The 125,449-nt window shown below is 38.0% G+C and overlaps 3 protein-coding genes across 12 annotated transcripts; 1 reads left to right on the top strand and 2 right to left on the bottom strand.

Annotated features, from left to right (window-relative positions):
- Window positions 1-12,327: 12,327 nt before the first annotated feature.
- Window positions 12,328-44,756, top strand: TFB1M (transcription factor B1, mitochondrial). Of its 6 annotated transcripts, XR_016464311.1 has the most exons (9): window positions 12,727-13,359; window positions 13,477-13,618; window positions 15,101-15,252; window positions 17,432-17,540; window positions 18,680-18,831; window positions 24,339-24,458; window positions 35,184-35,311; window positions 37,666-38,147; window positions 44,360-44,756. XR_016464311.1 is itself a non-coding variant. In XM_090135639.1 (8 exons), the coding sequence occupies exons 2-8, from the start codon at window positions 13,486-13,488 to the stop codon at window positions 37,922-37,924; spliced, it is 1,053 nt and encodes a 350-aa protein (XP_089991765.1). In that variant the 5' UTR covers window positions 12,328-12,401; window positions 13,477-13,485; the 3' UTR covers window positions 37,925-38,185. The 6 variants fall into 6 exon arrangements, 5 of the variants coding, with proteins under 5 accessions (XP_089991765.1, XP_031467613.1, XP_089991767.1 ...); XM_090135639.1 differs by lacking the exons at window positions 12,727-13,359; window positions 44,360-44,756 and adding an exon at window positions 12,328-12,401 and having other exon boundaries at window positions 37,666-38,185; XM_031611753.2 differs by lacking the exons at window positions 12,727-13,359; window positions 44,360-44,756 and adding an exon at window positions 12,328-12,420 and having other exon boundaries at window positions 37,666-38,185.
- Window positions 24,469-29,081, bottom strand: CLDN20 (claudin 20). Its single transcript, XM_031611744.2, has one exon. The coding sequence runs from the start codon at window positions 28,883-28,885 to the stop codon at window positions 28,226-28,228; it is 660 nt and encodes a 219-aa protein (XP_031467604.2). The 5' UTR covers window positions 28,886-29,081; the 3' UTR covers window positions 24,469-28,225.
- Window positions 38,416-124,658, bottom strand: TIAM2 (TIAM Rac1 associated GEF 2). Of its 5 annotated transcripts, none has more exons than XM_090135628.1 (26): window positions 124,568-124,658; window positions 122,345-123,544; window positions 116,497-116,932; window positions 111,458-111,630; window positions 110,200-110,424; window positions 99,762-99,947; window positions 98,458-98,604; window positions 95,375-95,437; window positions 90,660-90,827; window positions 87,962-88,064; window positions 87,427-87,507; window positions 86,420-86,512; window positions 85,135-85,398; window positions 69,227-69,330; window positions 52,363-52,542; window positions 50,768-50,836; window positions 50,243-50,368; window positions 48,880-48,988; window positions 48,085-48,264; window positions 46,587-46,705; window positions 44,783-44,891; window positions 43,008-43,066; window positions 42,080-42,185; window positions 41,247-41,334; window positions 40,530-40,684; window positions 38,416-39,749 (listed from the first exon to the last, which is right to left on the bottom strand). In XM_090135628.1, exons 2-26 carry the CDS (start codon window positions 123,536-123,538, stop codon window positions 39,109-39,111), a joined length of 5,178 nt encoding a protein of 1,725 aa, XP_089991754.1. In that variant the 5' UTR covers window positions 123,539-123,544; window positions 124,568-124,658; the 3' UTR covers window positions 38,416-39,108. The 5 variants fall into 5 exon arrangements, with proteins under 5 accessions (XP_089991754.1, XP_089991755.1, XP_089991756.1 ...); XM_090135629.1 differs by having other exon boundaries at window positions 90,660-90,824; XM_090135630.1 differs by lacking the exons at window positions 85,135-85,398; window positions 86,420-86,512; window positions 87,427-87,507; ... (8 more) ...; window positions 122,345-123,544; window positions 124,568-124,658 and adding an exon at window positions 81,155-81,269.
- Window positions 124,659-125,449: the final 791 nt, after the last annotated feature.

The raw sequence follows: 125,449 nt of genomic DNA, 5'->3' as shown, positions 1-125,449 counted from the left end.
GCATAATCACAAATGCTGGCCACCCAAGGCATATTACAGCAAGTACGTCATCCTTCTATAACATTGTGCATTCGTAAAGGAGCCTGAAACATTTTAAAAATAGCCTGATGCTGGGAGATACTGATTTGCAAGAGCTTTTAGTGAAACCAAAAGAAAATGTAGCTGCTTGGCATTCTGCAGAACCAGACCTTTGCAGTCTAGTCAATGAAATTAACTGGAGTTTTGCCAGAAAGAGGACAGTAAAATTTGGCTCAGATAGGCATTGTCAGTGCAGAATTATATATTATAAATATTGAAATGCTAAACTTTAAAGGAAAAAAAAAAAAAAAAAAGAAAAGAATTCCCTTCAGATGGCCAGATTTGTTTATAGCAAAATAGCTAGTGCTTTACTACATGCTGACTGTCCTAATGCTGTAGGTATAGATAACCATCAATAATGAAGAGCGTTAAGTAGGAAGACATCTCTGTGGAGAAGGATGCTTTTATATCCAGACATTAATGTTACAACTCTAGCAAAGTGCTTATGCTTAATTAAAGGCATGCAAGATGGATTCTTTGTTACAAGGGAGCTGGCACATGATCAAGGCTTGGTCTAGAACTTGAAAGCTTTTCTCAAATGAGACTCCAAATGCTTTCACCAGAAATGCCACCTAAATGAAAGGGACTCTTCTCACAGACTTACTGAAGGAACTAGGAATCTCCTTGGCTTTGCTCCCCATATAGATCATATATTTAAGTAGAGGCATGAAATTGGTTGTCCTCTTTTCAGGAGAGCCAGGTAAAACTGATCTAAATTTTAAAATTTGTATTTCCCATAATAATTTGTGCTACATTCGTGTCTATCTGTCTGTCTGCTGGTCCTCTTTCCAGCCTTTCTCTCCCTCAGCAAATATTATTTAATTTGACAAGAAATTTCAACCAAGATACAATGTATATATAATCTTAACTCTTATATCACCATATCCCAAAATTGTATGAACATTCCAAAACTATAACACAGGACCTATGCCACTGAGCAGTCACTGAAACTAAGTGTCCAAACACACCCAACTGAGAAACTGCACATCTTAAAATATGGAAGGCACGCCAAGCTTAAAATGTAGTGCTGAACCTTGTAAATTAGTGACTGAAATTGAGGCTTTTGTAGGCAAACATATTGTCGCATTCTTTTAGTAAAATGCTGCACCAAAAAGAGAGATTTGTTCCTTTATAAGCAGGAGGGATGAGGCTAATAGCGGTACACTACAAACTGTTCTGTCATACACCTTAGAATTTTAATAAATTAGGGTAAAGAAAAGAGCTACAGACATACTCAAGGACTTCAGAGAACACTGAAATTAAAGGGCTCCATCAGCTTAGCATTTGAAAATTTAGATTAAGAGATGACTATAATAATGTACAAGCACCTTCATGTGGAGAAAATCTAGGCACCAGCAAGCTCTTTAATCTCACAGATTAAATCACAACAAACAATTTAATACAGAAAACAGGCAGTCACTTTTAACAGAGAAAAGTAGTTACTGGACAGCCACTGTTGCAGGAACCAGTAAAACTTGCTGTCATCCAATCAAGTCTGAGTGCAACCTGGGTAGATCCATACTACCCAGTTACCAGGTAGGCTCAGTTCAGTGGAATTTATTGCTGCAGTTGAGTAGTCAGGTGAAAATTACTGGCTGCTGCTAGTTAAGCTTCAATGGAAAAAGGTGCAGTCATTCATTTGGTGTTCAAAATGTATAGTTTCTCACAATATCCTTGTCAGTTCGCACATTCAGAACTTCAGTTTTTAGATGGGGAACTGAGACATAGAAATGCTAAGCAGTTTGCCTCAAGGTCTCAAAAGAATGGCAGAACAATGAGTACACCGCAGCCTTTCAGGACCAAGATTATTGTTTGATCTTCCTCTCTTATAAACTGTATTAAGTGTATTTGACATGGTCCTTAAAAATATCAGAGAGTAAGCTTTCTGAATGAACATGAAATAGAATTGAATAATTTTCTTACTAATGGCAATCATTAACATTGTTATTAAGCGCCACCACTTCAAAGACAAATATTTTGATTCCCACGATTTGCATGATACATGCTTACTCACTCTTAGAATTTCATGTAAGATATAAAGTATTTACATGAGAAGTAGGTTCTCTTGTGATAAGATGGGAGGAAGTTTAAAAAATATTTTAAAAAAACAGTATCAGAAAAGAAACAAGATTTTCAATTAAGAGAAAATATCCAAATATCCGAGCATGGATTTTGATGCTGGACTCTAGTCTAATCCCACTTTAAGTAAAGAACACAGGAAAATGCTTGTTACCTCACACAGTAACAGGATTCAGCTCAATACTATGCAGCACAGCACAGAAATGGGTAGCCAGAAAAGCTAAGACTTAATTTTAAAGTAGGATAGATCAGAAAATTTTAAACCTCCTCTTTAAATATTTCATGTGAAGAATATACAATAACAAAGAATAAAGCCAGGCAAATAAATAACATTCTGCTTCAGTTTCCTGGGATGCACTTATCCCCTTTATGACCATTTGAGGCTACGCTGCATTTATTTGCTTTCTGATATCAGCAACCTTGCTCGTACTTAGAGAATTTCCTGATTGCAAATGTGGATCTGTTTATTTCTTATATCTATCCTCCATTAATAGCTTAAAATAAATTCTAGCAGAACCAGATATGAAGTCTTCATCCTGACTCTTTATCACCTCTGCATTATTGGCTCTATAGTAATCCAAGATAATGGTATTTGGTTATTGCCCTGCTTAAAGGTACATTAAAGCTGCGTCTGCAATAATACTATTTATAAGAGTAAATCCATTCCTTCTCATTCCATTCACTAATATTTTCTATTAAACTAATGCTAGGGGAGGAAGGATTTAGTACACTTCACCTCCTGCAGAAGTAATCAGAAAACATTTATGAACATTTGCAATTGTGATAAGAGGAACAGAAGGTGTTTTATTATGTTGCTTTTATCCTATTTTTTTTTTTCTAACTGGTGTTAACTACTGTACAAAAATCCAAAGCTTGTCTGAGGAAAGAGATCTAAGAATTTTCAAAATTCTGTGTCTAATTTGAGGGGAAAAGGCTAATATCTTACTAGATAAGTCCAATTCCACAAAGCACTGGGACTCTGTTAAAAAAAAAGCAATGAAAATCACTTTAAAGGACAATGTCAATCAAGAAATTCATTCATAGAGAGCTTGCTTCATGAACTGAAGCTAATTAATGCTCTCATGTAGGGTTGAACTCAAACCAACAGATTGATACCAGCTCCATAGCTGAATTACTTTTTCAGTATTCTGACACTTAAAATTCCACCTAGTCACTTTAAAAGGATTGAGCACATGATTAAATTGTTCTTTGGAAAGGAAGAGAAGAACAAATCTCCTAAAAAACAAAGCTGACCTAAGGTATTTAAATACAGAATGACTTGGAAAACACTTTCTACAAAAAGCATCCTTTAATTATCTGCACAGTTACTCCTTGCAGAGATCTGTTTGGAAGCTCTAGAAAAACACTTTTGTCATCTTACTTTTACATAGTGCTTCAGTAAAGAAATTGAATTTCCTAATTAAAGCACGACAGTGAAGATGACAGCATGAACTGTGCATATTTTTTTTAACCACATAGATATCTGGAAAAATGTGAAAATAAAAGCCAAATGTAGATCAAACAGATCTCTGTACCTTGGGAATGGGAAATAGCAGAGATCATTCTTAGAAAGGACATAGATCTGGAATATTTGCAAGCCAATTTTACATTTTACAAAACAACTTTAATGTAGGACATTCTCCATGACCATGCTTTCATAGTCTTCTAGTTTATATGCACCTCTATTTGCCCTTGTTTGTAATAGACAAGAATGAGGTTTCAGTGTGTGTTTATGCAGGGAGACAATGATCACATGTATATGGCTATAAAACCACATCTGCTAATTTCTGTACAGCTGCTTAAAATCATAACATTTGCTCACCCAGGTTATCAACTAACTCAAAATTATGTTTACAACTGCATTTTTCATCAAATACAGGAGATCACCAAAGGTAACTTTTCAAAAGGAATTGAGTTAGGAGACTAAATCACATTAAGTTTCAGTACAGGTATCTAGGTGACATAAATATGTGACATACATAGATCAGTATTTTCAATATTAACCCATGTCAAAAGTATGAAACCTTTCACATTGGGAAGATTCACACTGGAGCTCAGAAAAAGCCCAGGGCCTTAAGCAAAGGAGGGGCAGAGGAAGTGTAATGATGATGATTCAGAGTGATTTATGAGGCACATAAATGCCACGAGCATATATGCTCTCTGTGTGATTGGCAGGTGAATGGCACAGGGCATAGCACTGCCATCCATGACTGTAGCAATGTAGTGAAGAAGCCTACTAATAATAGTTTAGGCAGCAAATATTCTTTTCAGGCTCATATTCAGGACAATATCACTTCAGCTCAGGAATTTGTGCAGCTCATCCACAAGCATGTTTCTCTGTTGAAGCAATGATTTTGTATTAGCTTCTATCTGGCAACATATATAAAAAAAATTTGCTTCCAGAAATATCTCTAGCCCTGAGGAAATGAAATAACATGCAGAAAAATTCTTGGAATTTTGACTTGGGCTTTAGATAACCAAAAGAGCCAAATTCTAAGATCTTAAGTTTGCTGACTCCTCCTGAACTCCTATACTGGATCTTGCTTTGAGCTGTATCTAGCTTTTTGCATCCATATTGAACCCAAGAGTCATAGTTGATACAAAAAGAGACTGAGGAGAGATAAGCACCTTAGTGGAAAAGAGAGGTCCTTAATTTATTTCATAGCTAAGAAGTCAGAAATCTTATGTCTATGGTTCCCTCATGTTGTTTGCCTTTAGTTGCATCACCAAAGTTGTTGGAAATTTTCTAGAATTACAACGGGAGGGACAGGGGTAGTAGACCTCTCCAACCTCCCAGACCTGAATAACAAACCCTATATAAGTTTATGAGATGCAGCTGTGGACCCTGCCATGTGGCCAAAAAGCTTTCATCATCAAATACATTTAAAAACCAATTTGATGTGGTCCCAAACAACCTGCTCTAGTTGGACCTGTTTAAGCAGAGGGGTTGTACTAAGTTATCTAAAGAGCTCTTTTTCACAATTCTGTAATTCTGTAAAGATGCTGCTGTATTACTTGTCTGGAATTTAGCAAGTTTTAGTCACCTATGGATTTTTCCCCTTTACCATTATATTCTATATATACGGTAACACCAGGAAATGTTAATCTTGCAAAAGCAAACAAACAAACAAAAAAAAACAACCAAGGATCAGAAGTGAAAATGTTATCTAAAATACTCTCAGTCTGAAGGAAAGAGTTATCAAAGACAATCAAGAAATAGTTACAGAAAATAGTAAATTTAAGCATCTTTGAAAAGTCCTAATTGTTCTAATTAGTAATATTGGCCTTTGTATTGATTTCTGGCCTTCACAAATGCTTCCGTGCCCCACTTGTCAAAACCATCAAAAATCACATGCTCTTCATCATCTACCTCTCACTTTGACTAGATGCCTCTTCTCCTTATATCTTCCACTGCCACTCCTTTTATATTGCAACATATGCCATGTATTCTCACATTCACTCAGCCCTCTACAAAGCTTTCTAAGTCTGCTTCCCAAAAACCTATTCATCACTGAGGGGTCATCTGTTTTTTGAGAACAGCCTATGTTTCAAAGAAGCACCTTGCTTTCTCCTTTCTGCCTCTCTGTAAACATCCACAAAGATCATGCCCTTCAGATCCTTCTTCTGTGATGCTATAAGAAAAATGCTGCCTTTCTGAGACCACAGCTTGCCATGCTGACCATTACTAACTCAGTGCCTCCTCACTCTCTCCATTTGTCAGTGTCTATATTTTCACTACTCTTACAGATGTACAAGGCAAGGTTTTCCAGACAGAGGTCATATCTTGTGCTAGTACAATTTCTGACATACCAGAGTCCTTCTAGGGTCATGTGAGTGTAACTACAATACAAAAAAAATCCATTCTAAGCTTTGAATACAACATTGAATAATGTCTACTTAATACACAAGGCTGAACAGACACATTCATTAGCAGTCTGAATGGATTTGTGGCTCCAAATTAACTTCAAATAAGTTACTGAAGTGAAGAAAGAAATCAGTTTACCTCACATTCCTCCATTTCCCAATTACAGCATGACAGTATGTATCTAGAAGTGAGCAAATCACTGCTATATTTTCAAATGCATTAGAATATATTAAAGCCAAATCAAACCAACAAGACATAAAATAATAAAGTATTCTCACCTGGTGAAAATCAACCCTGTCACCATGGCTTTAACAAAAATGTAATTTACAATAGGTAAAGTCTGAGCACAATATGACTCACACTGTTGATTAGGAGAGAAATTTCTTGTGTTTAATTCTTAATTTCAGCACAGCAGTTTCCTTTTTCTTTACAGAAAATAATTCCAGTTACTTTTCACTACCGATCACTACGGTAGTGGTGGTGATCAGAATGCAGTGTGGTAGCTACAACACTTAAAGTATATAAGCAAGTTAAGGTTCAAACAGTGCTATGTTTTATTGTACACATTGTACATTACTGGAAAATATTGTATTTGTTCATCAGGAAAAAAAAAAAAAAGCTGATGTAACAATCAATCTTCTTACCGTTTTCTTAGCAAAATATGAATTCTGACCTAACCTACTTAGGAGCTTCCAAAGAGCAGAGCCACTGTGATTAACAACCTGCTCTTTCCTTTGGCGTATTTAGCAAACCCAAACCTCCAGGTTTTGTTGCTTGGGTTTTGCTAGCTAAATCTTCCTTTCTTGTTTACTGTAATCCTCTATCATTTAACTTCTGCTTTTTATTTCTGCTAGGCAGAATATACGGCGCTCATATTTTAGCAGCCTGACTCGACATGAGGATGTACAGCAGTCAGTAAACTTTGTTCATTGGTAGACTGTAGCTCACTCATCGTGAAACAAGAGTGGCACCCAGTGGCCAGAGAGTTTGATCCAAATTCTCATACCCTGAAATTTTTGTCTCTGCATTTTATAAATGCCTTTCCAGCATTTTGAAGACAGAAATGCTTCCCTGCTCATGCTCACAGAGCTCTACTTCCTCTCCCACCTATCTGAAAGAAAAAAGGCAGAGAACTGAAGCTAAAACATCTGTCTTCTGTATTTTCTCTGAATACCACTTTTTCTTAGAGCATAAATAACCAATCACAGGTATGACACACATAGACAGGTTAATACTTATGAGGGATCAGGCAGAGGCTGACTCGCCTGAAGTGAGTGCAGAAAAAAGAGGAGTGCAAAGACCTTATCCAACTCCCACAAATTGTACAGTGATGCCTGCCATATGAGATAAGTTTACATACAGAAACTGCCTGGCAGACAATTCAAAGAAACACTACAACTGGAAAGAAAACCCCAGGGACACTGCCTGCTTTGTGATCTGCTCCTGTGGGGAACACACAAGTTCTGTGCTGCTCCCAGCCCACAGCTGCATGTCACAAGACAATACAATAGGTCATTATACGGAGTGGCCATGAACACTTTTAACTTTAACAAGAGTGTGTGCTACTACAAATTTCATGTGCTTCTCAGAGGATCATGTAATTTTTAATTCATTTTTCATGATCCTCAGAGTTTAAAAAATTTTGTTGATGCGGTATGCTACGCTGTACTTTTAATAAAATTCCTTGGGGGAGCTACTGCTAGTAGTGAGGAAGCCATTACTCTCCATCATTTTTCTTTAACATGAGTGACTTACTGCTTGAAAAAGAAACATGAAATTTGAAAATTCTCTGTCAGAGAGTCTATTTAAGACACAAACAGCCATTATGTTCATGGAAAAATCTCCAAGGAGACTTAATGCTGGGAAGTCTTTATAAGACCAAGCTCACTACAACACCAGTATTTCAAAATGATGCAAAATTCCAAATGTTAAGAGAGTGCAGTTTACAGTGCTGAGTCTGTTCTTATGTCTTCAGGGCCACCTTGCAGTGTGAAAATTCCCAGTTCCACAGAGGCTGTCACATAGGTGAAAATAGTCTCCATGCTCATCATAACTCCTGGCATTCCCAAAATGGTAGCACAAGCTTTGCATTAACTGATTGTCTTTCTGCATGTCCTAGAGTCTAGAATGGTAAGAGCATGTGGAAATCAAAACTGTATAGTAAAAATAAACTTTTTTAGCACAAAGGGATATAGCTAGCATTTGACACTGTGACTCAACCAGATTAAGGGGCTCAGAAATGAAATGGCACATCAGAAGAATAAGCATCAAAAGAAATCCAAATGTTTTAAAGTAAACACAATGTTTTTTAGACATCTGCTGTGGCAACGATGAAAGCCATGGATTTTTCTATTTCCTGAATTATGTTAGGAAAGGACTCAGCAGGCTGGATAGCATTTTCTGCCAGATTTTCGGCTAATGGGAATTCTTTGTTCCTTCAGTGTTTCATTTTTTCCACACAACATTACTGAAGTGGTAACAGGGAAAATACTGTTCTTGATCATACTGTGGCTTGATGATTCCTCAGTGGTACACAAGGAGGAAGATTTTACTCATAACTGGATTGCTTTGCTAGAGCAAAGAATGGATGTAGTAATTCTGTTGTACTTCATAACCACTGCATTTAACAGAACTATTTAGTTCAAAAAAAGGTACTCTAAATTGCTTTGCCTCCACCATTAAAGAGCAAGAAAGAGCAAGAGACCATTTTATGGATCTTCTTCACAATTAATACTGAAGATATTTCATGGCATTTTTGCACTTTTTTTTTTTTTTTTTTTTTTTCAGCCAGTGGCTTCTAAAATGACTGTGACTATGAAAACGTACCTCTCTCTTCCGTTACCTCACCAAAACCTTTTACCATCTGTGATTTATTTTCTTCAGCATTTTACCTACTTCTTCGGAGGGAAGGCATGTTGTTTGTACAGTGCCTGGTGCAATAGGCTCCTGAACTCTATTTACGATCCTTATGAGGTAGTGCAATAGAAATAATAAACATTTCATTTTAACAAACAGTAGGAAACACTGTATATGAAAACTAGTTGAAGAATAGAGGTCTTGTGGTATTGAAATCCAGGTGTTTTTTGTTTGTTTGCTTGCTTGTTTGTTTTTCTATAGAGTGGGAAGGAAAACTAAAAGTTTTTCTGTCTCTAACTTCTTCTGTGTGTTATATTTTTGTTACATTGTTCAATGCTCATTATGAATTGCCATTCATAATTTGTTATTCTATTTACCTCAAGCTGATGTAAGATAATTGCCAAATAGGTATTTCTGTCTAAGAATTCTAATGGAGTGTGGCAATTACAGGAGTATGGTGTGAAGCCAGTTTTCTAGAACAAGATGCCATAACGTATAACTAGTAATAATAATCCCCAAAGCACAATCATTTTAAGCCACTGATATCATGCTTCCTTTTACAGAGGGACCATCATTTAAGTTGTAAGAACCTGTGCATAAGTCACAATGAAGAAGCACAGCAAGTCTATAAACCCAAAAACAGAAATTGCCAGTGAAATTCTCAATTACAGTGAAAACTTTTCATCAGTACAGTGTTTTGTAATCATGGCTGCAACATTGGTTCCTATGCTTGTAATGCTGCCAAATTAACCTGAATTGAAGCCACACTTAAGATTAACAATTCCAAGTGATCCCCCAAGAGTGTTTTCATACAACTGATCTCACAACCTGAATGTGAGTTTCTTCAGATGCCTGGTTTACCTTTTCCTGGCATTTGTGTAAAACTGTGGAAGGTGGAACTGTGAATCTATGTCTCCGAGGCAAGGAATGACTTTTCTACGCTTCCTACTAATTTTTTTTTTTTTTTTTTTCTGTAATTACAATTAACATAGATTGTTATATTCCTATAAATTACTTAAATATAAAGATATTATATCTTGTTATTATTATAGTAAGAGTTGTGGCCACACAAAATACCCAGAAACTTTTGTACATGCACTTCATGAGTAAAAAGCCTGTAGTTAAGCACTGGTAGAACCATTTTCCAATAGAAAGATTTGTTAGACTTGAATTTGTAAGATGAAAGTGCTCAGCCTAGCTGACAATAAAGTATGAAACGCATTATTAAAAGAACATTCTGACATAAAATTTTTCATGTACTGAGAAAAATTATTAGACAGAATTTTTTGCTTTAGAGGTAAAACAGCCTGGATTATTCAACTGATCATAAAACAGACTAATTACATGCTATTTTCACAGTTGTTCTTCTGGCCCTCATTTCTTCAAACTTCTTCACATTTTAAGTAGAAAAATCATCAGTATTATTATTTTCTTCTAAAGCTCTTTTCAGAATTGGGTGAAGTAACAAATGAGATTTGAAATCCCACATTCCTACCAACAGGTGGAGCATGTATTTTATTTTTTCAATTATGATGACTGCAAATTCCCTCAAAATAAAAAGACAAATACTTTATAACTCACAATTTCAAAATTCCATGTTTCAGTTATGACTACGACCATGAAATTTTATTCTAATATTCCACTGTACATAAAGAGTAACTTCTAATCCAGCTCCTTTTGCTACTGACACTAATTGCAATATTCCATACATTTTAATGACTCCAAAAAAAGATCCATTTTCTTTTTTCATTTGGCTCCACAAGTGTTCACAACATTTTTTTTTTTTATTTCACATGCACAAGTTTCAACTGTGATAAACTCTGGTCTCAAAACAAGATTGAGCCCACATTTGTAAAATATATTTATGTGATTACAGTGTATTTATCTTCTACTTTATTCTATACAGGACAACATTACAATACACTATAATAGAGAAGGAATTAGAAAACAAGACAGATGAGCTGCTGAGGAAACTGAGACTGTGTAGTCTGGAGAGGAGAAGTTTGGAGAGGAGAAGTCTGAGGGTAGAACTCATCTCTCTCTGCCTGAAAGGAGGATGCAGTGAGGAAGATGTTGGTCTCATTTCTCAGGTGGTATGTCACAGAACATAAAGAAATGGCCTCAAGTTGCACAAAGGAAGGTTTAGATTGAACATCGGAAGAACCTTTTTAGAAGAGAGGGTGATCAAGTGTTGGAATGAGCTGCCCAGGGAGATGTGGTGGTTTCTCCATCCCTGGATATTTAAGAAACATGCAGGAATGGCACTGAGGGACACAGTTTAGTGATGCAGCTCGGTAGCTCAGGTTAATGGTTGGACTTGATATAGAAGGCCTTTTCCAAGCTAACTGATTCTGTGATCTAAGCAGAACATGATGTTGATGGCAAAAGCTGTGTCTAATGTATAGCTATTTTAAATTACATCCATTCTTTGCACTGAGCAAGGAATTACTTTTGGCACTCCTTGAATGTTTCCATTCTCTCACATCTAGCTGATTATCTTTGGCTTTTTAGGAAACATTAGCCTTCTGGAAATATCTTTTAACTTTTTGGGGTAACAGCAAATAACCATTGGAGCAATTCAAAGGAGGGGCACGAGGATGATCAGAGGGCTGAAACACCTCTTCTACAAAGACAGGCTAATAGAGATGGGGTTATTCAGCACAGAGAAGGCTCCAGGATAGCTTACAATGGCCTTCCAGTACCTAAAGGGGACTAACAAGAAAGTTCTGGACAGATTCTTTATCAAGGAGTATAGTGACCGGACAAGGACCGATCACTTTAAAATGAAAGAACAGGTCTAAATTAGCTATTAGGTGGAAATTTATTCAGAGGGTAGAGTGGCACTGGAACAGAGATACTCACTCCATCCCTACAGGTTCAGGGTCAGGCTGGATGGAGCCCTGGGCAGCTTGATCTGGTGGGTAGCAAACCTGCCCACAGCAAGGGGCTGGGACCTGATATCTCTAAGGTCTCATCTAACCCATATCAGTCATGTGGTTCTGTCATTCTGTGACTTACTTACACTGCTGTATTAATCACCAAGCATTCCCCTATAAAAGGAAAATGGAAGAAGAAACCAAAGCGTTGCGGAGAACAAAACTTATTTAATTCACTGTGACCGCTGTGTTACTGCGAGCACACAGCACACCAACAGGGCTCCCGTCACCACTCGGGAATTCTGAGCTGAGCAGTGCTGGAAAATATTCAAAGCAGTAAACACGCAGACAACAACGCACACACAGCTCCGAAAATTACAGATCCTGACCCTAATCCCAAATTATTCCGCAGACAGACAGACAGACACAGAGCACGCGAGATCCAAACGTTCACACACAGCTGCGCAGCCACAGCGCACAACAGCCCACCGCCTCCGGCACATGCGCACTCGGAACAGCTGCTGAACTCGGCCGCAGCGGGGCGCATGCGCAACCCTGCCCCGAGCCCCCACCGCCAACCGGGGCTCTGCGCGGACACATGCGCCTGCAGGACGGGCCGCAGGGCGGAGAGGCGCTTCCTTTTCCGGGTCAGCTCTCGCGTGTACTGTAAGAAACTGCAGCGTTGCTTGCGTGCTGCTCGTGAGATTTCTTTTTCACAGCGGGAGAAAAGAAGAGCCCGGCTCAACCACCCCTCCCCAGCTCACCCTTCTCCCTATCCACGTTTGCAGTTGCCGCATGTGTGCAGCCGGGACTCCGTGCAGCGGGCGGAGGAGCGGCTGCGGGGCGGGGCTCCATCAGACCCCGCCTCGCTGTGGGAGCTTGGGGATGTTTGGGGCCGAGGGCTGTAATTAATGGTTGGCCTGGCCTGGGCTGGGCTTGGGGTGGAATGCTTTACTGCGGTGGAAGGGGGTAGAATCTTTTAAGAAGTGTTGTTGCTTACGCCTGCCATTCCTGTTTGGTTTTGTTTGTTTGTTTGTTTGTTTCATCTGCTTACAGGAGCAGGTGACTTAGCAGTGAATTCTTTTAATCCCTTTCCACAGACAGATATGTTCTTGCTATGTGTGACACCACAAACCAAACAAGCAAGTCTTAATGATGGCATAGGTTGATAGTGATAGGACAAGGGGGAATGCTTTTGAACTAAGACAGAGGAGGTTTAGGTTAGATATTATGAGGAAGTTTTTCACACAGAGGGTGGTATGGTGTCACACTGTAGTGGACGCACTGCCCAAGGAGGTTGTGGATGTCCCATCCTTGGAGGCATTCAAGGCCAGGCTGGATGTGGCTCTGGGCAGCCTGGTCTAGTGCTTGGTGACTGCACATAACAGGGGGGTTGAAACTAGATAAGCATTGTGATCCTTTTCAACCCAGGCTGTTCTATGATTAAATATATATTGTTAAAAAGTAAAGAAAGATTGAAAGTGAACAGTCATGGGATGGTTTTGTTTTGTTCGATGTTTTGGCCAACCCACCAAATGAGTCTCTTGCCCAGCTCTCACAGAGATGTGCTTAATACAGGCACTGTGTCCAATAGTGAAAACACCTGTGAGTAAAATCAAGCACTTGTGTAATGATTTGTAAATCAGCTCTTGGTTTGTAAACTCTGTGGAGTTTTGGCATATGTGAATTCACTGCAAATTGGTCTTCTTGGTGTCTCCCCAGTTCTGTCTGATGGCTGCTGCAGGAAAGGCTGCTGCTTTCCATCTGCCTCCTCTGCCAACGGTGGGGGAGATCATTAAGCTTTTTCGTCTTCGAGCACAGAAAGAACTTTCCCAGAATTTTTTGCTGGACTTGCGGTTGACAGGTTAACTATTTTATTTTATAAGTTTTTTTAGCTATTATGAAGTACACATGTCGGGTTTTGTCAGAATCTGGTTTCTGGCTAAGGGGATGATGTTTGCATAATGACATCTGTTAAATATACAGCGGTCAAGAGTCTACTTTGAAAGCTGTTTGAGCTTAGACTTCTTGATTTTGCTTGTACGTTTCTAGAAAACATGTTATTTTTATAGAGTAAATTACAGAATATTTTTTAGGTATATTCCTGTATGAAGTATCAGTAACAAAATATCAATTCAGTGCAAAACTCCAAGCCTGAGTAGTACCATTTCCATTAAAGTACTGTCATTTAAGAACTATCAAGAATTATCAAAGTGTTGCCAAATTTGGTTAAGTATCAGGTGAGTTGAATTTATGTTTGATTCAAAAAGGATTTCCTTCAGGTTATTATTTATCACAAGAAGTACTGTTAGTCCTTCTGTCTTTCAATATACTATATACTGTAGTTAGGAAGGTTGGTTGTGTCAGTCTGTCAGAAATATTGTAGCTTTTCAGACCAGTTACAATTCAGTTTTCTGCAGCTTCATCTCAGCAGTGGCTGACAAAGATGGCAATGTGCAATCCATAGCAGATTTTTTTAGTTGTTTAAGTAGTGGCTGGGTTTTACAGTAATCAGTGCAGTGTATCTTCGTGTAACCAATGGTTCAGTTATACATTGTTACTCTGGCTGATATAGATTAGGAATGTGAATATAAAACCCTATTCCCTTTTATGAATAGCCAGGCTCTTAAGCTAGAGTAAAAATGTCTGAATGTGTTTAGTAAAACCTTAGAATAGACCAATTGTCAGAATCTCTTGTTTTTGTTACATATTTAGAAGACTTGTAGAGTGAGCAGTATAGTTTCCCTCAGCATTCCACTGTGGGCTTCCTAAGAACCTCTTTGTTTCAGTAGCTATGTTTTTAATCCTTACTTTAAGCTTTTTTCAATTGTTCATCTGTTTTCCTCCTCATCTGTAATGACTTCCAGTGTTGTATCTTTCTATTCATGTGCAGTAGTCTTGCTAGAGCTTCACTGTATCCTTTTTGCCTCTCATTTCCTTAAAACAGGTGTTCTGTAGTGATATACCTTTATAAAGATAAGTATTGAGACCCCAGGTTGTTGAGTGTTTACTTACAGGAGGAGTAACAGTACTGCTGGTTTACAGATAAAAAAGTAATATTCTCCTTTTATTTGATTCTGTAATGAGCAACAATGTACATGAAAGACAGTAAACTGGAAGTAGCCTTTCTTTAAACACTGGAACATTAAAGCAGTATCTCTTGGCATGAAACAAATCTGAATTCTGTGCGGTCTAGCAGGCATGTGATTGTGTAAGTGGGATGTGTCACTGTTTGTGCCTATTCTGAGATAAACTCATTGTTTATTGTTAGAGTGCGAATGTGCTTATCTTAGTAAGCCGGATCCTTTGGAGAATAAAGGCTTAGTGTGTTCTTATTGTCTTGCAGACAAGATAGTGAGACAAGCTGGCAAGCTGAAAAATGCTTATGTCTGCGAAGTGGGCCCTGGGCCAGGAGGAATTACCAGGTCTATTCTCAATGCTGGTGTTCAACAACTCCTCTTGGTTGAAAAAGATACTCGATTTATTCCAGGATTGCAGGTATCAGCTGCAGAATGATTCGTATAAATGTATGCCTGAACATTTTAAGGACATGGAAAGATTCAAAGTGTCTTACTTAGATCAGCGCATTGAAAACAGCTTTGATACTTTGGCTCAAGTCAGAGCTGTCATTTGCTTGAAATGAAAACGTGTACTATGGCAATTAATAGATCCTGTCTTAGTATCCATTGTCTCTTTCTGACCTGGTGCTGCAAATGAATAACAGTTGTTTGTGTATTTTTTTTTTTTAACATGGGGATGTTTCAGGTGCTTTAAAGAGGCTATTCATGAAATAGTAGTTTGAATGTTGATGTCCTTTGATCTCATTTTTCATTTTAATCCCAATAATTTTGCCTTAAAGTTTATAAAATTCTGACCATATATCTCCAGTTAAAACATTTCAGTGTAGGTTCGCATTCAGGTACAGAAGAGTAAAACAAGCATTTATTTCACATCTTAAAAAAAAAAAAAAAGCACTTAAATTTATGCTCCTTTCTTTGTAGCTGGTGTATGTTCACAACTCATTGAGGCATTTCTCAAATACCATCTACTTATGTTGCTATTAAAACTTCCTGGTTTAGAATTTGACTGTATAAACCTGGCAGGAAAAACAGTGGCCAAAATGTCTTCAGTTTTGACAGGTTTTTTTGTGTTGTTTTTTTAATTGTTGTTGTATTACAGAATTAATCTTTCTTTTGTGTTAATGTAGGTCATATTACCTCTTCTTTTTTTTCTCCATTTCCTTATTAAATGCTGTATCAATAGTTGAATGCCCATGAAACTTTCTTGGTTTGTATAACAGAAACTGTTGGAAATTAAGTGAAAGTCCCCAGTTGTTGTCTTATAAATACCTAAAAAGACATTTATAAAATGCTGATACAAAGCATGCAGCATTTTTCATTGGCTGTTTTTTTGTCTGTGATCTCTATCACAAAGCTGAAGTTGGGATCCTCTACTGCAAAAATGGAAATTCAGTGAAAAACATATGTGTTCAGAGTAACAGTTTACACAAGCTGAGAGTCTGTCAGTTCTGTCTCACTCTTAAAGAAACACAAACGCCCTATGCCATATGCCCTAATACTTGTTAGGCTGGAAAGATATATGAGAAGAGAGAAGGTGTTCTTAGAGAGTAGTTTGAATATGCAGTTCTTTCAGGGAGCACACTTCAGTTTTTTTGAACCATGCCCTTTGGTTTTTGTTTTTTTACACCCTTTCACTTGTGTGTGAAGAGCAAGAGGATCTGCATAATGGAGAATTACTCAGCTCATGTACTTGGTGCATAAGTGCTTCTGGAACCATGCTAGCTGCACTCATGAACCTTAAAATGAAGAAAGCTTCAGTGACTTCCCTCAGTTTCTGATTTCAGATTGAATGTATATGATTGTGATTTTCTGGAGTCAAATGCATTTCTCAATTATGTTAAATATAATACTAAATAAGACCCGCATTCCTTCTGACATGGAAACTAATATTAACAAACAGTAGAACATATTTTAATAATCCTTTGTGTAGGTGGCTCTTAATTTCCTCTTGTACTGTTTTCTAAGTTTATTGGTCTTACATTATCTTTCATCCGTTTACAGCATTTGGAATAGCTTCAAAGAAAGATCAAAGAAATTATGGTAGATTAGTGTATTTGAAAGCAATATAATTGCTAATGTAATGCTGGAAAACCCATTAAGTGATTTGGATTTGTGGTTAGATTTGTTTTTCTGGTTGAAAGTAATTACACTTAAATCATGTGGAATCATAAAACCATAGAGCAGTTTGTGTGGGAAGGGAACTTAAAGTTGATCATCCAAGTCTGTGCCATGAGCAGGAACATGTTCCACTGTAATAGATCCATAACCTTTCCAAAACTTGCTACTTTCAATACCTGTTAATAATGCAGAGTTTGTTAATCATTTTTGTGGACGAGAAACTTGTCAACTTTTTCAGGTTTAAATTTCCTGTTAGGAATTGTGCAGCTTTGAATAATGAGGTTTTAGATATATACTGAACATTTTTCACCAATGCTTGCTTTTTGAAGGTAAATAGTTATTAAGTGTGCTCAGTTTTCATTGCTAATGTTTTCTGTATAATAAGGTATATAGCAGGGGTTTTTCTCATGCTCTAGATGATGCTGAAAATCAGAATGGTTAATATTCACTGTAAATTCTATTTGCTTGTATACAAACAGATGCTGTCTGAAGCAGCTCCAGGAAAAGTACGCATTGTTCATGGAGATATTCTGACATATAAGATGGAGAAGGCTTTTCCAAATCACTTAAAGAAGAGCTGGGAGGATGGTTAGTATTTGGGCATGTTTCGGTTTCATTTTAAGGCTTCTGAGTTAAGTGCAGAGGTAAGCACTGACTGAACTCCAGCTATGACTTTATGTTCTTCACCTGGAAAATTCCATGCCATATTTGCTTTGTTGCAAAGATTCATTAAAAAAAAAAAACCCTGCCAAATGGGTGTATGAAGGTGTAGTATGGCTTTTAAAAATCTACCTTTCTTGAACATCTGTGCACACAAGTCACTGTTGTCTTTGGAACTAATTAATTAGAGGTATACTTAATTAGGTATACTTTAACTCTGCTGCTGCCTTATGAAAATCTGAAATACTTGTAGATTTCACAAATATACTTACTTGTGGCTGCTATTTGAGAAAAATCACAAATATCGTAGAAATATCCTAGCCTAGGAAGTGAATAATAAGTAAACTGTCCCTAAAACCCAGCTTGAATTTGATATTGTCATCTGCCATTCATGTAATTAAATGCTGCAGTAACTAAGAAACAGCAACGCTTTCTTCTGTCCACCTTTCTGCAATACCTGCTATGTGCTGTATAACATTTTCATTGATGCGGTGCAGAATGGAACAATACATATAACTTTGCATGGCTAAGGAGCTGTCTTGTGGTAGTTAGAAAGCTTTCTGATTCCATATAGGTCTCTGTGCAGAGCTCTCTCTTTAATTTGAGCTGAGTTACAGTTTTGACTCCCCTGAGTCTCCAAAGCCCATGAGTTGAAACGTGTTGGACAGAATAATAAGTGTGGCTGTTTTCTCTGTATCTCATAATCATAGTTGAATGAAAATGAAAAAGTCTAAATTATGTATTTCTGCTATTCTAGCTCAACTGAAATCTATCGATCAGCTGAAAATTGGCTGAAAGCTACTAATTTATTCTAATGTAAACAAGAACAAAACCTAACTTTTTTTTTTGCAACTAATTACCATAAACAGTAACAGTTTTGTCAGTGTAAGACAAGTATAAATGGAAAGGCATAATTTTAATGTGTCACAATAAAAATTATTCTAATATTTTAAGTCTAGATTGATAAGCTCATATCTTTGTTATGTAAATATTCTTTCATGACAAATCTTATCCAAAACTTTTTGTCAGTTGTTTGTGGTTTTTTTTTTCCAATCAAATGTGAACAGAGCCACCAAATATTCATATCATTGGAAATCTACCGTTCAGTGTTTCAACTCCTCTGATCATCAAATGGCTTGAAAATGTTTCTAAAAGAGATGGACCTTTTACTTATGGAAGGACACAGATGACACTGACTTTTCAGAAGGAAGTTGCAGAGGTAATTTGTTACTGTTTTCCCTAAATATTAATTTATATAATATATATATATATGGACAGTGTAGCAGATACACAAAATACACTGGGTGAAAAAGAAATCCTTTCCTTGAAAAAAAGAAAAAATGCAAGTTTGGAAGATTTTAGCATTATTTCCAGTTTCGATTAGACAGTTCAAATGCAGAGAATGTTTGGTTCAGGCTGTGGAAACTGACTCCAGTTTGATCAAGACTTCAGTTCAGAATTATGAATGGATTTCTGTCAGCCTTATAAAAGTATATAAGCATCATTTGTGTTATGTCAGATTGAGGTTTTTACCATCTCAATAGATTCTCAAAGAAGGCCGAATTGATTTGCCATGTTTTAGTGTTAAAACTAGATAAATTAATGCTAGGAGGACTTCACCCAGAATGCTTTCAGACTTAACAGTTTATTTCTGTTGCCATTGCATAAAACATACCATAAATCTGGAGGTTTGTTGTGATTCCTACCTGAATTCCAGTTGCTGGATTTTAGTGTTGTTTTTTTTTTTCTGGTTTTCTTTTTTTTTGTTGTTGTTTTTAAAAGAGAGGAACTGTGTGTTGGTCTGAATAACACATCAGTACATGTTAGAGGATGACCTGGATGTCCTTCTCTGGTGGACAACAGAATGGCCGTGAGCCAGCGGTGTGCCCTTGTGGCCAAGAATGCCACTGGTATCCTGGGGTGCATGCTCTTTCTAGAGCATGACCAGCAGGCCAAGGGAGGTGATCCTCCTCCTCTGCTCTGCACTAGTGAGGCCATGGTTAGACTACTCTGTCCAGTTCTGGACTCCCTAGTTCAAAAAAACAGGAATCTCCTAGAGGGAGCCCAGTGGAGGGCCAGAAAGATAATTCAGGGCCTGGAGCATCTTCCATATGAGGTAAGACTGAATAACCTGGGTCTGTTCAGCCTCGGGAAAAGAAGACTCGGGAAGAGTGGAGATCTGATAAATGTATAGAAATATCTGGAGGGCAATGGATGAGGCTGGGCTCTTCTTGGTAGTGTGTAGCGATAGGGCAAGGAGTAATGGCCTAAGATTTGAACGTACAAAGTTCCGTACTAATGTGTGGAAGAACTTATTTATGGTAAGCATGATAGAGCACAGGAACAGGTTGCCCGGAGAGATTGTGGATTTTCTTGCTCTGGTGATATTCAAGACCTGTCTGGACGCCTACCTGTGTGACCTATTGTAGGGAACCTGCTTAAGCAGAGGGCTGGACTTGGTGATCTCTTGAGGTCCTTTCCAACCCCTGCAATTCTGCGATTCTGTGTGATTGAATTTCCATCTAATTAGTTGGGAATAGGAAATAATGTTTCCTCTATTCAACTTAAATGTATATGTTGCTTTAATTTTTATCTTTTATAATGAATATTATGAAAATAAAATTTTACTGGTTTTTACTGTATGCAAATTGATTATTTATACATGCAAGTGACATGTCTGCTGTCATTTTGGGTCATAGGAAACCAGTCTTTGCTGTTACTGCTTTAGCTCTGCAATCAGGTTTCAAGAAAAGTACTGAAGTTGTTCCAGCAGATGGCTCTAGAGATCACAAGGGACAAATGTTCGTTATGACATGAGCAGGGTTTTTAAATTCGGTTCTGAGCTTAGGCATTAAAAAAATCCTGTTCTGTTTTCCAGAAGGACTTTGTGTCATCTGAGATTATACTTTGTTGTAAAATATGGCTAATGGACTAAGATAGAAAATGCAAAGTGATGATTAATAATAAACAAAGAGTTGTGAAAGCAGTGAAAAAAGTGGCATAGTGCTGAGATCATAAATGGACTTTGTACTTTTTTTTGTAACCAGCTGCATATGCTGATGGTGACATGCAGATTATAGTACTTCTGTACCCAGCATAGCTCAGATGAGATGCAAAATGCCACGCACTCTTAAATTCTTTGTACTTAAAAAGCTAGGAAGTTAAAAACACTAGGAAGTGAAGTGGTATGTTCAAGACTGCAGTGAATCAGTGTTAATTGTTGTTGACTTTGCATTCTGGGACATCTTGATTCGTGTTTTTACACTTATTCAAACACAGAGCTTCCTCTGATGCAGAAATTTCATAGTTTATGGTTTGTGTTTTCATAATGAATGCTCATTTGGGGTGCACTATTTTGTTTTATGATTAGGAGGAATGGTAATCTTTCTTGTGGCACTCTGAAGTAGCTTAACCATTGATATTTGGCAACTACAGGTGTATTCGGTACCTGCAAATACAGAACAGTTTAACACAGTAGAAAATATAAAAACCTTATTTATTGATATTTTGTGTATCTGAAAGGAAAAATTCTTAAAAGCTTGACATTCTCGCTGATCCTTTGAAGCTAAAAGCCTAACTACTGAATAAAGTGTTGGTTGTGTATAACATGAGTTCAGTGGAAGGGTAACACGCTGTAATGGAACAGCCCTGTGTGCTTCATAATCACTTCTGATAACTTGGTGTTAATGGTGAGAAAATAAATCAGTGTGCCAATCTGTCGTCAAGCTAGTTTGTGCTATTATATACAGGTAAAAAATACCTTTGCATTTCTTGCTGGTGGTAATTTCCTGCTTTTCTATTTCTTTCTAATTGCTACACTGTCATGAGTTATGTTGGTATAGGCCTATTGCCACTGATTTCTCTATTTTGATATGATTTGATGAAAATTATTGATGAGAACCAGTAGTTGTGATTTATATACTGAGTTTTGAGGCTTATTAAGGAGGATAAGACCAGATATTTACAGCTATAAAAATGAAGTGTTGGGTGAATCATTTTGCCTCTATAGTTTATTTTTGTAAAATTGTTTGTTATTTTCTGGAAAAAATCTTTGCCGGAAATTCCTCAGTAATTCAGCTCAGATTTGCCACCTATGCTGGATACTTCCTGACCCACTTTTATTAAAATGAATCATAATTCAGTTTAAATGGAAGATCTTTGTCAATGTCTAACTTTGAGTAAAACTGACTACATAGTTCACCTGCTGCTCTGTCAACACAATCTGTAGGCTGGGCCATATACTATTAGATGTCTAGAAGACAGGCACGTTAGAGGAGCAGAGTGCTTAATTTGTGTGTAACACTGCTGTCTATTTAGAATGCTAGACAAAAGGTGCTAAGAAATTGGAAAATAGTTCAGGTTTCTGAACTATGAACAGAAGAAAACTTACCACGTTTTCTTAAGTGATGTAAATTGTGTATAAATACTAGCATTCTGAAAGCAAGAAATTGGCTTGTGTATTAGGATCGGTTTGATATTCGTAGAATCATAGAATGGCCCAGGTTGGAAGAGACCTCAAGGATCATGAATCTCCAACCCCCCTGTCACATGCAGGGCCACCAACCTCTGCATTTAATACTAGACCAGGCTGCCCAGGGCCCCATCCAGCCTGGCCTTGAACACCTCCAGGGATGGAGCATCCACAGCCTCTCTGAGCAGCCTTTTCCAGCACCTCACCACTCACTTGGTAAACAACTTCACCTTGATATCCAACCTAAACCTTCCCTCCTTGGTGTAAAACCATTTCCCCGTATCCTCCCATTTTCTACCCTTTCAAAGAGTTGACTCCCCTCCTGTTTGTAGGCTCCCTTTAGGTACTGAAAGGCTGCAATGGGATCACCCTGCAGCCTTCTTTTCTCCAAGTTGAACAAGCCTGGCTCCCTCAGCCTGTCTTTGTAGGGGAGATGCTCCAGCCCTCTTAATTCTTTGTGTAGGTTGATTCCTGTGATGGATTTTGCAGAGTCATTGATAATGGGCTTTTAATATGTGCTTATGAAAAGCGTAGCTTACTGAGGAACAAAACAAATAGTTGTCCCTGAGGAACATTGAAAGGAGTTGATGGTGAACAGCATGAAAAAGATGTCATGTACCACCTTGACTGTGCTCCATGTTATGTTCCAGAATCAGTGTTTTGATTCCTGCCTTGAAATTTCCGTGGTACATAGATACAAAAATGTTTCCTAGTTAGCTGAACATCTGACAGTTTCAGATGCTATCCGCATTTTAAAGGTAAGTACAAAGAAAATTTTGAGAGCTAAGGGAAAAACAACTCAACTACCTAAATAGCTCAGGTTACAGAATTACTATTCTAGCATTTTTGCAAAGTGCCATACCTACCTCCTGCAAATATGATTGAAGTAATTTAAGATGTTACTGCCCAGAAGTGCATGTTCTTAAGTTATTCCCTCTGTAAACTGAGAGGCAGGAACTAAGCATGAGTCTTGTTTTCATGGAAAGTAGACTTGCTTGTTTGAATTGGCATTTGAAGAGCTGTAAGTGCTGTCCATTTCATTTCCATTGCAGAGTTAAGAATGTATCTGCTTGCTTTTTTGTTAGACTTTCTAATCGCTTTCCTTTTTTTTTGTTTTGTTTTTATGTATTTAATTTTAATAACTTTCCTCTGAAGCAATAAAAGGTAGTTTTAAGTGCTCATGTAGGCTGAAAGAATCTCTGAGTTTGTTTTCTGAGAAATTGTTGGAAAGGATTTTATTTGTTCCATGCTAATACTTAAACTGCCTTTTAGGAGACTTGCTGGAAAAAGAGGAAAAAAAAAAAAGGAGAAAAACTTAAGGAATGGGTTTAGTTTGTTTTTCTGACATAGTTTGAGCAGTATTTTATCAACATGAATTTCACATGAAGCTATACAACATACAGATGTTGTTAGATGTGTAAACTGCTCCTTTTAAAAAAAAAAATTAAGGTAGTTGTAAATAAGATGAGAAATCTTCAAAATTCAGTTGTTACCTGTAACCATTACCTGTAACCATTTGAGAGATGTTTTATTGAGAGTTTTTTTGTTTGAGTCTTGTTTTTGCTAGCGAGATAAGCAGATAGTGTTTCATGCCAGCTTTTGAAAGCGTAGAAAACCTCTTTTGTCTGGGTGACTTTTTGATAACCTTTGTAAGAAATTCCATGGGAAAATTAGAGAGCTGCTAATTTGAACTTTAAGTATTAAATGCTTGTGTTGTTGGGTATCTAAACTTAAGTAGATTAGACTTGCTTGCATGCGTAGTAAGCATAGATGAGTTTATAACAAAGAAATTTTGGTTAGTATCTGATTTTGAGTTTATGGAGCTTTAATTTGGGGGAAAAAAAGGGGGAAAAAAAGAAGAAAAAAAAAAAAAAAAAAAGATCCACAAACAGTGAATGTGAAAATATCAGCCAGAACTGTTTTGATTTGAATTCTGCAATGACAGTGGTTTAGTCTTCTCATGCTCCCATACAAAATTATGTTGACGTTTATTAAGTTCTGCAGAAGTTCAAGGAGCTTTCTCTGTGCTTTTGATTGAAGGACTGGGGTTGTAAATTTTCATGTTATCATGATGAAATGGTATTACATAGGGGAATATAGTTCAAGATAATTCAGGCTTAAACTCGGATGTGAGCTCTTAAGAGTTAGTCATTTTTTTTAATTTGTCTTTGATTATAGTGATAATCATGCTTTCGTGTAATTGACAGTTTTGTCCATTCAGTTTCACTAATTCATGTGTTTTGATTCTTCAACAGAGGCTTACTGCTAATACAGGAGGCAAGCAACGTAGCAGACTGTCCATCATGTCTCAGCATCTCTGCACTGTTGAGAGCTGTTTTGTAATACCAGGCCAAGCCTTTGTTCCAAAGCCAGATGTAAGTTTTGTTATGTTCTTCTGATTTTATTGTTAATTTTTCAGTTGGGCACTGCATCTGATTTTCAGGCAGGAAAGAAGTTGGGTCCTCAATTCAGCATCTCCATACTACTGAGTAGGGTGTTTGTGGTACGCATGAAAGTGAAGCATCCATTGCTCAAGAACATTCTTTTCTTTTTGTTTACTGAGAACTTGTGCTTTGATGTTCAAGTCTATTTGCAAGATGACTAATTCTTTGGGCGTTTGTGGAGATTTAAATTTAGTGGCCGGATAATCTACTAGAATTGCAGCATCTTTGAAAAGCTAATTATTTTACAATTTGCAGTTACAGGCAGTTTAAAACTGCCTGGAAAATTTGTCCGGTCTTCTGAAACACCCTGATTAATAAAAGCTTTTCAAATGCCATAGATCACTATTTTTACCACATCTGTAGTCTGTGTATTTCACCTTACTCATCTTCAGCATTTTGAACTCCCTCATATTTGCTATACTACTTAGTCACCTACATCCCACTCCCTGTTTAAAAAAGTAACATTTAAAAGTGTTTTCTCTATGTTGTCTGTTCTTTAGAAGAGAAAAGTGTCTTTGCTATCCTCTTATTTCCTGCTACTATTTTTTGTTGTTTTAATAAATCCATTAGGATTACAGGAATCAAGAATGTGAAAATTAAACTGCATTTTGATCACAGATCTATCTTTTTTCTCCTTTTTTTTCTTCTTTTTCTTTTTGTAAAAATGTGCGCATGACAATAAGTAGGGTCTGCTTGCCATGAGTGCACATGGAAATTTACTTGCTCCTTCTGAAAGTTTCTCTTAAAATGGTTGGTTTGGCTCTTTACTAAGTCATCCTTTCGCTTTCTCACAGTCTCTCTGTGGGTCATTTTATTCTTCAGGCATATCTCTCGAGAGCCTCTAGAAGGTTATTCTCTTTCTCTTATTACATTGAATTTTACAGCCTATGTCTGTGCATATTCTGATGACAGTGTAGAATTCCTTTACTGTTTTTTTTTTTTAACAACTAACTGTCCAGACATGTTGCATTATTATTTGTGACAGCAGTCTATTGTGAAGAAAAAAGGCCCTTCATGTAACTTTTTTTTGCTTTACATTTTTGTTTGCATTTGTTTGTATTTGTTTTGTGATTTTTCTAACCCTCTTTTTATTTTTTTTTTTCAAAAATATTATCAGGATTTTAATCTGACTGTTAAGTATGTGAAGTATTGTACAATAAGGTTAAAAATTTGAATTTTGTGGATGCAGTATGAGAACATATTAGAGCTGTGAAAAATATTGTGTCTCAGCACTGGGTAGCTGTAACTGAAATTTCACATTTTCCTGTACTGAATAGGCTTCAATTAACTGAGAGGGAAAGATAACTCCATGAAGGTGTGACGCCTGTCTGAGTATAAGCAAATCCTATAATCAGTTGTTGCTTAGTTGAATAAGGACCTCACAAAAAGGCAGTACCACTAAACTCAAACGTGTAATTATTTAATATATTTCTTTGATTTACAGCAAATACAAATTATATTGCAAGAGCAGATAATACAAGCTTTCAGGAAGACCTGACACCTGTTGCACTGTACTTTGTTTCCTTCTAACTCCTGTTGCAGCTTCATCTCCTGTTTTGTTCAGTTATTGTGGGAGTGAACTGGTATGGTTTGAGGTGTTGCTGTTGCTGATAGAACCTTTGCCTTCATATAAAGCTCTTGCAGCATCTTGTGAATAATGCAGCTCTGTGCTTGACTTATATTTCACAAGTGTCCAAACAAGTTCAGGTACTTTTGTGTAAAGTTTTAGAAAGAAAAATGTGTTGCTTATGTAATTGAAAAATACTTCATTTTGCTTGGAGTATGCAGTTGTTACATTTTTCATATGTATAAACATCTTTGGTTCCTGTTTTATGAATGTCAGTTTTCATTCACATACGTTAGCAGTGATCACAGCATAGTGTCATGTCAGGCCCCAAACAAAAGCTGGAGAAGAATGGTTTCTGGGAGCGAGTTGTTTACCTCATTTGCTCAGTGAATGAATAATATTTTAACAATACCTATGAATATGGAGAAATAATGGGCTTCTGTTTTATGAACAAGATGGTGCTGCAAAGCATTGTGTCTTAACAATCAGCAAAAAGCCAAATTTTCTTTGCTTATGTCTCTGCAGTATTAAGTAACTGCTGATAAAAGTAGTAAGAATAGTACAAAAGAAGCTCCCTGATGAATAGATAAGAAACTTCAAATGGCTACATAACAGTAGTAGTAATAGCAAGATGAAATTTGAAATTTATTTCAGAGAATGCAGGCTCTAGAACAAAGACTTTACATTATTGGATATAAAGCATTTGACTTTCTGAAACGCTGTAACAGATTTTACTTTTTCCAACAAACATTAGATAGATAACATTATGGCCTCTTTATACTGTTCTTGTGAATTTGGGGCTAATAAAACAAGAACTGAAAGTTGCATATAAATATACCAATTAAATAGCAGTTGGTTTTGTTTGAAGACTTGTCCAATGTTGTAACGTTCCTGAATTTAAGGGTCTGCATCGTATCCTCTTACCTGTGCTAACAAATGGGCATCAATTTGATTCCTGTTCAGTGAAATGTTGAAATAGGACATCTGCCAATGAGCATTGACAGACGAAATCGGTTTGTTGAAAGAAAAGGTTAAAGGATCTAAGATAAGCAATCAAATTAAAAGAGTTAACGTATACATTTAAGTGTAATAGCATTCTCTTTATCACTGTTATATATTGCATTTACACTAATAAGATGTCTGGGACTGGGCCTGAAACATATCTTAGTGGAATAATCAAAAGCACCTAGGAAGTTCTTTTAGAGGGCCAAAAACATTCAAGGCAATAAATGGTAGCTGAAGGCCAAATGCTTCTGGATTTTTCATGTAAATAGATAAACAGTTTGTATCCCACATTACAGTTCACAGACATGTTCATAGTCACAGTTACATTTCAGTTGTACTGCTCCTCAGTTCTAACACTTGTGATAGGTGAGCAGCAATTGAAGAGTGCCCAACTGGCACTTCTTTAACAGTAATAAATGAAACCCACAGCAGGTGGCAGTTTAGGGGGTGAGAGATGTTTTTGGCAGCATTTGAACGATACCACTGATTTTCCTTTCTAATACGCAAATGCTGTGCAGCTAAGGTTGGGAGTGCAGGTTTTTGTTGTTGCTTTGGTGTTGGTTTTTTTTTGTATTGGGCAATTTATTTCTTTTTTGCTTTTTATTGTTGTTTAGGAAATCTAAATGTTACTATGACAGCTTTGAACAAAAAATGAAAGGCAGATGTATCCCTTCCATAAAAATTGTTGAATTGCGCTTCTTGGACAGAGAATGGTTGCTTTTTTTCCTTGCATCATAATTAAAGGGAAAAAGGTAAAATACCATATAGAGCGATCTGTTACCAGTCACCTGATTTCACTAAATAGGAGTGGCTTTGCAGTAACAAGTGATAAGTACATGAAATGTAATGTTGCTTATGCTGAAATAATTTATTTTTCTTCAGTAAATCTTACTTGGAAAGTCAAAGAAAATGGTTTGAAAAGTCAATCAAAAAAGTACTCTTGCGGCAGGCTCAAGCATTGCTTCTTAACTTGTTCTTTTTGCTGATACCACTAAGAGGAAAATACCTTATATAAATAGAATTGCAGCCCAGATGTAAGAAAATTTAGGTGTTACACGTTCTTTAAAGTAATCAGAGTACGCTTAGCATAAAATAAAAAAGCCTCAATGGATAAAAATAATGGTATTTACACGTAGTCCTTCAGGTTGTAACCTGCATTGCTCTCCTGCATTGTGGATGGGAGAGGCTGCTGCTTTGGAGGATAAATCCATGCTCCTTGCTGCTTTTTAAAGCAGGAAGTGCAGAAAATCATACCTGCAACAAGCAGAAACCCTGCTGAAATGAATCCTATATAAACCGCTCCTCCCGGTTCGTGTTTACTGCTCTCTGGAATGGTCTGGTCCAGAAAATTGGAAATGATTTCTCTTGTGTACCAAGATGTTGGTATTAATCCAAAAATTCCTGCGAGAATGAAGCAGACTCCTCCAGCAAAACAAGTGTGACTTTTGCTATCGGTGTCCCCTCCCAACTTTGTGCATTTCATTCCAACTGTAGTGATGCAGATCCCAAAGGCTGATAGGATGCAAGACAGTACCATGGTGGTTCGTGCAGTCTGGATGTAGATGGGGAGAGACAGAACGGAGTATTTCAGGGTGCAACTGAACATCCCGGTGCTGTACCACGTGCAGTCCATCCACAGTCCTTGCATCTGCGTTATAGCCGTTATGATGTTGGAACCAACATCTGCATTTACCTTCCAGTTCGGTAGCAAGGTGGCTGCAATGTCTCCAAAAGCGCCAAAAAGAGCCAGCATAAAAGCAAAGAACTGCAGACCAGCTGATGCCATGGTTATCTGCTGTCCCCTTTTGTCTGCCTGCTTCTCTCTTGTAAATGCGTGTAGTAACTGGTTGGTAGCTTCGTAGCCAAGGCTGTAGCTGGCTGTTGGATAGAGAGGAGGGGGAGGAGAAGTGCGGCAAGAAAGAAAAAGCAATCAGCAAACAAAAAAAGCTTGCATTTAAAATCAGAGCTATGTGAATGAGTAACTGAATGTGACCCTGCAAGCAGATGAGAGCAGCTGAGCCACTGTATGCAAGGCACTTGGTTGTCAGTGATAACAAACGGACAGTGTTTTAGCATTGCGTGTGAGGAGGAGCTACTCTGCCATACATGATTGCAAGCCATCAAACAGAACATGGTTTACCAGAGTGGTGTTCAGTTGTACTATGCAGATTACAGGTTTACTGGACAACTACACATTGTAAGTGGAACATTAGAAACTTGTAGATTATCAGCCATTGTGGAAGAATATTGTAGTGAAAGATATGTTGTACGCTCAGCGTTTCTTCCATGAGCATGTTGATGACTGTAGCTGTAGCTCCTGTTGACTGTTTTTTAGCAAAGAGAACTGATGATGATACCTGTCATTACAGTTCCAATCAACCATTTATTTCTGCTATTATATACTTCTTTTCTTTAATAACTTTATAACTTTAATAATTTTTATTGAAGGAAAGTGAAATGGTGCTTAGTTTTGCTGTATTTTTATAATTAAGTCATATTTGCAACATATCAGAATAACTTATTCACTTTCACGTAGTGATTCTCAGTCCTCAACATAGATGAGCAGTCTTAGCAAATCTGTCATAAGAGTGAATATGATGTGCTTTTGTCTATAAAATGAAATACTATTTTTAATACTCATATGGCACTACTTAGTTGTGTAAGAGCATTTTTTAAAATCAGAAACCTATCTGAAATAATCTGCAAATTTGTCTCATAGTGGCTCTTCATAAAATTTATTAAAAAGCAGAAATGCTGTTCTTGTTTTAAAGGCCAAGTTTCAGTAGTAGATTAGAACACGTAGTTGTTAGGAAGCACCTGTGAAGGTAGAATTGTTGCCGTTATATCAACAGGAGAGAGCAGAGACAGAAGAACAGTTTGAAACTTGTGATGAGGATTAGGAAAGGTGTCCTGCATTTAGAGTGGGGCTGGATAATAGGCAGTTCTCGTTTTCTGTCAGTGTGGTAAAGAAAGGGCAGTCCTTGCACTTTCTCAGACATTCTGTCTAAATACGAACAGTAATATTGGAATTGGTCTTCAGCAATAAATATTTTTGAAAAGTTGTAATAATAGGGGATACAGTTGAAATGAGTGGAGCACAAAATAACTGTAGCATTGTACACTTATTTCATATTTTTATGCATAAAACACCAAGCTTTTGATAAGCATGTCATTAGTGGCATTACATATCAAGTAATTATCTAATTCTGTAGTATAGGATTAGTCACAAGCTGGAATTTATATATTGAACTTAGGGTAATTGTTCAAATATGTGCTCTGTCCAGCATAAATGTATGTGTATATAAAATGATTATATTTAAGGTGAATATGATAATAGCTAACCTATTTAAAAACCTTATTTCCAAGTCCTGCCTATTTCAAAATCCTGTCATTTTGTTCAGACTGTGAAGAGCTCCTTTGGCAAATACATAGCTTTTTTTTTTTTTTTGTATCAGGCCCACAGGAAAGATGGCTTTTGCAGAAGGAACTGACATGTTCCTGATAGCTCAAAAGTCATTCAAAATCTTCTGGAAGCACTCATTAGGACCTTGAGTTAGCCTTTTTATTGTTTCGTTTCTAATATTTCAGCTACAACATGCACACACAAACCCAAAACACTGCAAATGGTAGTCACTCTTTATAATTAATGGGGTGACCTGAATTAAAGGTATGATAAATTCAAGTATAAGCACTGAAAGCGTAATAGGAGATACAGTTATTATGCATTCCTGTTCGTGTAACACTTACTGCTGGATGTGAGGTCTGAGATGTTTTCTTCACTGTCGATGTCCTCAAAAAATAGGGTTTCTCCTGAATGGGACTTTTCCTTCTCATATAAAACTGCATTGGCGTGCATTAACAAAATTTCTAGGAGTGTTGTTTTTTCTCTTCTCTACAGCAAGTGCTGTACTGTTGTTTGTTCCCTCTCTTAGTTCCATCTACCAGAGAATAAAGGAGTACTTTGTTTAATGAGTTTTGTTTGACAAACACTTAGAAAGGCAAAGCAAAGAGATTATAGAGAAAAATACGTGGAGGCTCTTAGTGCTAAACGCATAACAATATCCAAGTGCTTTGATTAAAGCTGCCAGCAATGATTAAAAGGGAAGAGTAAAATCATAAGAATCCAAAAACTATAGACTTACAAATTTGGGCTGAATATGATTCATTTAAGTTGGTCTGGGAGCTGTAGAGCTGTTTTCTCTCATTATTTTTTTTTCTTCTTTTTTTCATCGCATGTAATCTTATTATGAGTTTAAACTTCCTAGGAAAGAACTATGCGATGTATTTTAATTTCTAATTGGAACAGCAGCACATTTCTCTTCAGCTACAGGTTTTGCTTGTCCTTGGTAGCTTTCACCTTCTACAGGACATTCTTTACTCTTCACCTTTCCGTTATGTGGATAAAGCTGCTCTAAAGCTTACATGATAATTGCAGGCTATTGGTGATGTGGCCTCAGCAAGTCAGGGTAGGAAATCATGAAGCTGGAAGAAAAGCCTTTCTGATTGTCACAGTGACATTACCATAGGTTTTGGATATGAGTTCTAGTTTCCCATATCCACGTTTGTGTTTCAAAAGATCTAAATTATAATTTAAGAGAATATAATTGTTTTATTTTCATTTGCCAGTGAAGAATGTTTTACATCCTCCGGTTTGTCTCTGTAGATGTTGTGACATTTACTATCTGGTCAGTTGTCACATCCAAGAGAAGTTTCTCTGTTCCCAGATAAGCACAAATGTGATGATTCAGGAGCTGCAGTATGACCTGATGTAAAGTGTGAACTCTGGTACAACGTATTCAGTTGTTCTTCAGGATTCTTCTGCTTGTCAGGAGCTTTCTACAATACTGGGCAAACGGGTATGAGCTGCTGTAAATATCAAAAGTAGTGCATAATGTGTGCGGAAATGCACGCAATGTCTCATACATTTGTTTGGAGTGCTTTAGAGCAGAGAATGTGTGGTTCACAGTGTGATTTCATTAGGCTCTTGGAAGGTATTTGTGGTGCCCTCACTCTTGAAAGAATTAAACTGTTGCAGAGTAAAGCGGAAAGGTCTCATCGGGGAGAAATAGTTGGCTAGAAGATGAGGTACGAGTAGATAGTTAGAAATAAGCGGTCGGTGGAATTGTACAGCAAATCTAAGCAAATGCTTGTGCTGTGTGGCCTAAAGAGTCTGGAAAAAAATGTGAAGATGTAAAATTTTTTGCTCATGAAAATCATGAGAGTAAGAAAGATGAGGTTTAACTTTGAAAAATTATAAAGGGATCTTTATAATGCTACTGATTGGATGATAAAATAGCAAATAAATGAAGCTTTAATGCATAGGATGTGACAGGTGAGGGGAAGAACACTGCTCATGTCGTATGTGAAGTAACTGTCTCTGAATTCATCAACCTGAAATGAAGTTTTATAGGAAAGTTCACTGTGTTGCTTTCAAAAGACTCATCTTGGTGGCTCTTTGCTCCATCAAGAAAAAAAGTGGTAAAATAGTTAGATTATGAATAATCCAGTGCCTCTTTGTTCTGGAGCAGTGCTCCTTGTGAGGAGATCTGTGTTAAAGAGCTGAGAACTATCCTTGGGAAGGAAACTCATCTTTTCCAGTATGGTTATGAGAAGTTGTATATTACTGCTCTTAGTGCAGTGCCACAGTTATTTTCTGCTGGAGGAGAAACCAAAGTGAAACCTTCACATCAGAATAAGGGGCTGTGTGATCAACGTACCTGGCGTGAGACTGAATGCTTTTCTGTAGCATACAGACACAGTGCTGGTGCTGAATGCTTGGTTGATGGAGGAGCTTCCCTAGAACTATCTTATTAGGAACTCAGACAGTCCAGTTTAATGAAGTGTAATATGTTCTGCTTAGGTTTCAGCTCCCTGTAGAAGAAAATTACAGCTTGGAAAAAGATGCATGGGTTTGCTTTTAATACAAGCTTATTGAAAGATACATGTATTACCTATCGAGAGACTTCTATTGCTAACAGTTAGCAAAAATTGTCTCATTTAGGCTCGTTCTGATTTAGAGCATTGATTTCATCAACAAGGCAACAGACTGAATTACACTGTCTGATTTTATCACGTGTTCCTCCTGCCTCACTAGAACATAAACCTTCTTTGTACTCAAACGCTAAAACAGTAAGGGGAGAATAATTGTTACACTATTGACAGTTCAGGATATATTGGTAGGATAATTTTCATATTCATTATTTTATTAGAATTGAGTATTATTTTGAAAATAGTGGTGGGGCAAAAAAAAGGAAGTGTTAGAAATAAAATTATCCTCCGATTAACTTTTGCATTCCAAGTGCTCTTGTTTATTCTATATTGGTTTTCATAATTCTACTCTCCGTTTTAAATGTATTTAAAAGGTTAGTAACAAATGGCTTGGATAATTTTTAAGGAGTGGCCAATTAGAAGTGAAAAGCTTTAAGCTTTCCCTGTATCTGTCGCTATAGTAACGAGGCAGCTTTCCTGGGGTCCAAAGAAATCAGTATCTGTAATGGAACAAACGCTGAGGAGTGCTGTTTTCTTTCAGAAGCAGAAATTATTGCCTCCCAGCCTCGAGATTGCAAGTTGAGCTGTTTTTTTTTCCCTTAAATTTTACACTGTCTTCTTTTTTCTTATCCTTCAGAATTTTGTGGTCAAAGATGCAGCTCCTGCTCTCAAAAGCAAAGGCATCTTCATACCTCACTGATGATGGGTTCTGCAAGATTGAGGGAAGGAGGATGTCCCAGATGGTCTCCAGTGGTTTTCTTGTCCCTAGTTTAGTGGGGCAAATCACAGAATCACTGCATGTCAGGGATTGAAATGTATTGTTACATTTCTTGACAAAGAAGTAGATAAGCATACATGCATGTAAATAAGTCTTTGGTATTTCTGTGCATGGAAGTGGTTGGTCATGCAAACCACCTGTTCAGAAAGCTGAAGTGTTCTGACGTTCAGCGTGAGCGCAAGTTTTCATGGTGTGCTTGTGCTCTTCCTTACAAATAGGGGGCTGTGGCAAGTGTAGAAGCCCATGAGAAATTCAGAAACTATTTTTGAGAAATGTGCATTTCTCCACAGATTCTGTATGCCAGGTTTTTATTTGTCATCTCACTTCTAAATAAGCTCTTGTGACATTTTTTTTTTTTAAGCATTGTTATATTTTAGTCATTAGAGCAATTTTTCTATCTTAGTCTTGCAAAAAAGTCTAGCTTACAGAAAAAGTGGAAAAGCAAAAGAAAAAAAAAAGGTATTTTTCAGGGTGTTTTTATATGATGTAACTATAACTGCATGACATATTGTGTTTTTTATATGTACATCTGTGTATACTGAAGGCAGGATGTTGCTTCAGTCTGTTTTCAGACACAAGGGAAGTAGCGGGTCTGTGAACCAAGCTGATATAGGAACTACAAAAGAAAATAACAAATGTCAGAGAGATCTGTGTAGAAACATGCAAATGTAATTTTGGATTAACGGCGATGGTACACAGAGTATGAGTTCATAATTGACTCCGAACACAGAATTCAACTGTCACTTAAATTGAATGCAGGACTTATTTCGATCTGCAATTCCTTTGAATAGATTTGAGTTTTAAAATCTTAATATACTGGAAAGTAACTCCTTGGCTCTCATTTTGCCAAAGCCCTAGAGCAACAGAAAATATATAGGGAATAGCTTTGATTTCTAATTATAATACCAATTTTCTCCAGCTGCCCTTCAGCCTGTATATTGAATATTGTCTAATTTGTGTATCATGTCAGAATTGTCTTGTGGAAGGATCTGAAGAAAGAAGTGCTAATTACTTTACGGATGACATGGAAGTTGTGCTGGATGAAGAAAGTGCCATGGGGAAAAAAGCACTAAGTACTAATGGCGTGTGAGCTAATTAGAAATATGTAGATAACCAAAAAAGACTAAAATACGTCAGGGCTTTGAAAGTTAAGCCAAATCAAGTAGTGTGGCAGTGGTTTATCACACAGCTGTTACCTGTCACTGTTTTCCTGTGTTCTCCCTGTTTCTTGACACCTAACCTCTGAACTGTAAAGAAGTACTGTGTCTCAGAGGAATGCATCTGCTCAGTTATCTTGATGTTTTGTTTTTCCTTGCAGGTGGATGTGGCAGTAGTGCATTTCACTCCATTGGTGCAACCAAAGATACAGCAGCCATTTGAGCTAGTGGAAAAAGTGGTTCAAAGTGTTTTTCAGTTTAGAAGAAAATATTGCTGCCGCGGAGTTGAGTAAGGAACTTGAAGGAATAATCCTCTATCATTTGTTTTTATTCACTCTATTTAAATATGCTATTCAGTGTTCATCAGATCTTTCCGTTTCAGAAAGGAGACAAAATTATGAGCTGAATGCCTCTCTGTTTTTGTTAAATAATAATTACTGTGGATTTTTGTTAGTGTAATTGAAGCTGTTAAAATTACTGGGATAAATTGCTGATCTTTCCAATTTGTGTCTCTCCGATAATTGAACAAAATAACAGCAGCAACAAAAGCAACTGAAAATCAATAGCATTTGTTGGTTGATTTAAAAAATGAAAGTTTCAGAATTCTTAACTGATGATTGCAGTCTATGGAGAGAGAATTCGATCTGTGGGAAGTTTTACTTATTTGGAGGGATAGTGTCAAAAGGTCAAATTCTTACTTCTGTGCTTCTGTGCCCTTATATGGAGTTGTTATTGCCTCTTTAAAAAGCCCTGTGTCTCATTGAGAGAATTTACTAGCTTCTTTAACTGGCGCAGGAAAACTTCAGTCTGTTCTCCAGGGATCCTGTTAAAACTTGAGCTTAGATACATGTCTGACTTGGGATGGGAAAAGCCCTGTGTTAGACAGACTAGAAATATGTGACAGAGCTCTTGTTAGGGAATTTTCAGCTAGCTGAAATTACAGCTCTACGCCTCAAGTTTGCTGGGCATGGTTTAGAAGCAATCTAGGATGGATGCCACCTTGCTTAACTGCAAGGGTTATACGTTGCTATTTTGAAGGTGAACATACATAGAATTTTGCCTTCATTTTCTAGACGGAAAAGTTTTTTGTTTGTTCTTGAGGCAGTGAGTGATATTGATGTCTGGGATTCAAAACTGAATGCTAATTTGCCCGCAGTAATGTTTGAGTATGCATTTGAAATCGGTGAGAGATCGAGGTATCCAAACCAGCTAGGTTTGTATTTGATTTGCAGTCTTCATGGAAGAGTGTCTTCAGCTGACAATATAATCAAGAGGCACATGCAATCAGCACGTATATGTTACGTAAAATATTTTTGCCAAATTTTTTTAAAAAATTGTGTAGTGTGAAGTAGCTAATAACTGCTGTACATTCTTTTGTGGCAAGGAGAGCGAGTCTGAACTTTTGAGCATCACATATTCCCTAACAGATTATTGGACTTTAGCCCTAGCACGCAGCTAACACAATCCTCTTATTCTTTAGCTGACCTGAAAAAAATGAGCAATTTGTGGTGAGTAATGGGGCTGTTTCATTACTTACAAGATACTGTATAGAAACAAGGTAATAGAATGAGTGTACATTTGTGTTTAACATCTGGGACTTGAGAGAGATGTGGTGTGTAAGGTTCACCTGTTACATCCAGGAAGAATAAAGCATAGCTTAAGTTACCACTCATGTACGGACCTTTCATAGTCCATGTATAAAAGAAGGTTGATTTTTGCCTCGAGGAACGTCTGAAAATAATGGAGATTTCTTTAATCAAGGCCTTGAGGTGCAGTGCACCTTAAACCAGGTTGCTCCCAGAGATCCCATCTTCTCTTGTCCTTTTAGACCCCTTTTTAGCTTTGTGTTCTGTCTGACCACCAAGAGCCAATTTTCAGTTGCACAGAGCTTTTTGCCTAGCTTGTCAAAGGCAACCTGTGCAGCATTTTAAAGTTTGATGTATGTATGACAACAGATAATTGGAAAATTGAGGCATGCTTATCAACCATGTGTCCAGTGCTTTCGGTAGCTTGAACTTTGTGCTATGCATTTTTGAGGGAAATTAAAAATCACTTGAATTAAGATTTGAGAAGTTGTGAGAAAGAGGCCAATGTAGGACACAGAGTACAGGGGTTGGTTTGACTATTTATAAACAGTGATAGAGGAGAAAATGACATCTAGTACTTCAGGCACAATTTCCCCTATTAAAATGTGAACAATAGTTCTTCCTCCTTGGCTTTTTTTTTTTTTTTCTGGCATTGGAATTACAGTATTAATGAGAAGTTATAATAATATCTGTCCCATTGAAATGAAATAGCTTGAAAAAAGTTATGTAATTTGGACCTGATGTGCTTTGCATAAAGTTGACTCTATTATTGCTCTTTAAATATTAGGCTAATTCCAAGAAGGCTCTATGACAGTATCCATACCCAAAGCTCTTTTTTAATGTTATTAATCATGAGCATACATGCATTTTGTTTGATGTACAATGTACAAATTCCATGTTGTTAAAAGTTGCATTTGCAGAAAAGTGGCCCTTCTATGTTTCTGTTTGCTTAGACAATGAACTGTCTTAAGATTATGTAAAAGCTGAAGAGAGCCTTGTATCTCTTCCTGGAAACTGAATTGTCTGCACTCTTCTCTTCTCTTTGCCCTGCCTTTAGGATCTTGTTTCCTGAAAGAGAACGTTTGAAAAAAACAGAACAGTTGATGATGGCAGCAGATGTTGATCCAACTCTGCGTCCTGTTCAGCTCACTATGTCGCACTTTAGAAATCTGTGCAATACATACAGGAAAATGTGTGATGAAGACCCGAACCTTTTTGCATACAATTATAGAGAAGAGCTAAGGCAGAAGAAGAGGAAGCGTTCCCCTGAAAGTACAGACCGGCTAGAAGAAACTGTAGAGGAAAATCCTCTGTAATTACAGCAGACTGAACTGGGATTTAACTCCTTGAACTAGAAGTGTTGATCTATGTATTACATCTGTTCAGGTATGGAAGAAGTAACTTTTGAAAAAGTGGTGAAGGGGGCTTTCCTATTTTATTTGTTCTGTTCAGCTGTAGACAAAAGTTTAGGACAGTCCACTTACAATGTGCCTACTGGTTCTTCTTGCTTCCGAAGACAGAACACACACCCAGAACAAGGTATGTTGTGAGATACGTAATTAAATTGAAATAATACATTTTTTTTTGAATGTGAGTGCGTTATTGCAACATAAAAACTCTTTTCATACTTGCAGCATGTAAGATGTTGTTTGAGGTCTTATGCCCTTTTTATCTGGGAAAATCCTCTGCGGAATAATTTAAAAATCAAAAGCCTCGTATAAATATACTCAAGTGACTGGCTTATGGGAGGATAAAGTGCACAGATTGCCTCAAGGTCTGCTAATACTCGTTCTCATATACACAAAAGCAAAGAACTTGGGAGTTTAAGAGAACAGCAGCATGATAAAAAGTAGAAAACATAGCTAAGTACAATACTTATTTGTCTTTTACTGTACAGGCTGGTAGAGAAAATAAAAAATACAGTCAAATAAAAGATTACAGGCCAAGCTTTGATTTTATATTTACACATATATATAAAGTATAAACAGCATTTTGAAACATACAAAAATGAAATTTCTGCACTGTTGTGCACTAAAGCACATTCAAATAACTTAATTCTGCTTTAAATAAAGCAAAAATGAAAACCAAAGAAAATAAATGCCCATGGTATTGAAAAACTCATTTTGTCATACTACTTTCCACTGCATTTACTTCTGCCACTCACTAGCATCTTTTCCACATAACTTAACTTAAATGTACTAACAAGGCCACCCTTCCCCTCCCCAAAAATAATACTACATAATCCCAATAACTGTTTGAAAGGGATGAACTAATTTACAGACCTTGGAAAACTTACTTACTCTATTTTTGATCCACAATAAATTAAAATAACTTAAAAATCCTTTACAGCTGTATTTGTGGAAAAAATGTACTAGTGCAGAAAATGAGATAGTAGTGTTGCTGTGGCTTCCATGAATTTACTGATTTTAAAGCAAAATAAGTTTGTTGAATTTCACGTGGACTTCAAATGAACATTTTGTATAGAGTGCTGCTCAGAAAGCTAGGATTTCCCATGCCTCTCCACAGCTTCATAAAAACAGTCCTCATTAACTACAGATGTTAAGCTCTGGACGCTAAATTCTCTCTCCAAAATAGAGTTCAGGTCCAAGTTTGCAGCATCAGAGTGGCTGTCAAGGGACTGGTGACGTTCCTGCATTGCCGTTAAAGTTCCCCTGTTACGCTTTGTGCTGTTTACTTTTCGCTTCACTGGGCAGAAATGACCACGTATCAGCTTTGGATGTTCTCCCATCTTGAAACCATCTCCTTCCTCCTTTTCTGCAGCTTGATCTCGTTCAGAGTCAGCATTGGGTTCCTCCGAAATCTTCAGCCGTTGGAACTGAATTTCAATGTCTTTAGTAGGGCTGCTCTTCTTTAGGTTCTGATAGTCATCATCGTCATCATCACTGAGAATATCAGATTCTTTGACAAGAGCATTAGAAAAGTCGGAGGCACAGCTCTGTACATGCTGATCAGGAGATGAAGTTTTGGGCTCCTGTATGCTCTCTGTGGTGTTGCAGCTGCTGCTCTGGGTGCTGCTGCTCAGGCTGCACTCATCGGAGTCCTGGAAGGTGCCTTTCCCTTGGTCACCGTTCCACTCACTGCTGGGTGAATTCTTCAGTACCTTCAAGGACCTGGTGGAAGCTGTGCAGAAGAAGAAGGCAGTTTTATCTTCTCATCCAAACATTTGGTTATACTGCCTGTCTCAACAACCCACTTCCAGTCACTGTGTACATAGTCTCATTCAGGGTCAGGTGTGTCAGCATTCTGATACCAACAGTGTAATTAAGCATCAGATTTTTCACTCATACCTCCTCCAGAGTTATATGCTTGCCTTTATGTGCAAGCATATATACCTCAAGCACTAGAGGGTCAAGTTGGAGGCATGAGTTGAACTGTCCCTGATCCTGCCACATAATGAGGATTTCAATCAAGTGAACACATAGAGAACTAGAAATACCAGTAGCAAACTAGTAGATAAAAAGCCTGAAGCCTGTGCTTAATTCATTAGGGTATGTGCTCCATGTTAAGAACGTGGAGAGAAACAGGAGCCCTGTCTTTTGTTATTTGTTTTAGCTTTGACTGTTAGCAGGGCTGAGATATTAGAGATAACTCTGAAGAAAGAACACAGTATTCTGCAGGCCAAAGGGAGTCTGTTTCTAACCAACAAAATGGGGTCTTACTAAGTCTTCCCTTAAGACAGCTAACAACAAATCAAACATGAGAATACAGTGGGAAACAGCAAGCTTGCTTATCTCCTCTACACTGAGTTGTGGAGAAAATGCTGCAAGTACTCAGCCTGAAAAAGAAATTGGAATTTGTGGGTCTGGCACACGACACTGTACAGCCACTTTAATAACTGCGAATCATCTGCCAGCTTTGGATTCCAGCCTCCATTTTTCACTTTGAGAACCTGTTTCTTACCCAGTTTAGCTGTCGCAGGCACGCGGTTCTTGAGTGGGATGAGGCGATCTTTACAGGTTTTCTCCAGAGGCAGCTCACATTTTATGTGACGTCTGAAATTCTCCCGCAAGATAGAACGGATCACCTTCACAATGTTAGTCTTGTTCTCACAGTCACTGGAAGTTTAAGACAACAGATAATCTCATTTTCACATCTAAAGAAAGACAGCTGAAGTCGCATTCAACCTCCTGCTTTCTGTTGATGTGTTTAGCACTGTGATTTTTTTTGTCAGTCACTTTCCTTAGTTTGGCAGTTAACGCTGTTCTGTGGTGTTAGGCATGTCATACTCTTTTGTGTTTTGAGTTCTTAGTTATTTCCTTTAAAAGAGCCTGAAAGATCAGGTACCAAAGGATTACCCTTTGAGTGGTGTTATCAGATTAGGGTTAGGCAATTTCTGCTAACCAACCAAGAGCCTGGTAAAATTAGTCTGCCCCTATCATACTGAAATTTATGATACTACACCTGTGCAGATTTTCACTGGATCACTGTATCAAGTTCAGGGCAGTTTCAAACTGTTATGTCTGTTATATCTTATGCAGGTAAATAGTAGCATAGTGCCTGGATTTAAAGACTGATAACAGCTTTAGAAGTGCTGATATAAAGGTCACAGGGTGGAGGAATTTTCTACTTTTTAAAATTTCATTAATGTAATTCGTCCAACTTCCATAGAAAGCTTACCTGCTGCATAACTGAAAAATGGTTTCTGGCCTGCCTTCCAGTTCTGACTTTGTGTGAATCAGTTCCCAGATACAGCTGTTCTCTGTTCCTACGCGTAGAAGAAAGTGTTATTTTTGTATATACTTCACAGAACCTTCAGCATTAGAAAGACCCGTGGAGAGCTTCCCTTCTCCTGAAAGCAGTGTTAACACAGGGTGTGGTAGATGTCATCTGAAGTAGAACCCAAAAGAAAGTTCCCTGAACTCTCTAGTTCTAGCAGCCTTGCGGGTCTACCTTTGAAAACTCTACCGTCTCTCTTGGAGAGTTGCTTTCTTATGCTTCTTAATGCCTTCCAGCCTTAGAAGACCTTCTCCCATTTCCTCTAAGACACCTCGTGACACTACACAAGGTTCAGAACTGGATAGAATCATAAGGATCAACTCAGAGAAAACAAAAAGGCGGCCCTCTGCTACACCAGCTATACAGTCAGCTTCCCACACCTGAAAAAACACAAGACTCCGCACACAGAAAGGGCATAACCAGGATGTCAGCCAAGATAAATCCGCATCCTGTTCATGGTATCTTTTTACTGGGAATTTTCATTCTGTCATATTTTCATATCACCCTGCATCTTCTTGAACTCAGGGAAGAAGAGGGATGAAGTCAGCATATGGAACTGAGATAGTCTGTTTATGAATCAGGTCTGTGTCCTCTGAGGTCAGACAACAGTAGATACTACTTTCTCCATTCCTGCCTGTTTCCAGCGGCTCCACAATGACATACAGTAGAAGCAGTACTGGAGAATTCCAGAAAACTATTCATTCTGGAGTTTTCAGTACAAGGGAATTAATTACCTGCTGTGTTCCCAAGCCGAACTTGAAGAGCAGATAGGGGAATCAGCCAGCGAAACTTAAATGGATCCAAGTCACCATAATTATGGGCAGCACGAACATTAGTAGGCTGTAAAAGAAAAGCAAGAGGATATTTCTAAGAAGTGGTTCTTTTTTGCTTTAGTTTCAGACCCATAACTGAAGAGAAACTGCAGTTCGTTAGACTTTTTCCTTCAAGCCCCTAATTTGTGCTTGTAAATGTAGCTGGAATGGTCATAGACACAGCCTTGGAATTTGTAGTTGCTTCAGCTTTTAAAGCACTTGTTTTTAATGGATAAAAGTAATATATATAAGTGCTATTTGGGAACAAACTTTCCATGAAAAAATAGTCTAGGGACTGTACATTAGCAGAAAACATTAATCATGTCACTGCTGCTACTACTACTCTTAAAGTCCTTTGATCTCTGACGATTTGCAGGTTACAGTACATTGCCACTGATACTCAGGATATACAGCTTGCTGCTTTAGTATTCCAGTTTTGTAAATTGGGCTAGAAAAAGTTACATTTAAGTTACATTTATACATCCTTTCAAAGTGATCAAGAATCTATAAACAGAGGTTTTCAATCCTCACAGAGTTAAGGTAGGCTGTCACAAAAGCCATCTGGAAGTGATTCCTGCATGGCAATGTTTCATCCCTGAGAGAACAAATGCATTGCTGACATAGAGAAGATGATGGAGGTTACTAAACAGCATTAAAAACAAACAAAAAACCAACTTATTGTTACATAAATACTGAGCACTTGTTTTATCTGTGGTAGCTGAAGTTCCAGCCTAGTGACAGGAGGTAGCATTTTACCACAGCCGCTCCCTCTTCAACACCAGTATGGTCCATTCTACACTACAGCAGGATCCTGCATATAAACATCCACCACAACTCACACCAGACTTACCATTTTCTTTTTCAGTTTGTAGTTCTCTTTATACACCAGTATGACAGCCCTCTTAAAAACTAAAAAGGAAAGGAAGAAAGAAAGAAAAAAGAAGACTCTTAATTGCAGATACAATATTCAGTGAAAATATAATCCTGAAGATGCTGAATATTAGAAGTCATGAGACGAGATAAGCAAAGTGATTGGGAAGCAGCTGTTCTGTATTAAAGCATTGAGTTTTTCATCCTACATTTGTTCATGCAATAGCAACATTTATTCTCAGATTTTCTGATGAACTTTTTAAGATGAAGCCATTCTGCACTTGCACTATGAAACTACTGGCAGCCTGGCTCCTGCAAGTCTTCACACAAACATATAAAGCTGATACAGTTTAGACATAAGGATTCAGGTTTTCTTTTGGATGGATGCCTTCAAGTGGAGTGAAATGCCAGTACTAAGAGAGAACTGTGAAAAAGGATGATAAGTCTTTCTACAGGCTAGCTTTTGTTCAGTTGGGAACAAACATTCATCTCAATTCCTACTTCTACATCTGATGGAGTTCTCTATCTTCCACAGCATCTGACTGGAGTGGCTCACTAATGGTATTCTAATCTCTCAGCCTCCGGTGAGGCAGGGACACGTTCTCTCTAATCAATAAGGAGAGATCAGAAAACCAGGAACATTGAAGGTGCATCTGGACTATGGGATAGCAGTCCTGGATCCCAGACTGGATGACAGCAGTATAGCTCTATCCTTATTCATGCATCCACATTTCCTTCTGATGGAAGAGAGAGGGGCAATGATAATCCAGTAGGCTATCATGCCTACATGGAGCCAGGATGCAGACACAGTGAGCACAACATTTACTCTAGACTTAGGCATAATTTCCTTCAGTTTCACATATTAAGTGCATTTTTCAAGCTGCGGTAGACTAAAGTGGGAATAAAACCAGGTTTCCCAGGTGGCAGACAAGCAGTCTAAGATAGGTATCAGGCCGGAGTCCCTTCATTTATTTATACACATCCTGTTGGGAACTCCCACTTCTTGGGCTTGAGTGACTGGCATGTGTGGATCACTGAGAGTTCATCCAAGTGAAGATGGGGAAGCAGTTCACGCTTCTCCTTTTTAGAAGCACTCTCTCCCCTTACCTGTCATGCTTAGAGAAACTTGGAAACTTAGGAAAACTTGTCTCGCATGAACCTGGAGTTGTTCTCTGGGTCCAAAGACATTTTAAATAGATGTTTTTTAAATAAACAGACAAGTGCCTAATATGTTTCAGTGGAACCTTTTGATTAGTAAGGTAATAAATGATTAATATTATTTATACTGTTCAGTAAAACTCTTGGTTCCATGCTCTGATTCTCATGTTTCAGGTTAAAATAGTCTGAACGAGGACTGGCAGACAACACATTTTGATGCAACAATTGTAAAACAGGTTTTCCTGTATTCCCAGGAATGAAATAAATCACCATTTTCCTACCAGCCTTGTTTGAAAGACTTATTTATCATATTATTTTAGAGAGAACATTGTTGCTTGAAAATCATTGATTTCTATATTTGACACACGGAGTAGATGAGGTTGGCTCACAGAACAGACAGTAGCAGCAAGCAAATTAAATGGAAATGTTTCTCTTGTATTAGGAAATGTAACAGTTCTGCATATGCTTTCAGATTCAAGTCTACCTTAAATAACCCATGGTTACAGGAAAAGGAGATAGTGACTTTAAAAAGTGTGGAAAATTTTAATTTCTTCATCTTTAGATAGAAAGAGCAGAGTCATGAAGGAAGACACTTACCAAACACTGTAAGTTCAAGGTCTTTTCTTGCTTTGCCCAGTGATGGGAAAGGATTTAGCCAGGAAACTGTAGAGTGCATCAGAAGTTCTCCCATGGAAAGTTCAGTGACCTGGATTAAATTAAACAATAATTAATTAACAACAGGCAAAAATATAAGCAATATACATCAATGCCATGATACACAGGTAGGAGTAAATATTAAAATGAGTACACATTGATAGCATTAATGATATGATTTCTGTATTTACTGAATGTACACAGTGAGCAAGACAGGGAGATCTGTACAAAGGCAGGAAAGTGTGAGTAGTCCCCCTGGGTTCCTGGATTGCTCTGAAAGTAATACATCCTATTTATTTCCATGGAAACTACAACAGGTACAAAGAGCACAGTAACACGGATTTATTAGAGCAAATTCTCAACTACCAAGAACTGTTTCAACAGTCAGCTGATTCACGTGAATAAGATAATAAATATGCTCTTCGTTTTGTGGTGTGACAGATGTGCATGGCTGTCAGGAACGTGGCTTGTCTTTCACATTGCTGTCACCACTGCTGAAACGCACCACCCACCTCCTTACTGTGCTCACATCCACTGTCTCTATTGGTGTTCAGTGAGCGTCAGTGAATGTCAATGGGTGCAATGTTTTCTGCACCCTAATTCAGTCACACACCTTTGCTTCATCTGTTCTTCAGCGTTGGATGCCATTTGTCAGACTGACCCTCTGCTGCCATCTGTCACATGGCAACAAAATGGAACAAAATACTGGTGGGAAGGGTCAGCCTGTACAGCCATACCATCAACATCTGCTTCTGACATTGTGAGCCAACAGAATAAAATACAAGGCATTACTTTCAGAGCAGACCTTGTAGATGCTTGTAATAGCATCTAAGTTATGGGTGCTGGATAGAAGTTCTTACTATTAGCTTACTAATATATCTTACTATAGCTTGTAAGATTAAGCTGACCTGATGATCTGTCTACCTATAGCCAGTTGTGAACTGGCTGATTTATTAGAGGTAAATGTCTTTATAGAGCAATTAGTATTAATGATGCTGCTAGTGGCAGAATTAGTGCAGGTCTTGCTCTCCAAGGCTCTTCTTTCTGCAATGGACTACAGTGTATCTCAGGCTATCAAGTTTGTTTCCTATAAATGATGAGAAACTAAATTGCCAGTGCAGGTGATTTGGCTTTAAATATAAGGAAATAAAATAACTGAGTTGGCATCTTCATATACAATCTCTGATTGTGTCTGCTTCGTAACTGATGTAAATGCCTAAGTTGAGACATTGCTGCCCCAGTTCTGTGAGACGTGTGCACACAGTTCATTCAGCTAATGCTTTTGCTCTCTCAGATACCCATGGATGCCTCAGCCCTAGAAGTGTAGAGAATGAGAATAACAGACATTAATGTGAAATCCCTAGAATTGCCACTTTCATTTATATGGGTGGAAAAAAAAAAATCTTAAGAACTCTGAAGCATAAAATCTGAATGCCTTTGGGCATGGATAATCTCTGCAGCATTTGAGAAGAGGAAGATGTCTTTATTTTTTCCTACTGAGAATTAACGTCTACGCCTGCTTGCAATTCTTGTCAGTCCAGAAGGCTGTCTGAAAATTTTTACTGTAACCTACTGACAAAAAGAAGCTTCACAGGCAGATATGAAATGGAAGTCAAAATATTAAAGGAGAATGAAGGACGCACAGCACAAATAAGTTCCCAAAATTACTTTAGGAATAATAAAGACCCCCAACAGCTAGAAGGATAATGCTTCAGGAGTGAATAAAATATGTTGTTCCTTCTCTTACCTCCTTCTCTGTCCCACTTTGATCTGCAACCAGTTGATCAAATACAGTGCCATAATCTTCATATATCTTCTGCATCTCATTGATGTGACTTGCTACTTTTTCCATTGCCTTCAGCGCTTCTATAAGGTTTAAAAAATTCATAGACAGCTATGTAATTCAGTTGTATTTTCTAACCATGACATTTTGTATAGAATTCTACTTGAGGCAGCCAAAACCATGCAGCATTCCCAAAGTTTGTTGATCACAATTCTAGCTTTAGATCAGTGCTTCTCATAGCAGCTGCAGAAAATGTGCTTCCTGATCAAAGTGAAAAATGCTTATCTGATCTCTTAAGTGCCTGAACAAATAGCAGTAAGTATTCCAGTGATGAATATTCATGAATTTGGGGGGTTCATAACAACATGACAAGAAACACAGTTAGGTTTTGCATCTTGTATAAATGCAGCCACTAGGCTATCCAGAGTCAAAAACACCCACACTAGAATAAATAATTCAATAATTTAATGAACTTCAATGGAAAATAATTAAATTTGGCTCATCATAAAATACATAAATAAATACAGTGCTAGGTTGCACAAATTCATCACTGGTTGTTATCCATGAAATAAAATGCTGGTAGTCAGGTTTTATTTAAATTTTGTTTTCTGGACAAAGAATTACACTAGATTGCATTACTTCATTGTTAATCCACAAAGGAGTTGGTTAAGGGCACTTAACTACCCTTGTTCGTACAGCTCTTAATGGTGTAGTCTTTTAGCAGTTTGGCTTTCACCCCTGACCTACAAGCAAGTCATCCTCAACCTGGTTGTAATGGCAAAATATATTATTAGAAGCTCCCTTTGAAGTTGATAACATTCTCATGACTTTTTGCTGACAGTGTATTTGGCCTGAATCTATTTTGTTACAATGAAAATCGATCCATGAAATTCATCTCTGGACTTTGATCCTTAAGGTGCTGACAGACATGAACTGAAATTCCTCAGGGTGAAGTCCCAAGCATCTGAGCCTAGAAAAAGAATCTAATATATATATTAGGGCTGCCATGAATTTCTGTGTGCGAATACTGGGAAGCTTTGACAAAGAACTCTTCCACACAAGCAAGAATCACAGCCAAGCCTCAAACAACTAAAATTTCCTTCTGCGATGCTATTAAAATTTGACACATTTCAAGAACTGAATAATAACCACAAGTTATTTCCGAGTGGAAAAACAACATAATGAGCTCCTGTCATAAGGATTAAGGAGAAAGACCCAGTCCTGTTTGTCATGACAAATTCTGACTGTATCTATTTCTCAAAGGGACTTGGACATGCCAACTGGGATTTTTTACTAAAAGCACAATAAAGCTACTTAACTGGTTTTAATGAGAGAGAGGGAATTCTCTCTAAGTTTCGGCAAGTTCTGTGCTATCTAGTGGAATGGCTACCTGCATCTTTAGAAAAGGCTGGAAACCAAACTTAACTCACATTAATTCCTGTAGAAGAATCCAAGAAGTTACCTGTCAAATGATAGTGCTCCTCACTCTCGTTGTCTGTCAGAGACACCAGCTCTTTCAAAAGCAGTGGATATTTCAGCACTCTCTGAACAGGCTTTATGAGATATGACTCCAGCGTAGAGGAGTGTTGCTTTGTAGGATTGCGAGCATCCAGGAAGGCCTTAAAGGCACTGTCTGTTTTGGCTAAATATAAATGAACGGGTTTGTCAGTTGAATGTGGAACTCATAGTGTGAAAGCACAGAATTGCAACTTGTAACCACCATCAAATACCTCTCCTTTTTCAGTAGGTGCTTTACACTATTCATTTCATTGTCGTTTCCTGCACTAAATAATGTACAGAAGGGCTAAGAGAGCAATCATCTAAAGGTGACGTTATTCCTCTGCACTGCAGGCCTGTTCTGCATCAAATTAAAGAAGTGATAGAGGAAGTAATTCCTCACTTACTCAGCCATTCATTGCAGCTTTGATTGACATCCATCATTTAACATGCAAGCATATGCAAACCAAATATAGCTGCTGCTTTCTGGAGTATGAACTAAATCTGCAGACAGCACAAACCTGCGGCAGATGTTTCTGTTGCTATTCAGGCTGCCGCTTAGTTGTCACAAAAGAAATCTCATCCCTTCAGTTCTATACCGTACTGTAGCAGAACTGCAGATCTCAGCTATTTCTATTGAAAGATATCCTATTAGTCCTTCCTTTGTACCGATATTCGCTGTAGGTCAGAGTTTGTTACAGTGTTTCACTGAGGTTTAAAGTCATGCAAATGAATTGTAGTAATGAAGACAATGAATTACCTCTCTCAAGAACTTTCTGAACTTTGATGTGATTGGCACAAAAGCCACTGTACAGTTTGAAGTGGTCAGCATAATACAGAAACGATCCTCCCAGGGAAAACAGCAGTTTCTGAAATCAACACAATCAAGATATTTACTTTATTACCAGTACCTGAATGTTTATTTTGGGTTCATAACACGGCATGAGCATCTGCTGTCTTTCTATATATATCCTAGAGTATATATATATATACAAATATATAAACGTATACATGTGTGTGTGTATATACACATATATAGATACATGTGTGTGTGTGTGTATAAAATAAATATATATAACAACTATATTACATGAATACATTATTTGTAGTAGTTCTACAATGCTTCTTTGTTTCTGTAGACTTCAGAAAGGCAAAGCCTGCAGTTTTTCTCAGTTCTCCCTGAGCAAACACAACCACTGTAGGCACTGTCTTACTTTATCTTAGAGATAGCACAGGAACAAAAAACTATAGACATGTGGCAGGTATGTTGTGCTGGGAAAACACACGAGCACTTGGAAGCAGGGCATGAAAGTGCCAAAACCAGAAGAGAGAGTGTAAAACAAACACAGGGTTGCTTTCCAACTGTTTTCCTACTTTTGGGCAGGTGATAATTACAGGGCCTCTGCTTTCTCTGGATGAAGAGGAGGATGGGAAGATGTAGGAGGGACTGAATCATGAGGGAGATCTTTTTAGAGGAATGCTTCTCACAGCAAAGATAATAAAGACAAGTAGTGATGGAGGAGGAGGTGAAGGAGGAGGAGGAGAAAGAGAGCAACCTTCTCCCATCTTTTTGATGGGAGTGTTTGCTCCACAAAAAATAAGGGTCAAGGAGACCTGCCAGCAGTCTCTCCTAGCTTTGTGACAGTGCCAACATCTCTGGAGAATCTTCTTCCTCAGTTATGTCAAGTACTGAGTGGTGTCACTGGGAAGACGACAGCACAGTGAGGACACAATATACAGTCATCTACACTTCATAGATGTGACTCTGTTAGACCTCACAACATGAGAAGGTCATACTGCATTTATAAGGAACGGCTCCTAGTCTGCAGCAGGTGAACTGGGCATAGCAAGGAGTCCAAGGCATTCAGCATAGCAAGAATAACCTTTCTACAGAAGTTACACTTTGTGTAAGCATTGCTACTTCATAGCATGCTTGAAGTCTACTCTGCATTGTCTATCTTACATCCTTTGCCATGAGAAAGAGGAGAGACGGAAAATAGCACTCATCTTCCACTACTGATAGGTTCAGACATAAAAGCAACCATATGAAACAGAATTTTAAAGCCAGATGTCCACAAATGGTTCCTGGCAAATTTTAAGTTATTAAATAACCACGTATTTACCCGGAACTGAGACGGTGTCTCCAGTGTATTAAAATCTGAGGAAGAAGATATTCCATCTTCAAGGGTCTCCAAAAATACCTTCTGAAAATCCAGCATTTCTGGCAGACTGCCGAACAAGGACTCCATCTGTGAAAAAACATTAGTCTATGACATACAGCACTCCATACAGCTACCTTTGGTCTTGAGAAAATAGTCCACTAAGGAGATATGACACACCAAAAGAGGTTGCAAAGACCAGTAACATATTCATTAATATTTTTCAAATGCATTTTATTAAAAGGTCATTATAAAAAAAAGCAGAGATTTCTTAGCAGTTAAATCAGAAGTACAGCTACCATTTTTAAAAAGTGAGGGATGTGTGAACCAGAAAGACAGACATACAGGTGTAAATCCTATTGTTATATTCACTGTTTTCCCTTTCTGTAGTGCTCTAAGTAGTGAAAAACAAACAAACAAACAAACAAACAACCACAAGGTCTTAACTCATGAAAGAATGGAAAGAACATCTTTCAGTAATTCCCTCACCTCATCTTGTGTAAGGAATGTTTCATTTTGAAGAGGCTCCAAGTATAGCTCAAAGAGGCAACTCAAGTCCTGTAAGAAACAGAATTTATTCACTTTTTATGTAACTGTTTGAATTTGTTCTTTATATAACAACTGTGGGAATACAAGTAATTTAAGGAATAAGTTAGAGATACCATTCCACTCCTGTAACAAAGTCACCTGTGTGTTGTTAGCACTGAAGTGATGGCTAAATTAAAAGCAAATAAATTTCAGTGTAATGTTTCTGTTTAATCTTTCAGGATTTACAGCTTTATTATTACAAATTATATTTTAGTATAGCATGAAGAGGAAACATTACACATGATGACTTTCTGAAGATCTGTGTATGTGAGCAGTATCAAATATTTTAATCATGCATGTTAGATAAACCATATAGATAGTCACTCATTTAAACATCAGTAATAATATTTATCAAGACATGTGGCATTTTAAATCCTATTAGGTATTAAAGCATTCAGTTATATTGTCAAGTGGTGTGACTAAGGGCTTTTTCAGTCACTTCTTCAAAGAATTGGTGCCACTTTTGAAGACTTACTATCCCGTACCAAAGCATGACAGCAGGGTTGGAGCCCACATTGCAGGGCTCTGTGACCCTGAGGAAAGAAATGGCAGAAATTCTTCTGGAGGAGGAATAATGATCATCTCTGTAAGAATCCCCATAAAGAGTATTTACAGCCATCCAAGATTTTTGTCTGGTGCTACCACATATTACAGTGACCTCCACGATCTCCTTTGTTCAAGTGATTTCTCCATAAGAAACACCAGCTGAACATACAAAAGGGTTCATGTTCTGTAAAACTTCCTTAGGCCTTACAGCATGTGGCTGTATTTATGTATGAATGGATATGTTAAAAACACGAGACTGGAAACTTCTCGTTTCCCATATGCACTACCACAATGAGTACTGATATCAGCAAGTATGGGTTTTGAGATCAAGTAAAATAGATGATTCCTCCTTGCTGAACATCAATGAAATCAAGCTTTTCACATTTTGGCATTCATTCACATGAATTCTGTGCATATAAAAAGGGAGGAGGCATATACAACAAATCATGGGCTTATCAGTCAAAAGAGAATTAACGTATGTATGATATTAGAACCAACTGGAGTTGCACCATTTAGCTTTGCTGATAAAAAATAATAATGCACTATTCTTGACAATTAAACTTCTTTAGAATTTTTGTAGGAGATTGTTCAATTCTACCAGGATTTTTTTTTTTTTCATTTTGAAAACTATGAAAACATCCCCTGAAATACTCTAGTGTTAAAATTTTGCATATAGCTACTCCCTGCTAATTACTTCCTTCAAATCTAAACACAAATTGACCAGAACTGAAGTGACCAGGTCAAATCCTACACCAAATACTACAGCCTATTGCAAAAATAAACAAAAACAAAAACAAACGAGAGAAAAAAAAAAGGCAACGGGAACAATTACATAAGCAGACTCTATGTTATGACACTGTTTATATAAAGATAAACATGAATATATTAAGAACATCTACAAGTCATGGTCAGCTTTAAAAAGAAGGCTGTATCTAGCCAGACTTTATTACCTTAACATAAGATTTCTCAGTATCCATAAGTTCTTGGATGACTTTCCTCAATCTGTCTGCATCAGAAAGGTGGCGAGCCAGTGGTCGTGGAGGCAGATCCTGGTTGTCCTTCTGCCCTTCCATGCTGCTCGTCTGGACCTCTTGGAAGTTCCGGCACAATGCACTGATCTGTTCTGCGCTCTGTGAAACAAAAAGAGACAAGTGCTGATGTTCTAAAATACAAACTGTACAACAACTATTTTTAAATTCCTCAAATTTTGCTTCTCTTCCAAATTCACGAGCCAGCATGGGCTTATTTTTGACAAATACTTATCCTGGATAGATCTGAACAGCTTGAATTTGTAACAGATCCTGGATCACAACAATAAAATTAACTGAAAAATTTCTAGTGTTTTTGCAGTGTAAATCATTTTAAGCCATCAGATACACACTTGTGAGATGCAAAAGATGGGAGAGCACACATAAATCATACGATTTGATTCTTACGATGCCAGCATCACACTGTTTTTCATCTCTTTTGCAACACTTACTGTATCAAAATAGAAAAAATTGGTAGATAAAGATCTTTTAAGCATTCTGAGTCTCTGGATGACCATCACTTGCACCTGAGAGCAGTTTATGCAGGCAATAATGTTTAATGCTTAGTATGAAAATCATTCCAATATTCTTTTCAATATATAATATTTTCCTGAAAACTAGAATATTGCTACCATGACCTAGCTCTACCTTAGCACCTGTTGATATCCACCCTTTTGTACCACGTGAAACAATTTCTCAGCGTTTCTCTCACGCTCTACCAGAGATACTGGACAATCGTGTGTGCTGTGCCATACGTTATCTTGTAGTTAGCAAATGTATTCAAACGAAGACTAGATGAACGCTGCCTTATTTCAAAGGGAAGAGAACGGAACTCAAGTACATTTCAGAACTGCCTTGATGTGCACTTATTTAGTCCAAAAGCTGTTTCAAGTAGTCCGCTGGCTCTCTTGATTCACTGATTATGCGTACAGCTGGGTTCACCAATGTACTGTGTCATCATATGGGCAAATGCAGAACTTATTCTGAAACGGAACTGAGCTACACTAAAAACTCCGTAAGGTAGAGACTGAGTGTACCAGCAGTATTAAGCCTCCACCATTCATGTGAGAAAACACAGATACATCCCACACATCTCTATAATGGAAATAAATATTAAAATGCCAAAAACTTGCCATGTAGTCCATATCACTTTGTAGCTTCCCAACCCCCCAGTTTAGAACAACGTCACCACCTCTAAAGAGAGTTAAGTTATTCTCATCACTAAGATGTGCAACTATCTTCCACAATCTTGTGTAATGCCAGTTTTCAGGACTCTGAAATTTACATCTGTACTGTATTTAGAGCATTCATTAGGACCTGACAAAATGCAATGTAAGCATTTGTGGTGCTTGGTAGAAATGTAGCTACATACCGATGGAATACATTAAAGAAATCACAGTACTCTGTACCACTAAAAATAATTCATGTATTGGAAATAAATTGTGACTTCATTTAGGGAAATAGGAGGGTATTTAAAAGCAACTTCTAAATAGCTCAGTTCCGCAGTACTTGAATTTATATCTTTGTTTCTGATGTCAGAAAGTTTTGTATTTGTATCAGAATGACTCAGATTTTACACTCTTTGCAGTTCAAGGCATGTGTGGGCAGCTTGACTTACATCAACATGATGCCAGATCAAGGATACTAGATCAAGGATTCAGGATGGCCTATTCAAAGGGAGCCATAAACAGCATCATCAAGCACAATTTTACAAGTCACTATAGCAGAAAGTGGTAGGACAGGCAGATGCTGGAAAACACGCCACATGTTCTCTATCCTGCTCAGTCTGGGGCTAGAGCTTTATCTAAGAACCATTGGATAAGAAAGTAAAAGGAAATAGATGACACTTCTCAATATAAACAATATTTGAACAACAAAGGAACATGACTGGTATCAAAAATCATTCTGTATAACTTATAGTAGCGAACAAATGGAAAGGAATAAAAACAATTCTTGCTCTCTGTTCCTTTCCAAAAGTCCCTTATCACATAGGTTGGGTCTCACATCCTTTTTTCTATACTGCTGTAGATGCTGGTTTTCACTCCCCACACAAAACAATGTCCTGCTCTTTATTATTATTGCTCTTTAAAATACATCTTTCTAGGCAGGCTCTGAGGACAATCCCTAAGAACACATCTTTTAGATCACATGGGTTTGCAGGAAGGGCTCAGACTCTGCCCTGTTACCTTGCAAGCAGCCTTATCTTTTCAGGTGCCAAAGTAGAGTTTGGCAGTTGTGTGCTCTTGAACCAGGAAGCCTCAAGAGAGCCCCAGGTTGGTACTGCATCTACCTTAACCACAGAAAAACCCAGAATTTGCTCACACTGCAACACCTAACGCTGGCTGATTTGACTCTCAGATCCATCTGGTAAACTCCTCAAGCACACAGGTTCTTTTATTTGCACACGATCATGACTGTCAGTCCTTAGTAAAATTTACTTATGTAAAACTTCATAGCACACAACTTGTTGGAATAAAATCATTTTAACTGGTGAAAAGAAAAGCCCAGGTTTTTGACTGTGGCCAAGGCTGCAGTGTAGCTGGTTACAGAGAGAGCTGAGGAGAGCATGTAGTGGAAGCAAAGGACTTTCTTCATAGTCCATCACTTAAGCTGACATGTGACACATTCAGCAGCATTTATGGGAGATGGCAAGCAGCTTTGGCTTACCTTTGGCACTCGACAGAAACTTAAGTCTGCCAGTGTTGAATTTGAATGGCAGACTTGGGAAAGAGAACTAGAACTTATGCAGGGTTTGTGGAAAAACAAATACTTGCATTCTAGGGAGAATCTAGTGAAGCTGTTCTGTTCTATTGGCCCCTTTTACAGATTTTCCAGCAAAGCGATATAACCTTTCCACCAGACCTAGCAGCTGGGAGAGCAGGCTCTCTTGGAAGGGTGTGTAGAAGCCGCCTTGAGAAACTTTGTTTCTTTTTATCCTTGCATCTGTGAATCATACTTCGGCCCCATATCTTTTAGCTCGGAGTATTCCTTATTAATGAGCATCATTCACAGCAACTTCAGAAGGGAAAGTTCTAAGTCTCTAATTGTCAAAATTCACCCATAGCTGCCAACAACCACAGTGGTGCTCACAGCTTGTAAGATGAAGATGAAGCACGTCCTATTTTCAATAATATTCTCAAAAAGAAATACTAAGGATTTTTCCTTCAAAGTGAACAAAAGATATGCCTACAAAGAATGTCTTACAGATTTTCTTTGGTCCTTGCAGACAAGCATATCATCATCTGAGGCTGTGCTATCCCCACCAGAGTTAAAATCTCCATAAAATTAATTTGTAAGAGGGGAGAAGACATTAATCAGGACTGGTTAAGCATTAGCACAACAATTTCATGGCTACTGTGTGACTTTCATTGAATGATACTGATTGAGCATAAATGCTGTACAAGGTCAATTAGTGTTATGGAGCCTCTGCTCACTGCTGTTTCTCTTACTCTCACTTATACACCTCATGTACTCTGTCAATAGGGTTTGGTGTGTTGGTTCATTGCAGTTTGGTGTAGGTTGTTGTTTGGTGTGGGGTGTTTTTGTTGCTTTTATATATACATATATATATTATTTTTTTTTAAGTGATGGAAAGGAAAATTTAAGTAGGCTTATAAAAATCTTCAAGCTTAGGAGGATTCCTTGGGAAGTTTACAGCAACACACATCCTTTGACTAGCTTCCAGATTCCTGTACCCTTCTGGAAAACACTGGCCACACCTACATGGAGGTCACTAACCCTTTGAGTTCATTATCCAAGGGAATGTACACACCTCAGAAAGCCTGCTGCTGGAACAGATTAGTCTTATAGCTTTTAAAATGAGAAATTAACAGCTCAGTGCTGTCTGATGTATTTTTTTTCAGGAAGTAAACTGAATGCACCAGGCAGCAAAAGAAACACAATTACAGGGGATTTTGAGAAAGAACAACCAGCTGAAGACATTTTTATATCTCTCACTTTCTGAAAAAGGAAAGCCTTTGGAGGTGTCCCTCACTTTCCTTTTATATCAGAAGACATTTCTCTACAGAATAAAGGCAGGCCTAGCATCCAGCCTGCTTTGTGCATCTATCATTCTACAGACTTCTCTGTCATTCCTTGTCTGGGCAGTACTTTGTAAACAAGCAATGTAAAAAGCTAGAAAGTATGTCTTAGTAGTCCTAACGATTGCTGAAAAAGACCAGTACATGTACTTCTCTAAACGAAAACCAAAAAAAAAAAGTACAGTTCAGCGTTACCGAAAATTGCTTTGTGGGATTTTCACCAATATGTTTCTGGGAAAGGCTGCTGCTCAGCTTTGGGCAATAGAAGCTGGATAGTAGATTCAGTCATCACAACTTACTTTTTGGTCCTTCTTTTTTCATAACCTCAACACCAACTATTCTTGATGGACACCACTGAAATTCTGACAGTCTATTTTGTTTAGCTGTGTTTCTTGCACACCTTTTAATTACAACACTGAAAACTACTAAAGGGAAACCAATAAGGATAAATTACGTCTTTCAGTCAGAAATTCAATTTCAATGAGATTTACATTAACAGTTAGCCTGTTCTGGTAATGCAAGGAGTTATTAACAAACTTATATAGAAATCAGAAATGCAATTGGAAGAGGGCTTGATGTTCAGATAAAGAGTTCCTTCAGGAGCATGTGGCTCCTAAGATGCAACCCACTTGACCTGGTGCCTCAGCTATCAACAGAAATCGCGTGGTGGGAAGTCTTTGCTCTCTCTTTCTCATCTTTCTCCTTGGATATATGGGAAGAATCTCTGGTGCCTTAAGTATTCATTGGCAATGCTAGTTATAAACCAACTCATGCAGAAGGGATCTGGGCCCAAGAGTCTGCAGCAACCAGATCCTAAGGATCAGAATCTCCCATTGAGCAGGACGTCAGTCACTAAAGTCATCTGATCCGATGCATATCATAGCCAAATGCAAAACAGAAGTCATTTCCATCATGGAAGGTTAAATCCTGACCACTCAAAATACAAAGATGGGGGGGGGGGGGGTTAGAGGGGGGAAGCCTTAAAAAGAACAAAGGGAGAGGAGCTCCGATGCCCAACTCACTGAAAGGAGACTCTTGATAAGTAACATCAAAGCACAAAATGCACATTTTCCCAGAACATGACTCTGAAAATATTGTCATTCTTTCCCTCCCCATGGCCTTATCCTGATGTTGGCAATATTTAATACAGAAGGCTTGTATATTTTTCTACCATCTGCATAATGTGTTTACTGTCTTCTTATATTTTCTCATTTCCCCAGCCACTCCTTGATCACAGCTTTTCTACTTGCCACCCTTTTTCCAAAATTCCAAATCATTTGTCAAAAGTCAGATAAATAAAACATTGCTGCAAATATTTCCAATTTTTACTGAAAAACTGTGTTAAAACCATCCCACTCAGCCCTCCCTCTGATAGAGGCAAGTAATAACTATTTGCTGGAGCGCACACAACCAACCACCCCCCCACCCACCTCAAAATATTGAAAAAGCCCAAGTCTTTTCCAGTACAGCGTTGATACAGACTCACCTACAGAGCACACTAATGACCAGCTGCTATTTATGAAGTGCAGAGACCCCAGCAACCCGGTCTCCTATTTCAGCCTGCTCACGAGCACCCCAGCCCCAGACTCACCATAGAAAACATCCTGTGCAGGGAGCCGTATGCTGCTGCTGCCTGCTGCTGGGTTTTGCGAGCCAACGCTAAACTCTTAGCTCTGGTTTTACTCCTCCTGAAGGCGGGCATTGTGACTTATCAGTACAAACTTTGCCAAAGGAAAGGCCCCTGGAAAGGAAGGCAGGGACGCCGTAGCCTCCCACGAGCACACCTCTCTGCATTCAGCTGCAGCCTGCCAGCATGCACAGACACAGCATAGAAGTTTTCCTTTTGTGCTGATTAACAAAAACGGGAGACACTCTCAATGTCCCGGTTTAACTGGGCTAAGCAGCGCATGAGGCAGCCGGGCCTTCCATTATTGCTAAAAAGGCAGTGAAAACCTGCCAGAGGAGAGGGGATTTTTATAAATAGCCTGATGTAGCGAATGCTGGACAAAGCGCAGTCATGCCAAGGGAATGTGGGTTTTATCTCCCAGAAAGGTACCTGTCTCTGCGCCTGTGAGATTCACCGCATAAACAAAACATCAGGTGCTGTGGGAAAATTAGCCAAATACCTAAAAATATCTGGAGGGTGCTGACAGCTCTGAAAGTCAGCGTGACTTATCAGTGGTGCTGATGCTCTGTCAAGGGTATATGTCGCTAAATGATGCGGCAGACACATGCACTTACAATGATAAAATGAAAAACAAATAGGCAGCTCCATGAAAGATTTCTTCAAATAATTGTGCTTGTCCTTTGATTGAACTTTCTCATTGTAATTACATCAATAAAAGGAAATTTAAACTGTGCTCAGTAATAAATTTGAAAGTAGAAGTACCCATGTTGATATACACAAAAACAATCAGGTCCACAAACAAACTATTCTAAACACAATGTAACTTTAAACAAATATGATAGGATATTACAACATGGAGGTGAAGAGTTACAAGACTGACAAGAAATTTAGTAATAAAAGGAGAAGAGTATCAGTGGCATTAAAAAAAAACACAGCAACTCCCACATTCTTCCCATTACAGCGCTGTTAGGGCACACTGATGATGAGATGTAATGCTTCTTTCAGCACTGCCCTTGCCACCACCTCTTTGCACTCTGGCAAACCCTTTTCTTATGCCCAAATGATACGCTAAGCTTGGGTGCACATATCCTTGGTTATGAGTGTGCTACTTCACAGGTTTCAAGGATATTTGCCTTCCTACAAGCAAGGGAATAGCACAGCCCTGTCCTTTAATTACTGCAATTAAACTTACATCCATCTCTTTCCAAATCGTTAGTGCAACTTGACAGCTCAGCATTTGCCAAACCATAAAGCTCAGCTGCTGCATGCACCCTATCACAAGAACAAGGATGCCGGCTCCCTGAAAAAACAAGCTGCTGACAGAGCACTGAATGTATTGAAGGAGTAGGAGCTGTTTAACTCATGTTTTTTTAAGGACTGGGCTATTTTGGAGAGAGATATCAAATTTAGTGGGCGAGAAAACTGTGTAGCAGAAAATTGAAGGAATGATCTCGATGCAGTGAGATTTTCCAGAATGCACAGCCTTGCTTAAAAGTCCAACTACATGGACCGCTGTGTAGTGTGCACACAAAGGTTACTTTTCATATCCACCATTAGTGGTTGCTTCTGCAGTAATCCACAGAGACTAGGAATCTACAGACCATGCCCAAATAGACAACACTATTGCTACTTTTTGGAAATTAAATATTAAAAAAATCCCAGAGTTCAGGACACGAGGTCCACCTTTATCAAGAGCAGAACTACTCTGTACGGAAGGACACTGTGTCTCCTTTTATTTTTAAAACTCAGTATGAGTTGTAGCAACTTCAAGCACTGTTTCTGTAACAAATATGTGTTAAAAACAAAGCATGTCCACTAGGACCGGAAAAAAATAGCCGCTAAAATTCAGGTCCAAGCAATATCGCCAATTGCAACAAAAAACAATGACAGGACTTTTTACTTTCACATTAGGAATTTATTCTTCCTCAGATTTGCTCATTAAGCCTGAGTTATTAGCTAGCCATATGCCAGCTAAAAGATACTACCAATTAACAGTTGGGATTTTTTCACGTGTATTCATTAGGAAAAAACACAATGTTTTAGTACTACTTCCAATCCCTATTGAGGAGCTAGGATCAACTCAGAAAGTAAAAAACACAAACTAAAACAAACCAAATGAATGAAAGCATTTTCTTTAGCATTTCTTCACCTGAAATATGCAACAAGCATTCAAACCCTCCTCAGCGATATGCCTTCTAAGTGAAATGTACATGCAAAATAATCAATCACCTTGAAACACTTTTAAGATGACTGGAAAAATGACACAGTCCCGTTGTTTGTTCCTGTGTGCTTTGAGTAACACTCTTTCCCTTTGCAGACATCTGTTTTTCATCTTTCCATTTCAGGCTTGATAGTTACCATAACAGTAACATCCTTTGCGATACAGGCTTCCCTCTATTGTCCCAGTGCCTGTAGGTGCATTTATCTGCAGGGAGTTTGCTTCCCATCCCACTTTTGCCCTCAATCCATGAAGGTAAAAGGTTAATTTAGCTGGTCTCCGGTTCTCTGTGGGGAACTGTAAGCACTCTGCTCTTCCCATTTTATAAATGTGGGTGGGTGATTTGTCTGCCATACTTATTATGCTAATAGCATGTTTTAAAATGTCTTTAAAATATATTTCCAAAGCATAGTTGACCAAATTGAAGACATTTTCTTTCATTTAAAACTGCAAACAGTTAATGCTACAAGTGTTTAAAATGAATTCTTATTTAATTTTTAATTTCAAGCATCTTAAATACTGTTTTTAACATTTTCACTCAAAGCGTTTTGTGCTGAATACAAAAACTTTTTTCAAGTGCTGAATTAGAAACTATGGCAACCACTATGACATTATCTTTGCAGTTGCATTCAACTTGCACAATAAATTTTTGCTGTGTGCTTTCTTTAGAGTCAGAGGGCAACCTTTACCTTTGTAGGCATGTTGAACCTTAAATGTTCAGAGGTGCAATAATCCCACTGTAAAGACAGAGGCAGACCCTTGAACTCTACACCAATAGTGCTATTGACAGCAACAAATGAAAACAGGTGAAAAGCTGTTGTCAATTTCCTGACTCAACTGATCCTGTAATTTCATAATTATCCTCCCTCTTCCTCCCTTTCAGTTTCTTTATCTTTGATTTTGCAGTTTCCTGCAGGTAGTGGATTTTTTTTTTTTTTCAATTATGGCATTTCAGATCTACCTTTGGCCCTATATGTTCCTGATAGAAGAAAATAGGAATCAAAGCCTAACCAAAACGTGTGCATGTAGCCAGGATGCAGCTGTTGTCTGAAATTCTGTATTGCAACTTTTTGTGACTTTGAAGTGATCTTGTATCCTGTGGTTAACTGTTGGACACATCACATACCTTGTTATGAGCTAAAATTGTGCTTAAATGCTTCTGAATCACACAGGGAATAAATGCATGTTACTGTCAGTTCTGTAATGGAACAGTATCTTCGTCTTAAAAAAAAAAAAAAAGGACAAAAAAAAAAAACCACCATAAATAATCTGTATCAGGGAGTTTTTCCAGCTCCCTAAGTCTGTCAGAAGTACGATTAGCTATCTCGACCTTCGATGTCAAAGCCAAATGCTGCCATCATGTCCTGTACTGCAGGCAACCAGGGTTGCCTTTGGAGGCCCAAGGTGGATGATGCTAATAAAGATTTCTGTCCTTCGTCAGTGAAGTCAAAAGCATCTCCAGAGGCACTTTTAACCATACCTTGTGGCAACGAACTGGTACTCTTCTCACACACTTCTTTTCAGATGCAGGCAAGCCCCATGGATTTTTCCCAGCAGACCACAAAGACAATCTGCATTATAACTCATGTCTCACCAGCTTTTTTCATTTGCAAGCATCAACACAATTTCTTTTCCTGATCAAAGCCATCTGCATGTTTTACACTGACAGCTGTCACAGTACTTTTGAGAGGATGTTTCCTTCGGTCTGAGGAAAAACAACAACTACTACCTCCTCCACAGGCCCCAGCAACAGAATGGATATAATGGCTCAGAGCGCAGCAACACAAGTTTACACCTCTACATGCAAAAACTGCACAATCTCCTTTTGCTTTTATTTCTAGTATGTATGCATGCAGGTCTCCATCTGGAGCTTGTGATAGTGTCTGGGTTACAGGATCACTGTAGGTATGGTGCCTTTCATGCTTAAGGCTTTATGGTTTCAAGGCTCCCTCCTACATTAGTTGAGACCTGCATTCAAATTATAGGTCATCCATAAACTAACATACTGTTGTAGTAAAGAATTGCATGATAAACACAACAAAGTGAAAATCCAGGGCCAGGGTTAGGAGCAAGCACTCACTAGCATGTTTACAATAAGCCTTCTGCAATCTACTGCATCAAGTTTGGTGCTTTTGCTGAGGGGTGGAGTAGAATATTGAAATCTAAAGAAATTAGCAAAAGTCTTTGCTGCTTTGTAGTAACCCTCAGAAAAGGGTCCTCAGTGACAGCAGGGCTTCAGCTCCACATTGCTGGAGCCAGCTGCTCTGTTTGGGCTGCCTACAAGCCAGGCTGTCTGCAAGGGAAGCGCAATAATTAACAAAGCTCTCCACGGGCTTCTGCCTTCTTTCAGTACAGAACTGTCCCCTCTAGGCAGAAATGAATCAAGAAAAAGCAGTGCTGAGGAACTTGCTGTTCTCCCACGCTAGCTCTCAGACTCCCTCAGTGCATCTCACAACTTTAAGGATAATGACACTTCGATTGAAGAGGAGTACACGTGATTTTGAAAGGAGTACTACATGCACCATTGTTAAATTCCTATACAAAGAACATAAAAAGGGATGTTAATTGCAGACTACTCCCCAGACTTTTGGGTTTCATCAACCGCTGAATTTCTCATGATTGAAATTAGGGGAAAAATCTTAATGTCCTATGGATGTTGAGCAGACCTTCAGGCAGACAGCTCTCTTGCAATTAATGACATGCTGTGCAAGTGGGAACTGCCTGGGCACAGCAAAATAGAGCTAGTAAGAAGCCACCACCATGAACATCATTTACCTGTAATTGCCTCCATGCATAAAGTAAGTTTGGGGCCACATGAGACTACCAGTAGTTTTTAACTCCTCTTGTTTTGCTTCTCACAGAAGGACCTCTATTGAGGTTCTGGTCATTAAGCTCAACTCAACAACTGGTGTTTCCTGGATTAGTAATAACATTTGCCTTCCAAGATTTTTATACTCTCTGCTTAACAAAATTGCTCTTCACACATACTTTCCTTTTTCTTTCTTCTTTTTTTTTTTTTCTTTTTTAGTTTCTCTCAGTTTTATTAGAATATTAATGCTTCTTTGGGGATATTTTGGAGGTAGGAATCGCTACTTGACTAGCAAGAAGGGTTGCCACTTACACTAAACTTAGAGAGATATGGCTCTGAAAAATCATCAGAGACACACTGAATACACAACACCATCCTAAATGCCATCAAAACCCAATTTCTATTTCTCGGTTTTGATGTTTTATGCAAAATATTATTGAAAATCTTCCTTCCAACTCAGTATATTTTGGTAAATCTTTAACTTTCCCATTCAAAAATCATATTAGCAAACTGTTAACTTCAGTGAGGAAAAATAAACACTTCTTGATATCTCTCCATTAAGACAATCATCCACTGCTTACAAAAACATTCATACTGATGTATATACTTAATCTAAGATAGTGAATGGTTTTCATTGCTAGATCAAAATAAACAAACCACCACAACATTCACTGACAGTTCCTATGGAAGGCTATTTAATGTGGTTTGAGTAAGAGTGTTCTCAACTATCCCACTGCACATATGGGAAAGATCACTTCCAGGTAATAAACTAGAGGAAAATATCATTTCTATCATCCACTTGATTTCTTCTGGAAGTTGAAATATCATTCAAATCATTCATAAACATTGAACAATTATGTTAATTTTCTGTAAAGATGGGACTGCATGAGTAATGATTACTAACTGCTTCAGCCTCCATTATTTCACAGCAGCTGTTGTAGTTGCCCTCTTTCTTTCTCTAAGATGAAACCATCCTGTTTTCTTTAACAGAAGAAAATAAATAGAAGCAAACTAGCAATGGAATACACATTCTTACTCTCAGTTTTGAACCTCATCACCATATGTAGTACTTCAACATTTTTACTATTTTCTGCATATGAAGTTGGTGGTTTTACTGTTGTTTCTATTGAAGGGTTTTCCACATCCGTTTCAGACAGATTAAAGAGAAAACAAATTTTGTTCAACTTTTGAAGATCATCCCTCCAGTACATGGCTATACTGTATACTCGAGGGGCCAAAACAATATATGCAGTGATCTCATTACAATACTCAAATATTTTTATTACAGAAACAGCTGTTGTGAAATCAGCTAATACAAAACACAAGGATTTCCGTTTTGAAACCATGATATACATGTTTTGCCTTTGTTGAAAGCATTGTTCTGGGAAGCTTATTGTGATAGGTGTTGTCTTCTGACTGTCTCAGTCTCCTATTTATACCACTCAGGCACCATCTGACAATCCAGATGCTCAAACTTTATGGGCAAGTTTGCACGTCAGCTGTGTGAGCCGAGTGACAAGAATTTAATGCCAGCCCAAGAACAGACTGGGTGCAAAGAAGCCAAAATCAGATTTTCCACCATGCTATTTGATATTCAGAGTTCACGGAAACATCAGTTTCTCACTCTACCTGCTGAAGCTCCTCTCTGGCTAATGGAGGACTGTCCAAAACTGGCATCACATAAAAGAGAAAACGCAAGCTTCAAAAGCACCAAAAAGATCACTTGGCATTATATAAAATACTCAAGCATCCTAAAGCAGATTCTGAAATGCACAAGTAGTTGCAATACATTTTTTCTACTTTTGTTTTGCAAAGCAAAGCTAATTTCTGTAAGAGTCTCCATAACCAACTTACTTGCAGAATCTTTTACTTCATTATTTGAAAGCAATATAGCACCACTTCAAAAATGCTACAAAGTCAAACTTGTTGGGCATTCTATAAAAAGCAAAGCAAAATCTTGTTAACATGCATAGTTTCTCATCACAGTAGATTCCATTTCTGCATCTGCAATGTTAATTTTTAAAGATGCAAGCACGAAGTCATTCTGCATTCACTGTCTATTTTTCACATGATTACAAAGTATCAATACTAGCTATTTGTACTGGGCTTATGTGCATGAAGTTATCCATATTTCGTATAAATATAACTCTTTATATGCATGAGAATACAATAAAGTTACTTCATATATTTGCACTAAATTTACACCAAGTTTTTTTTTTTCATGATCTGTAAAATATTTGAAATGAAAATATATCTTCCCCCTCACACAGATGCATTTATAAGAAAATCCTTCTTTCCTTTTGTTAAAATTTAACTTGAAGTGGCAAATAGTCATTTCTTACAACACAAAAAATATTTAGAGCAACCAGAAATCAGAGCACAACTGTCTTAAGTGGACTCCTAGAAGAGGAGTTAGATATATTGTAAAATTTCACCTTTTAGCTACACTTATCTTTCAAAAGGGGGCATTTTTTAAAATATAATATTATAAAATATAAATAAAATATAAAATATAGAAAATACAAAGTAAGTACAAGATGGCTAAACTTCATTTAGAGGAGACCGTGGGCTAAATAAAACATTTCTAACCAATACAATTAGAAATCACAAGTAACTAAAGGAAAAGTTGCATTCATGCTACCCAGGTGCACAGACAGTTTGATTCTTGGCAACTGTCAACGTACCAGGATTTAACTGAGCACCAGAAGCACAGACAAATAATTCTCAAAATGATTAAACACAACTAAACCTAATTGCACTGACAGGCACACTGAATCCCCACATTTTCCTAAGGTCCTCCATTCTTCTGTCAACAGGACGCCTACGTATTCCACAACCAACAATTGCAGGGACAACTTGCCAATGCCACATAAACAGTATTTTAACACAGTTCGAAAATGTATTGCAGCAGAGTGTGTTAGAATTGTAACAATCTTTTCTTGGTAAATGAAACAGAAAATAAACTGAAAGGAGGTTTTCATCAAAGGTATAACAGGGCATCCCAGAGAATACAGAGCTGACAAAACTAACAAGCATCTAGAATGGATAGTTCTTGACATCCATGTCTTTTCAATAATATTTTGTAACTAGAGGAACAGTTTTCATTTTTGGAATGAAATAATCCTCTACTGTCTTCCTAATTCATTTGTTAACTCTCTGATAAAAGACAAAAACTGAGCTTTCTAAAATCATTCATTTCTTGGACTACAAAAAAAAATGAATGAAAGAATGAGTGAGCACATATTTGAATGTAGTGTACATGCAACAAAAGACATTTTTCTTTGAAATTACTAGGGAAATGCTTCCCTATACGTTTTAGTTAAGATAACATTTAACCTTAGCCTGGTATAAGATGAAGAGAATAATAGTGAAAAACAGACAAAAATGTTCTGAATAAAAACATTAAAATCCAGAACTCACACATGCAACCATTTAAGATTGTTTTTTATTTACTTACATGTAATGGGACAGAAATCAACCAAGCTTCAAAGGAGTCTGCTCCCTCAGAGCCACATAATTACATCTACAGCTGTTGTCAGCTGGGAAATGAGCACGTCTGGCTGTTTCTCCCCTAAAATAATCCCAAGCTGCCTGTTGTTCCAGGCTGTGCTCAGAACCTCTCAGCACCACCAACGTCCTCTCCATGAAGCTGCGGCTACAGATCTGCTCTCCCCCATACTTTGCGTAACACCACGGTGTCTGCCCTACTGTTCTCCCACTTCCATGGATCAAGTTAGCATTCGCAGGAAACAGAAGGCAAAGGGGATGGGAGAAAAAAAACAAATCCAGATGCTGTGCTTTTTGAGGCTACACAATTTCCTCAAACTAGCTTTTATTAGCAATAGCTATTGTTCATCTGGTGAGTAGTCCCAAATCACAGCTATATAAACAGAAATCATTTTTATTTTTTTTACAGCCAATTACTGAGGCACGTACAGTATATACTGCTTCCTAAATTTACTGTGAGATTTTTAATTCTCCATTTATTGGAGAAATCAGAAGGGTCAGACAAAAGCTCTGACAGTAATAGGCACTCTCGAACAGAAAAGCGGCAGTCAATTACAAACCATTTGCAGAAATTGTAGAGCTGTCACAGACTCGTTTACAGCTGCAGTTCAAGTCAGACTGCCTTTGATTTGCCAAGCCATCTCTCCCCCCTTGTGCCTAGAAAACTAGGACAACTTCAAATAGTTTTTAATGAAATGACACTAGCAGACCTGCACGCCAGCCCAAGGAGTGAACTGCAGTATGGTCTGGGCAGTTACTCCAACAAATTGTGCACAAGCTATTAATGCTGATGGATATGAAGGTTCTTCAGCTGGAGAGAGGTCATGGAACAGATCTATCTGTTTTCCCCTCTTTCTTTTTAAACTACAACCATAGCACACAATTCAGAGCATCAGAGCAAATTTAGCAAAAACTGCTCTGAAAGAATTTTTCTCTGTGTATTTAAATCCAGCTGAACACTCCCTAGTTTCCTATGATTTGCTGTATTCGACAGACAATTGGGGTGACAGACAAACAAAGCCTTTGTTTCTCTGCTAAAGCAAAGCTGAAGCTGCAGAGCCTCCTCCCCTCCATCAGGATGGATGCTCAGTCTCCCCGTCTGCATGGCACACTGGGAGTAGCATGCACCCCAGGCAAGCAAGGCACCTTGCAGCACTAGGGATGCAGGGATGACCTGGCCAACTCACACAGCCAGGTATTGCATAGATGTCACCTCGCCCGGGTTCTCACAAAGGTGGAAGGTATTTTGGCTCTGACTGTAATACACTGCAGATGCCCTAGAACAGGACAGTAGAGAAATCTGCACTGTCACTGCCAAATGTATCCTAAGGGGAGAAAAATCCCCCTAGGATTTATTCTTTATGGTTGCAAAGATGTTTTGGAAGCATAATCACAGTGGAACACAAGATAGAGATTATCTCCATGGGAATCCCCTGTGAAAAAAGAGATGGGCTAAAGGCCTCAAATCACCAAGCTTCTCCTTATTCTCACAGAAAACTGCATAAAGTCATCTTTATTTGACTGAAGGAGAATACAAAAGGACTGCAAACGTAAAAGACAATCAGTTCCTCTGGGTAGGATATGGCTAGAGGCAAAACGCATCTTCTTCATTTTGGTCTTCTGAGATTTTACATTTTGCTTCATCTCTAGCTTTCTACTGTTCCTCTCTTACCTCTGCCTGCCTATCTAAATATTCCATACAACCAGTAATACGTTCCTGAGCCATACAGACTTCTTTTCTGTTATGTAATTGTGTAACATAAGTGTTATCACACATTTGATTTGAGGTACAACCAACTCACCAACAGAAGTAACAAAAACAATTCTGCAGTCAGAATGGCAATGCCCAGTAAAGTCCACAGACATGAAAGATACCCATGCTAGCAGCTGGGGAGTTCAAAACAATATGTACTTGGGCTGGACAAAGTCTGCAGTTTGACAGATGTGGAGGAAAAAGGGCAAAAAATTGTTCTCTGAAGACCAATGCATTCAAAGATAGACACTAACTATGAGGATTCCTACATCATTCTCCAAAGCCCTAACTGAGAAAAGGCATGAGCATCCATTATTTCAGCTGAAGTTAAACAATATTTGCAGATGCACAAATGTTCTTCAAATAAGACAGCAGAAATCACTAGGATCCCCAGAACTGCTTCTCTCAAAGTTTGCAGTTGAGTTGAAATTATTCATGTTATGTAAGTGTTGCTTTGGTCAGTGCAATCTCAACAAGTCCTAATACTATCAGCAAAGAAAAAAAAAGTAAGAATTAACAGAATCAGTTAAAAAGCTAGTTTCATTGTTCTCTGGAAAAGTGGGTTCAAGCAACACAGAAAGAGGAATTTGACAAGTCTCCATCTCTTTGCCTCTATCACAATGCTTTTGGAGATGCAGAAGCTATTTCTGAAATGCTGACCTACCAGCATGACCTCAAGACAGTAAAACACTAAATACAGCTAATACACATGCATCTTTTTCCAAATTAGTGCCATATATTAAATTTTTGCCCCCACAAAACACAGAGTGTTAACAATGAGGTATCTCTACCTTTTCACTTTTAAGGATTCTTATGTCAGGTATGTTCTTACCCTGAAAGGTGGATCAGTCTTCTCCCTCTGTGGTACTTGGTCCAGAGTGCCATCAGTACTGCTCCTTTTCAAGCTGGATGTGACATCAGGCACATTATTAAAATCTGCATTTGAGAGAAAACAAATAATTTAGAGGGTTACAGGAGAGGAACAGGAAAAGTATTTGCTTTTATCTGCAGATACTTTCAGTGCCTAGCAGAATTTTTATAGGGCAAGATAAGGACTACAAGATTTGCCACTCAACCCCCTGCCATATGGAAAATAACAGAAGAGCAAAAATTAAAGAGAAGCTATGGCTGAAAATTCTGCTTTCAAAACAACAAGCTGGACATGTAAGAACCATCTGAAGCAATGTGCATCTCTGATCTACAAAAACAAGCCTCACATTCTTGCTAGCAGCATGCTTTCTCAAGTAGCTTTATTTATAATCAGCACACTGTGCTAAGATAACCAATGAGGATGCTCTCAGTAGTTCTCCTTGGATGAACATGCTATTTGACATGACTTAGTCCTGAATCCCTTACAGATTTAAAAAGAGAATTTTGCCTTGGAACAAGCACTACAGTTGATAATACTGACAAAACTTCTTCCTGTTATTAGCAGTTAACCAATTTTAATAAACTTGGATTTCAAGTGCAGGGCATCTGGAAAAATGAAAAAGCAGAGTAGGAATGCCCTACTCTTCCTATTGAGAGGCTGTACCTCATGTATGTGTAAACTTAAGGTCCATCAAACAACACCGAACATTCATATAAAAATAGTAATTTTTTCTTTACATTTCCTCAACTGGTGGCTTAAAATGTGCAGAGAATTCTTTATTAAAAAAACTATGAGAAAGGAAGCAAATTCTTCTGTTTTTTGATCAGTAGTATTATCAACCCAAGTCCTGTTTTCTGTCCTGTAAGCCTCTAGGAGATACCTCACACCACATTTTCAAAGTTTTCCTTAACACCTACAAAAGCTGCATATTTATTTTTATATGAAAGCTGAGATTCTCATTTAAGCACTGACTTCAAAAACTAAGGCGATAATTAGCAAAAGTATTATTTATCTTGTAATAAAATCATGAGAACTAGAAGTAATGTGATTCTCTCTCCACCTGAAGTGGGGCTTTTTCTGCTGTCTTCATCTTTATTATGAGGCAGTTGTTGTATCCTCTGCATCCTCTGATTTTGATGGAGAGCTACCAACCGGACTTCCCTTCTCCAGCCAGCTCAGCAATATCGCTGCTTTCTGGCTTCAGATTAGTTGAGGACAGGGACTTATTGCTGGCCTGTCCCCATCAAATAGTTCCTGTTAGCAAGGATTCATAAACTAAAGCGGAGAGGGAGGTGGGAATTTTAGACCTGAAATAGCACCACCTATCACAAGCTTAGTGTCAAGGTTGACACTTTACACTCAAATGCCAAAGACTTGCCTACTCTGTCTTTCTCCACTTAGGACCAGTGTCCCATCTCTTTTCTCCTCTCAGTCTCTTATGCCTTTTCCTTCTGGAGTCAGGTGTAGTTTCCGATATCTCAGAGCCCTTAAGCCACCTTTGCAGAAACAACACATTTTACACAGCTTCACCAGTCACATATCTTCATTAAGAACTTAACATGGAGCCTATCTTGTCTACTTATTTTATTATGCTTTTACCCTTCTTCCTCCACCATGCATGAATTATTTTCTTCTGCCTTCTGGAATTCTAAAGTCATATTGAGTCTCCCTTTTGTATATGGGTCCACATAAATGGCCACTGACTTCAGTCACTGTCAGTTCCTGGATTCACAAAAAGTAAGCCAACTCCTAAAACTGACTTTATTTGCCATTTGGGCTCTTTTTACTTGTCTTCTGTCTTTCAGTGCCATTATTTTCCCCTACCTTCACACAGCATGCAGCTGAGATTGTCTGTTTTTCTCATCAGAGAGCTACCTGATATCAAACTGGATACCACTGGGAAACTTATATCCTTTCCTTGATTAACAAAGTGACCATTAATCATAGAATGGCTTAGTTTGGAAAAGACCTTAAAGGTCATCTAGTTCCAACACCTCTAAGCAGGCTGCCCAGGGCTTCTCTGGGCAGTCTGTTCCAGTGTCTCACCACCCTCTGAGTAAAAAATTTCCTCCTAAAATCTAACCTAAATCTTCCCTCTTTTAATTTAAAGCCATTCTCCCTTGTCCTGACACTACCAAACCATGACAGTCTCCCTTCTGCTTATAAGTTCTCTTTAAGCACAGGAAGGTCACAATGAGGTCTTCCTGGAGCCTTCTCTTCTCCAAGCTGAACAAACCCAACTCCCTTAGTCTTTCTCCCTGGGAGAGGTGCTCCAGCCCTCTGATCATCTTCATGACCTCTTCTGGATCTGCTTTAACACTCCCCCCATCCTTTCTGTGCCAGAGGACTCAGACCTGGACAGATGGGGCCCCGCGAGTGCAGAATATAGAGGAGGATAATCACCTCCCTTACCCTGCTGGCCACTACGTATCAGTACTTTACAAAACAGGAAATAAATGAAACTAACATACGTAAGCAATGAAGCAAAAGCATAAATGTAAAAAAAAATGGCAAGAAGGTAAAACGATCAGTAGATTCCAAAAACAGAACAAATCATAATGACGACAGCCAAAGCAGGCAGGCTAAATATTGTATCACTTTTTCCATATAATCTATCTTTTCTTCCCTTCACTCGTCTTTTTTTTTTTTTTTCTTCTTCTTCTTCTTGTAGTCTCCTGGATTGTCAGAGGTTGATCTACATTGTCTTGACCATTTTAATAGCATTTGCTATTGGCGCTAAAACTGATTATAGTTAAGATTAAGCAATATTAAATGCCATTTTAAATAGTAAATTTAAAAAGTACATGGAAAGGATCCAAAGAGAAAAAGGACATCCTACTGCCAAACTAATATGGAGAGGGAAGGAAGGAAGCATGGCTTGTTGATCAGTTTAGCATCCATATCCTGTCTCCCTTTTCTCCTTTTACTGTGGAAGCAGACTTCCTCTGGACTCGTTCATACACATCACTGAACTATTCCCAAAGAGCAGAGAAGTATCAACATCAGCTGCATAGCTAAAAAATAAGTCAAAGGGTAAAGAAAATATACACTGCCTTCAAGAATGTGAAACTTCAAGTGCAAAGCCTAAGAACACAAGCAGAATACTGAAATTCTCTCTACTTGTTTTACTAAATGAAACAGGAATAATAAGGCAACCCATAAAACTGAGTCTTCTTTAAACTTTTACATATGGATTGAGCTGTACCACAGATTCATATAGAAAAGATGTTCAAAAACTGTAATGTAAAACTGTTACCTGGCAGGCTGTGGTAGCTACTGTCTTTTCAGGATAGCAACATAATCACAGAGAATATGTACAGCATTCAGATCAATGTTATAGCCACGGAAGTACAAAAATTGTTTTAGTATATAACATTTTGGATATTTGCTGAAAATTAACACAGAAAAGTATGCAAGTAGATATATATTCCTAAAAATTATCTAAACAAAAGGTCAAATTGCCACTTCCTGGCAATGGTGTTTTCTTCTTAACCGCCTCTATGTTACTTAGTACAATTACATTACTAACTAGTTAGAAAATAAAAAAAAATGACTGCTTTGCTGGAAGTATATTGCCTAGGAGATGTCCAGAACAGTAATAGGGAGTATCCCATTACTAGTTCTGCCTATACAATACCACTACCATAGTATATTAGATTTATCCTATTGATACACCTGTAATAAACCTTTCTGGAAGAAGAAAGCATCTGATAATGTTGTTGAGTTAAATGAAATTTGGTTTCAATATTTTAACATAATTTTTCTCACATGATGCTGAATGAACATCCCTCTGTTCTATTTACGCATGTAGACGCTCACATACAGTGAGTTGAAATGTTTATCCCTTCCTTCTGAGAAGGACAGATACCTCAGAAGGAGGTAGCTGCTTCCTATTTATCAAACAGGAGAACCTCCAGATGCTAAAATACAAGTCAGCTTACTGTGAGTAAGCTAAGTAGCAACCTCAGATAAATGATAATATCCTCAGAAAAGCACAGGGACAAAATGCCATTGTGTGAAAAGGTTAACTACAACATACGGCATGTGCAGCAAGCCTTATGTTCGCTTTCTAGTGATGAATGATCAAGCATTAAGAACCTGATGATCACCTTCAACTACCAACATCACCACCAAAGAAGGAAGCGTGGTGTGTGTATCAGACTTCGGACCAATAAATGCAAATATTCTAAATGAAATTCCTCCCCATTGCCATTACTTCTACAATGTAGTGTCTTGCTGGCAGGTAGATACATGACTCTGAATCACTCAAGACAAATAGCAAAGAGAAAGAAATGATAACGTAACCACTAAAAACTGAAAAAAATATACTTCCTAAGTCATGTTCCTCATCACTAATTATTTGGTTTAAAGTGGGCATGGAGTGAACAGATGGGAGAATCAATGTGAAAGATAAAAATATAGCACATCTAAGAGCTCTGTACACCTACAGAAATGCCTCTTCCATGTCTGTGGTGAAACATGTACAAGTGGTCAATATAGAAGACATTCAAATATTTGTGAGTGATGAGATACAATGGAAACATCCTCCAACAGATAGCCAAGAAACCAAAAGAAACCAATTGGAAAATATCAACATCCAACAATTCATTTACCATAAAGAAGTCATGAACAAATTCAAATGCTACTAATCTCCTTTTTCTGTTCAACTAACAAAGACAACTTAATTACTTTCTACTCGGTGCTGCTCTTACCACTTCAGCCACTGACTGCAAACAAAGGCAAAATTACCATGGGGAAAAAGTATAAACTGAGAATCCTGCTTCTTTTATAATTCTTTTTTGTAATACTTTGAAACAAGTTCTGTTTTAGATTTTTCTCACCAATTTCAAAAAGAGAAATACTCATCTTAAGCATGTCAAGTGTTATCAAGTGTCAAGCACTATGTAGGTGGTGTAACCAGCCCCTTTTTCAAACTACAAGAAGAGGGTGTGTTTCCATCTGCCACTCTGTTGACAATAATAAATTGGAAAAAAAAAAGTCCTTCTAGATCTACAAGAGAAGGTAACACAGCAAAATTAAATGTACCCATTCTCTCACTCCAAGACATACTAAGAGCAGTGCATACTAAGCAGACATACTAAGAGGGGCGTCATTTTCTGCTCTTGGGAGCAGCAGCAGTTCTGAGCATCACTTGATAACTACCCTCTGCAAGTGAATAGGCACTTTTGCAAGTCACAGGCAGCCCTGACCTTGATAAAAATAAAGCCATAAAAGCAATATGGAAAACTGGTTTTCCATTTTGACATATTCCCAAGATTTCAAAAACCTTTGCTTTGCATCAGAATGAAACTGTTCTTTTATTTTATGCTTCCCCCTCACTAAAATGCTGAGAAAGAAATTCCACAGAGCAAAAAGAAATAGCTTGACATCAGGATATTAATCTATGGTGCAGGACAAAGAGATAAAGTCCCCTGCTCTGTCAGATTCAAACAGGTATCTGAACCCAGGTCTGTCTCAGCTAAGGTGAGTTGCCTGTTAATAGTAGCTAATCCTTTGAGTCCTTTCTGGTGTCTTGCTTACGGTAAAGCTGGTCTCATAAGATGCAAGTCGCCCAGGTTAAAACCGGTCTATCTTCAGCAGGAAAAAATGAGGCAGGAAACCATTTTCATAATGATCCAGATGCTGATGGAGAAGACAGGATGATAATTTCTTGAATAACAAGTAATACCTATGTTAAAAGGAGTAAAAATGCTGGGGAACTCTGTTGTAGGAAGTGACCTTCATAGTAACACACCAAAGGGTTTTACGACCAGAAATCTAAGCTTAAAAAAATTAAATAAATAAAATTAAAACACGTTTACACCTTTATAATATCTCAAGGGATATCATTTCATAAAACGGAAGAAAATAGGAACCAAACCACAGAAGAAGAGGCTAGCAGAAAGTACAATAGAAATTACTACAATTAAATACACTGATCAATCAAACTTAATACATATCATTAAGAACATGACTAGGCTACCATACAGAAGGTGCAAAACAACCTTGAAGATAGAGCCACAGTCCCAGAATGAATCTGTGCAGGACACAATTTTAAGGACTCATAAGAACAATTCCTTCTATAAGCCATGGCTCATCAGTTGGAAACATGAATGAAAAGCATGAAAGTGTGGAGAAGTGGGTAAAACCATAAAGCTTTGAGTTAAAGCTACCTAAGCAATGATTGGGCCTGGATCAGTTATAGGCTGGCCAGGAATTTGCCTATGCAAAGAATAATGAGAAGATGGGCATTTAAACATCACATGAATGAATTTCTGACAGGCTTATCCAGGAACAAAAGATGATAATAGACTGCCCTATTTTAAAATATGATAGAGCAACTCTATGAACAAGATTGTTGAAAGCCTCAACTAGCAGAGGACTGGATTCTGTGAGTCTGGAAATTCTGTTCCATTCTTTGTTTCTGTCATTAATGTAGCATTAATATAGTACGTGAAAGCTAAAGCACTACTATAGTATGTGAAAACTAACTACAGCTACACAGGCACATACATAGCCAACTGTCTGTTAGTAAAGCACAGAAATTACTTTGTTTCATTAGTGCTGGTGTATAAGGATTCTGGCAAAGTGCATCAAAGACTAAGATAATGTTTATATCACAAGTGCACATAGGTGAGGAAACCCTAGTGTCAATAGCATCCTGCACCTCAGCTGCTTGCTGATTCCACCTTAGATGTTTAATTCTAGCTTTTTTTCTGCTGCAGACTTATCCGGTTGTAGTTCTCTAGCACTCGGGAAGGAAATGGTGCTCTCATTTCCCATTTTCTTGATTGAGGATTTTTATCTGCAGTAGATAGACGTTTCAGATGTAAAAATATATGCACACACAAAGCTTCTACCAATTAGGATAGTTTTGGTCTAGTCTGTAAAAGACAGATATCCAGATCCCCAGTCAGAGCAACTAGCAGAATTTTTAAACTCTGGTGCTGTCCGGTGGTTTCATATATACATTGCAAATAGCAATAAATTGGATATAAACTTAGGTATAAGAATACAAGTATAAGATTTAAGCTCAAAAATGTTAGAATCCAAAATTATAAGGAATTACAGAGAGTTCTATCCTCTGGGAAAGACTGTATTCAGTATTTTCACTAATTCTCTAGAAACTGCCAGTAACAAACACAGCCAACCTTTAGCATGTAAGATATTCTCCATCTGTAGATTTCTGCTACAAAATATATTTGGGCAATAAACTTAACCAAAGTATGGAAAGCTGCAGTCTTCATTGTTATGTGAATTCTCCAGACTGATCAGTTAATTATCATAAGGTTTTAATTCCCATGTAATTCTAGCCAATGTTCTCTTGTTATTAAGAGAAAAGTAGATCTACAAGAGAAAATAGCAAATATTTCTTAAACCAATACTAAAGCCTGAGCTAAATCTCAAAAAGGTACAAAGTCTTGGTGGCCTTTATTCCTTCAGACTCACTGAAAAGCAGGGAGTGGTGAGTGAAGCATTCCAGCATTGCCTAGAGATGCAAAATATCAGTGTGTTGAACTCTAACAATGCTCCCTTGGAGAGTAGCACTCATAACCTCAGTTAAATAACTAAGCCTGGCAGGTAGAACGCTTGTGCTATTTATCTTGGTCTGATGCAACTAAATATATTTCAAGTTTTCAACAGTATATTTACTCTTTTGTAGTGAAGTTAAGAAGATAGGCATGCAAGCATTTCCTTCTGTATCCTTTTTTCTTTCTAAACTGCTCCAACGAATATCTTTCAAAAAGTAACAGTTGATCCCAAGGAATTATAGAATGGCTTTCAAGAGATAGTCTCACAATCTTTGTTGAAGAAGGCATTGAAATTTTGCAGGAGAAGGTTCTGGGTTCACTAATTCTGTTATGAATAACTCCTATGTCTTGCTTATTTTAGAATCAGATCTTGAGTTCTTTGGCTCACATTATCCCCTAAGACCAGGATGGAAGGGGCTCTCTGCTGGCCCTTTGTTCTCCTAGGGCACATTGCTGCCTCATGTTCAATTTGATCCCAACTAGAACCCCTAGATATCTTTCTGTAGGGCTGCTCTCCGGCCTCTCATCACCAATAGGAAGTAAATGTAAAACAGTAAGGTTGGTATTTCAGTACCACGGATTCAAAGTGTACATTCTTATTAAGCTCCAGTTAAGTTTTACAGAATTATGGAATTATTCATGTTACATAAATTCTAGCTAAAATTACCGAGTAGAGCTAAGTGTTTAACTACTGCTTAGTGCCAGTTCAGTTGTTTCCCTGCAGTTGGTACTCACAGGCAAGTATTACTACTTAAGCACTCAGACTCCACTGCTGGATTAAATTCAAAACAGTTTTGTAAGGCAATAACTTTGGTTATTAACTGTGCTTTTCTGCTGCTTTAACCAGCATTTCAAAAGGTAGTGAAATACTAAATTTATTACCAAATAAAAGCCTCTTCCTCTCCTGTTTAGGAAATTTTCAAGTTCTTCACAATGACTTTAGCATATGTTCAGACACTGACTCTCAAACTCTTGCTAAATTAACACAACTTCACTCTACTAGTACTAGTAAATTAAATTTATAGAAAATGAAAACTAAACAAATAAGAAAAACACACTAAAAATGCACTCAATTTTACCATTCAGAACATTTTTCTTTCTGCAAGATATATTGGCTTCTATCACTTGGTTGTCATAAGCATTTCATAACTCGCTGGAAAGCAAGCTCTCAGGTCACCTGACTATTTGGTATAGCTAGAAACATCATTCAGTAATACATTCAAGATGTTAAATCTGGAAAGAAGATTATAATGCAGTTGTCATAACACCAGTCTTCCTAGATAGTGTTCTTCAAAACATGATTAATAGATGCCTGTCACTGACAAGACTAATTGTTACCAAACAAGGCTTGCAGTTATTGGCCAGACAAGAAGGCTCTACTCACAGCCTCTCTCATCCAGATGTTTTGGTTTCAGAGAGCAAACTGTTGAAACATCAGCAGGTTCTCTATATGCTTGCCAAAGGGCAGCAGAACCAGAGTTCTTCTTATTGCAGATCTGATAAAGCCTGGAAAAAGAGAAGCTCATTCTTCAGGCAAGAGTCTGAAATACTCAACTAGTATAAGTCTCCTTTGTGCTCATCCTTCAGTGAGAAAAGAGATGCTTCTTGTTCAACCACTGCACATTTTCATGTTTATAAAAAGCCAGTATGTTTGTGCAAATATTCTTATACCATACAGCTTTAACTATGTTAAGCCACGTGCTGAACAGTGGCTTAGCTCCAGTCAGCCACCTACTTCTGCAAGTGTGACTTTCTGTAGGCTGCTTTATGTTCTTTTCTTCTTCTTCTTTTTTTCCACTAAATATCTGCAGAAACATCCATTTTGAAATTAGAGCAGAATCTTTTACAACCCCTGGGAGTTCCTTTGTAGATTAACTGTTGGTCAGGAAACAAAGCAATTTGACTCACTTGTCAATTCAGTTATCAATAAGAGATACAAATTAGCAACATAGTAGGAAATAACTGCCTATGCTTCTGTAGCAATGCCTGAGTTCCCCGTGAATTTCAATATGTTTTTATGGAGTTGTTTAGCTTGCTAAACTTTCTCCATACAAGTATCTGCCAGCCAGACAACTGTGCAGGCTTTCTAGTTTTAATCTTAACACTTTGCACTGGCTTCTCAAATTGTTACCAGAATACATGCATTTCCCAAGTGCACATTCCTTGACATACTCTTAAATAGAGTCTTGCTGAAGGCTGTTGGACATGCAGGGATGATGCCAGCAGCTCTCCTGATTGCTGATTGCTGTGCTACTGCTCAGTGGTTATCTGTACAGCAAATGGAGTTGGCCAAATGCACCACCTTAAAGGAACATTTTCTCCTTCATCTCAGCTCCATCTCAGACACGAAACCAGTGAGTTAAAAAAATAAAAATAAAAATAGAAGAAGAAGAAAAAAAGTAATTTAACAGTTTAGCAAGAGTTTGTGGATGGCTTAGACAATTGGTTTTTATAATTACCCAATCTATTTTACCTCTATGAAACATACAACAACATCTGCCATTTGATGTGTTTTGAATGTGCCAAGGGCATGTGCGTGTCTCAAACTTCATCATCATTAATAAATCTCCTTGCTTACTGTATTATTAGTATACAGGATTCAGTAGGATGGGTAACACCATAATTCATGTCCATGTATTGCCACGGAGTCAGAGAGTGCAGCTCCACAGGGTTTAACAGAGTTTACACCAGAAAAAAAAACAACTTTGGGCCATTGACTTCATAGGGATTAAGTCATAGCAGCATTTAGCAAAGCAGAACAGAATGCACTGTCAGTAAAAAAGCACAACGAAGAGCATTTAAGGCTGTCCCATTTTAGAGCATAAACAGTCCTTTAATTTGCAGCATGTGCATCTAGCAGGAAGCAAACAGGAGTGTTTGTCAAGTGCAAGTAAGAGCTCATTAAACCACCCTTCTTGGGAAACATTCTGTATTACGCAACACACAGTAGACAAGTGCTCCTGTGAGGAGATGAATGTTTCTTTGAATTTACTGCTACACTGTTAATAGTCCCAGGTGTTGTTCAGAGCCACAAATGTTCTTTTCCCAATGAAAGACCAGAGCACAGCTCCAGCACATTTACATTAATGCTGCAAAAGCAGTCGCTGTGAAAGCCAACTTAACAGTTTTCCAAGGCAGCTTCAGACATACACCTTATCTCTGAGCTCGCCTTGACACCCAGCCTCAGCATGTCCTCTTGCACTTGCATAGCTTCCTGCTGAAGTAAATTGGGTAATGAGTGAAAATAGAAACTCAAAGTCATAGATCTTCACACTGATAACCAGTCACCCCGCACAGGCAACAATATGATTGTGCTGTGGCACTGCTTTTCTAGCATATTCACACCACGCAAACCATCAGATATCAGGTATTCAAAAGAGCAGGAAAGAGCCAACAACATTCAGGGACCTGCAATACCAGCACGCCTTCCTCACAGATGGCCTAGCAAGACTGTGGGAGTCCTCAGGAAGCTAAGAAGCAATATTCACCTCCTCAGAGTTCAAAAAAGCTTCCTGTGACAGAATAAAAATAAATGGCATTTATTTCTCACAAGGACGCTTTTGTGGCACCAGGAAGACCATGCCCCGCAGCAAGATTAAGAGAATTTAGGCAAACAAAACTTTACAATTTGCAAAGAACTAGATGAATAGATTATATCGAAAATGTCTTCTGGTGTAGTTTTACTTTTGTTTGCAAAATGCTTTGAATCTTAGCTTATAAGAGGCTTATGAAATGCTCTGAAAACAATAGGGAAGCAATGTGCAAGGCACAAGGAGCTAGTGCTTGCTATTGCAAGCAGCAAGTTAACTTCCCTTTCCTTCTGACTTTCTTTCTTTTCTTAAGGGACGTACAGCTCTTCCAACTCCAAAAGGGCTAGAAGAACACATAGGAACTGCTCCTGCACTGCACAGCAAGGCCCAGACAGTGACAAAAGCACAGACAAAGCCAGCCCCTGCCTTCTTCTTCTCTCTGGGCTCGACAGTACCTGAAAGATACTGAATGGAGAAAAATTTTCTGGAGCAGCTGTGGTTTCCAAATTAGCTTTACAGAGGCACTGAAACTATCCCTTGAAATATAGTTGAAATAGGTCAACTGAGGCACTTTGCATCTAAGTAAGCTTGCAAAGGTTAAAATCAGAAGCAGATTATTTCTTGGAAAACAAAAGAGACACTTCTCATGTGAGAGTTTAAACCACTGATTCTCCTCTTGAAGCAGTTACATTTTGTATAAATGACTGGTAGATATTTCATAGATGAAGAGCTGAAAAAGAGCTTGCCACCTTTAAAAGCAACTCTTCTTGCAAGCAGCTCTGCCTCCCATGCCTTCCCTGTTCCTACCTGCAGGTCTTGCTGCTTACCTGGCTCTGACCATGGTCAGACCTCTGCGCCCACCAATTCAACTTACTGAGTTCGGAAGGGGAAAAGAAAAGGAAAGAAAAAAAAAAGGTTTGTCCTGAATTGTCTTCATCGAGGACTCCTACAAGTGCCACTGTCAGCACAGGGGCAGGACCAGTGCTGGGGGCTGGACAAATGGGCCAAGGCAGTGCTGAGAAGGAGGAGGAGCAAAACTTTCACTTTGCAGCCTTTTGTTTTTTAAAAAATAATTATCATCATTTTTTAAATAGTTTCTTTGCCATTTACTTCTCTGATCCTCCCAGACAAAAACTATTCCTCATGAAAACTTGTTGAAGCATATCCCAACTGCCATCATCCCCCACTTTGCCCACTTTGTATTTCTTTACTTTTTATAAAATCAAAACTATTTACAAATTAGAATTGATTCCAACAGTGTCAACTACCCAGAAATGACAGCTTTTTTTTGGCAAAAGCCCACTTGCTGAGAAAATAAAATAAAGTTGCCCAACTCTGACAGCAGCTCACACACTTCAATGGGTTTTCACACCTACTAAAGCTTCTGCCTCCTGCTTCAGCACTATGTAGATATACTGTGAATGCACGTGGGGCCATCTTGGAAAATACAAGTTTTCAATTCTTGCTCCTTCTCTGCTGTTTAGTCCTTAAATTTTCATGCCATCTTAAAGAGTTAATTTTTCTCTACAGTCATAAGAATTCTACACCAATTCTGTCTCGTTTTTTTTCTTACTATACAAATTTGTTTAATTTCCTTAGCACTGGAGCTTGAAGCAAGTTAAGCTGCTCTGCTGTTTGTTTTTCCACAGTTATAACTGTATTTTTAAAAAATATTTCAGCTCATTGCTTTTCCAGAATGAGTTTATTGCCAGTCAAGTGGCTAAGCAGCAACAGAATGTTGCCATGTGAAAGGTCAAATGACATGACCACAGGCAGCTCCAAAATACTGCCACAAGGCTTTGGCACCCTCTTGGAGGGAATGAATCACTCCCACAGTAAAATTCCCTGGGAATGATTTTTAGAAGTGGAACAGTCAGTGACTGGAGAAAGTCAATCACTTCTCTTCTGTACAGGAAAATCTGCCAAAGTTTGGGATGAGGTATGGTTGAGTAACCTCTGTGCAGCAGGGTATGTATGAAAAGGCATTAATCAGGGTTATGCTGAGCAGTTACAAAACTGTAAATAAATGTGGACAAACTATTTCCACCCAAGTTACATGAAGGCAGAGATTTAAAGTAAAATCTCTTTTGCTTTTGCCTGGTTGTTGTCATCTACAGCAGGCAGGGTATTATTGAGTGACACTCAAAATGTTGAACATTTTCATTTTCCAAGTACTTTGTTAATTTTAGCTTATTAATACTCACAATATTCTAGGAAAATAAATAGAAATAGTTAATATTTAAAAGCAGGAAGGTGACAGTAGAAACATTGAGGCTTTTAATTCTAGGTATATACACTGGGACAACATGTGCTTGATTTTTGAAAAAGGAGCCCCTCCACTGGAACTGATGGACTTTCAAAGGCTGTCTTAGATAGCAGGCTCAAAAAGAACTAAAAAATATCAGAAATTATTTCCAAAACTGTATTCTTAAGAGTGATTAACTCAACGGCATCAAAGGAAATAGAACAATATTAAGTAAAAAAAAAAAAAAAAAAAAAGAGAACTTGGCCTCCAAATTCCTGCTCAGATTACTAAAAACCCCTCTTCTTATCTAAAATCTTAATTTCTGAATAAGGGAAAAGAACATAGAACAATTAAACCCTTTAAGAGTATCTATTAATTGAAAGCAAAGCCATTTTCTTCTGTTTTCATTTGAACTTCATCAGATGATCAGACACTAAGCTATGATACTTGGTAATTCAATAAACATGAAAGTCCTTCTCACAAAGCTTAATTTTGAATTATTTGTTCACTTTCAGAATAAAATAAACCTCCCTTTGCTGCTTTTAAACAGGAAAGCAAGTATACTGTGTTGTTTTATACTCTGATGCTTAGTGTATAATATATACTCCAGTAATTTCCTATTATAATGGGCTATTTGCACAGGTTGCAAATTTATCCCTGAGGAATGATGAATCCAGTGGATGGACACATACATTTATTATACCAAATACTCCAGGTAATGCTGGCTTATGATATCAAGCCAACAAACTGAATGATAGCCATGGTGTAATTATGTAATTAATTAGCTCTATCATAATTTTTGTTTTATTACACTAACTTTTATGCCACCAGTCAATTTAATGGCATTTTAAATTGAACTAAGGCCCCTGAGAGAGATGCTACTTGCAAATCTTGTATTCAGATTACTTTTAATTTCAAAAGATGACCTAATAAAATTGCTTTATAATTAAATTCATTCTGACAACCTCTCCTATGCGGTTTTTTTCTTCTCCCCCATTTTTAATTATGAAAAAAAAAATCCAATCACAAAACACTTACCACCATAATTATATACAAAAAGCAGAGATCCCTTTTTGTACCTCTACTTTCTATCCCTTACACAACAGTGCACTCTGGCTAACTTTCCTGTAGAATTTTACTAGCATCCCCCAGAGGCATAGTGAGAAAACTGCACCTTTTTCATTCAAGAAACTGGAGTTGAATTTGCTTGTGTAATGTTTGAAAACTAGTCAAGACATAAAAAAAGATGGAGAGCAAATCCCTGAATACTTTCTGTTTCAGACAGACATTTTATATGTATTCTAACAGTACAAGAAGCGTGTCCCACCAGAGACATGGAAAACCCCCCAGAAAGGTTTCCCACATAGCACACTCCCTGTGCACATCTGTCTGCCCCAGCCCGGTGACACAGAGGACTGCAATCTGTAACGGCGAGTATTAATGGAAAGAATGCAAAGGTTTCTCTCCAGTTGACTGCTTACAGCAATCCCAGGGCTGTGGGTCTTTTTCTGTTTGTTGTTGAGGCTTGCTTAAGGATGGAGTTTTGAGTGCTATCAATCCCTAGGGCCATTCTGGCTCAGAGACATACCTATGAAGGCCCCTGGAAGTGACCAGTTTTACCTAACAGCCTATCACACAACTCCTAAGAGCACTTCTGGGTGCTCCCCCCTGCAGACACCCTATGCCAGAGACAACCAAATGGCCCTGCAGAAATCCAGCAGTGTGTTCACACTCAGATCTGAGCCAGTTCTCTAGCAGTGGGCTCCTGTGTAGGGCCCTCTGTCCCAGGGAGGAGAAGGGTAACCATGCCCCTCCAAGTAGCACCTATTTCCATCTGGAAAGACCACTCAGCAGTGAGCACTAGCACCTCACTTGGGGCTGGCAAGGCCATAGAAAAATCAAGGGGCTGTCCTTACCACAGAGGCTTTTGGAACCTTTACTGTCTAGTACTCCTCATTATGTTCTGCCCCTGACACAGCACCATTAGGATACAACTGAACCTCATTCAATGTTTAGTACAGCAGCATCGTATTAAACAAGAAATACAACCAGGTATGGTAGCAAAACAGACTCAGTGAAAACTGTTTTCAAAGGCTCTACTCTACACAGTAATTGGCTATAGTCAATTGGAATACACTAGGGGTAGAATCTTAGCGTGGGAGCAGAACTGAATGACTCATTTCTGAGGTGATTATTGCATTCAGGGTACCTTAATGTATATAATATTTCAGAATTTGTAAAGCATGTTAAACACAGCAATACATCTGCCTCTGAAAATCATCACATCATTTCAACCACTCATGCCTGGAAAATGGATGTACTGGAGACACCCAACATTACAGAGACTTGTGCCCAGTAATGCTGGATGGTGTGTACAATGTAACTTTCCAGCAGAAACGATCATATCACATTCTATTTCTACTTTATAGAAAATAATGAAATAACAGACAATATATGGAACATAAATGGAACTTCAGTGGTTTGCATTTGGCTTTCTTACTGAGGCACAAGCAGAAACATGACCGTAAATAAGGTTTTAAAAAATTGCTGTCAACTTCTTACCATGTGCTGTATTCTTTCTGAAGTTATCTAGAAACTCTTCCAGAAGCTGTGACTGGTTTGGAGGTGGCAACAAACTTTTTGAATCCCTGGAAATGTCGCCATCTGATGACCAAGATGCACACAAGGGTTGCTGACTCCCACAATGAGTCATTCTCAAAGTGAGCATTACGCTTCTCTCTGAAAACAATAGCTCCATCTGCCTGAGGTCAAGATCAGACACAGGCTCTCCATTTATGCTCAGGATTTCATTGCCTACTCGTAGCCCTGGGAGCATGTGAAAGGACAGGAAAAGGAGAAAAAAAGAAGGATGGAATACAAAGCAGAAAAGTCACAAACCAAACCTTACAATGTTTCACCTTTTATTTTTATTTTCCATAAGTCTGTTAGAACTGATGGAAGTTTTGTATGTGCCATAAAAGTACAGTTTGATCTCATGTCTACTTTGATACAAGTTGCTTATTCCTAGAGATGCTAGAAGATTTAGAAAGGAAGATAAGTGCAACTTTTGAAAAGATCAGAACAGAGACACCTCTCATGACTCAGATATCCTGAATTCATTACAAAAGATGGCATCAGCATACAGCACAATAATACGTATAACATTATCCTAGTCTGCAAGAACAAGAAACTAGTCACACAGATCAAATTATTCATGCAAAACTGGAATAACAGCAGATGGAGTCTTTATAAGCTTTAGTATAAATTTAAACAGTAGCAACTGCTCTTTCAAGATATGTAGCAACTAAGTTCTAACTAAGATCTCAGGTTGCTATTAAAACTTTCTTTGTTTTCTGTTTTCTCCTCTCTATTTTTCAGAGAACCAGAAATAGCATGATCTTGCCAAAGAGAAACGTGGTTTCTGAGCACCATAATAGAGAAGGAGGTTGGAGAAATGTATACAGAAAACTATTATCATGAGATAAGCCACTTTTCATTGCTAGCAACACTGAAAGTCTTGGGTCTTGGAGACTGACCAAGCCCATGAGGTTTCCCAGTGTGAGAAAATCTCTTCCTTCAGCCTGCTTCTTCATGCAAAAGCAGTTGGTCAGATCAATGAATGCAAAATTTGTTTCCACGGGAGAATTATTCTAATTATACTCACAGGATAATTCAGTTATTCTGTGTACATTATCTTTCCTACTATTATATATATTCCATGGTCATCAGGAAAGAAAACTATGAGTACAAAAAGCCAAGAGCCATTTCACAGATAGCAGTACTAAATCTCCTTCATGTTTTGAGACTGATAATGGAGTGCAGTGTTAAATGTCAATATGGTACATACCTTCCTTGTACGCAAGCCCATCAGGGAGAACATCACTTACAAATATGTGTGTGAGATGCTGATTTTCATCAACTTGAGCTGTGACAGCAAAACCTGAAGTAATACAGGTTTAAATCAAATAAATTTTCTCTGAAACAACACTTTTATTTTGTGTATTTAGTAGAATTAACACAATCAGCAAGTTAATAATTCTCATGAGAAAGCACCCACAGATCATGGAAAAGTTATCTTATTGTTTCTCAGCCATTTTTAGGACAGATAAAGTTAACAGGTCTTCTCAACTTCCAGGAAATATCACGCTGTGCAATAAAAAGACAAATTACAGTTTAAAAAAAATACATATTTTCTACCTAAGCCCCACAGGACGTTTCAATAACACAGCTTATCATTACAATATGAGTACCATAATATGTCTGTGAGACACAGAGTTGTTTTAAACAATTCCAGAAACTGGAAACCCAACCTATAAAAGCAGCAAATCTAAATCCATACAGACCCACGAGTGAGCCCAGGAAAAAAAAAAAAAGCATTCATACCAACAAACATGTAGATAAAAAACAGTGCAGAGCCACTTTACTAAAATACCTGTGCTAAGTATATATTTATTTTAGGCATAAACACCTCCAGTAGATAAGACTGTCAGAGTGTGTTGATACTGTGCCAACCTGTGTTGATGCAAAAAAAAAAAAAAAAAAAAAAAAAAAAGCAGACCTTGACCATGGTCTGGTTGATAGAATCAATCTAGGCAAAGGACATTTTTCTTCTGAAAAAATAATTTATCGTATACAGAAGAATAGACAATGGGTCTTTCCCAAACAGAGAAATAAGAAATGCATTTGCCAGTGTAAAACAACCAATCTGAGTCCTCATTATAAAGTCATCAGTCTTTTGCAGGCATAGATTTTGATAAAGATGGCTCTAAAAATGGCAGAAAGCTTCTGAAGGGAGAAAGCAGGTAATGAGAATAATAAAAAGAAAAATTCCAGAGCAGTTTTGGTTAAACTTACCAAAATCAGTTATATTTTCAGTCTTTGTAAGATGAATGTGATAAACATTTAATGGGCAAATTTCTATTTCATCATACACCTATTGGAAAAAAAGCAGCAATAGAGGTGATAAAATTATGAAATTGTAAGTATCAGAACATAAAGGTACATCATAGGAAAGAAATGCATCAATAAAGAGCCAAACTTTGGTATATTTACACAGAACTGTGTTACGCTGCAAGCATCACTCGGATCAGTGAGACTAAATGCAGAGTAAACTAGATATAGACAACCCAGTCTGGAGTTGAGACTGACACTTTATGTCTGTACCAAAATCCCCACTTAAATTTTCAAACAGTTCTTGAAGAGAGTGTTTTTAGTGCCTACCCATCTCAATGTCTGCACAGGCGTGAACTGTGTGAACAAGGATGGCAGAGCGCAATGTATGAGCAGCTTTAAAGCCTTATTTTAGATCTAAATCACACATTCATAGGTGATAATTCAACTGTAGCTACAGACATCACTGAGGTATATCTAAAAAGAATCACACTTTCCTGGTCTACTATGTATTCGTATGGTTCAGGAGCACAATATTCAGTGTTTTCATCAACCTGTCTTCTGAGCTGTAGACCGTAGTTCCTTGGCTCCAGTTGTTTCATCTAAGGAAAAGAGAATGGGGTTTGGAGTTTATTATTTATTTCCAGAATCCTAGAGGTCAAAGCAGTGACACACACAAGCACATGCACAAACCTTTAGAAGTCACGCAAAAGTGATTTTAAACAAGTCATTTTCTAACTATTTCTGTGGTATAAACAAAACTTAGCTTCCTTGCTTCAAAACTAAAAGTATGATTTCCATTTTCCCTTAAAATCCACCCAACTCCTTTCATAAGTACTATATCTTGGCTATTAGATTAACTGAACATTGATATATGTTTCCAAAGGTAATCATAATTGTTCTCTGTACTTTTGAACTTACATTCAGAACCATCTTTTTTTGTAACTACTTGTAATGACTCAGTTCTACTTAGCAACTTTTTCTTCTGACATAGGAAATGTGTATGAAATATGGGCTGCTAGAAAAGGGGATCGGGTGGGAAGCAGATTCCCTAAGGGTTTGCCTTTATTGGATTCTATTTTTATTGCTGGGTTTCATCTATGATCAGAGAGTTTCACCCATTTTTTTTTCACCATTTGAGGTCAAAGCCAAAATCTTGTATCAACAGGAAGCCAAAGGGAGATAGGAATATTCCCAGAGAATATTAGCCTTAAAATGCAAAGCCCCTGATAGGAGTTTCTCTGAAACCAGGATGCTACTGAGAGCACTGCATAGAACATTTCATTTTAACATATTAATAAAGCAAACAAGGGAGGAATGAATAAAACAGAAGGAATGGCAGCATCCCTTAGGATTATTTAACCTCATTTACACATCTCTGCAGCTTACGAAAACAAAATCTACTGAATAACTAATAATTACTTGACCATTTTATTATGTATAGCAGTTTATGAGTTACAAATGTGCTATATCCTAAATAACTGTATTTAAATGCACATTCTTTTTTCTATATGTGCTACTCAAAATCTCAGATGGAAAACAGAAATGAGAAAATTATAAAACCCATAACACATGAATGATGAAAAAAAACCCTTTGAATTGTATCCTTATACACATGGTGTTCATACATGTTCTGTTTAGAAGAAAGATTCCTTACAATCACTCCAGCAGAATGAGAATATAAGAATCAGATAGATTAGCAGAAAGTAGTCAGCTTTAGAGAATGCTTATGAAAAGCTTTGCACATGGAAGAGGAAGAAAAAATAAAATAGAAAAAAAAGTTTTAGAAAAAGATCAAATAATTTAAAACTAAATTTTCATCTGATACAGACATTAAAAAATTAAAAGCCATCTTTAGAAATACAAATATTTTGGAATGATGGATTAAGAGAGGTAAGGAATTTCATTTTCAGTTTAATTTCATGTTCACAAATTTTATTTCATCATTCAGACATATTTCTTATGTGTTATCTTAACAACGTCCAAATGCTTCAGCTATATTGTGCCATCTGCTGGTGAAATAACATCTCTTAAAATTCCTTCAGCCTGAGCCATACAATGTATTTCTAAGAAGTAAACTAGGCCATAAACTGTTTCTCCAGGATTCAGTATCCACCAGCAAAAGCAATGAGAAGATAATTTCCTCCCAGTGATGCACTGTAGACATACTGTGATTCGTCTCAAAGACTGTGCTTATTTTGATTTAAAATATGTAGTCCATCCTAGATTTTCAGAAACTTGTATGATTTCATAATTTTTTTCTTTATATATTTAGTTTACAAAATTATCACGTGGTAAGAGTCACTAAAGTGGGGCCTTTACTTCATTAAAAGCCCCAACTTCCAGCCAGTTGAATGAGCTTACCTGAGACTTCACACTAATCTATGCCAAAAATTACAGATGGAGAACTATTTTTTTTTTTCCCATTTTAACTCCTTACTTGTGAATTAAATAAAATATACTTACCACTTGTTAGAAAACAGGAAAACATGATTTGAGTATAAAATGTTATCTCTTTAAAAGAGCTTGTTTGCATAATTTGATTTGAATCATGAAGCCAGTTCTACATTCAACTACTGACATAAATAAAGACGGAGGAGCTAGGTAAGTTGTGATGTTCTAGAGGTGGTAATCTTTTGTCAGAAGATAAAATCAGTATTTCTACTCTGTTTTCCACCTGTGATTCAATTTTCTGTCCCAAGATATACTGCAATCTCTCAGATTTATGGCACAGACTGTCAGAACAGAATGCACTCTTAAAAATTCTCAGGTAGGACTAATATCTAGTTAGAAGCAAAATAGAGCCCTTTAAGAAACACACATATCTGATAAGCATTTGTCATAGCAGTCTGAAATGTCTTATCCCCATTTGTTAAGTCAACTAGTCCTCATTACTTCTCTGTGACTAATCTGTGCAGAACAACTCAGTTTGCTGCAATGACAACTTGAAGTGGACACATGGGGAGATCTCTCAGAGTCTGATTACCTGGCAAACTGTCATCACTCATTAAGGACTTAGTGTTCTCTGTCTTGATCAATGCTTCTAGAAAAGTTTTCCACAGCATTGCTACTTTGGCTACAATACATAAATAATCCTACCAAAAGAAACTGCAACCACTCAAAATGTGCCTTGATGCAGAGACAGAGGTGTCCTCAAATACATTATGTTTCTTCTGAAGCATATAACAAATGAATACCTTGCATGCCAGAGACAGAACATCTTCCACCCTGTGTTCTGGTTTCAGAGTTAAAGCTACTCCTTGACCGTCACAGAAGTGAACATACGTTTGTGTTTCCCAAGCATTCTCCTTCTGGATGCTGTCCGGTACTGAGCAGTAGACATTCAAAAATTCATCAACTTGCTGCTGGAAGCCAGGGAAAAATGCAAATTGTATGTGAATGTTGCAAAAATAATACTAAAAAATGTATGTTTACATTGGCAGTTTCCAGTGCATATATACCACCATATCTTTAGACATTGTATTGTGTATACTCCCATGGCAAATAAGGGACAAAGTTCTGTTACCGATTCTCATTCACTGTCAATGACTTGATTTTCTTGATAATGTAATGTACTTCCACTGAATTCCCATTATGGGCTTTTATGCCTTTTTCTCATATTATTTGTTGATTTAACTATAGCTGAAAATATGCAACTACCTGACATTGTACCACAGTAGGAAACATTTCTTAAGAAGAGCTAACTACAACAATTTTACCTAATTAACAAATCTGAAAAAACATAATTACTGTAATTTTGACAGAAAAAAAAATGATAATATAGTAAACTTCCAGCAGAGAGCACTATGGAGCAAGGCTTGCCACAACATATTAAAGGACTAAAGCAGAAATAAAGTGTTACCCTATTTACTGCTTGAAATCACATTAATTCATAGGTAGCAGAGTATTTGCTTCTTTATCAGTCTTGTTCATATTCACACTCATTCCAAATCCACTCAGCTTGATCCAATACAACATCCACCCTAACTAAAATCCCTGTCATTTTCTCACCCTTCGTTTTGACACTGTTCTGCACTGCACTTCAGGCTAGACATTTCAAAGGAAGCCACACAAGGAGAAGGAAAACACTGCAAGCACTTCTAAACCTGAAATTTCACTTCTCTATTTGGGTCTGCCTATTCAGCACATCACTTCACTGCCTGATCAAGGCATTTCTTATACACGGAGGTGCTCCCTGAATTCCTCCTTACAGCCAAAGGAAAGTGACAGTAACCCAGGAAAGCAGCACAACTGTGATCCAAGATAGATCTTAAGATAGTCTGAGCTATCTTAGAGTGCCTAACTTCTGACTGCTTTTTCTTCATTAGTTTGTTTTTAGTCCCTGTTGGTTTGCGTCGGGGTGTTTTTGCCACCTATAAAAAAGCTTCTTAATTATGCAATTCTTCCTCCTGACTCTGCAGGGACACAAGCCCAGTCTACTGCAATTAAAAGCTGCAGTAAAATCACTGCACAGGGACTGCTTCCCTTGCTGCAGGCATCAAAGTTATTGACAACAATGTATCAACAGCAACAAAGAGACCAATATTATTTTGTTTTTCTAAATAACAACTGTGGCTGTAAAAAAGATGTAATAAACAGTCCTATTCACGTAATTATTAAACTATGCAGAAATTCAGGTTGCAGATGAACCACAATAATTTTTACGCTAGAGTAGTGCTGGTTTTGGCAGAATTATTTTAATGAATCAAGAGCATTCAAGAATCTTATACTGATTGCTCAACTGTCCTTTATAACTAGTTGAAAATCACCTATTGATCAGCATAGGTCCATGGAAATCCTACTAAAATAGAACTATTATATATAACAGCAGTTCTGTTATGCCACTGCAATTAATGGAACGATTAAATCTACACCGGTGGGGTTTCACTTCAGTGGCTGCAGCTCCAGACTGCTTGTAAAACTGCTGTAGTTGAAAAAGATAACTCCAGTGAATCTGTGGTCCTCTGAGAAACCAGTCAATCAAGTGCTTGGGAGCAAATGATGATCTTCCACAGCATATACAGCAGGAAGAAGAAAGGGCAAGGCAAGCGTACTACAAGAGTCAAGATGGAAATGATCAGACTGAATTCTCCAGCAGCTTCCTTTGAGCTACACTGACTTAGTTAGACATTCCCACCAATTCAGGGATTTGTAATTACCAAAATGGTTTATTGTCCTGCAATAACAGCTCTCTATATCTGTTCAACAAAAATGAATCTCATTTTTGCAACAGATTAAAAGAAGAAAAAAAAAAAAAGGAAAACAAATCAATCAAAACAAGAGAGGATGAAGGTGATGAGAAGCAGGTTTAAGTAAGGCCACCTTCTTCTGGTAGCATTTATGACAAGACAAAGTTCTTCCTCCAATGTAAGATGTTTCCCCTTTCTTTCCACGTACACTAGTGCTCAAACATAAGCCACAAGATAAACTTGTCTCTGTTATTAAACAAAAATATGTTCCTTAACTGCAACAGTCAATATACTGTTGCTTCATCCACATTTTCCATCTCAGAAAATCTGACATGAAGAAATTTTTTTCCTGTTATGCCCACTAATGTGACTAATACTACAATAGTTCATTCATTCATTGCCACATAAATTTAAAACAACCCATCCAATTTTCCAGAAATATATGCCAGAACTTGCAGACTGTCACATGTTGTGGCCATAGGGTTGCTACAGGACCAATAGGTTACTTCATAATTTCCTCCACTGCTTGTCTCCATTTTTATCATCTCTTTCAGGGAAAATATAGCCTTCCAGGCAGAGTTTGCTGTTTGTAATTTACTGCATTCCTTGGGTAGCATTTTATAAAAGTATTTATCCTGTTTTGTTTTTTATTGAAATTAGCCTATGAAAATGGGCTAATGCCAAAGTAACGGTTTTCAGAGCTATGATGAATCATTTCTGAGTTGTCGTGTGATTCATGAAAATGTCAAGATCTTAAAAATGCCCACACTGTATTTAATTCCCATTAAAAAAAGGTTTTTTGAAATACAGTTCAGATGGTAATGTTTTTCTAGAAATAAAGTTGAGATCCAGAGCTCCACTTCAAAACCTAAGTTGGAGTATTTTTTGAGTCCTGAAGCAGCCCCGTTTAACTTTGTAATTGGCCTGTCCAAAACCTGCAGCAAGGTTGATCATATGCTAGTTGCTTCTGCCCAGACAGAGCAGAGACAGGCCTTGACCCTTTCCAGACTCAGCACCGTGGGAATTGAATGTCATTCTTCGTGCCTTGTGCCACTTCCAAGACTGGTCTGTCTCTCCTCAAAGGGCTCAAAAGGAGCAAGAAATGCTAGGGGACACAAAACCCACAGCGGACCTGGCTGCATAAGGCGATGGGTTAATCTCCCAGTCTCAATGGGATCAGTGGCAAAAATGAGGGACCAACACATCATCCTGTTGGGAAGACCCTTCAGGTGTTGCACCCAAGAGATTTTGCCTTATACCAGTTTTAGGAGAGACCAAATCTCCCCAAGATTTAAGAGGACTTGACTTTTTTTTGCTATTTCTGAGGTGTGAAACTGAGGCAACCTGACACCGGGAATTTGTGAGTTTTCTCTATAGGAGATCATGTCCCCTAGAAATCTCACATAATTTATTTGGAAAAGAGAGGGGTGACTTAGTATAAATATTTTCCCACTCCAGGAAATAACAGGCAAGAGGTCAAGTAACAAAGGGAATCCAGTTGTTTCAGTACATTGCTTCAAAAGACACACAAAAAGTGAAGATACTTTCAAGAGGCAAAAGACCAGCATTACAGGATTAGTTGCTGTCAGTTGGAGATACCTCTTAGCTTATGCATAATTACACATTTCTTAATTACCTAGCTATCACATGAATACCTTTGATGGGAAAAGAAACCACATATCATGTAATAATACCCCAAAAATCCAACAATAGGAAAATGTATGAAAGATTTTGAACTTTGTCCAAAAATTTGCCAGGAAATCCATTATAACTGTTCACTACAGTTAATCATTTTCAAAATCAAGATTTTATTCTAAAAGCAGATTTTGACTTTTTGTCTAAGACCTGGTAAACTTACTCAGATGAAAAGAAGTAGCACTATGACATGCTTTCTTTCGTTTCTTCAAAGTCTTCTCCTAAGTCTACATTAAACTACATTAAAAAAATATAACTTGTTTCAGGAACAAAAGAAGAATAGGGATAGAAAGTAGATGGGAAGACCAATCCCTTTTTTCATCTGGCACATATTGCAATTCTATACACAAAACAAAGTCCAAAAACTCTGTGCCTATTTAATTCTTTACTTGGTGCTTGTCTGTTCAAGCCTATGAAGGGAAGAAAAATCTGTCTGTATAAGCTCCATAGTAGTTAGACAACACAAAGTGCTCCTACATGTGCATGGTTATGGACTTGGGAGTGTACTGCTCTGCTTCCAGCCAGTGGATTGTGATGCTATCCCCAGAGAGGCTGCAGGAACCAAAAGGGATTGTGACCAATGTCCTGGGCCATGTACATAAACTCACTTCTCTGCCCACAGGACTTAAATTAAATTTCATTTGCCTTAACACTCAAATCATACAGGTTCGGTTTTGAACTAGAGAAAGGGGAAAAATAAAGCTTAGGATTGGCCACAATACAAAGGCAAAACTTTCAAACAAACTCAGTTCAAAATCTGTCTCTTAGACCTTACAGACAGTGTATGCCAGTAAGGACTAGTGCTCTAAAGAATTTTGGTTTTTTTATTATTATTATTACTTGTTAAAGGCTACCACGCACATTGAGAAATTGAAAGTGATCAGAATTATAATTCTGCCATCTAACACTGACTTTTACGAACCTTGGTGGGGTTTCTGAACCAGCCTCCTAACATGCTTATATATTTAGGAAATATATTTGGGAATTTAAAAATAAGATGGTGCAGAATAGAGACAGGCTTCTCTTACCTCAGCAGAGTTGGCTGAATTCTGGACACCGGCAAATCCATGTCCTCCAGCAGAGTCAAAAATCTATTAATAATACAGATAAATAAATAGGCTAAACAAATTAAAAAATAAATTGCTTAAGTGTGTTAGGCAAATTCTTTGAATAACTGAAGAAACAAAAACTAGATGAATATATCCAATCCCTAAAACAGGGATTGTTTTGCACTTCTGATTGTTTTATTTTGATGGGAAGTAGTATTGAGGAAATAGGAATTCTCCGTCCATAAGGAAAACTTAAGTCAGTTTTCTTCTTCAGAATACGTATACACTTATATTTGAACATGTATAAAAGCATCCACATCCTTGTTTTTTTTTTCTGCTATTTATTTATTTGACTTTAAAGTCAATGACCATCCAATCATGCACTCTTCTCCAAGTTACAGTTTCACTATTTGCTACATCATTAGGTACAATTAGCATTAAATCTCATCATGATTTAAAGGAAAAATTTCAAATTAATGTTGCAGTTTTGGAAAATTTCATCCCCTATAGCTTTTTGGCTCATCTACCTGAACATGAGCCTGGCACTGTTGATAGCAAAATAACTTTAGCTAGAACAGCATACAGGCCCCCACCAGCACTAGCAAGGAATGAAAACAGCTGACTACTGCCCTACTTTGGAACTGATGAAAGCAGAAACTACAACCTACATTTCCCATATGCGTAGAAAGTAGTAGTTTCTACAGAGAGGCTAGGAAGTAGTAGTTAATAGTATCTCATAAAGATGTTAGGACTATTCATGCAGTTAAATAAAAAAATCAATAGCTAAGGATACAATCAGATATTTTGATGATAAGAGTTGTATAAACATAAGGTTAGATCTATACAGTTCACATAAGATCTTGAGATTTGCGGGTACTAACATTACTGTCCTGAAGTGCAAATATAAATTGCACTTTTAGTCTCCCTCTAGAATCAACAAATCAGTACAATATCATCTGACTTACATCTGACCTTTTTTTCTTTTCTTTTGTTCTTGGAAAAAACCTTTTGGATAATCCAAGACAATGACAAAGTCTTTTCTAAAATTTCACATGAAATACAGTTTCTGACAACGTGTATAACAGGCACTACTTTTGAACTTCCTCTTTCTTGTCTTACCCGCAGATGTAGTCAAAGCATTTTATTGTTTATGATTTCTCAAAATAGTTTAACGTTCAGACTGAAGAAAAGCAGATAAGCATTTAAGAAACTGAGGATAATGTGAGCCTAGACGTCCCCCATCTGCTACAGTTCAGTTTTATTAACTGGTTTCTAAAAGACTGAGTCACTTCACTAATGTTTACAGAAGCCTCCTGGAATAGAAACTCTGCACCCTGTATTTTGAATTATTATTAACAACATAAAAATAAGATAAAATTTAAAACTTCTCTGCTGCAATAATGTTCAAGAACATACCATCTAATTTTGAAGCTAGAGTACTATAGATAAAACCATACTAGCTCTAGTCAAATGAACTTTAATTAAATCCGTGAGTGCAAGAAATTTTTAACCTATTTTTTGGAACAGATGTCAGAGCACAATTAGGAGAGAACCAACCCTGACTTTCCTGCTTAACCCAGTTTCCCAGCGGGTAGAAAAGCTGACAAGAAAGGCAGCCCCAGGCCTATTCTGATTTACAATTACGTGCATATATACTAGTCTGAGCAATGACATGGCTCTCTTTTCAGCCACTTTCCAGGTTCAAGGGTCAGTTTTTAATTCATGCTTTTAAAAATTCTTCACTTTTATGGGTATGAGTCATAGTGCAGTGTTATTAAATATGCAACACTCAAGATTTACATTTCCTTAATTTTATTGTAGGTTGTTTAATAAAAAAAAAAAATCAAATAAATACAAGAATCTGAGTTCTTGGATGAAAATGAACACTTTTTAGGGCCAGCTGGTTGAAAGTTTTTGAGCAAAGAGGGTGAGGACACGCTGGGGACAACTCTGCCTGTGCTCAGGACTCTCTCCTCTGTGCTCAGGAAAGAGCTAGGAGGGCAGCAGGAGCCTCTTTGCCTTGTTGTGGAAATGAGATTCCCTGTCCCTGAGCTCCACAGAATCCCCTTCACAGACTATAAAGCATACAGGAGGATGTACCATGCAGTTAAGGCAGTGAGAGGTATCAGCCCAGCTGGAAATGAAGCTAATAGGCACAGCAACCCTTCCCTCAGGCCTGTTATTAATAAAGAAATAGAGATGTAGAACTCACAGACCAGCCTCACCTGTCACAGAGAACACTGAAAAATATATGAAAAGGACCACCTGGAGAAAATCTCTCAACCAGTTCCCTCTTTCAAAAGACAGATTTGAGCTTTTATTCTTATTCAGTGTCACCATGTAACACATCTCGACTGATACGCAAAAAATGTCTAACAGTCATCCAAAGAATCTTCATCCCAACGCAACACGCAGATAAATATTTACCTATTAAAAATATAAATAACCAGACCAGAAAGTCCTGATGTGTTATTTTGCAGTATTAAATCTGTTTCATCAGCTCTGGGACTATGACAATACAAATATGGATAGGCTTGCTTTGTATACCTCCTGTGAGAGGCAATGCCAAAGGCCGCTATCTTTGGATCAGTCGCTCCATTTTTTTCCGTGAAGATTCACCAATGTTATTCTGTATTAAATTTCAATAGTACTTCAGAGTCCCAGATACGTGTCAGTACAACACTGAATTAAGGATTTGCATATAGGTTTTCTTCAAAGAAATCCTACTTCGAAACAATTTGCAAGATGGCCGTAAGATGAGTTTTCTTACAAATTCAAAAGAGGTTGTCTTGTACTGCAGATAAACTAATCCATGGGGTCAAAGTCTCTCATTCATCAGCCTTTTTTAACACAAAGGAATCCAAAATCAGACATATACCAATGCCTTTTCACAAGTGATGCTCTCATTACAAATCTATAATACCTATTGAAATTGCAAAGACAAGTCTGATGGACAGATGTCTCCTTCCCCATACACCAACAGCATTAGGCAGGATAAGCCCCAGCAGAAACAAGCCCTTCTCTGCTTCCAGTATCCTAAATCCTCAGCAAATAAGATTTACCTGTGTTATGGAAGGTCGCTTTTCTTTTCCTTTTCTTGCCAGTGTGTCCAGTCCTTTTAGCGAAGAAAACAAACCCTTCTTGTTTCGGACTCTTTGAGACAGAGACAGGGTACGCTTCCTGAGAGCAGCTTCATCCCTGGAGCAGATCTATTTAAACACAGACAGGACTTCTTTATAGCACTTTCATAAGAGCAAAATACTGATAGTTATTACAACCTGAGACAGCAAATGAAAGTTTCTTCAGTTTATTTCAATGCAATATGCCATGATGCTTCTTTTGGTATTCAAATGGTGTGACAGCATAATTTCTTCATAAGGCAAAATTAGAAGATCATAGGCGGGAAGGAACTGGAAAATGTTGCTCTGTACAACAGAACTAATTAATGAAAAGACTCTCAAAAAGAATGATAATCTATTATCCAGATATAAAATTGCTAGAGGAAGAAAGACTTAAAGTTGGCAAACATATGAAATAAAAGTGCTATACTCTTATGTTCTTGACAAGCAATGACGTAAAATACACAGATAAAAATAGTGGCTGAGAGAAAGATTCTCTTTTGGGTCTTTCAAGGCTACTATTCAGTCTTGCTTCTCATGCAGAAAACATGCTCTATTTCTTGCTGTAAGATCAGCTTCACAGACCAATAAAGGTTAAAAAGAAGAAGCATGCCTGCTATTGTTATTGTTTACTTGAAGCCAACAAGGTGACAACAGCTTATAGCAGAGGAGCTTCCTCATTCTTCTTTGCAAACATAAGCCATCATTTTTAAAAGTGACTTGCAAATTTGGATTGTTTCAAGTTTCTGTCGACTCTAAAAATACTTTCCCTTCAGGAGAGAACTGTTTCTAAAAAATGAAAAAATTGGGGGATCTTCTGGGACCACCACAAAAGATTAGCTCAACCTACAGGTAATCAGAATCACTTGTTAAAAGTAACAACCAGTGGTTTATGTCATACACACTTTAAACTTCAAACTCAAAGGGTCAGTATTGCAGTGTCAGAATTTCAACACTATTGCTTGTTTACATTTATGTCTAGTTTTATTTCTTTACATACAGGTCAAAAGTGGCCAATTCCAAAGTCCTCAGAGACCAAAAAAAATCATGGTTATATATCCTCATAGGTTCAAAGTCTGTCTCTTTGAAAGAACATTTGTTGCAGCCAAGGAAGAGGCAGAAACAAGGAAACAAGGCCATCTGAACAATGCAGGGGGATGCAACCATTACTTATCCTAGCACATGTAAATACAGTAATAATGACGGCTTTTGTGTGACACACCCACGAAAAGCACATTCGTACTTACTAGTGCATGGAAAGATGACACTGAAAAAATGCCGAGCCTTCCCAGTGCCAATTTTGAAGGACGACTGGCAGCAGCCAAAAGGCTCTTCGGGTTCGGAAGCTCCCCACCTTGCAAACTGGCTAGGTAACATCGCATTCGGAAAAGGTCCATGTTAAATTTTTCCAGGTTCTGCTCCCACTGCTGGATCTGTTTAGATATAAAAAGGGACAATTAAAAGGGGAAAAAATGTCTTTGTGGGCTGCACTGAAAATTTGAGCTCTTCCACAAACCCACAGTAAATTGCTTTCATCTGGTGCTATATGGATTAGATTAGTTATTCCCTGCCAAAACACATTCAGTCATATTGTGTTACATCAACCCAAAAGATGACTTGAAATAAAACAAAGCTGGTGGTCTTAAGTGCATACTGACAAGATGAACATACCATGAACTTCGGGTAGTTTGATAGCCACAAAAGCAGTTACATAAAAACATAACCTTGTGGTTCATGAAGGCTTTTTATTTTTTTCCTCTCCTTTTTCCTTTTTGGAGATTAGCTTTTCCTTCATTTTATGAGTTTAAATTGTACAGATGCCTGGCTGAAAGCACAGAGACTGCATAGCTACACTAATTCACTACACTAAGTGAAGTAGCTGCACTGACAGGTTCTGCTCGTGCTTTACCATCTTCCTACAGCCTCTCTATCTGTACACAGGAGACAATACTGGTAATGGGAGCATGCATAGTTCTTTGCTTGACTAATAGTTTAAGACATGCCTATGCTCAGCGATAATGCAAAATTAAGTTATATATACCCTGTACAAATTACTGGACCACATGTAAGAATGTATACATACCCTGGTAAAATTTTAAAACGTATTTAACACCGATAGATGCAGATGCATCAAATAACTAAATCTAATTTTAATATAAAATTAGAAAAGTGAAAAGACTCAAATATATATTAAATGAGTAAAATCCAGAATCAAGACTCATATTACAGAAGTATTTTGCATAGAAGCACGCTCATCTACACAAACACAGATAAATAAATACTACACTAAAGTCAGAATTTGCTTTTAACTTTTTCTGTTTACACATTGGTAGTTGCAGCTCAAATCTGCCCCATGGTGTATAATATACATTAATATGGATAAATAGTACAAATAAGAAGGCAGCTGTGTTTAATATAGTAGACACATTCACACATGAGAAGACAGAGAAGATGTCTACATTAGATTAATGTACAATAACTTCATGTACATCAACTGAAGGTTGCTTTTCTTCAAATGTCAGTTCAGACCACTGTAAGCTTGTTGTTAAACAGGTGGTTTTGGGTTGTGGAAAAAGTTTATCACGTTTTTCTCTTACATATGTATTGCCTTCATACATTTTGCTGATATGCCTTGCCTGTTTCTGAGTGTGAAGTAAATTATCATGTTAAATTTAAATTAACAAGTGTTGGAACAAGCAGTTTTGTGACTTAGAAAACAAGCTGATGAACACCATAAAAATATCAGGTGAGCTATATGACTGATAGGTTCCTCTAGAAGCAAAATCAGTTCTATTTTCTTATAATGTTGCCAAGTACCACAAAATCACTACGACTGATAGAGACATTACCTATTCTGGCTTTCTTACACATTTGCTCACAAACTGTGGCATCAGCTACAGCTATAGGTGTGGAAGCATTAGGCACTGAGGGTAAAGGAAGGAAAGGGAAGGCAGTAACAGGACAAACTCATAATGGTCCAGAGAAAATGGACTGAAATATATTTTGTAGATCGCTCTGAAAGTTATACTTCCTGTTTACTTCCATACAAACTACAATAGATACAAAGAGCACAATAACACTATTTGATAGAACAGATACAAAGCAATATTTTCCAGCACAGTCACTACCATTAGATGTGCATTTTCATCAGTGATGACCAAAAACCTGCATGTGATGCTCATGAAAATCTGCATGGCCACTCAAAATGCGGCTTGTCTACTACATCATTGTCACCACTGCTGAAAAACACCACCCACCAGTTCATTGTGCTCACATCTCCACCAATGTTCAACAATCACTGATGAATGTCAATGAGTACAATGTTTTCTACATGGAGGAATTCAGTGACATACCTTTCCTTCATCCACACTTCCCATGTCAGACACCATTTTGTCAGACTCTCCCTTTCACTGCACAGCATCAAAATGTAATGGAATATTGGTGGGAAGGTTCAGTCTCTACTGCCATACCACCAACATCTGCCTGTGATGTCAAGGACCAACAGAATAAAACGGGAGGCATTAATTTCTGTGTAGCCTCATATATAATGAAAACACCTCCTCCAATCTCATGCTACACATTCAAACTGTGCATCCTTTGTGTTCCATAAAGAAAAATCATTTTTTTCTTGGATTTTTTTCAACATTGTCCTCTATTCTGCACTCTTTTCTTCTCTCAGATACTCTTCATCCAATATTTTACTGCATGCCTGTATCTTACACATGGGATGATATCAGAAAGAGCCTTTGTGACCAGCTCTTCCTCCACGTCAACATCTAATTAGAATGAGAACACGGTTGCCAGCTTATCACAAAGCCAAAACCAACAAGTTCAAGAGAAGACTTTCCCTCTTGAATGATATCTCCATGAGTACAGAGTCAACATCTCATGAAAATAGAGCAAGGCTTGTTCTTGGTGTTGCTGGACTTGAGCATCCTGTTCCCACTGAACACAAGCTGAACACAGGCCTAGTGTTTCTGAGGCTTTCTTCAGAATCCTCATTACTCATTTCAACTGAGTTGTATTTTAAAATAATCTAAAAAGGGGGAGTAAGGTACAACACAAGGATGTTCTGAAGAAATAATTAAATTACAGTGTTTATCAGTCATTCAGGATGCTAGCTAATTAGCTCCAAAAGCATCGGTAATCATGATGTTACATTTAATGGCATTAGCAAAAGCTGTAGGCAGGGAATTTCTGAGATTGTCTTGTAGTCTTATCAAAACCAGGGATGTCTGGAAACAATTGGAGACCACGAACCAATACCAGCTGCTATTTGTCTAAGCCTTTTAAACTATGATAATTCTTCCAAAAGATTTGTATTCTTGAGGGCTACATGGAGGAAGATCACAAATAAAAAAAGCAACAACTTCAAAGCTCAGTATGACCTGGTCTATGAAGTTAATTTACAGCCTGCAGACTAGATGCTACAATCTTCATTCTCCTTTTGTGAGAGGTAAATCACTGACCCACGTGAGAGGACTGCCCATAGACAGGTCAAGGACTTAGGTCCATCCTGTACAGACAATACAGACCTTTTGAAATCCGTTCTAAAGCAAATGGGAAAAAGCACATGCAGCAGACAGCAGTGAGAGTGGGAATGGGTAACAAAGGCTAACAGCAGCAAGAAGAGAGTCCACAAAGAGATAAGAGATACCGCCTGAAGGAAGGCACGCCAAAACAAACAAGCACACATGAAATCGCACCCTGTGTGACCCACTCAGTTATTGCTGCTTGTCTGCACTGCAGGCTTGAGCATCAAGGGCATGCAAAACACTTATCTCTCTCTCTTAGTTTCAATCACAATTTAAACACCTCTTAGTGAATTTCTAGGAAAACCATTAAAGGAGAGGCAGAAGGCAGGCTGTCATTCTCAGTACAAGCAAATGTGAGGCAAGGATATCTGGGTTTTGTGGCAGCATGAGAGACAATGAGAGAAAGACAAGGAGAGACCACCTAAAAAAATGTATTCAGACTAATTGGATCCCTGTAAAGTAGAGAGAAAAAGGAAAATATAGCAGAGAATTAGAAAGGAGCAAAATGGAGGAAGGCCAAAGAGTTAGGGCCATAAATTATTTTGTTTGGGTCACAGGGACAAATTAAGGCCAGGAAGCCTGATTCAGGGACAAAACTAGTTATGTTGGGAGTGCTAAGTAAAAGGGCTACTTCTGGTAACAGAGACATACATCAGGAACGAGATCTTAACAGTTAACACATAATGTGGTACTTTTAGTAGTAATTTAGCAGTAATGACCTTTTTTCAGATCATAAACATTCTCTTCCAAGTTAGTGAAAAATCTATTAAGACACTAAGAGACAGTTGTAAATTCATTACATTATAAATTGTGCAAACAGATAAATTGAAGGAAGATGCTAGAAAGTGAATCTCTACATGTTCAGTATCACTGCTAGGTATGTCCTAGGTAAACTCTGAATTGGGAGCTTGGAAAAGCCAGGAAGTAAATATGTTCAGAGCAGATCACACAGACCGGGGGTTTCCAGAATGTGAGATGGGGAACCAATGAGTACTGCTTTGGAGATTATAAAAAGTTAACAGGGAAGGACAGGTCTTATCTGCTATTCAGCCATCCCTGTAGGTGATATACCTAATAGAACCACCATCCGAGCATGCCTCAGGGCTGCTGTCTGTGAAAAACAAGGCCCAACAAAGGCTGTGCAGGTAGAGGAACTTAGAGATAAACCCTGGCTCCTTGCCCATCCTATCATATATACAGTGCTAACAGCATCCTTTGGAAGTGGGAGGAAGAATGGTTTCTTTTTCAAATACACATTCGCTACAAAGTAAGAGAGCTCAATGTAATAAAATCAAAACCAGAAGAGAATTAGCTGAAAGCAGTGCCAGAAATGACCAACATACCAACTCAGAGTAAGAATACTTGCAGTAACAAGAGGAAGGAGGGAAGGAAGAAGCCTCCTGAAGCTCACTAATTAATTGCACTAATTTAAAATAACTCAAAAGTAAAGATTTACGAAGAAGAAGGTGTTCTCTCAGTGAGTAAGCCTTTAAAATGGATTTGATTTAGTAACAGTTCTTACACCATACAGAAACATCAGCTCCTCGTGACACAACTATCTACAGCAACAAGAAATTCAGAATTTTCCCCTACACATCTTCTGCCTAGATTGAAACATCTCTGCAAACTGATACAAGGAACTCTGAATTTAAAAGAAACTTCTGCTGCTGTTTTATATGATCAACTTTTTAACCACATTACAAACAACACCAAACTCTTAGCATCTCAGTCCCCAGTTCTCAGACACAATTCATATTGCACCCATCTGGATAAATGAGTCACTCAGTATCTTGGGACAGGAAAAAGACTTTTACTGTCATTTCTTCCTAAAGAGCAGCAGAGGGGCAGTCTGACAAAATGGCATCTGACATGGAAGTACAGATGAAGCAAAGGTGTGTCATTGAATTCCTTCATGTGAAAAACATTGCATCCATTGACATTCATCAATGATTGCTGAATGTTGACAGAGACCAAACAGTGGATGTGAGCACAGCAAGGCAGTGGGCAGTACATTTCAGCAGTGGCAACAGTGGGTCATCTCTTCTAGTACAGATGTTTACAAGCACAACATACAGGCTCTGGGTCACCACTGGTGAAAATGCACATCTAATGATGGTGACTATGCTGAAAAATATTGTTTTGTAGCTGAGAATGTGCTCTATCAAATAGTGCTACTGTGCTCTTTGTATCTATAGTAGTTTCCACTGAAAGGAGGCATTACTTGCAGGGTAACCTACATATATATCTCTGTCCATTTTCTCTGCACTTTTGTGAGTTGGTCTCTTTATAAGCTTTTGTAAATACAGTCTTTCAGAGCAACATATGTACATGCATGTCTATAGTCAGGGATGAAATTCACAAAGTCCAGAAAATCCAGCTGCCCTTTCCCAAAAAATATCAAGACAGGCCTTCCTGCACACACCTTTGCAACAGCTTCATCCCACACCACTGCTATGCAATTCTACATTTGCTAATGATTTATTCATTATTTTATATTAAATCTTTCCAAAACAAAGATGGAATTCCACCCATCTGCAAAACAGTAATTATAGCAGTGAAGAGAGTGGAGATGAATTTCCTTTACTTCTCTGGCTGCTTACTCTCTTCACTCATAGTGACTACCAAAAGAGGATTTTACTAATAATGTAGAGGAGAGTCATACCACACTGAAGAGTAATACCTGAAAAAGAAACCAAACCAAATCACTCAGAAAGTAGAGCTCTAGTCTAGCCAGTTCAAAGACCATCTAAATTGAAGAACCGTTATACCAAATTTAGATAACATTTTTCTTTCATTTGGAAGAGTGTAGAAAAAAGAAAAATTACTGGATATTACAAATAAATTAGAATTTTCATGTGGAGAAGCTGGCAAGCATTATTAAAGTTCCCTGGAAATAATCTATTTCAGGATTACTACTGTGAGTTTTCACCTAATTTTGGACAATATTTCATAAGATGCTTCATAAAAAAATGAAGACATGCAATTTGGTCTTCTGAAGGGAGTCTGGAGAGTAAAATTCTTAAAAGTACACAAGTTGTCTCCCTGTACATATTAGTGAGAGAAAATATAAATAGTTAGGTACATTTTAGACAAACTGTAATGAAGTTATGAGGTGAAAGGCAAAATGTCACCAAAGGGAAAGAAGGAAAGGTACTAATTTATTTAATGACAATTCAGAGAAAGAGTATCACCTTACTGATTCCCTTATTTTGCTTTATATAGTAACAGATAAACCACTAGTGGTTGCAGAATGCATATGAAAACTTACATAAAAACCACCTTCAAGCATGCATCTGTTCTTCTCATTAATGCCTCATCATTTCAGTGCTTGAAAGTAAAACCTCTGCTTATAACCTATCTCATAAATAAGTCTAATGCACACAGAAAATATGAATCAGAACAGAAAACCCCGAATAACTTGGAAAGTAAAACATTATTATGCAAATATATTACAATTTTAAAAGTCCAGAATGCTTTCAAGCAACCATTATTCACATTACTGTACTAAAATGAGACAATAGAAAAGACTTATGTACAAAGTACACAAAGAAATACACCCAGAGCTGCAGTGCCCTCACAATGAGGCTAATTTTCCATTCCATTAAAAACATTTCTACAGGCAAAGGCAGCTCCAATTTTAAATTAACATGCAATATTTTGTTAAAAGAACTCCAAATAAATGCCATGAATCCCTTTCACTAACTTCATTGGCAGTTAGACAAGGCTCCATTTTCACAGCAAATGCTGTGAATACCCCTCCAACGTTAAACTTCTAGGAAAGGTAATATTTTTTAAAGATAGACTCCAAAGGATTTGAAATCATGCTCAGTGCTGTGAGATTTTTGAACTTGCTATTTTTTGTCTTATTATGTTACACCCTGGGGAAACAAAACAGCACCACCAAACAGCATATTTATTGCATATATTAATATAAACACACACGTGGCTGTAGGTAGTATGTGCACACTTATTTTCAGCCATATGACCAGAAGCCGAATGGGAATAGTTGTTGTACACATACTACTCTCTTCAATCTCTTCTAAATCGCCCCACTGTACTGATAGCTATATCAAGGGCTGCTATTTTCTCTTATGCTGCTAGTAAGTTCCATTATTATTATTTTTGGACTGGTAAACCCAGACAGAGGGAATCCCTGATCTAAGCTGCAGATCTGAAGACATTTCTTGGCCAGTTTGATAGCATCAAGTTTCTAAAATAGTCATTTATCTAAAAAATCAACCTTCTCATTCTAACTTTTTGTTTGCACTTCTATGTAGCACTAGCTTTATCAAACTCTAGCCTGCAAATCCATCAAACATAAACAGAAGCAAAGGAATTTTCCAGTTCACTTCCTGCACACCAAAAATAAACCTGTATGTACATTTAAGTACATACAGCAGTTTTAGAAGTCCAGATTTCCTGTAATTGCCTTTCAGGTGATGGTATCTGTGAAACAAAAGATGGTGTTGCATGCTTGTAAAGCCTTGTGTTTTATTAAGTCTTCAGTAGAGAAGCATTCATTTTAAATCAATACAAATGTGGGGAAAAAAAAAGTTGAAGTTGGGTGGTTGTTCTTCTAAGGAAAAGGAAGGAAAAAGACAGAAGATTTAGAAATCACCATTTCTAAAATAACTCTCCAGTGAAAATAAATGTGCCTCATCTTTTTTTCATTCAACAACAACAACAACAACTTGGTGATCCCTCTGCAGTCAATTGCAGTATTTCCTTTGACTTCCCAGAATCACCAGTGAAGTTATCTGGAACAGGATGTGTATGATATACTTCAGTCAACTCCTACATGATTGAAAACACCACCAAACATAGAAAATACAAGTCCAAGTATTTATACTCCTCTTGTATAAAAGTGGCTTGTGTCTAAAAGTGGACAAAAGATAACTAAACAATTCCAGTTCAAAACAATTAAGCTACATATATGCTAACTTTTCACCAATTAATAATGCTTTTTCAGAATCGTTGGCATAATAAGTATATTAACAATGCTTACTTAGTAAATATATTATAGATTTTTTAAGGTTTTGGGTTTTTTGTTTGTTTGTTTTATTTTTTTCTCCAGAAACCCATCACTGAGACATTAAATCAAAAGATCAGGAAACCCAGTTATCTACTGACTTTTCTCTGAAGTGATCTTGTTGGCAAAACTTAAAGCAGCTCTAAGGAGAAATTTTGTAGAGATCAAACGGTTTCAGACTGAAGAAAAATTTCACTGTGAATTTACTGTTTGTTAACTAGTGGATGTTTGCAGATGATTCATTTCACTCTTTGTCTCACTAGTTTGTCCTCAGTCAACATGAGAAATTAATAGACAGAAGATTAGCAGAAATAAATCTTCTCCAACCCCAGTGATGGATTTTAGTTATAATAGAATGCAGCCAACTCCTTCCAGGATCAGAACTGAAAAACAATGGCAGTTCAAGGACAGAACACCTAATTAGCAGAAATGAAGAGACCATTATTAGTAAAGTTCACCTGACTCTAAATAAACTAGCATCAGTATCTAGAGAATAAGTGAGCATAAAAAAAGATTTTTCTTCAGTGTGTCATACATGATAAGGCCATATTAAGCACTAGAAAATCTCTAGAAATCCATATGTTTTTCTATGTCTCAAAACCTACAGCAATTATAGGAAGCCTTGCTCATCCTCCATTCACCCCAATAGGCTCTGGATCACGAAATAAAGTGACATGGAAAGTATGTAATCTGAGCACTCCAAAAGCTTATGAACATCACTACAAAAGGCTGTGAGCAGTGAAGCCTTTACCAAGACATTGAGAGACATCATCATTTGCCAGTTGTTGCCTTGAGATTTCAACATCTCAAGATGTAATTCCATTAGGTGGCACTGGAGTGATTCCTGGTTTGTTTGCTGAAAACTAAGAGTAGAGAAAGGCTTTATGTCTATGCATGACTGCACAGACAATAATGTGACCATTTTACCTGAAGAACAGTTCTAGCTATTCATCAAGCTGCTATGACTACTTGTCTTAAGCATGGCTTAGCTGCAATACCAAGGTGCACATGGACTATGAAAACTAAATTTCAGCAGGAGGACAGAGAGGTTTCCAGTTTTCTTTTTAGAAATAACCCATAGTGGTGAAGTAGTTTCTTCAGCGTTAATCTGCTGCTACAGCTAAGATTCAGTCATTTCTACCACCATCATAAGAAAATATGATCAAAACTACACATTAGGCATTCAGAAACTATTTGCAGGAAGAAGCAACCGATGATTCAGACCAATTCTTCCTGCAGTGAAACAAAAGTAATGCAAGATGCAAGTACGGATGCAAACATACTAACTGTTCTGCCAAGTGTAAAAATCTTGGCTATAGGATATTAGATCTCCCAAGCTAAACGCCAACGGGTCTGAGCTTATACCAATACAAAAAAATTCCTAGCACAAAACCAGAAAGTGTTACAAAAGGTGCTGCTAGTGACAAACAGTTCCCCTTTTCTTTGAGTTGATAAGGAAATAATGCTCTAGAGGCTGTCAGTGGTACTCTTGGAAGTGCTTTTCCATTCAAGATAAATGCTGGTCTTGACTTCTAGTTCTTCTTTGAACTCCTATGTGGATTTTTAAGAAGCCTAGAGGATCCTGGACTTTTAGTAATGGCTAAATTTCAGCTGAAGCATATGGTTTTGTCTGCCTTAGACCTTCTTACAATTTCATTTGGATAGAGCATACATCACATCACATCTTAAGGTGCAGAAATATATTGTTATGTACCTACTCTAAAATTTGTCCAACAGTTCAATAATAAATTAAATTATTCACAGAACATACTGTAGATCCTGTGGTATACTATATAATAGCTAGATACTATTAGCATCTAAGTGTATCATAAAACAAAGCAGTGAAAATTAATTACATTTTTTCTGAAGAGAAAAGAAATAGCTTTGTGCTCATAAAACAGACCAGTCTGATCATCAGGTTTGAGTGCTGGTCTACTTCCTGAGCTGCTCTGGATTGCTGTAGAAACTTGGCAATAATTGTGACTACCATATCTTGCCAACTATCTCCACAACAATTGCTTTCAGGCCTACAAAGCATCAGAGACCAAAGCAAAAAACTACGATAAATGTTCTCCCGCAGTAATACTCTGCAGCAGAAACAAGCTGCACTATTTCCAGTACCTGATTCTCTATTGCCTTCCTGTTTTTTGGATCACTAACAATTGAGAGCTGCAACTCTGCCATCTTTTTCATCTTGCTGTCCATATCAATCTTCTGGAAGAGACTCTTGGTCTGATTTTTCAGCAGCCGAACTGTGTCCTCCTTCCCAAGCTTCTTTGCAAAGAGGGAAGCACAGGCTGAATGTATGGCAGTAACCCAGTTTTCCAGATCTGTCTGACTTGTCGCCTGTGGAACAAACCAACAGTGCAAAATTATGACCAGGAAAAAGAAAATCAAAATGAATCTGCAGCTCTAGGACAGTAATTGTTTCATGGTTTCCCTGAGACCTGAAGCGTTTTTTTTTCTCAAAACTTCTCAAGTAAGGTTTTAAAACTACACAAACAAAGGAGCTTTTTTCCACACTGTCATGACTTGTACCCAAATTCCTGCTTCTGCTTCTTAGACCTTCTAGGTCTGAGGGCTCCAGGAGCACAACAGAGCCCATGAGCTGTGGGCAAGATGTGACTTGCATTCGTTAGCCCTCCAATTAAATAAGCTGAAAGTTGACAGATTTCAAAAATAAATCTCCTCTTGCAGAGGTAGCATAGCAACATGGATGATTTTAAAAGTAAGGTCAGAGGAGAGGAGTTTGCTTACTTTAAAAATGCCAAATTAGTGTAGCACACCGTAGCAAACTAAAGAGAATACATTTGCACAAAGTGTCTCCAGAAATGCTTACAAGTGCACCTATGAATCAACATGTTTTTATGCAGGAGGTTCCACATAATACTGTTCTTTATTAATATTTCCAGTACTGCAGTTAAACAGCCAAGAACTATTTTTAACCTTTTTAAATGCTTCACTCAACTGAGACATTCTCTGAGGCCAGCAGAGTCAGAGTTGTGTCCATCATACTGTAAAGACACAATGCTGATAGATGTGAAAACATTTGCTAAGACACTTGATTTTCTGGAAGCCTGTAATAATCAATCAGAATTGTCTTGTATGTTTGTGATCTATGTTCTCTCTATTTCTAAACTGTAACTGACTGAGTCAACTGGTGTAATATTGTACACTTGAAGTAGTATCGTACACTTATATGTACTCAATGCCATAACAGTATGCTCTAATAATGTAACTATATATTGTATATATTATTTTTAAGTCACAGACATGAGACTGTATGTGTATGTATATATAATCACACATGTGTAAGTGCATACTCACAGACAAAACCTATAATGGAAATAATTAGAAAGTTATGTATGCATTCTGTTACCTGAAATAGGTAGACATCTCCAAAAGAATTGCTGAGACAGAACACATTTTCTTTCTTGGGATGCTCTGGAACAGACTGGACTATACTGTCTTCAGCAAACAGAGCGTATCGAGGCAAACTACTCTGCTCCATTGAATTCCTTCCATAGGTCTCATAGAACAGCAGAGTACAACCTTTGGAGTTCAAAGGGACAAGAAATGTGAAGAGAAAATCAAGCTCTGGATCTCTCATTCAAGTTCTCTTAGTTTAATGCTTCTGTGAATTAAAATTGCCAATGACAGAGAATATTAGTTCCCCTCTTTTAAGCTAGAAAAATGAGTGGGATCCTCAAAACTGAGAAATAGGAAAAGTTAATATTGAATTTGCCAATGTAAATTTAGAACAGACGTCCAATAGAGATGCAATGAATATGCAGGACTTAAAAAATAAACAAACAAAAAGAACAGGATAGCTCAGTAAACTCAGTCTATTAAAATATTTAAGCCTGTAGAAAAATTCCTGCTTAGCTCAATCAGCTCATGTGTTCAGTTATTATTTAAAAGAATCAGCTCTCTCACAATAAACTTTGTAGTTGCGGACAAAAGATTTGCAGAAACATTTGTTTTCCAAAAACATACAAAGTGAATAAACGTCTCAAATTTATATTGGACTTCATTCAATCTACCTGAAAACTGTCAACTTAGACCATGAACATTATCTGCATAATTTAAAACAGCTTTAAAGGATTTATTCTGATCATGTTCATTCTCATTGGTAGAGCAATACGTAAGATGTGAGACATACAACCAGAAAACAAATTTCATTCTTGACGATCATGAATGCAAACAGAGAAATTATTTCTGGAGGACAGAAGAGCAGCCTTGGTCCCAGTACCCAGAAGTATGATTACAACGACTTTGACAGTGAAGCTGGTGTAAAAGCTGCCTGCCGCTCCTCTGCTCCTTGCCAGCCATTCATTGCTGCCCTGCATTACATCCCACTGTCCTCTGAGATGTGCTGATTTACCTGCCCAGGCAGCCACAGTCTGAGGTACATTACTAAAATAATCTTGTTTAAAATTATCTTGGGTTTCTGAAGAATTTCTTAACCCATTTGTGTATCTAGAGAAAAGAAGTAAATACACCTCACTCTCAATCCTGTGAAACATAAAGGTTAATATAAAGGAGTTGACGCTGTTTGTTTGTTTTTTATAATTGAAAAGCTAATTAACACTAGACTATGGCTGGATGTTTAACCTGAAAGAAATAAAAAGATATATTAGAAATATAATTTTAAAATTGCCTAAGCAGTTAGAAAACTCTGAGGCCATTGGTGGATTTTCCAGCAAGGAAAGCCTTTTCTAAAAGATATGCTTCAATTCAGTCAGGAATTAATTTAAAGACTTACAGCCACATTATGTATTGACTCAGACTAAATGATCGCAATGGTCCCGTAGGGACCAGAAATCCATGAATATATTACTGTTGTAGCCCCTATACATATTCAGTGGAGAACTTGAAACTCAGCCAGTATAAGGATTAAGTTTGTTAGGGCTACACCATTGTTATCTCTGGCCTGCTTTTTCTTGTTGTTTTTCCTTCAAATCAAAGAGACAACAGAACATAACGCAACACCAAAACTTAGGCATATCTACCTAGATAGCTATGTAGTTTGTATAAAGGAAATGTTGCAAAACCTGCAAAATAGAAACGTTTCCTTTATACATGCATTTAAAATAGCTAAAACCAGACATCAAACTCTGTTTCAACATTTCTCTAACTTTAGTACACTTAACATTTTCATCCAAATTCAATGTAATTTTGAGGTAGAGGTTACTCAAAAGTTATATCTGAAATCAGAAACAAAATCCTTGATTTTAGGAGTCCTTCTGCCTGATTAAGGAAAATGATTTGCCTGCTAGGGTTTGTGGGTGCATCTGTTTTGAGATGTTATGAGATAGAGTCCACTCTTTCTCTCACAGACCAAATATATAGTACACGATAATAAAAAGTCAATGAGATGAACCTCATCACATTCTCCAGTGCCACTGAATGTAAAGCAGTTACAGGAGAAAAGGAAATCACAGATTACTCAGCAAATCAGTTGACAACTGAAAGGTTTTAAAAGGAAGGCATTCAATGAATAGCAGTTCCTGTGCACTACTTAAGTGCATTTTTTCCTACTGCTGCCCAGAGCATCTAGCAGAATCTTTTCAGGATAAGAGCAAATCCTATAGAGTTGGTCCTATCCTTTCCCCTTACCCACACACACTTGCTCTCCTTTACAGTAGAGACAGCTGGACATCTCTGCAGTAGGAAAAGAAGGGTATGGTTTGTTACACTGCATATCAGACATAGCACTTCTTTAGTAGTTTCACCATTACAGGACAAACAAAATCAACAAACCGAAGTTTCCTCTTGCACTCTTCAGCAGCAACACTGCACAACCACTTCCATTTTTGTATTTTAGGAAAGTGCAAATTTTCTATTTAAAGCTTCCACATTTCCCCTACAAATTATCAGAAAGGTAACTAAAGATATGTTGCCTTTTATTGTGGGAGTTTACATGTACAAAACCAAACAAGCAAGTAATAGTTGAAGAGCATGCATGTGTGTTGAGGTGTATGGCACCCAAGATATATCTTAGGGTGAAGCATTAGCTGGTTTCATGAATTCTAACAGACCCACTGGGACTGATTATAGTTCAAGTATTTTCATCAAAATGTGAACTGAAGGGGAAGTGCAGTTGGAAAGCAATTTCCTTCATTAAAATAAATTAATTAGACAAGACAGATGGGAAAGAGAGATCCCCATGTTATTATTCAAGCACAGGTCATGATGGCCCTGAAAGTGAAGCAAAGGTCTCAGGACACGTCTACTTTGAAGTTTGGCATATAACAAATGGTTGTAAGCCTTCTGCATATTTATTATTTAACACATCTCACCAGAGTGCAAAAAAACACGCTGTTCTCCATTTGCATATGTGGCTATTTTAAGTCATATTTTAAAATATATTGTCTACTTAAATTTCGAGAACAAATTAAATACAGATTTAGTCAAAGACCTGCATCAGGGAAAACTAAAGCAAGAGACTTGATCTTGATGCAGCATATTATGAAAACAGAACTACGCCTTGATATCTAGACAGGCAAGTTTATTTTGGCACTAGAACTCTCTACAGGACAATAAAGGTATGAGATCAAGGAAATGAGAAATGTGTATTTAAAATTGTTAGCAAAGTGGAGGAGATTCTGCATCATGAGTGCAGCCATATCACTCATCTTAAGAAGAAAGCATTACATTGAATAGTTATAATGTTAGAAACTAATAAAGCTTTTTCCAAATAATTTTATTATTTCCTTGTTATGGCTGGGTAAATGCAGGTAGCAAGAAGGGAAGTGACTTATTCAAGGTAACCAGTAAGCCAAATGCATAGCAAAGAACCAAACACAAAGTGCCTGACTTCCTTCCCAAAGCACTTCATTATCCTAAAAATGTACAGACAACTAGTATAATATATTACAGTTTCTGCGTTTGACAAATGTGTTAAAAAACTTCTAGAATTTTAGAGGAGGCAGATAAAACTCATATTTGCACTCCTTAACACAAACATACAATAAAAGGGTGGCATTCAGATATTGTTTTTCCCTTTGTATATACTGCTTGTAAGCATGAATCATGCTACCTGATGATCAGTATAAGTAATTTAAACTGTTAAGACTGCCTACATTTTGATCCTTTGATAACAGGTCTCTGAATTATAAGGCAGAACTGCTACATTCTTGCAAGTTTGCTTCCTTCAAATCAGTACTATCAAGGGTAACACTCTCCACACTTGCTATTTGATGTTCATTTTTCTTTGGTCTACACCCATGCAGAATTTTGAAAAGGGCAACCTGTGGGAAAGTTGTTATTTTCTCTCCTCCAGTCCAAGATATGCTAGGAAATTATTAAGTTTGAACATTTCTTTACTCATTAACTTAGCACTACATCTACTGAAAGGCAAATCCTTCAGATACAATTCAAAAAAAAAAAAAAAAGGAAAAAAAAAAAAAAAAGCCTACTAACTCACACAGTAAATTCCTTTTTACTCCCCACAATAGATGTTATTTTCCTTCTCACACTTCCTGACACCCATACGCTTCTTGCGGCACACCTACCTGCTCCATTACTCTGAGCTATCAACACATGCTGCTAGTGCAGGGCTAAACACAGTAATCACACAGCAGCCCACAGGCAGCAGCCTCTGTTAAGTGGATTGCCTTCCCACAGCAAGGGAAGAGGGGGGAGATGGGAAGGGCAAGCATTCTGAAAGGCAAAAGTGCTCAGTAATACAGAGCAGGCCACGGGAAAGACCATCTGCAGGAAGAAGGGAAAATGAGGAGCTGTGAAAGTTGCTCCAGCCACATAGCAAGCATCCCTTGCTGAGCTTTGGGCACTGCAGTCTTACCCCCTGCTGCTGCTACTGCTTCTGCCCTGAATGTAAATGCTTCCCCATGCAAATGCCTCAGCATGGAGGCACTGACCTCTTTGTTACCTTGCCACCTGGCAACAAGCCAACTGTTTTTACCTTAAATTACCTCAACAAGCCAACTGTTTTTATCTTAAAGTACCTCAACTTGAAGTAAACTTTAGAACAGATCCAAGGAAACATTGTGCCTGAGCCAGAGAATCAGACATCAGGGACCTTTTAATCCTTAAATTTTGACTTCCTCTGATACAGAGATGTAACTTCTGTATTTTTACCAGTTTTGGTTCAATTCAGTCTTTGACCTCCAAACATCCCAAAGCATCTTCTAAAACCCCAGTTATGTTTAAATACTGGGAAGTCAGGTGAAACAATTCCTGCTATGGTAAGAAATGCAGTGCACATGCAGTACATAAATACATGAGCACCACTGATTTAGTGGGCTAGTTTGACACATGCTTCACTTCAAGTGTGAGAGTAGACCATGCTAAGTTACAGGAATTGCTAATAGGAACCATCACGTGGGAAAAGCTGTGCAAACACAATGGAAATAATTGGTGCTGCCAAGCCAGAGGGGAAACGCGGCAGTTTACCTTTGAGTGTTACCCAGTACTGCTTCCATTTTCGCCGTGTGACCAGCTCCAGCTTCTTCTCTTTCTGCAGGGTCACCAATGGTTTGAAGAACAGCCACCCTGCTTTGCGCACCACTCCTTGCTCCTTCTCATACAACAAATCCAGTTGCTCCAAGGAGCTGAGGGACTCGCTGCTGGAGTCCTCCGTTTCTGATGAGGTCTCAGTGTTCTCCAGGTTGGTCCTGCTCATCTCCAGCTCCCGCATGAAGTTTTCATAAATGTTCTGCCTCAGGGCATCACTGCTGACTGCATTGGTGGACTCACTTCTCTGGGACAGGATGTGACTGGAGCTGGGTGACCACAACAAAGTAGGCTGCTGTGATGGTGCCAGCGTGTCTGTGCTGAAGTTGTCCATTCTGCTGTCAAAGTATTCGCCCCCATCTTTACATTTGGGTTCCTGCATATTAAAGGAAGTTGCCAGAAATAAGTCACCAGTAAGTCTGAGTGCAAGCATAACACCACGGCACGTTTTTTTATTGCAGGGCTTTCAATGCTTTGGTGACCCTGTTAATGCAAGGCAGCTACCTTTACCTTCAAGCATATCAGAATCGATTTTATCTCTGTTTTCTCTCTGTCATACAAAACGTGCATACCCAACACAAAAAAAAAAAAAAAAAAAAAAAAAAAAAAAAAGTCAAAAGCTTAAAATATTTTAAGCATGTTAGCACTGATTGATAAAAACTAATCTAATATACAGCTGAAAAAAAAAAAAAGAAAAAAAAAAAAGGCAGGCAGGCTTGCTGACTGGCAAGAATCCAGTTTCCAAACTGCAGAGGTGTGTATTTTCTGACTTGCTGGAAACCCCAAGGGAGCTTGACTATCTCATCAAGCACCCACAGGCCTTTCCCCAAATTGCACTGTGTTACTTTGTCCCTGCACTGAGAGGCTGGCCAAACTAATTTGAAATAATTGAGTCTGATGACATCCCGTGCCTTGCAATATGACCATTAATGCATGACCAGCTCCTACTTCTGACTATCCAAGTAGGATCATACTGGCAGCTTGGGCTTTGCCTGTCTCAAGCCTTTCCCAATAACAAGCTACACACTCCCACCTCTCCCAGGTGGTCAGGGGTTTCTTATCATGCAAAGGAGAGGCACACACATTCATCACAGGAAGACATGTGTTATGCTTCCAACTTACATTACTGATGGTATTTAAAATTAATTTTAAGATTTAAGAGGACATAGAATAAAAATTTTGCTGCCTTTTGCTGTAGAGAAAATTTGAGACTGTTGCTTGAAATGTGTGAATGAAAACAAAAGATAGCCACAGAAATCAAAGATGCGAAGCTATTTATCCCCCATAAAAATAAAGCTGTTACACTTCTAAGTTTAGACTACTTCTATAGTTGCATTTATTTGCTTGCAGATCAGATAAATAACCTTGATCTTCCACAGTCTGCTTTCACCAGAAGTTTTGAAAGCAACTATTTTTTCCTTTGCTTTCCACCTGAAGCTCTCAAACAAGCAACGTTGTGTTTTGATGGTAGAATGGCCTCCACATGCAATCAGGAGCCACGGTGAGCTCACACCGAGATGCAAGTCTCACAAGGCAAGCCACTTATCAGGCTGCAGGACACTGGCTGCTGATGGCATCCCAAAAGTCACACTCAGCTGAAAACTATGATCCTTTACTTCAAGTCTGGCTATACAGATCATCCTGCCCACCCACAAGGGTAGAATTCTCACAGTAAGGCAGCACTTCTTTCAAACCCTGTGGCAAAGCTTTCATCAGTGTTCTCAGAGTGGAGCTCTCTGAACATCAACAGTTTTGCCAAATGTGCCTGCAGGAAAAATTCTGAAATTCAATGAAAGGATATGCATTTTCCTATATATACAGCTTGACAAGATATGTACCCTTTTTCATTGGAGCCCGTGAGAATAGATGAATAGATCCAAGGGAACAGTGACTGTAAACAATTTTCCACAGGCAAGCTGAGAGATGGTTGAGGGGGGGTGGAACCACATCTGTAATGTGTTTAAGCCCACAGAACAACTGTACAAGATGGATCACACAACTGCACCAGCCATGTGCAGTTCCGTGGGAATGGAAAGCTTTCTCCACCTACTTTTTAATTACTGTTACTGAACATGTGTACCAAAATTTTGTGTTTCAGTTGTTTGACTATTTATCCTCCAGAAACCGTCCTCCATAAAACATTAACGTACACTTTATGAAACATCTCTATTTATTTCAGTCCTAAATCTCATATTTGAAAAGCAAAGAGAAAAGCACATATAAGAAGATGATTTCTATGAAGGGCCATTACTGGAACAACACACACTGTGGAAAGAGAAGTGAAAAACAACCTAACCACCAACAGCCACCAAGCACATCTGAAGTTTTTTCAGAAAGGATGCACGATGAATGAAATGCTGGAATTATACACATTTTGCCATGACAACGTCACTTGTATTTGCTAAAAATGAGCAGCACTAGCAGCGTCTCACAGTCTCTGCTGGTCCCCAGGGAAGCTGTCACTGTGGCAGTATCTGGTCGCTGTTGCTCATGGTGCTTACCCTGCTCTTTTTCCCGCTGCTGTATCTGACAATAGAAAATTCCCACTGTATCTGTGCAGCTGCATTCAAGCAGATCTCTTAATGTCTGAGATATATCCTGGATTAATTGCAGATAAAGCAAAAGATAAAGAGGATAACTAAGATACTAATTAGACAAAGTGACGCATGTAATAATTAGCTGTAAGGAACAAGGCAGGAAGTAATGCAGGCTCTTAAATGCATTAAGACTCAAGCAAAAAGTGGGACTTAATGCCTGCTTTCCAGCCAAATAAAGAATTTACCTCAGTGCACTTTTCTTTTAAACTCCCTTTACAGCACCAAGCTTCATGCTCTGGATTATAAAAGCCAGTGTATTTCAGAAATGATTCCTCTGAAAAGACTACTTCATGCAAAAGCCTGTCTGCACAGAAGTTTCTGGTAGCTCATTTTTTACTTCACAAAGCATCAGCCCTTTCTCTACATGTTATTCAGACAGACACAAGGGCAATTCTTGCACCACCACTGTTAGAAGGAACTGACTGCGGCAGGTCTGCCTAGGCCCTGTCCATGCACCCTACATGCTTGACACACACCTATGATGCTCTTAAAATGTATCATGATACAGCATCTTCCCAGTGCTGCTCCTTAAAAAATTAAATCAGTAAGAATGTGTCATGCAGTACAGCACCAGCTATATACAAAAGCAGTGCATGAGGATATCATCCTGTGAAAAAAGCTGGGCTATAGCACAGAACAACAGCAAGTCTTTGACATGAGATGATGATTAGAAAGACAAACTCAGTTCCAGGATATAACAGATCAAGTATCAGATCAAGCCAATAAGGAAGCATCCACCTCGCCGGACAGGACACAGCCAAGGGCTCATCTGGAATATCCCATATCTGAATCTGGTTATGAATGATTTAAAACAGGTGCAGAGAAAGGGTGCCAGAACGAAAAAGAAACAGACTTCCTATCTTAAGACAGGGGACCAAAGAGAGTCTGCACAGCCCAGAAAAGGTGGGCCAAGAGGAGATACAATTTCTCCCTTTAAATAAATTGTAACAGATTAAATAACAGGGAAGGATAATTAACATAATGGACAACACTGGCATCAGAAACAGACTGGCTGGGACTATATTTAGTCTGCAAATTAGATGACAAGTTCCACGCATCTGAGTAAGAGGGTTTGGAAATGGGCTTCAAGTGGGGTAAAAGCGTACCAGATTCTCAACTGAAATTGGTTCGGTTATGAAGGAGGCTATACACCGCTGCCCTTCTGACAGCAGGACACTGGTTCCAACTGCCTTCACTGTCCTTTCTAGCCTTGAGTCCTCGTGCTGCAGGAGGCTTGGCAGGAGGGTCCACCCACCCAACCAAGTACCAGTGCTCTGGCGTACCAATAAGGACATATTTCAGCTTTCACTTACGCTCAGCCTAAGTGACTCACAGCAACATAATGAGGAAGGGACACAATGTTCAGAGCAAAGTAGAGAGGCTGTAATCACAGTGATGAACAGTCCTACTGACTGGGACTAACCAGCTGCCAGCAGAATCATGCACAGTGCTTTTGCACTTTTGAGTCAAAGGAGCTGGTGAGAATGCAGTCATCAGTACACTGCAACACAGCAGCCCCCCAAAGAGATCACAGGTTATTCAAAACATGTGAAGCAGAAAGAAAATGACCAAACCTTACATTGAGGGAAAATCATAAAGCACTTTCTGCCTGCTTTTTGTCTTGCCTGTAGTTGGATACTTGTCTGATAAAAATCGGTGACTAACCATTTCCTATGCCTTCTTCTAAGAAATTATCATTTACAGAACTGAAGCCAACTTCCATCTATCAGAATCAAATCTGAGTTTGATGCAATCTCACTAGCAGAATTTTTTCGCTGTGCCTAAAGTAAGCTCACTGCACAGTGAATTCAAGGCAGCTATGAATCCTGCATCACAAATACCATTCTGAAAATGTCATAACTAAGTAATACATGGCAAAGGTCTGGGATGCAGAGATCATATGTAAAGCCAGGCTATAAAATCCAGAATAGCTGCAGATGTCAAAATCAGCAAAGAATCCTGGCAGAAAGCACTGGGGCCCACTTTATTGATTCCATTTTTTTTTCTGCATTTTCTTTCACAGCTGAGTAAGAAAGTGAAAAGACAAAATCTGATAAAATACATGAGCATCAACTCACAAAGCAGTGGCTCAAATACATGGCTTTCATTTTCATCTTCCCAGTTATCTAGCCCTTACCTAGGAAAGAAAGAGCATTATATGATCTTAGCTGTTAGCTAAGTTGCAGAAGTAAGGGTTCCTCTTACTCTCTCCACACTTCAAAAGCAGCCAGCAACCCAATATTGCTAAAACAGAGCAGATCCTTTATTTAGAGAAGCACAGTGACCGTTCCTATATGACAGATATTAGAGAAGATTAAAAAAAAAAAAAGGTTCTGCCCTCCAACTCAATGTTCGAACTCACACAGAAGTCCAGGTGCAGTCTGGCATTTAAAGAGCTGACTCTGGGACACATGACTGGAGACAAGAATTTCATTCCCAACCACAGGAATCCTACATTCCTATTAATGGGATTAGTTTTAAATTCTTCTAAGGAAACATCCTTTCCCTCCCTCTTGCCCTCCTCCCATCTCCTTCTTCACAGCACCAAATGCCGGCAGGCCAGATGGCAACTCAAGCTCCTCCATCTGGCAAGCTAAGCTCATGCATATGAAGGAGGAGGGCACCCCATGTAAAAGCTTAATGGGAGGAAGATAAGGAGCCAGCAACTCTGGCCAGTGGCTTGCAGCTGCTTGCCTCGCTACAGGTAGGCCAATGGTGAAATCAAAGTCAGTGATGATAGATAATAGAAATAGAGAGTGTTTGCGGAGGTATTTTTAACGTGCTGCTTTTAAAGTTTACTTCCAGTGTTCCTTCCATGGTCTTTAAATAATGTATGCTAGGCTATATGTTCATATTTGAAGCAAAAAGAAGGCTTAAAAACTCAAAGTTACTTCATAAGTAACACAATGAATACAAAAGCTAATTTACTGAGATATTGGAGTTCAGAGATTCAAGTTAGTTAAGAAGGTGACAAAATAGGAAGGGAAAATTTTTGCACAGAAATGTTTTTTTTTGTTGTTTTTTGTTCTTGTTGCTAACACTTATGTATAACTTCTGGGTTGGAAAATTTCTCAAAATTCCATGAATTATCATAAGAAATTGTTAATTCATTATTCTGTTAGAAGGATAAACATGATTCAAATCTACAAACCAACTTCCAGACGCTTAGGCTCAGGACTGTTTGTACATACCTGCAACTTCCTTTTCTTCCTCGAGAGACTTCCTGTCCAATCACTGATGCGCCTCATTCGGCTTTTTAATGTGTCCTTCTTGGATACATCCTCAGTGAGGGGCTTGGACTTTCTACATGGGAGCGTGTAAGAGGAATAATGAGCAGGACTTCCCTGCTCTACCCTGGAGGGAACATCAATGTCTGAGGCAAATGATACACGGTTGCTTAGGCTACCGTGAGTGTCAATATACTCATCAGACAGCCTGATCACAGGTGGAGGAGTGCTTTCCAAATTTGTATCCTTATAGAGATCTCGAAGTGAGGAAAGAGATGAACTTTGATTGAAGGACTTCTTGTCGCTTGCTGGGAAACTGGCATGAATGCTTGTATCTGGAGTGCTCCGAGTCAAATATGGGCCATCCAACTCATTGATATCCCCAGCATTTCCCCAGAGAGAATCATACCATGAAGACTCAGAGCTTAGGGAGCTTCCCTTACTAGATCGAAGCCTTGAATCAGTAGGTGACAGACGATGGTTTGAAGAACAGTCTGCACTGGAGTTCCTCCTGACATCAAGCAGATTATTTGACTTAGATTCCAAGGTAGGTGAATACCTCAGCAGCTGGACTGGCCCACTGGACTCCTCAGTTGGTACTTTGCTGTTGCTACTGTTGTGGAATTCGACTCTCAAGCAACCATCCAGCTTCCCCAGTGTTTTAATGAGTACTTTCGGACTTTTTCTGTCCTCTGATGGGGAGGTTGATGCAAGACTCTCATTCTTTCCATAGCATTTTATTATGTGCCCATTGCATTCTCGGGGAGCAGCATGATTACTTCCAGCTTGAAGGCCAATATAGTGGAAACCATTATCAGGCAAAAACACTGCATTATTTCCTGCACAATAGTCCCCTGAGGTATGTGTCCTGTGTTTGGCAAGGACGTTACTTTTAGAGGCCTTTACCACAGTATCACCGAGTCTAGCTGAATAAGGCTGACTACTCTTGAAGTGTGAAAGGCAGCTTCTAGCAAGAGACCTTGACTTGTAGTTTGAGCCACTATTGGTATGTCCCCATCCATGCAAGGAGCAAGACTTTTCATCTTTAGCATGAATGCTGCGAATTTTTAGAGAGCAAGGCTTCTGCTTGGAACCAGTTGAAGCAGTAGCATGATTTTTTGATCCCTGAAGACTGTATTGGCTTTCTGAATTCCCCATTTTCCACTAAATTAAGAAGAGTTTCATTAGAAACAATGGCCAGAAGACAAAGCAAAAAGTAACAGACCATATTTATCCTCTGTACAGGAAAGTGCCTTTTTTAAAAGTTACATGAAACAATTGCTTCAAAAAAACCCAAATGATTTACAACATCAAATTCATAATTGCATTAATTTTAGGGCAGCCTCAGAAAGCCTATTCTTTGTCTGGTTTATTGCCCCTGTTTTAGAGCTGGAATCTAAACCCATTGAAATCACGTCAACACCTTTCTCCACCCACACCCTTGGCAACATCTTTTTCTTATAACTTACAAAACCTCTGGCTCCCAAGAACAATGGCATAATGAAAGGGAGACAGCAAGATAATCATTACTTAGATGTAAAGTGAACTGTACTTTCAGAGAAATCCCTTCTGCCAAGAGACAAGCAAACTGCAGTTTCAGCTTGACTGGCTTCTATGCAACCAAGTATTGCCTCAATAAACTGTTTGGCTAACTCCAACTTTATGTTTAAATGGAGTCAGTCCAGGAGAAGAGGAAGGAAGAAAAAAGAACTTGGTTAGTGAAAAGCCTCATCTTCCATTACAGCACAAAACTGCATTATGATCATTCAGCATGGGGTAGTTTGATAGTTCATTTAATAAAACACGCTTCAGCTTCTTACTGAATTCACAGGGAATGGTGCACGCTGGAGCAGGCAACCTGCCAGAGTGAGATAATTAAGATTTTGCACCTTCATAAAGTGTACTCAAAGGTAAAAATGATCTTCTGTTCTTTTCATTACTTGGAGTGAATCTCCACTGTTTGTAATTTACAGAAAGAACATTGAAGTCCATTTTCAATCAGAGCTATGCTTCTTTGTCAGACTTCAGACTGTCATTCTCAGTAGAATTCACTGCAGTCTCAATCAAAATTTTGTCAAAACAATCCATTGTGATTACAGAATCTTATTTTCAAGACTTAATATGTATTGTAATATCCTAATTCCATCCCTTATCACTTTTAGACAGTGTATAAAACAAGAAACATACCTATAGAATCTCTCTCTCAAACGTAGGTATGGTTATCAGTTAGCATCATTTGCATTGCCTTCGTAGCCAGGCGCTACACTTGCCAAAAAAGCAGGATGGAGATGAATGCAGGCTTTCTAAAAAACACGAAAAACACAAAATAATAATAATAATACAAATTAAAAACAGACTCCCAGTCATAGAAAACACTTTTTAGTTGAGCTACAAGCAAAACAAATACAAAAAAAATAATCAGGCGGAAGGCACAAATGAATAAAAGAGATCTAATTAAATGGATTATTGGACTTCAGACATCAATGTTAATAAACATACTTTAAGAATTGACACTGAATTAATACAATGAATTCACGGAGTAAGTGTTTTATTTTCTAATCCTTTCCTTTTCCCCTCTCACTTATGAATTAGGGTGCACTTTGAGCGCCTTCCATTTGGCTGTTGGAACACCAAATACAGATCACTGGTCTGTGCAGTGATCCACTATAATTTGGAACAAACTGATCAGAGCATGTTCTTCAGGATCTGTTTATCCTTCCTTGTCCTGTCTCAATTCCAGCTATGACTCCTGCAGTGAAAGGCCACTGTACAACTCACTCCACAAACCACCCAGCAATCTCTCTCTTTAAGTTTATACCTATTTTAAGCTGCTCTGCCAGGCAACAATAGAAAGGCAGCACTGACCGCCCAGCACACAAGAAGGTAGCAAGACCCAAGTTTTTCCTGAGCATCCAAATGTATCAATCCTTCACTAGACACACAGAGGCTGTAACTCAAAACAAGGATATGAGCTGAATCTCACAGAAGATACCAGTAGTGTGGGGAATAAAATATTCAGTAGGGGAAGCTGTACAAGAGCTCTGGCTCAGTGTGCATAAGAACATTGTA

The sequence above is a fragment of the Phasianus colchicus genome, chromosome 2 (assembly GCF_987193195.1).
Source record: "Phasianus colchicus chromosome 2, bPhaCol1.hap1.1, whole genome shotgun sequence".
Taxonomy (NCBI): domain Eukaryota; kingdom Metazoa; phylum Chordata; class Aves; order Galliformes; family Phasianidae; genus Phasianus; species Phasianus colchicus.
The sequence above is the reverse complement of the archived record's forward strand: the minus strand, read 5'-3'. Positions and strand labels throughout refer to the sequence as shown.

What these genes read in the sequence shown, in the direction of transcription:
- TFB1M (XM_090135638.1), top strand. Translation starts at nt 13,318, where the DNA reads ATGTGCTTAATACAGGCACTGTGTCCAATAGTGAAAACACCT. An exon ending in GTCCAATAGTGAAAACACCT is followed by an intron (nt 13,360 to 13,476) that starts GTGAGTAAAATC and finishes GTGTCTCCCCAG; the next exon opens with TTCTGTCTGATGGCTGCTGC. An exon ending in CCTTTGTTCCAAAGCCAGAT is followed by an intron (nt 24,459 to 35,183) that starts GTAAGTTTTGTT and finishes TTTTCCTTGCAG; the next exon opens with GTGGATGTGGCAGTAGTGCA.
- CLDN20 (XM_031611744.2), bottom strand. Translation starts at nt 28,885, where the DNA reads ATGGCATCAGCTGGTCTGCAGTTCTTTGCTTTTATGCTGGCTCTTTTT.
- TIAM2 (XM_090135628.1), bottom strand. Translation starts at nt 123,538, where the DNA reads ATGGGGAATTCAGAAAGCCAATACAGTCTTCAGGGATCAAAAAATCAT. An exon ending in CCTTGAACTTACAGTGTTTG is followed by an intron (nt 43,067 to 44,782) that starts GTAAGTGTCTTC and finishes TTTCCTTTTTAG; the next exon opens with TTTTTAAGAGGGCTGTCATA. An exon ending in TCGGCTTGGGAACACAGCAG is followed by an intron (nt 41,335 to 42,079) that starts GTAATTAATTCC and finishes TTCTACGCGTAG; the next exon opens with GAACAGAGAACAGCTGTATC.